The sequence below is a fragment of the Mustela nigripes genome, chromosome 12, assembly GCF_022355385.1.
Source record: "Mustela nigripes isolate SB6536 chromosome 12, MUSNIG.SB6536, whole genome shotgun sequence".
Taxonomy (NCBI): domain Eukaryota; kingdom Metazoa; phylum Chordata; class Mammalia; order Carnivora; family Mustelidae; genus Mustela; species Mustela nigripes.
This window is the reverse complement of record NC_081568.1, coordinates 85,033,039-85,176,194: the sequence shown is the minus strand read 5'-3', so window position 1 is coordinate 85,176,194 and position 143,156 is coordinate 85,033,039. Positions and strand designations below refer to the sequence as shown.

The window sequence follows — 143,156 nt, the reverse complement described above, 5'->3', positions numbered from 1 at the left end:
ATCCTTTTGCAAACACTGCTGAGGCACAGGAATCATGTGTAGGTTTTACTGTATTAACTGTATTTACTGTATTTTGTGGTGTAGAATATAATCCAAGTGTCAGTGAAACCCATATGATAAATGAATGCGTGACTCAACATTGCGCTCAGAATGCGGTTTGCCCTTAGAGCTCATCATGAGCCACATCACACCGCAATGAGTACTCCTGAATGAACAGTTTCTCCGTGTTACCCTGTGAGTCTTTTAACAGCTCACAGCTCAGTTTAGGCCCTTGTTCTGTTCAAGATAGGTAGCCTGGTGGTAAGGTAGGCTCTGTAACTTCACGTCTGATCTTGTAGTTACCCCCACCCGGAAAACTCAGGAAAATGCCTGAGTTTCCGCCGTAACTGCCCACCTAGTTAAGAGATCACTACAGCCCTTGGGAAGGAGTGGAAGGCAGGTAGGAAATGAATGTGACAGTGCCTTTCTTCAGGCCAGTTGTCCGAGAATCAAGGAGATAAACAGGGTTCTCCTTATATGTATAAGCCAGGCAAATCGTGGCTGTCTGTGAATCTGAATTGCTTGGCCGGTTGCATAACCAGTCACTGTTTGTTGTAAAGAGAAAGGTTAATTTAAATCTGTGACCCAAGAACTCAGACATCACTCAGAGAGGCAGGGAGGCCTCTTACAGATTCAGCTCTAACGTCAGCATCTGGAAATTATCCCCGTTTCCAGCATCTTTTCTCTGTTCTTGCGTTAACTTGTTCTGGATCAGAAGCGGATGGTTGTACAGTATTTAAGCTGTCATTCCTTCTCTCAGCAAGCATTTATTGACTGTTCGCCCTGTGGTAGGTGCTGACTTACAAAGTAACTTACAAAGTATAAAGTAACTTACAAAGTATAAAGGATAAAACAAATTTATATGAGGTTATGTTATGAGGATTTTCCTGTATTTATTAGAAGAAAAAAGTCATTTAAACTGTGTACTCTCTGTTTTGGTCCTTTTTAAAATTTGAAGCCAATAAATTAACTTATAACATGTGAACCTTAAAAAATAAACTAGCCAGTTTACCAGTAAAAGGAGTTTATTTGGGAACAGGGGAATAGCAATACTGGACATGCAAACTATAGCAACCATTGGAAAGTCCAGATCACTTAGGAGAGGAGTGTTCTTTTATAGGGACACATAGGCTATTGGTGGGGGGGGGGGCTGTTGGAAGCAAAAGTCCATTGGAAGAGGACAAGAGTTTGGGGTTGTGGCAGCTTCTCATTTGCTGAGTTGGCTGTAGTTGTCACTGGCTGGACTGTTCCTGGGCAAGGAGAAAACTTCCTTCCTTTTGTGGAATGGTAAAATAAGCTTCAGCCTCCTGGGAGGTTTGAACTGTGCTTATTCCTAGTGGGATCTGCAAACAGGAGCAAGAAGGCTCCCCCTTCAGGGTTTCCCAACTCCCCTTTAAATGAGGTTTCCTGTATTCATTTTCCCAAGTAAAACCAAATGTTAACTCTTAAATTGCTTCTCTACTTTTATTGGTTTTTAATTATTATGATATGGCTATTTATTTATTTTTAAATAATTTCTACACTGAACGTGGGGCTCAAACTCACAGCCCCAAGATAAAGAGTCTCACACTCCACCAGCTGAGCCAGCTGGGCACCTCTATAGCATTTTATTTTAGAAAAGAAGAAGAAGAAGAAGAAGAAGAAGAAGAAGAAGAAAAACCCTTCTATTTTCCTAGAATAAATTTTCATGTTAGAAATTCCCACAGTGGGAATGTAACAATTTAGTGAAATAATAATCCAGAGTATTAACATTGTAACTTGAATTAACACTCAAGATCCTGAAGATGAAAGCCAGAGGTACAGGGTCAGAGTATAAGGAAATCTAGACTAGTTCTTATAAAGTGGTAACTGCTACCCAAAAACCAGAAACTTGACATATTTGGCAAAGCTGTGCCACTCTCCAAAATGTTGACATTGCTGAGTCTTTCTTTCTCAAAATGATACTTCGTGCTAATTTGACCTCATTTCCTTATCAGTAGATCTGTTCAGGAAAGGATAGCCAACTGCTGAGACACTATAGGAAGTGGGGGGGGGGAGCGTGAAGGGAGGAGGAGTGGACATGGAAGCTCATGCTTTCACCAGACTTGTCCCTGCCATTCCCAGTCCAACCCAGGGGCCAAGGAGAGAGTTTCTCTGGGTGGAGCAACAGAATAAGCAATGGTAGTTACCCCTGCAAAGAGGAGAGAGGTGTTTCTGGTACTCCTGAGGCACAGCTTTTTTTTTTTTTTTAAATTTCAGTTAGCCAACATATAGTACATTGTTAGTTTCAGATATAGTATTCAGTAATTTATCAGTTGCATATAACACCCAGTGCTCATCACCACATGCCTCCCTTAATGCCCATCACCCAGTTACCCCATCTTCCCACCCACCTCCCTTTGTTCCCTATAGTTAAGAGTCTCTCATGGTTTTTCTTCCTGTCTGATGACTTCCCATTCAGTTTTCCCTCCCTTCCCCTATGACCCTCTGCACTTTCTTGTATTCCACAGAGGAGTGAAACCATATGATAATTGTTTTTCACTGATTGATTTATTTTGCACAGCATAATACCCTCCAGTTCACAGCTTTTTTAATGGAGTATCCATTACCTTATCTCTCTTGGTGCAAACTTTTTTAACACAGTGCCTCACAAGAGGCAAAATAAACTGACATCTGTGATCCAATTTCTCTTAACCTCTTAAAGATTCTGTGGGTGTGCACATGAACTCTGGAAAAGGGAGGAGGAAGGAAAGAGGCCTGAAAGATCTGTCAGCTTTGAAAGCAGCCCCCCAATGATAGAGAATTGGCTTTAAGTCTCATAGACCTAAGTATATGCACATGCAGACATCAAGCATAAAGTTAAAAATCATCTGTCTTTTCTGTAACGCTGGTTGTTATGAGAAGGGAAGCAGAACAAAATGTCGGGAAGCTTCTCTAGTGTGTTTTATCTTCAACATTTGAAAGGTAACTATACAAATCATTTTAAAATCAGGATTAACTCAACAGAACTCTGAATTTTTTTTATTAGCTTAAAATTTCCCTGGCAAGAATATATGGGTAATTACCTTTTTTCAATTAAAGTGAATGTGGAGGAGGTGTCTTTTTGACAGTTTTTAAGAGAAAATGAATAATGAAGAAGAATGGCCATTTAGTTCCTAAAGACATATATTTTTATAAAATGTGCTAGCCCTTCTAACACTACTAATATACTTAAAAAAAAAAAAAAGATTTTATTTATTTCTTAGAGAGCAGGAATGCAAGTGGGGGAAGGGGCAGAGGGAGAAGCAGGCTTCCCGCCAAGCAGGAACCCAGGGGTGGGGCTCCATCCCAGGACCCTGGAATGATGATCTGAGCTGTAGGTAGCTGCTTAACTGACTGAGCCACGCAGGCACCCTGACTAATACTCTTTTTGATGTGAGGAACAATACTTCTTAATAATGACTTTAATCTTATTTATTTATTTTTTTTATTTGTCAGAGAGAGAGCGAGCGAGAGCGAGCATAGGCAGACAGAGTGGAAGGCAGAGTCAGAGGGAGAAGCAGGCTCCCCGCAGAGTAAGGAGCCGGATGTGGGACTCGATCCCAGGACGCTGGGATCATGACCTGAGCCGAAGGCAGCTGCTTAACCAACTGAGCCACCCAGGCGTCCCAATAACTTTAATCTTATAATTAAAAATTCTGTAAAAAGTTATGGCAGAGACTATCAGAAGAAACTAAGCAGTCTTTCTTAAATGTTACCTTGTTTTCATTTACTACCTATCTTCTGCTGCTAACTCTCCCTTCTTCAGACAAAGATTGATTATTTTAGCAAAAAAGTCATGAATACCTGTTATGTACATTGGTCCAGAGTGAGGAAGCGACAGTTGTGAATAAAACAAAATGTGATGAGGAAGCCAGCCAAAATTCTCCAGGTTGCATTTACATAGGTAAGGCATGACAAAGACTGTTGATTACCTCCGGTTCTATTTTCTGACTTTGTCCCATCAGTGTCCAAGGAACTCCATGAAATCTGATTGATTGCCAGTTACTGGCATTGCTGCCTCTAATAGCCCTGTTTGCCTAGGGTCTATTTCCTGTGAGAATTGATCAAGTACATGGAGAGAAAAGTAGAAAACCAAAGGGGACCATGCCACTTACTTTAGAAAGATTCTTTAAATGGGCAATAAAGACAAAGTCTCATTAAGAGGAGGTTTTCAGAAGGTATTTGATGGTGGGGAGAGAACTGGAGGCCAGAGGATAGAGCATAAGCAAAGGAGATTTTTACAACCAGAGGGTGTGTAATGGAGAAAATTAAAATCCAGAACAGAAATAGCCATTCAAAGCTGCTGCAAAGAAAAAAAAAAAATGGGAAAGAAAAGGAGAAGCAGATGGAGGTCCAGGAAGGACCTCAGACATTAGAAAAGAACATTTTAGGGGTGCCCAGCTAGCTTAGTCGGCTAAGCACTTGACTCTTCATCTTAGCTCAGGTCTTGATATCAGGGTCATGAGTTGAATGAAGCCTGGTGTTGGGCTCCACAGTGGGCATGGATCCTACTTAAAAAAAAAAGGAAAGAACATTTTTAGTTGAAGCAATAAACGAGAGAGGAAAAACAAAAGCAGCTCATGTTCTTCTCTTGGGCCTGGTATAGGTGCTTCCCATTCATAAATAGCTACTATCCCTCAGTCATTTACTACAGTGCAGTTGTGGTTCTAAGTCTCGTACTCATGGGAGTCCTCTTGTGGAACCCTCATAACCGTCCCAATGAGATCAGGACCATTACCCTGCCTTACAGCTGTAAGTGGCAGGACCAGCCTCCTTGCCCAAGTTGTGTGGCTCATAGTCCCTGCACATCCTGCTTCCTGTGCCCCCCTTACCCCCCCGGAAGCTCACCTGGTTCTGCTGAGACTGCCGGCACTACCAATACCATGGTGACCTCTTCTTCCTGGGAATATGGCAAAACCACTTGTCCCGAGCCCTTGCAGCAGGGTGAGGCATGGGCTGATTCTGAATGTGAGTGGCCATGATGTGTCCAAACTCTCGAAAACCTCCCAGAGGACCTTTCATGCTCTCTCGGTTCCGTCACCAAGAGTAAGACACAGAGGCCCCAGGGGAGAACTCTGAGGCCATAGAAGATGGCGAAACCACTCCCTGACATGGCCTGAGTCCAATTGCCAAAGATGGACTTCAGTGTTTTCAAGAAATAACTTGTCTCGTCTTAAATCACTGAGATTTAGGAGTTACTCTAGTAGTAGCTTTTTGCTGTTAAGACTTCCACTTTTTTCCTGGAAAAGCTCTTTGTCATCTTGTATAGGGTATCTCAGCAAACCAATGGAGTGGTTCTTGGCTTTGCCTATAGAGCCTATGCTTCAGAATTCTTGGTGACGAGCAAGCTGGGCAGGATCACTCTGGGGACCTGTATACTCTGGAAGGCTAAGGAGGCTGGTGAGCCCAGAGCGGTACAAGCTGCATCTTCTTGTAGGTCAAGCTGAACTAGGACACCTCATGCCACAAGAGAGGTCTTGGTGTTCAGGACTCCTGCTCTTTCTGTCTGTCAGGCCATTGAGACACCCCTGGGTTCTATCTGTGCATCGCCTAAGGGATTTCTCAGGTAAGTTCCACACATTCCTCACTGTACTCAGTATTTTTCCAAATATCCAAGGTCCTGACACACAGCTACAGATAATTGCCTCTTTCCTCTGACATTTTAACCACTCAGTCACTGCATCTACTTCTAGACTTTTTAGGGGCCTAAGAAGAGAAGGAAATGGGGATTCAGATTTTTGGTGCTCTGTCAACCGCAGAATGCTTGCCAAGCTGCAAAAGAAGAGAGCCATCTTTTCCCACACCCACCAATCACCATAATAGGCATGGTAAGTGGTTCATGAGCTATAACAGAGAGAATCTGGTGATGTTAAATGGAGAACTCAGAAGGAATGAGATTAATGGAGTATGGTCATTGTCTACTTCCATTTTCCTGCTTTAAGATCTTTGATATATCTTCCCATCTTTGTGCCCTTGGGGTGGGGAAAAAAGGTCAGGGATGCAGAACCAAGGTTCTCTGGGAGGACTGACATCTTGTAAGCCTGCAAGCCTGAATCTCTGGGCAGGTGGGGGACCCAAATGTTCTCTGAAGGTGAATAGAAATAATCTTATCTAAAACAAGGGCAATGTTGGACTCTGTTTTTGGACTTCCAGGCTTGGCTCTTGGTCGAATATTGCAGTTACTTAGGCTAGCAGATCTCTGGTCTATTAAAAAAAAAAGCAAAAGCAAAAAAAAAAAGCAGCAAGCATCCGTGGGTCTCCTGCAGAAGCAGTCACTGCAGAGGCAGTAAGAAGCACTGAGCAGTTATTATCTGGAGCACCTCTCTGACACCAGAGGTTACTTCACTCTGTTTGAAGATAACCTAGTACATATCCATAAGAGAAAAGCGTGGTTTATTTCAGTATCTTTTATGAGTGGCTATCCATATTATAAAATCACAAAACATGGACACTGAAAGAGAGCTTAGTGAAACTTAATTTTCCTGATTTAGGAAATGAGATTGTTAGACTAGAACAATTATAAATATGCTTCCGACTATTAAAGTCATACATACCCATGGACACATAAAAAGAAGCCATAAAGTATCAAGCTGCATTTTTTTTTTTTAAAGCAAACATGTCAAAATGCCTACATGATACATTTCTTTCAGGAAGTAAGTCTCAATTGACGGTGAATTTGAAAGCAATTTTAATGTTGCCCATCATTCCCTAGTAGACAGAGACCATTTTTCCAGCCCCTAGATAAAGTCTCAGGCAGATCCAATAGCTTTTCAGGCCCAAGAACATCAGCTTTTGATGTTCAAAATTCAGAACAGTTTAACATCTTAACTCCAACCTAATTCTCATCTGAACACAAGTTGGCTTCCAGCTTGGAGGCTTGCTGTGGAGAACTGGGTGTTGTTAGCTTCCTCTCTCCTATATTTACCTCTTCTCCAACATCCTGGCACTTGTATTGGGCCCCTCAGAATCACCCTATGGAGAGAGGGGAGGAGGGAGCCAAAATGCATCCCCAAAAGTCTGATGGAATCTCCTTCTGGCCCCTGCCCCTGGCCCCACCCCGCCCCTGGCCCCAGGTGACTGCTGTGCCATCAAGGCCTCTCTCCAGTGGAAGGTAGCTTCAGGTTTATCTCCCTTGGTCTCTCTTGCTGAGAACAGCTCTCCTCTGGTCAACAGCTTATCTCTTCTCACCACCCCAAGATCCTAACTAGTTGCCCACCTTTCTTTTGGGATCCCATCTCTACTTTAGGGCAAGATCCATTTATCTTAGTCTGTTTAGAATAAGGAAGTTGGGAGAACTAAATTTCTTTTATTATAAGCCACCCAGTCTATGGTACTTGCTATGGGAGCCCAAGAGGACTGAGACAACACCTTTCTTCCCAGTCTGAATGGTGGGGTAGGGAAGCATTAAATGCAACAGTTCTTCTCTCTGAAGATGAAATGGAATAATTTCATCCAGGAATTGTCTGTCTCTTCCTGTTAGGTCTTTGCAAACTGTTTTATAACAAATGTGGATAAAGACTCTGGAGATGGCAGTGGCCAGTGTCAGATATGTAAGTTACAATATTATTTATAGCCTCTGTTAGATATGCTCAAAGCCTCACATGTAGAAACATCTGTTTGCTCTAGGAAGTCATCAAAAATTCCACTAACTCAGAAATAGTGACTTTGTTGTGCCTGACAATGACTTCCTTTCCCCCAAATTAGCAATTAATATTAGCATATCATATTAGCAATTATATTTCTACAAGCAACCCAAAAGATGGCTTTAGCTTATTAATGTTTTAATTATCAGAACTAATTAGAGATGGGAAATGTGGTCCAGTTCCACCCACTGAAAAATAAGCCCTAAACAAGTATTTTTTAAGTGGTGATGATTTGGCCTTAACATTTCCAGGCTTCTGATGCACATGGTCAAAATATATCATGGATAACGGGGAAATCTGTCCCCCTGAGGTCAGTGTTGCTCAAGGTCAGTGATTAGTTCTTGGGGCTTCTATACACCCTCCCCCACAAGAATGATCTCAGTTGTAATCACCACAGGGATAAAGAAAAATGAAAGTGACTTTATTTAAATGCCATGTCAATGGAGTAAATAAGGAAGTGGTCTGGCTTTTTTCCCTACCCTTGGAAAAATAGCATGACACACAGTAAGCACTCAGTGAAGTATTATTCTTGATGACGAAAGGAACATGAGGACAATAATGGTAGTGTTCTCAGGACAGGCATCTCATGGAACCACTCTTGCCCACAAGCGTTGGTTGGAATCACAGTCGTTTATTCGGCAAGCATTTGTGTCAGCACTGTGCAAACTGTTAGAAAGGGTACAGTGAGCCAGAGATGGGCTTACCATCAAGGTGCTTATCACTACCAGGCAGGTAATAGTGTGGTAAGACTCTTGATGGAGTTACTCTTTTGGCTCTGGAACCTCCTAAAAATCAGAAAAAACTTTAGGCTGGGATTCGTATCCCTAACCAGGGATCTGATAATGAGTTAGAGTGGGCCGGGAACAGGAGAAGGAAAGAGAGCCTATGGAACTGCTCAGACAAAGGTTAAGAGATGAGAAAGCATTCAGGACACAGCTGACAGTTCACTATGATGGGGGAGCGGAAGGGATGACAGGAAAGGAAATAAGAGAAGCAAGCAAAGAACTCAAGATGAAAGTCCTTGAAGGCATGTGGGGAAATCTGGACTGTGTCCTAAGGGTAATGAGGCACAATCAGAGGGGTATAGAGTGGATGAAGGGGGTTGCGTGCTCCGATGGGAATGCAAAGAAAGAGTGCTGTGGCCCAGTGGGAAGAATGGAAGGAAGGGAACAAAAATAGAGTTGAGGAGACTATTTAGGAGGCTGTTGGATTAACCAGGTGAGAGAGAAAAGAACTCAAACTAACATAGGGACAATTAGGAAAGAGAGAAATACATGGATTTAAAAAATTGAAAAAGTAAAACTGATAGTAGGCCTCAGTGACTGACTAGATGTGGGGAATATGGCAGAGGGAGGAGCCAGGGATGCCATGGAAACTCTGACCCCACAGGGCAACAACAGGGATGACAGGTGCTATTCATGAGAAAGGCAATACAGTGCGGGAGTGGGCTTCGGGGGAGCTACGATCGCAATTTAGGATATCCCCATTCCAAAATGCTGGTGGATAGCCATGTGGAGGCGACAAGCATACTGTTGAATTTTCTGTGGATTCTGCAATTAAGAGATAAACAAATGGAACCCACAAAGGATTCTAAGAAATTGAGGTAGAAAAGATAAGTATCATTAAAGCCAAAGAAAAGCAGTTCAAGAACGCAGTGGTTAACAGTATCAGATGCCGCTTAGAGCTTAAATCAAATAATGCTAGAAAAGCCACCTTAAATTTTAGCAACAAGGTTTTAGTGATCTTGACAGGAGCAGTATTAGAGAAATGTTGGGAGAAAGGCCAGATTATAGGAGAACTTCAGAGTGGAGAGTAAGGGAGTGGTGATGGTGAGTGTAGATACCTGTTTCAATATACTTGACTAAAGCCAAAGGTAAACAGATAAGGAAGTTGGTAGATGTTTTAAAATTAGTTTTCATTATTATTCCGGTAATGGGAAGCTAGCAGATTAGAAGACCACTGCCATGGAAAACATAGTTTGTTACAGTTCCCAAAAGGAGGGGCAGATGGGCCACACTGGGCCACACTCGGGAAGCACCAGGGTCAGTCAGGAGGCAGAGGAAAATGGGGGAAAATACAGGCAGAAGACTTTCTTGTGGATTTTACAGGAAGGCAAGGCAAGGCAGGATGAGCAGGCTTAGAATTGGCTAGCAGGACTAATTCTGGTGAGCTCTGGAGCAGAGGGCCTGTCTGTATTGTCTGGTACCTGGGCCTGGGGTAATTAGCATAGGAGGAGAGTGGACCAAGTGCAGCAGTCCTGTGAGAGCCACGTAAAAGAGGTGGTTGGGGTATGGGTTCCGAATTGGCTAGTGTACACAGGACAGGTGAGTTGTTTTTTGTCTCTAGAAATTAGCTAACTTGGAGAGAGGTGGACCTTCCCTGGTCAGCAAGGCCTCAGATGCCAGAGCATCAAGAATACAGAATTATGAAAGTATAGTTAATCCATAAGGAAGGAACGTGGAAACAAAGGAGGGCATTGTTTTGGGTTGGGAGAAACTTGAACTGGTTTAAATGCTGATGGAATGAAGCAGTAGCAAAAGAGGCAGCAGGAAGGAGAAGGGACTAGAACAGAGCAAAGCCCATCAGGCTGAAAGGGAAATAGCATTAGCATTGAGTGTGGCAATGAGCAAGCAATCTCTTCAACTAGAATGGAGGGAGCCCATGAAAGGATGGGTGGAAGAAAGGAATGTGGCAAGAATTTGAGGGCGTTTCTCTCCAGTGGCTTTTATTTTCTCCTAAGAAGTAGAAGAAAAATTCCCCCACAGAAGACTGATGAAAAATACAGATAGATGGATGTCAACTTTATGGTCACCCATTTTTCCCGAATGTGGTTTCACTTATAAGTAGAAAACATGACAAATCAAACTTTGTCATTCAGTCATTCACTTTCCTTCCTTTAAAAGGTTGGTCTTAACCCCCCAGCCACGAACTATAGGCCCAGGGCAGGCCTTAGCCGAGCTCCCTGAGCAGCAGGGTGGCTGTCATGGCTATTGATGAGTTCTGGGCACCTCAGATCATCAGTGTCATGGTGAGCTTAGAGGGCCTCCAGTCACCGGAACATTTGGGAAGGACAGATGAAGGAGTGTTTCCTGAAGCCTGGGAGCATCTGGTGGCCCGAGGAAAGGCTTATGGAAGAAGTGGGGCTGACCTCAGGAAGCAGAGGCCAAGGGGAAGGAACAAAGAACCTAGAGGTGGAAGTCAGAAAGGACCAGCGCAGGCTGCTCTTAGACCAGCACAGCCAAACAGGGCAGTGTATTTAGAACTCGAAGATGCACACTTGTCCTCCCCCCACCCCCCTTCTCTCTCAGGTTTCTTTTTTATGATTTGTTAGACTATTTCTGTCTTCACTGGCTTAAATAAAGCACTAACCTGCTTTATAGCCCAAGTGATTGTTTCTTGTTACTTAGTTGCTTTCATAATATAGTCTCAGAAAACTGAAGCTGCCTCAGACCCCCCAGTCCTCACTTCCCAGTGTAGCTTTATGCGGGAAGGGTCTGTCCACCCCACACAGCTGATGAGAAAATACTTCAGATACCCCTGCATGCGCAGGCACCCCAGAACCCCGGAGTGTGCATCAGGAGGGCCCTCACCTAAAAGCAGTTTTCAAGGTTCTGCTTTGCTTTGACATTCTCAGCAATCTGCTTTCCAAATCAGTCACTTAATAAAGTGGCGGCAGTGAGCCACCATTATTTGCCAAAATGGCTGGGCCTCCCGCTGGATCTCGAGGAAGAAGCAGAGAAGCTTTTCCCATTTTCACTCTCTGCCCCTACTCTGGGGATCAGGTGTTTCTATACCAGGGGGAGGGGTCCTTGAGAGGCCACCTGCTCTGTCACCAGCACCAGGCCCTCCCCCAAGACACATGGGCTCCCTCAACTGTCACAAAAGAAGAAAGACTCAGACCTTTCCTTGGTAAAACCTTTAGATAAAAAGATTTCATAAATTTCTGCAGTGACTATTTCAAAACTAAATAACGTTCTGATTTTGTCAGCCTCTGAAATGAAAGTAGAGAAAGAGACTGGAGGGTGGTGGGGCACAGAGGGGCAAGGAGGAGAGTACCACTGCCAAATGGGAAAACAGGAAACAGAGTATAGAGGGAGAACCAAACAATAAAAAAGTTTTAACTGGGGCTCCTGGATGGCTCAGTGGGTTAAGCCTCTGCCTTCGGCTCGGGTCATGATCTCAGCATCCTGGGATTGAGTCCTGCATCGGGCTCTCTGCTCAACAGGGAGCCTGCTTCCCCCTCTCTCTCTCTGCCTGTCTCTCTGCCTACTTGTGATCTCTCTCTGTCAAATAAATAAATAAAATCTTAAAAAAAAAAAAAAAAGGTTTAACTGACCCTTAAATGAAGAATTTTGTATGAAAGTACAGAGCTGTCTCTTTTCTCCCCTTTAATACCTATCAACTATATTTGGGAAGAATGAAATGGGACCTACTGCAGCACTAGAAATGTAGCTGTTGGAGAGCTGTCTCCTTGTTGAAACACACACACACACACACTCACTCTCTCTCTCTCTCTCTCTCTCTCTCTCTCTCTACACAAACGGAAATCTGATGAGCCAAAGTCAACAGATACTCATATCAGACTGGAGTAGACCATACCCTCAGGATTCCCAGCTCACACCCACTGCTCTCATGACTACTTCTCCACTTCTCTCTTTGCCTAGAGAGGGGTCAACACTTTTAGGAATCCTCTCTGTGCCTGCAATTTTCACATTTCTGTTTCTGACTGCCCTTGGCCCAAAACTTCCCACCAACTCCCTTCTCTCCCTGCTCCAAGCTGCCCGCCTCTTTCTCTCTGAAATGAAAAAGAGATTCTGCTCTTCCTGGCTGATTTGCTGGAGTGGCTCAGCCAGGACAATTCCCTGTAGACATTACGGCAGAGAGGATGGCCAAAATCCCTCCTATTTCTTAGTCAAATCAATGGAAATGTCTTTTTTCTTGTACTTCTTTCCATGCCCCCTACCTTCCACCACCCTGTCCCAGCAGGAGCAGCCGCTGTGAATCTTCTTTTACTGCCTTGAGATAGATCATCTGCCTGGGACAAGTGGGTCGGAGTGGTATGTTGGACTTTATATCACTTAGGAAACAGAGGTGAATTTGAGACGCTATTGAGTTTATGGAAGTTAGGAGGAGAGAGTTTTAATTTCATTCAAAAATGGTGGCCAGTGGGTGCTGCTACCCAAATGAAGCTTCCGAGCGCCAAGACCAAAGACTTTCCTCAGCATATTTTATGGGCTCGGGGGCTTCATGTGGCTGTGCCGGCAGCTATAAGGAGAGCCATGCAGGTTCCCTGCTTTACTGAAAGTGTCAGGCCATCTGGGGGTGTGCCCACACTGAGGCTGGAGCACCAGGAGAACAGTGGTGGGCAAAATCACCCACTGGTTAGCCACCCTTTTCCTGCTCTCATTTTTCCCTAGTGCACATAGAGTTGATTTTCCAGAAGTTAAGTATGCTGATGACATAATTCCAGACAGAGATTTGAAGAGTTCGATTTTCATGAGTCCAGTTTCTTGTTCTGCTTCGAAAAGTCTCACTGGGATTTCTACAACCGCTCACGTGGCACTAAAACATTTTTTTAAAAATAATAAACCAATTGTTTATTACACACTTAATGTTTGCCAAGCATTTCCTAAATATTACGATCCAGAATTAAAAATAGTCTTTGCACTCTGAGAGTGACAGCAAAGTTGGAAGAGAAAAACCTAGAATGCTGAATTGCCTGAGAACAAGAGAGGACGACTTGCAAGCAGATGCCATCTTGGTTTGTGACAGGAAGGGCTAAGGCTGTCCCCAGAGGAGTGAAGTCACTGCAGGCTGGGGCTCTGGGAGGACTTTGCGATGCCAGTGTGTCGTAGCTGCAGGGCAAGGACCTCAGATGAGGCTGTCCTCGTTGAGTGTTGCCTCTGGCACTTACTATCTGTGGGGCTTTCGAAGTCTCAGTTTCACTTCTGTTAATGAGGACCATAATAGCAGGTTCCTCACAGAACGTTTGTGAGGATTAAAGATCGAGTATACAAAAGCCTGGCTCACAGTAAGCACTCAGGAACTGCTAGTAGGATTATTCTGAGTTGGAGGCCCTGGAGGATGGGTGGGATTTGGACAAGCAGATGGGGGAGAAGGTAGAGCCCAGGCTTTGAGGCCATCTGGAGTAAGGATAATGGGAAGGAAGTGCAGCCGTGATAAAGCGGATGTGAGTTCTGATCCCAGTTCTCCTATTTTCTTATGATCTAGGGCAAGTACGCCCTGTGCCACAGCTTCCTCATCTGTTAATAATAGTAGTTGCCTTGTAGTGTTGTAGTGAGGACTAAAAGTGGTAATGTATCCTAAATGCTCAGCACACTCTCTTGGAAGGCAAACAGTGGGGGCGCATGAGCTGACTGACTCTGGGCAGAATGTTTAGGGAAAAAGAATGGAAGACTTACTCTATGAACATCTCACTCTGTGCACTTCAGTTTCTTTTAAATGTTTTAGTGTGTGGAGATTATTAATTCACACACACACACACAAAATCCCAAAAAGCATATGCAGAAAGAGATCAGTACAGAGCCTGGTATGGAGTAAATACAAAATGGGAAGCAGCGTTACGTGATGATTGCTGCAATATACTAACATGTTCCGCACAGGATGAGACCACATTCTTTATCACCTGCAAAAAAGAGAGTGCAGAATAAGCTCAAGAGACAGACTCCATCAGAGCAGTATTATGCAAAACAAATGCTGAAATTACGATCAGTCTTCTGAAGGAAACAAACCGTGTTCAAGTACTTAAAGTAATTTTAGCATCTATTTTATAACACTTAATTGACTCAATTATACTACCCCTGCCCGACGCCATCCATGAGCATTTAAACACCCCCAGGAGGGGCGCCTGGGGTTAAGTGGGGTTAAGGCCTCTGCCTTTGGCTCAGGTCAGGATCCCAGGGTCCTGGGATGGAGCCCTGCGTGGGGCTCTCTGCTCAGCAGGGAGCCTGCTTCCTCCTCTCTCTCTCTGCCTGCCTCTCTGCCTACTTGTGATCTCTCTGTCAAATAAATAAATAGAATCTTTAAGAAAACAATTAGGTAGAATGTGGTGGAACAAGAGAACTAGAAGCCTTGGTGTATCCCAAGGGATGGGAATTTAAAAAAAAAAAAAAAAAACAATACCCCCAGGAGGTTTTCTACTTGCTTCCTCAGCTCTTTAACTATTAAGGAATATGCCTTAAAATAATAAATTTACATTTACTTTAAAAATTAACACATAGTTTATGTTTTTATGCACCTCAGATCCCTTTTGACACTATTCTGAGTTACTGAGAGTTCACTATAGTCAAATGCTTCAGAGCTGTCAGTGTTTCTTCTCCATACTTTAGGCTTGAACTGACATTTACTTTCCTTTACTGCCTTTTTTTCCTTCTTCTGCATCATCTCCCATTCCTTTCCTACATGCTTTGATCCTATGGGTCAGCTTGGTAGGGTCTCATTGGCAGCTTTACAGCCTTCTAAATAAGGGTGTCAATTCTAAAAGGTTTCCCTGATTTCTCCAGAGCCCCCTGGGTCAGAAGGTTGAATAATGAGTTCTGAGAAGCCCTGGCTTTGCTTTCCAGGCCTGGCTCAGAGCCTGGCCTCCCTCTGTGCACTGACACTCACCTGGTTTCCCATCACACGCCACTTTCCAGGGACCTGGAGGGAATCACTGATGTTCAGCCACTGCCAGTGGCTCAGTGACTCTGAGGCACTGTTGCAGGCACGTAAAGGAATCTTCATGTGTTAAACATTTGTTGAGTTCTTAAAAATCTGACCACTTTATTTAAAATTTTTTTTTAATTTTTAATTTTTTATTAACATATATCGTATTATTAGCCCCAGGGATACAGATCTGTGTATTGCCAGGTTTACATACTTAATGGCACTCACCATAGCACATACCCTCCCCAGTATCCATAATCCAGCCAATCTTCCCTCCCCCACCTCCCCTGGCAACCTTCAGTTTGTTTTGTGAGATTAAGAGTCTCTTATGGTTTGCCTCCCTCCCAATCCCATCTTGTTTCATTTTTTCCTTCCCTACCCCCCAAGCCCTCCCATTGCCTCTCAAATTCCTCATATCAGGGAGATCATATGATAATTGTCTTTCTCTGATTGACTTATTTCGCTCAGCATAATACCGCCTAGTTCCATCCACTTTGTTGTTGCAGATGGCAAGATTTCATTTCTTTTGATGGCTGCATAGTATTCCATTGTATATATGTACCACATCTTCTTTACCCATTCATCTGTTGATGGACATCTAGGTTCTTTCCATAGTTTGGCTATTGTGGACATTGCTGCTATAAACATTCGGGTGCACATGCCCCTTTGGATCACTACATTTCTACCTTTAGGGTAAATACCCAGTAATCTGACCACTTTGTGTTTTGTATTAAACATTAGAGGGCCTTGCCTCCCTTCAGTTAAACTCAACCTATGACTCTATCTTCTCACCATCGGAAGTCTATTGTGTAGCTACTGTGCTAACACAGCTTAAATTCCAGAGTAAAAGTACCAGAAGCAAAGAGAAAACAATCTCAGCAAAACCTGTGTCCTTGAGGTTTCATTTTTAAATTCTAATTTTTCTGAGTCATTGGCAATATTTTTCTAGAAGTAGATTTTACTTTTTTAGATTGGCAATTGTTTTCCCATCTGGCTTTTCCACTTTGAAATTCATCAGGAACAAAGCTGAAGTCAATATTTTCACAGCTCTTTGGTGGCAGCTTGATTACCGCTCTTCATACAAGAAATACAAGTAAAATTGATTTGAATAGAGGACAAGATGTACAGAAAATACACTCAGAAACATCAGACTTTCCCAACTTCTTGCTGTTTGCCTCACAGAGGAGAGCAGATCCCACATTCCGCCTTATCGGTCCCAAACACTTCTCTGGAAATTCTCTTGCATGAGAGCCGTTTTTAGAACCTGACATGTGAATAAGGGCAAATGATCACTTTAAAAAGAGCAAAACAAGGAGCTATTATTTCTTCCAGATGGATAGGGAGTCATTTTCAAAGAAATAAAGACATTGATTTCTTCGGGGTCTTGTCAATAATAGTTCAAAGTTTGCATTATCAGAGGAAGAGAGAAGCTTCCTCTTCTAGGAAAAGCTGGTAGACTTAGTGACGGGAACTCAGAAGGTTTCTTTGTAAAGCCATGAATTAATGAAGGTTAAGCTGCAGGGCCTCTCACTTGCCCAGGCCCCTGCCAGTGCTGGGAGCTCATCACTGGTGGGAGGGGGAAGGCAGGTTGTAATCAGGAAGCTTTTCTTTGTAAGCATTTCTGGTAAATTACCTAATCTCAGAAGGAAAGGACTCAAATCTCCATAGCACCAATAATTTGTTGTGACTTATTTTCTTTTTGGGTATATTTATTTTTATACAATTTTTACATTCATAATTTTGTATTATTTTCCTTAAAGAGAGTGACCAAAATTGTATAAGCTCCAGAACCCACAAAATCTATTTACTATTATATAAGAGTGAATCATTTTTCACTATAATTTATTGCCTGGTTTCCTTAACTGGTGGCTTCTTTTTAATTTTAAAAACAGTTATTATAGTATAATCTTTCCTTCATTCAGCCAAACCATGGAATGCAAACTTAGAGAAAAGTGTGTGTGTGGGGGGGGGGTGGGGAGCAGTGATATGAGGGCTTCTGAAGACAGAAATTCATTTTTCTTCTAGAAGATGGATCCTTAGGGGTTTTTTTTTTTCCTCACTGAAACATTGAAATGTCTTAAATTGGCAGTATGTTTCTGGCTTTCCAAAGTTATGAACACGCACTGACATTTCAAAGAAATCACAGCCCACCCACCATTGCCCTGAGTAGAATTTGCTATAATGAAAGTTGCAATTAGAAAGAGTTTATCATTGGATCTCCTGTAAAGCTACGGTTGACCATGTTGTTCAGCATTTCACACTGTCCCATTACAGGGGACTCTCTAAAGCATCTGTCTGGTCTTAGTACCAAAAATGATTTACTTATTTTAGGCCACTGGAGTCTTTATCTTATCGGCTAAGTGAACTGTATAATTAGGGGCACTCACCACTTTGAGTTGGTTGCTGGTAAGCCCAGAGTTGGGTTTGCAGCTGAATCATGCCTAGTGCTTATGGTGTGCTCTTATAGTCATGTTCCTGGCTCTGCTTTATGTTATCTTTTTTCCCCTTTATTTCTAATAATTATTCATGCTATGCAGTTGGATTTTTTATCTCCTTTCTCAAGAGAATAGGGATATGAATTAATAAAACATTCTTTAAAAAGCATTCTGGGTATAGTTTTATTATAGGTGTATGGATTTGAAGCAAAAATTCTTCTCTAATCAAACCAAAAACTAAAAGGATTTTGAAGGGAAAGTAATTGAGCTATCAAGCATCCTTCTTGTTAATTCCCACTTCCCCTCTTAGCATTCATACTTCCACTGGCTCATCAAGAGCGTCATCATCCCAGTGTTATTTATTTAACATCAGGGAGCAGTAATGGTGGCACTTCTTTCTAACTCCTCCTTGTCATACTCAGAATTTATCCTGCCCCCCACCCCATACCCCCATTCCTGAAAGGTCCCTGGCGCTCTGAGAGTAGTTAATCAAGATCCAGATGGTACTCAGGTTATCAATCAAATGCACTCAGGGCAGATGGATGCAAAAGAAATTTCAGAGAAGGTTCTCAAAAGTCTGAAAAAGGCTGTTAGGACCTTCTGGCTCTAGGGAGAACATCACAGATAATTCAGACAGAAAAGAGGTCTAACTGTGGGAGTGGCAGGCCCAATGTCCCACAACGCTCTGCAAAACTCTAGCTATTATTGCGGGGACAATGGACCTCTAGTAAGAAGCAAGCAAAAAGTGATATGTCCCAGAGGTTAACTCTGCTAGGGTTAACTCTGGCTGGGACAGTCTTCTTCTGGACTAGTCTGAGGAATTTAATAGCCTTCATTTTTTTTTTTTTTCCTTTTGGAGAGAAAGTGAGCAAGAGAGCACGCGTGTATAAGCCGGTGGGGAGGGACAGAGGGAGAGTCTTAAGCAGGCTCCATACCCAGTCCAGAGACTGACATGGGGCTCTATCTCATGACCCATGACCCTGAGATCATGGTCTGAGTTAAAATCAAGAGTTGGATGCTTAACCAGTTGAGTCACCCAAGCGCCTCTAGTAGATTCCATCTTAAAAATTCTAATCCCCTAGGATTTCCAATTCAGGTTAGAGTGACAACTGAGTCTAAGGGAGAGGCATTACCATTACTCCACATTTCTAGTTCTGATGCCCTTTGCCCCAGATGCCTCTCCCATGTTTGTATTCAGCTCCCAGACTGCCCTCCTATAGCATACCACCCCTCTGACTTCACTGTCCTAGAAGCCTTCTCATTGATAATACTGACCTCTTTCCTCAATTTCAATCAAAGATACCTTTCTCAGACTTTTCCTCCTATTCCTAAAAAGATGGGGCATGTTGACTCTGGGTAGATTTGAAATTCTATGTGAATCAGGATGATGTAAGTGTTTTATTTCCACCCACAAGTTGAGATGACTACTACTGAGTTATGTCACCTAAGAAAGGAAAGTCAGCATTCAAAAGTACATTAAGACTCAGATGGAGAGCAATACTGAATGGCGTCTTAGTCAATTTGGGCTTCTATAACAAAGTCCCATAGACATGGTAGCTTATAAACAACAGAACTTCATTTCTCATAGTTCTGGAGGCTGGGAAATCCAGATCAAGATGTTGGCAGATTTGTTGTCTGGTGAAAGCCCACAGACACCCAAACTGTGGCTGTGACAGACATACTTGTTGCCTCCCAGTATTTATTCCCCTACATCTTCCTAGTAAAGTCCCATTTGGTTCACATATTAGATGACGTGTGCTTCAGAAACACAGGGCTTTTCCCTACTCCAAGGATGAATCCTGGTCATGGTATTCTCTTCTCATCAAGGCTAGCATAAGATTGTGAAGCAACTGAGGAAGGGAGTCTGTCAGGGAACTTCTGCAAGAGTTCACATTACCCTTACAGTGGCACAGGCAGAAGGGACATGCCTCTTCCCCTCTTCCAACCTTAGGTTGCAGTGAGCTATGGCAGCTGTGTTGAGAACATGAGGGGGTGTACCTGAGAATAAACTGAGGACAGCAGAACAGAAAAGTGGAAAGAACCTGGCTCCTTGATTACATTTTTGAGCCTTTGAACTAGTCAACTCTGGAGTGCCCTTGTTTCTCACATTTTAATGAAAGGTAATACAATTTTCCTATTATTTAAAATACATTCGGTTCTCTTTTCTGTTTCTTAAATCAAAAGCATATTCATTAGTATAATAACCAAAAATATAAGAACAAAAAAAAAAAAAAGAAAAGAAAAAAAACCCCAACACTCAACTCACCCTAATGAGAACAGCTAAGAGTATGTGTGTTGGGAACAACTAAGATTCCCAGCAAGGCCACATAGCACCGACTTAACTTTTTATAAATATCACCCTTGACAATTTATGGTTTTCCTTATGATTCATTTGCTTATGGTTATACATGTTATTCAGTAGTTTCTCCAAGTTATTTTATTCTTGCTGCTTTTATTTGGTGGTGGGGACAGCTAATTATACTCTAGAACAGGAGTCAATAAACTTTTTCTGTAAGGGACTAGGTAGTAAATATTTTATGCTTTGTAGGCCATATGTCTCTGTTGCAATTTTTTCTTAATTTTGCCAGGATGGCTACAAGAGTAGACATAGACATTATGAGTATGGCTATGTTCCAATCAGACATTTTTATGGAAGATGAAATTTGAATTTCATGTACTTTCACCTGTCATACAATATTATTCTTTTGATTATTTTCAGACATTTAAAAAATGTAAAAACTGCATAAATTACTACATGTAAAACTGGAGAGATCTGAACAAAATCAATGGATTATAGCAAAGACAACTTCCTGGTTGGTTATATAATGTGTAGTTTTTAAGATGTCACCACTGGGGGAAACTGGAGCATCCACGGAATCTCTCTGTATCCCTCCCTCCCCTTTTTTTAAATCATGGTAACATATTTATAACATAAAATGTATCATTTTAACCATTTTTAAGTTTATAATTTAGTGGCATTACAGTGTTGTACAACTCTCACCACTACCCATCTCCAGAACATAATTATTCCAAAACAAAATAGCATACACTTAAAAGAAATTCCTAATTTTTCCCTTCCTGCAGCTCATTTTTAGTCTTTATGAATTTGACTATTCTTTTTTTTTTTTTTAAAGATTTTATTTATTTATTTGACAGAGAGAGATCACAAGTAGGCAGAGAGGCAGGCAGAGAGAGAGGAGGAAGCAGGCTCCCTGCCGAGCAGAGAGCCCGATGTGGGACTCGATCCCAGGACCTGAGATCATGACCCGAGCTGAAGGCAGCGGCTTAACCCACTGAGCGACCCAGACGCCCGAATTTGACTATTCTTGATACCCTAGAATAAGTGAAACCATGCAGTATTTGTCTTTTAGTGTCTGGTTTATTTTGCTTAGCCTGATTTTTCTAGGTTTACCTGTGTTCTAGCCTATATTAGAATTTCATTCTAATATAGGAATTTCATTCCTTTTTAAAGATTTATTTATTTGTTAGAGAGAGAGAGCACGAGAAAGAGCACAAGAGGGGGGATGGGGCAGAGGCAGAGAATCCCAAGCAGAGCTCTTGCTGCTGAGTACGGAGCTTTACAGGGTTCAGGGCTGGATCCCATGACCTTGAGATCATGACCTGAGCTGAAATGGAATCAGATGCCTAACCAACTAAGCCACCCAGGTGCCTTCTGAATCCTTTTTAAAGAGGAATAATGTCCTGTGGTATGTATATCCCACATTTTATTTATCTTTTTATCCACTGATGGATAATTGAGCTGTCTTTGCTATTGTGAATAATACTGCTGTGATCCTAAGTGTACTAATAACGGTCAAGTCCTTCCTTCTCATTCTTTTGGATATATAACTAAAAGTGCAATAGTTGGATCATATAGTAACTCTGTTTTTAATTTTTGGAAGAGCTCACATAGTGTTTTCCATAGGAGCTACACTTGCGATGGCCAATGCATAAGAGTTCCAGTTTCTCCACTTTCTTGCCAACACTTGCTGTTTTCTGAGTTATTGTCCCCTGATTTTTCATAGCCATCCTAACGAGTGTAGGTGGTCTCTTGCTGGTTTTTTTTTTTTTTCCTTTTTTCTCGCTATGGTTTTGATTTGTATTTCTGATTACTGATGTTGGGCATCTTTTCAAGTACTTAGTAGCCATTTTTATATCTTCTTTGGAAAAATGTCCATTCAAGTCCTTGCCTTTTTTTTTTTTTTTTTTTTTTTAAAGAGAGAGAGAGAGAGAGTTGGGGAGGGGCAGAGGGAGAGAGAGAATCCCAAGCATCCTCCACCTACAGCATGGAGCCCAGTGAGGGGGAGGTGCTCAATCTCGAGACCCTGAAATCATAATCTGAGTTGAAATCAAGAGTCAAATGCTCAACTGACTGAGCCACCCAGACACCCCATTCCTCGCCCATTTTTTAGTAGGATCGTTTGGGGATTTTTGTTGTTGAGTAGAAATATATATTTTAGATATTAATCACTTACCAAGTACATACATGATTTGCAAATATTTTCCATTTCTGTGAGTTGCCTTTTCACACTTCTGATAGTCTTTTGATGCACAAAACTTTTAATTTTAATAAATCCAGTTTATCAACTTCTTTTCTATGTTCTTATAACTGTGTGACAGTTATCTCAAATTTAAAAGTTGAATCCGACAAAATATGCAAATCATTCTTAACTCACAGATCACACAAAAACAAGCAGCATTTGCCCCAAAAACAGTTGTGTGCCAATCCATGCTACACAGTAGACATTGGAGTTATTCCCGCTGTTTCTCTGAAGTCAGAAACACCATCCAACTAAGCCCTCATCCTGCTCCTAACCCCCTACTTTGGGAGCTTAAGTACTCAAAATACTTAAGCCACATGCATTGCTATGTATATAATACATGTTATGCACATGGTTCCATTTTATTCCAAATATCAAGGGATTATCAAAAAAGTGGCTGCACTTTCATATTTAACTTTGAGAAGCCAACAAGGTTGGCTTTTTTTTTTTTGATAAAGGTTTTTAAATGCCTTTTGAAAGATTTGCTCTTAATATATATGTTCTATTCCTTGCCTTGAAATTCTTAGGATTTTTAGGATTTGAAAATTTTAGGGTTGACACCTTTGACAAGTCACTACCAGCTTTTTCCCTTCCTAGGATATCCCTCTTCCCCGCCCCACATCCTTATCCAGACTGCAGCCTGGTCTCCTATGGCTTCCCCAGGCAGCCTCTCCTTTTGTGTAAAAGCTCTGATTGTTAGAAAGTCCTGGTATCACTGCATTCCAAGGAGAGTTTTGAATCCCTTTTTAAAATTCAGCAGAGTGGGATTCCTGGGTGGCTCAGTCTTGTCTTTTCAACTCAGGTCATGATCTCAGGGTCCCAGGATCAAGTACCACATTGGGCTCCCAGCTCTCCTTCTCCCTCTCCCTCTTCTTGTGTTGTTTCTCTCCCTCCCTCAAATGAATAAATAAAATCTTAAAAAAAAAAAAAAGAATAGAATAAAATTGAGCACAGAGCCTTGTTTAAACGAGGTTTTTATAATGGTAATGTTCTAGTCCTGAAATAAGGAGATGACTACATACTTTTCTTTATGTGCTAGAATTTACCTTAATGTTACATGAATTCTTTTTTATATATTGAGTATTTTTATAATAACAAATCTGAAAAGGAGCAATTCATCATTCTTATTTCTATTAGAAATATTGTTATATAAAAGGCCTCCACACAAACTAACTCAGGGCTGTCTGGGGGATAGAAGAGAATATCTCCAAGACTACAACCCAGACCCCAGCCCCTGGGGAGTTTTCCCTGGCAGTCCAGCAGGCTCCCCACAGTCATATGCGCCCCCCCCCCCCAATCTCTTCTCCACAGGGCAGCCAAACTCATTTTTTTCTGAAAGTCCTATCTGATTATGTCCCTCTCCTGCATAAAACATTTTAATAGTCTCTCAACAGTCTGAGTAAAGAGCAAGCTGTCTATCACAGGCCACAAAGCCTGACACCAAGTATGTCTCTCACCTTGTCTTGTTGTCTGTCCCTGCCCTCCGTGTTCCGTGTCCTTAACTCCTCCCACGTGTCATGCTCTTGGAGGTGCCATTTTGTCTGCCCGAACACTGTTTCCACTGCACAAACCACTCCTTGTCGGGGGTATATGTTTTCTTTTCTCTTAGGTAAATATCTAGGAGTGAGATTGTTACGTTATATGCTAAGTATATGTTTAACTTTATAAGAAACTGCCCAGTTGTTTTCCAAAGTAGCCATACCAGAAATGGACAGCAATGTACGAAAGCTCCAGTTGCTTCAAGACCTTGCTAGCATTTGTCATTGGTAGTCTCTGTTATATGTTATATTTTTAACAAAGCATAGAATGATATCTGATGATGAGGTTCTACAAAAATGCATAGAGGATGAGTAACTCCTTTGAATTCATTTCAGTGAGAGCGCTTGATCTCCCTCCTAAGCCTTCATTGTAATAACCTTTCACCAAGCTGCTGTGAAAACACGGGGATTTAACATGCTTAACCACAGAGATTGTTTTTCAGACTGAATAGATGAAGTACAGCAGCTTCAAAGTCTTCACTTAACATTTCTATAAAGCCCTGACCACGACTTGTCTGTTGGAATCAACGTGGTGAGTGTGAAGGTCACATGTGTGGAAATGTCACAAAGGGTGTGAAGACTTCCGGGAACGGAAATACTTTTGAAGGTTGGTTAACATATTTTCCAGATCATCTTCTGGTTTAACTCCTCAGAAGACTACCAGTGAATTCTTTTTTTTTTTTTTCCTTAACACAAAATCTAAATGTTCATAAACACTTTAAGATGCAGGTACCTTTGACAACTCTAGTTTACAATGCTGAGTGTAAGTGTGGCTAATATTATACCAATTAAACGGCTGACATGCACATTGCTTGGGGTGTTTTATAGACAATTTGCTTTTTATGTCATCAGAATATTCCAGTGAGAATGTTTTTGACTCAGAGGTAATAGAAGCCTGGCTCTGGAGCTAGCCTTTGCTAAGGTAACATATTAATGAGTCATCAGAAGCTATAAATAGAATTCAGCATGAACTTCTGTCCACAAGTACACCACTGTTCCCACAAAAAGAGCTTTTACTAATGACAGGACATGGTCTGCTTGCCACTGTTGCAGCTAGGGGAGGGGAGGGTGGACATAGATAACCACAATCTTGTGGGAAATGTGCCTTGAGGAATGATTTGTCAAGGTGTCATTATGTACTTTCTTGATCTCCCTTACAGGCAGTGAAGAAGCACTTGTATTTTTTTCCTTAGGGATCATCTCTCTCACATGGTAAATCCCAGGCGATAATCACCTTAAGGCATTTATTTATCTTCCTTCTCTTTGTCTCTTACCACCACCCAGCATATAGTATAATAATCATATAGAGCAATAACGTGTGCCCAGGAGGGCACCATAATTATTTATTGAATGCATAGATGGATGGGTAAGCGTGTTAGCTTTATGCCTCCATTTAATACTCTGGAATTTTGACCTTTTGCATATACAAGTCAATAGAGTCAAGTCAGTTTCCTATGTAACACACATTATGTTCCCCCATTCAAAAATATATCTCCACAAGACTTCCTACCAAATTTTCTCACACTTTTGCCCTGCTGTTTTCTTCAGGTAATAGTGGGGATAGGATATAATATCACCTGCAAGTAGAGAGAGGGTGAACATGTTAAGATTCTGCCATTCACCACAATTTCACACCAGTTCTTAAGGGAAGATAGGATACAGGAAAAAGAAGGTTGAGGAAAGAGGAGTGGTCAGAAATGATGAAGTACATAGTCTTGCTGAGGTAGACAGCCACAGAGCTCTACACCCTGAAAGTCTAGAAAGGCACCAGGCTCTGGGGAAGAAGTCCAGGAAGGAAGTCAAAGTCTCCATACACACCCCCGCCCCCAAGTTGTCCCTCCTCCTCATGACTAAGTCTGTAGTATCTGCTCCTGGGCCTGCTCCTGCTCCTCAGCCTGAGGAAGCAGGGGTGACAGGAAAGGCAAAGTGTATGTGGAAGGCTGTAAATCCCTTTTTGCTCATTATCAGATGCAGTCTAGGTGGACAGGAAGTTTAGTCAGTGATTTCTTCCTTACTGGTTCCAGTCTGAACTGTAACCTCCTTGTGGTCCAACCCCCAGTTCCCACACCTCTCCTTTCCTCTTCCCAACATCATACAAAATAAACTTCTTCCAGGCCTTCCTTCACCTCTACTTTATTTTAAGTACAGTCTTGTCTGCCTTTCTTGTCTTCATGTTTCAGCTCATGAAACCCAATGGGGAAAAGGCAATGATGGCCAGGCAAGTGGAGAAGACAAGTGTCAGAAATCTGCAATATTGACACCAATTTATCTAAAGAGGTTTCCATTACAGGGAGAAAGGAAAGGTAGAGAAAAGACTCCCCTGGCAGACTGGGGCGGGATCCCCTGGAGCTAGTAATAAGAAAGCTGAAGTATGTGTTTTTCAGATTCTAAGACTTAGTACTCCCAGAGATTCTCAGAGCTTGGAATGACACGTGCCTTTTTTTTTTTTTTTAAAGATCTTATTTATTTATTTGATAGAGATACAGTGAGAGAGGGAACACAAGCAGAGGGAGTGGGAGAGGGAGAAGCAGGCTTTCCACAGAGCAAGGAACCTGATGCAGGGCTTGATCCCTGGACCCTGGGATCATGACCTGAGCCAAAGGCAGATGCTTAGTGACTGAGCCATCCAGGTGCCCTGACACCTGCCTTTCAAAAGGACTCCTTACAGCCCACTGGGGTGGTGGTTGAGGGAAACCCTGGGGATCTGAGCTCAACTCTGAGCTCCACTTCCCAACTACCTTCTTCTGTTGGCTTGTTCCTTCATTGACAGAGCAGCTGGGAACACCTGAATCCTGGAAGAGGTTCATGTAGGAGTATCCTTTGGTTTCAAGTTGGCTAGAAATACAAGAGACACAGAAAAGACAAAAACAGAAAGCATAAAGATATAGGGATGTCAAGGGGGGAAGCAGTCTAAGGCAGGATTTGAATAGGGAATGGAGGACCAGAGAGACCCAGAGAATCCTCTCTCTGTCTCCCCACTTCAGTGCTTACAGTGAAAGATAAATCCAGAACTAAGGTCACACATTTCACTCTCATATGCTTTGGACATAGCACTGGCGAGATGGTTTGGCTCATATCTGCAGGGCCAGCCATATGTTGGCTAAGTCAAGGTTATGAACATAAGGTCATCTGTGGCACATCTTGTGCCAATGTAATGAGGTGTGATCTATTCAAATGTTGCAAAAAGCAGTTTTATCTCTACTGGTGAAAAGTAAAAACCCCAGAGGGGTAGGAATTGATAGCCACTCAATCCCAAGCACCCCAAATTATTCTGTACAATGTCTCAATAGACTTTGGGGTTGGTATGTCCTTGGTAGTCCTCCTTGAGAAGAATCTAGCCATACTGCTCTACTCCAGGAGAAGCTGACCTGGGCTTGATGTCAGTTCCTTAGAGCTCTGGTTAGACCAGAACAGAATTGTGATGACCTAGAATTCTAGGTCCATTTAAACTAGGAACAGTCTCCAAGAAGGTAAACTACAGGTTTACCTTCTAACCACCAAGAATTATTAAGACTCCCCAGACTTTCTAAAGAGAATTCAGTCTGTTACAGATTCATGAGTTGAAGATGGGGCCCAAGTCTCAGTCTGTTACCCAGCCTCTAACAAGTAAGACATCTTGAGCATGAAACCCATCCAGATACAGCCTCCCAAGATCAAGACTTCCAAACTGAGAAACACCTGGGGAACATCCTTCTTAATTGAGGTAAAACTTACATAACATAACATTAGCCATTAATTACTTTAAAGTATACAGTTCAGTGGCACTTTGTACATTCAGTTTTGTATATCCATAATGTGTATCTCCTTCTAAGACATTTCCATCACCCTAAAGGGACACTCTGTAGCCATTAAGAATTCATACCTGAGAAGTAATCAGAGAGGGAAACAAACCATTAAAGATTCTAGGGTCCAGGAAATACACCGAGGGTTGCAGAAGGTGGGGGAAAGGTGAATGGGGTGTTAGGTATTAAGGAGAGATGTGTTGTGATGTGCACTGGGGGTTATATTACAGCTGATGAATAGTTGAGCACTACATCAAAGACTAATGATATACTATATGTGGGCTGACTGAACATAATAAAAAAATAATAATTCATACCTGCGGAGCATTTTAAAAGGCTCATGCTCTACTGACTGAGCTATCTGGGTACTTCTGAGGAGCATTTTAAAAGTAAATATCCCAGGACCCCACATCCAAGAGATTATAATTTAGTGAACATAGAAATATTTTCCACAAGATTCCAGGTATCCCATTCCTAGATATTCTCATCCCAGAAGAAACAAAAATGTATGTCTACCAGAGATCATATAAATGATTATAGCAGCTTTATTTACAGTCATTCAAACTTGCAATAACATAAATATCTCTCAGTTGGAGTTATAAAAACAAACTGTGATAAATCCCTGTAGTGGAAGGGTTCTCAACAATTAAAAGGAATAAATTTTTGATACAAAAATAAGGATGAGGGCAGCCTGGGTAGCTCTGGCTGTTGATTTCAGCTCAGGTCATGATCTCAGGGTTGTGAAATCAAGCCCCACGTTGGGCTTCAGGGAAGCGTGGAGTCTGCTTAAGATTCTCTTTCTCCCTCTGCCCCTCCCCCTACTTATGTGTGCACTCTTTCAAATAAAACAAAACAAAAAAACCAAACCCAAGGATGAATCTTTAGTGCATTATACAAAGTGAAGGAACCCACTGGCCAAACTATATTCCATTTATATGACATTCTGGAAAACACAGATTAGTGGTATTTTAGAGTCTAATAATGGAGAGCAGGTGGTTTTGGGTATAAAGAGACAGCACAGGAGAATTTGGGGAGGGGTAGTTAAACAGTTCTGTATCTTGACTGCGATGGTAATAACAAGTGTTTGTCCAAATGCATAGAACTTAACACCAAAAAATGAATTTTCCTCGATTTAAAGATTTTTATTCAGGGGCACCTGGGTGGCTCAGTGGGTTAAGGCCTCTGCCTTCGGCTCAGGTCATGATCTTGGGGTCCTGGGATGGAGCCCTGCATTGGGCTCTCTGCTCAGCAGGGAGCCTGCTTTCCCCTCTCTCTCTGCCTGCCTCTCTGCCTACTTGTGATCTCTCTCTCTCTCTCTGTCAAATAAATAAATAAATAAAATCTTTTAAAAATTTTTAAAAATTTTTATTCATTTATTTTGAGAGAGCATGCTTGTGAGCACACACAGGAGCAGGGGTGGGGGCAGGGGCATATAGACAGAAAATCCCAAGCAGTCTAGTCTCTAGGGCAGAGCACAGAGCCCCATGTGGGGCTCAGTCTCATTACCCTGAGATCATGACCTGAGCTGAAACCAAGAGTTGGATGCTTAATCAAGTGAGCCACCAAGGCACGCCTTACTTTCTTTAATTTAAAAATAAATTAGAGGGGTGCCTGTGTTGATCAATTGGTTAAGTGTCTGTCTTCAGTTCTGATCATGATCTCAGGGTCATGGGATCCAGCCAGGTGTTGTGCTCCCTGCTCGTTGGGGAGCCTGCTTCGCCCTCTTCCTGTGACTTCCCTTGCTTTTACTCTCTCTCTGTCAAATAAATAAATAAATTCTTTTAAAAAAAATAAATTGGGTAACATTTATGATGTGTAGCCTGTTTGGGAAATGAGTACATAGATAATGCTGGTCAACCAAGTTATTCTATAACCCAATCAAATTGCACTTTGGACACCTGGGACCAGCCAACTTACCATTATATTTCTCTGGTTCTCATCACAGTATTTGGACATATCGAGCAAGTAGAAGTACAGGAGTATATTGCCATGCCCAAGAGTATGGTATGTATCTGAGTATTTTATCACAGGACATAGGCTATGTAGTGGTTCTGTTGCATGGTTTGCCAAACTAAAATCCCCATACCAGGGACGCCTGGGTGGCTCATTTGGTTAAGCAGCTGCCTTTGGCTCAGGTCATGATCCCAGCGTTCTGGGATTGAGTCCCACATCGGGCTCCTTGCTCAGCAGGGAGCCTGCTTCTCCCTCTGCCTCTGCTCGCTCTCTCCCCCCCTCTCTCTCTGATGATAAAAAAAAAAAAAAAAAAAAAAAAATCTTTAAAATTCCCACACCAAATGTGGTGACTTTAGAACTTTCTTTAAAAATATAAGTTGTACTTTATCTCTTAGATTAGTTGTAATCAGAGTATTATAGAAATCATTTCCAGTAATGGAGATTAGAATGCAATCTATGAATTTTCCAAAAACATCATACTTGACAACTGAGACATTATACTTAACAAAACATCACATTTAACAATATATTTTTAAAATTAACCCAGAACCAGAAACCAAAAACAAGTTTTCATATGATCAATCACATGATCCTAACCAACTCCATGGTAGGCCATTTGGTTATTTTCCTAAAATTTGATGCCTGTTTCATATAAAGGAAAACAATGACAAGCACACTGTCACAGAGTCCTGGATCCCTTTATTTGTGAAAAAATCTATGGAAAACAAATGAAAATCATGGGCAGATGTTTATGTAGGACACCAGCCCTATTAGTTGTGCGACTAACCTGTGCTCAGTTTCACTTGAAACACACACACACACACACACACACACACACACACACACACACACAGAAAACCCATATCCTGCTGTGGCTGATCATCTACTCAAACAAGGTGGCTAAAATACAAATAGAAACTCCCAGGTATAGGAAGAAAAGAAGCAAGAAGTAGGCAATGGTTAGATTAGAAGATAATGCTAATTGCAACTAGGAGACCAAAGGGGGAAAAATACCACAAAGCAAAACATGTAGTGAGGTAGATCCTATCTGGTATGTCTATCCCCGTAGAATATATTTTCTAATTTGCAAATCTCTTTGTCTGCCCTAATCTCAAGCTATTTCTAACACTATTGCTTCCTCATCAGTTTGCAAACTCTAGCTATAGCTCTCTCTGAAGCATTCTGTTCACATTGCTTCTTTTTTTAGAGCTGCTTATGCCCGAGAGGGAGGAAATGGAGCTACAAGTGTTTCCTTTCCATTTAAAACTGGCACTTTCTTGTAGTGGGGGAGGTAGCTGAGACTAGCAGCTTGCTCCCAGCAGCTTGAGATAACACTGAGTTTTCTTTCCTATAAGCCTCTCTTGAAGTCCTTGTGTTATAAATAATTTATAAATTTTATCACAACCTCCAGGAAGCAAGTTGGACCAATTTTCCTGATGCCAGATGGCTCAGCAGACTTTTCAGATGTTGCTACTCTGTTGTACATACCAGCTTCAGTTGCTCCACACCCCAAAAGTACATCCAGCTAGAAAGTGCATGAAAAGGTCATTATTTCATGGATTCCTCAGGCAAAACTTCCTCCATGAAGAAGGAGTTTGACCCTTCCCCAGAGACTGAGAAGAGGGAGTGTTCCTTCATTTTTGCCACGTAAGCACCTCTAAATGGGGAGGAATAGGTACAGGTCTGGGCACCTCGCTACAGGTGGGTGTTCAGTTATATATATGATCTATAGATACATGATGCAAAATAAAAATAATGTTGGGTAGTTGTACAAATTTGATGGTAAACAATGACTCCTCAGGAAAATTGCCATGTATGCTATTTAAGCCAGAATTCTTTTGGGTGTAAGTGACAGACATATGTGAACTAGGCCAGAGAGAGAAGGGCATCTATTGGTTCATATAACCAGGAAGGATGAGGAAAGGAGTGACTCAGAGGCCTGAAACCCCCAGTTCACTTTTCCTCTCTGCCTCTTGTTTCTGCTTTTCTCTTCAAGTGAAGGGCAAGGCAGGATTTGGGGCCCCACAGTTCAGTTTCACCAGCAAAGAGGAAAGAAAGAATGTAGCATGCTTGTGTACACACACACACACACACACTCCAATTATATTTGGAAGATTTAGACAGCATATTGGAGCAATGGGGTGCAAAGGAACTCTTCCCCCAAAGAAGAGGGAAAGCACACATATGGCTCTTGTGGGAATTGTGCTGAGTCAGAAATAGATTTTTTTCTCTTGAGGTTCCATATTCTCCAGAATACATTAACGTCAGTTTGAGAAGCACAGACATATGTCATATGGTATCTCTGATGGCCTCAAATCTGAAGACCCATAAAGATTTCTGTGGTGAAACACTCTTTGTTTTCTGGTGGGACATTTTGATGGATGGCAAAAGCATCAGGAATTTGTGGGAGAAAGAGTTAAAAACCCTTTTTAGGAAAAAAAATTAAACTCTGTTGGGTTTTGGGAAGAGAGAAAAGGATGAAAAGAGTAAAGTGAGAGAGAAATGTCGGCATGAACCTGGGCATCACATTAAAATATCCCCTATAGTGAAAAGACCAAAGAATCCCTAAAATTAGAAGATGTAACATTAAAGTTGAAATTTTTTGTGTTTCTGTGGTATAGATCCTATGACAATGAAAAATTAGGTGTTCTACAAAATACCATTTTCTTCCTGGGCACAAAACTAGACTACATTTCCCAGCCTCTTTTGCAGTTAGGTACAGTCATGTGACTAGTTCTAGCCAGTGGAATGTTGGCAGGAGTGATGCCACCTCCAGGCCTGGCTTACACAACTACCACCTTATGCTCCACACTCTTCCCTCTCCTGCAGGCTGGCTGCAGAAGATCGGGTAGAGGGCTCCATGACCCCAGCAGATGTTAGAGCCACCAGATGAATGAAACCTCTGTGAAGGACTGTAAGGATCAGACTCCTTGCCATCTCCATGGGACTATGATATGAGTAAGAGACTATCCTTTCGCTATTGTTAAGTTTATGCAGTAGAGACTTGTTATAGCAGTTGACTTATCCTGACAAGTGCAGACTTCATCCCCTACCCCCTCAGATCTTCAGAATACATTCAAATGCCCTGAGAGAGTGAGAGTTCTGTGGCAGTCATAAAGGAGGCTGAGTTTCACATGAGGGTTAGCATGGCATGGAACAGAAACCGCATTTACAGGAAGCAGTATATTCCATAATGGAAACCCATTGCAAAAGCAGGTGTTTGAGGCCAGAGGTGACCGTGAAAGCATAGACTCCCTGTGAATTTGCAGAAGTGCTGGAATGGGCTTTTAGTTCCACAGAGCATGGAATGAGGCAGGCTTTAGGAAACTTACCAAGATCTGAAGGGAATAACATGTGGATTATGTTGTTATTTTTTTGCGGTACAGGGTACTAGGAGTGAAAAAAGTTTTTGAATCACATGTCAAGGATGAAAACTGGGTGGATGGATGGAAACTGGATGGATGCTTCTGACCACAAAATCCTGAAATAATACTTAAATCACTTGGATGCTTACAGAATCATTTTACCTAGTGAAATCCCTGATAGCTGAGTGGGGTCTGTTTAACTGGCTGTGAAACAGCTCCCAGCCTAAATTAGAAACTCCCCATTTTTGTCTCGCATTGTATGCTGTGGTTTTCCCTTAAGACATTAATTGGGTATTTATTATGGCATTAACTTTTTCAGTGTGTCTCCCCTGCTAGACTCTAAGCTGCATGAGGACAAGAACTGTGTCTCTTTCGTCCCCCAATATATACCTGGTACCTGGCATAGAGCCTGGCAAACATTCATGAATATTTGTTGCAACAAAACAAAATCTGTACCTGTGAGATCCTCAGACAAGCACCTGTTAGCCTCCGAGAATTCACCTTCTAACTTAGGTTGAAAATCAGATATTTTTTAGCTATTTGATAATTTGAAAATGTATTATTATCTTTATGTAAAGAAAAAATGGCATTTATCAAAGATGAATATGATAAGCGTTCTCATGTGAATTTTGTAACAGTGATAGCTATGTAGGTTGTTATTATTATTATTGATAATATCTGCTTCTCCCTAGAAAATATGTGAATCCGTTTCCCATGGTTATAGTCTAGTCTGAGTTTCAAACTTAGAATGTCTCTTTCCCTTCAATCCTGGCAGCACATTATTAAGTAAATAGCCTTTCTGGCTGAACCTCAGCTGACCTGCCTACTGGAACCTTTCTTATCAGAGTTCCAGGAATGATCACTTTTGTTTTTTAAGAATAAGATACTGAAAGAGCATAGTGATATCCTTTTTTTTTTCCCCCTGATGGCTTTGTATAAGTCTGGCAGTTCTTCCTCAAGTAGTACAGCTTAAACTCATAATTGTGTTTTTCCTCATCATTTCCCCCCTTCCCCTAGCCACTGGACTCCAATGTCCAAACTCCTACCTTCGTACCTTTGTAGAAGGTTTTAATCATTTTTGCGAAAGTTTATGTTCAATATACACTTACCCCTTTTCCTTTGTTTGCTTATAAGCTTTTGGGGCAGATTTCAGCAAATACCTACCAATTTTCTTTATTCCTTCATTCTGACATTAAGTCCCCAGGGTAATTATTGTTTTTTTAGAATAGGAGAAAACAATGAAGAAGAGTATCTTAGTTTCTGACACAAAGAAGAAGATGCAGATCTGTGGTTGGAATGCTTGGGATTTAATTCCGAGGTGACACTTGATCAAATGTTCAGCACAGTTAGCCCTCGGTAAGTAGTAGCTTCTTGTTAACTTGATGACTTTCCAGAGCCTAATAATAAGGAAGATTATAAAGACATTTCTAAGCTCAAAGGGAAAAAATGCCGTAACCTATAATTCGTATCACTGTGGGTCAGAGAAATGGGACATCTTGCTCTGGATCTACAGTCTAATAAACTTAAGCAAGCTCAGAATATCTTACTGAGTTGGTGAAGTTCACAGTGAAGCTGAACAGAAGTGAACTTTTGATGACTTTAAACATTGGTAGAGTCTCCAAATGTCATTTACTGCCAGTAGTGGCACTGTGCAATCCTGGAGCCCCCAGCAACATGTGGCAATTTTAATTCATTAAAACTAACTGAAATTTGGGGTGCTTTGTTGGTAATCATAAGAGCATGAGACTCTCTCTTGATGTCAGAGTCATGAGTTTGAGCCCCACATTGGGTATAGAAATAAATAAATAAACTTAAAAAAAACATAAATGAAACTTAAAATACAATTCCTTACATTTTAAGTACTTGGTAGCCATGTGTGCTATTGGCTTCCCTGTTGGATAGCACAGACCCAGAACATTCTCATCATCTCAGAAAGTTCTACTGGACAGTGATGCTGTCTAGGAACAAGTAAGTTAGAAAATTGTGCTAATGCTTAAAGTACATAAACTTATATGTAGCCCACAGTATCAGTATTTTACAAATGTTTAATTAGTATGTACACTTTTGTTTTGTTTAGTGTGCACACTTTTCAGCCCTTGAAGAAAAATGTGTTGAACTGTCCCTGTGCTAGCCACTGAATATTTATTTATTTATTTATTTATTTATTTTTTTTTTTTAAAGATTTTATTTATTTATTTGACAGAGAGAGATCACAAGTAGGCAGAGACACAGGCAGAGAGAGAGAGAGGAGGAAGCAGGCTCCCTGCTGAGCAGAGAGCCTGATGCGGGACTCGATCCCAGGACCCTGAGATCATGACCTGAGCCGAAGGCAGCGGCTTAACCCACTGAGCCACCCAGGCTCCCTAGCCACTGAATATTTAAAGTGGGCTTTGTGGTTGAAAGACTATGGCTGGTTTCACTTGCTGGGGAATCAAGTGCAGAAAGATGAAAATCAAAAGATTAACTCTTATCTTCTTGCAAGTGATAAAAAGAACTAGTCATCCTAGTTAGGGTTTTAGAGGCTGAGTAGGTATTTAGGGTTTGGGAGCTAGTCACTACTACATGAGCAACATCGCTAGCAAATATTTACCTCACAGTGAACAAACTGGAGCCATTAACCACCCTTTCTCAGTGTTCTGTGCGTAGAAATGAATGAGGCTGATAAGCAAGTATTTGTTGAGCTCTTTTTGTGTGCCTAGCTATATGAAGATACTAAGAAATTTTTAAAACACTTGCAACTGTATGTCTTGCATGAATAGACTTTCATCCAAATTTCAATAATTAGAAAAATTGTGTTCAGCCTATTCTGCTCATTAAGATTTAAAATAACAGTAATAGCCCCTAACATTGTTCAGTACTCATTATGTGCACCATGGTCGGTACTTTACACACATCCATTTAACCCTGGAGACAACCCTGTAAGGTATTTTTATCCTTTAATAAATAAGGCAGCAGCATTCAGAGGCATTGTCTTGTCTTCTGAGATCACACAGCTGGTCAGAGGCAAGTTGGCACTTGAGCCCAGATTTGTTCAACTCGGGAACCTGGTCCTTTAGCTGCTCCTGCATGTTATCCTTCCTATCCTTAAAGGCAGAAATGCTTCTAGCTAATTATCAGTTGATCAGAAAAGTAAACCAGCCCTTCCTTCCATGCAGTTTGCTTCTTGGGATTGCTTTATGTTACAGACTTACTATCTCAATTGAGCTTCTCAAAGGCTCATGTCCTCTGACCAAGCTGAGAATATACTCCCATATAGACTGTCTACTTTGGTGCATATACAATATGTGTAGGAATAATGAAAACAGTGTTGCCAGACTTAGAAAGAAGAAAAGATTCCCAGTCACATTTGGCTTTCAGATAAACAACAAATAGTTTTTTAGGATAAATAAATCTCATGCGGTATTTGTGTTTTTTCCAGCAACCCTAATTAAAGATAGATAGATAGATAGATAGATATAGACAGATAGATATAGACACAGAGAGAGATTCTACACTAAAGGAGTGAGTCACCCTATCATGTAATTTATAATAAATTTTAACAAGAACATGCCAAATTAAAGATGGCCACAAATGCTTTGCTTTTCCTCCCATTGAGAAGACCACTTTATTCCCCTCCTTTTGAATCTATGCTGGCCTCAGTGACTCCCTTGACAAATAGAATGTGGCAAACGTTACATTCTGTGATTTCTGAAGCTAGGTCACAAGAAGCCTTGCAGCTGCCAGCTGGGTCCTTTTTTTTTTTTTTTTTTTTTTTGGTCACTGTTCCAAGATTTATTGTTTATGCACCACACCCAGTGCTCCATGCAATACTTGCCCTCCTTAGTACCCACCACCAGGCTCACTCATCCCCCTACCTGCCTCCCCTCCAAAACCCTCAGTTTGTTTCTCAGAGTCCACAATTTCTTATGGTTCTTTCCCCCCTCCAATTTACCCCAATTCACTTCTCCTCTCCATCTCCTAATGTCTTCCATGTTATTCCTTATGCTCCACAAGTAAGTGAAACCATATGATAATTGACTTTCTTTGCTTGACTTATTTCCCTCAGCAGAATCCCCTCCAGTCCCAACCATGTTGATACAAAAGTTGGGTATTCATCCCTTCTGGTGGCTGCATAATATTCCATTGTATATATGGACCATATCTTCTTTATCCATTCATCTGTTGAAGAGCATCTTGATTCTTTCCATAGTTTGGCTATTGTGGCCATTGCTGCTATGAACATTGGGGTACATATGGCCCTTCTTTTCACCACATCTGTATCTTTGGGGTAAATACCCAGTAGTGCAGTTGTAGGGTTATAGGGTAGCTCTATTTTTAATTTTTTGAGGAATCTCCACACTGTTCTTCAAAGTGGCTGCACCAACTTGCATTCCCACCAACAGTGTAAGAGGGTTCACCTTTCTCCACATACTCTCCAACACTTGTTGTTCACTGTCATGTTGATCGTGGCCATTGTAACTGGTGTGAGGTGGTATCTCAATGTGGTTTTTGATTTGAATCTTCCTAATGGCTAATGATGATGAACATTTTTTCATGTGTCTCTTAGCCATTTGTATGTCTTCTTTGGAGAAGTGTCTGTCATGTCTTTTGCCCATTTTTTGACATGATTATCTGTTTTTTGGGTGTTGAGTTTGAGGAGTTTTTTATAGATCTTGGATATCAGCCCTTTGTCTAGAGTGTCATTTGTGAATATCTTCTCCCATTCCATGGGTTGCCTCTTTGATTTGTTTGGCTGTTTTCTTTGCTGTTCAGAAGCTTTTGATCTTGATGAAGTCCCAAAAGTTTGCTTTTGTTTTCTTTGCCTTTGGAGACATATCTTGAAAGAAGTTGCTGTGGACAATGTTGAAGAGGTTACTGCCTATGTTCTCCTCTAGGATTTTGACAGATTCCTGCCTCACGTTGAGGTCTTTAACCTATTTCGAGTTTATCTTTCTGTATGTTGTGAGAGAATGGTCGAGTTTCTTCTTCTGTACATAGCTGTCCAATTTTCCCAGCACCATTTATTAAAAATACTGTCTTTTTTTCCATTGGATATTTTGCCTGATTTCAAGCTTTATTACAAAGCTGTGATCACCAAGACAGCAGGGTACTGGCACAAAAACAGACATATAGACCAGTGGAACAGAGTAGAGAGCCCAGATATGGACCCTTGACTATATGGCCAAATAATCACCTGGGTTCCTTTGAATGCTCTGTCTAGAAACCCTGAGCCACCGAGTAAGAAATCCAACCATCCTGCACCTTCCATGCTAGAGAGGACACATGTGTATTCCCTGGCTGGCAGTCCCTGCTGAGCCCAGACTTCTAGTCAACCCTGTTAAGACACCAGACATGTAAGCAAAGGCATCCTAGGCCCTCTAGACCAGCTTACCCAAGAGGTGAATAGCACCAAGTGCCTCAGTTGATACCACATAAAGTAGAAAAAACAACTGGTCAAGTCCTGCCCAAATTCCTAGCCACAAGATCATGAACTATAGTAAAAGGGAATTGTTTTAAGCCACTAAATTTTGGGGTCCTTTGTGATATAGCAATAAGTAACCAGAACAGAAGAAAACAAAACTATTTTATTAGTTAATGTTTTAATAATTAAGTGTACATAATGCTACAAGTAGGGTGTTCTTTCACATTAATAAGTGTGATCTCATTTAAATCAATGCCAAGACCATTCTTAATGGTGAAGCAAAAGAGATCTATCCATTACTATCATAAATGAAAGAATGATTACTCCCCAAATTACCATGTAGGTTTTCTAGAATTTTAGGCATATCTCAGTGAGAAGCAACTTTGGAGTCATTTACTTGTTTGGGGTTCTGATTCCTCTGGTGGCCCAGCCTGATATCCTCTTCACTCACCTTTTGCCCCATCCACTGCTGAGCAGTCTGTTTGCAGGTGAAACCTGAGATCACCTGCTTCAGCTGCTCCTCACCACTCTAGCTCTTCTGCTCTGGACCTGTGCACACAGCACAATGCCTGCAGCAGGCTGCTCGGCTTGGTACTGAGGACATGAAGTCTTGGCCATGAAACCTATGCTGTGGCACAGGGCCTGTGCTCAGAATGCCCCAGGCTTGGTGTAGGCTCATGTATCACTACCTTGAATTTTTTAATACGTTTCCAACAAGGATTTGTAATTTTATTTGATCCTGGGCCTCACAAATTACGTATCTGGTCCTGCACCGTACACCCATGGAAAGTAATCCCTTGACTAGAGCTGCAAATCAGATCTGGTGGGTAGACACCCCTTTCTCTGTCCCTTGAATGGACAGTTCTGAGATTTGTTCTCCATAGTTGCATAGAAGATGTCCATCACCATGATCCCTAGTCTTGAATGGTCCCCTACAGTGGCCACATGAGAACAGTCATTTGTATCAGTGGCATTCCTCCTTCCCTGGGATCATTTCCCAAAATGCATGCAAGCCGGGGGAGCAGACTCCATTTTCTAGGAAGAAATCACGTTGTTCATGTCCCTTCCATGCCACCATCCTAGATACCAGGGCTTCAAACAGAAGCACAAAATGTCCTGACATCTTAGAGTTTACATTCCAGGTGGCAAACACACAGAAGATAAGTAAAGGATAAACAAAATTAATGTAGATTGTTGTGCCATGAAGAGCACAAATAAGATGCTGTGGCTAGGGCAGGGTAGGGATTTACGTATTGGATATGAGGCCTGAATAATGAGGAAGTGAATACATGCCAAGGACTGGAGCAAGAAAGTTAGGCAAAAGGAGTAGAAAGTCCAAAGGACTTGAAGTGAAATGCTCGTGGTATGTTCTACGGACAGAAAAAAGGCAGAGTGATGGGAGCCCAGAGAGCAAAGGAAAGAGAGGTGGTACAAGATATTGGAGTTAGGAAGGGACCAAGCACATGGGACCATGTTAAGGAGTGTATGTTTTATTTTAAGTAGTACGGAGAGCCACTGAAAGGTTTTTAATAAAGGAGTGCATTCTGATTTTGGTTTTTAAACTATTAGCCTGTGAGGAGAATGGATTGGCAGGGAGCCATTTAAAAAGCTGTTGTAGGAATCAAAGTGGGTGTTGCTGGTAGCTCCAAGGAAGGCAGGAGCAGGGAAGATGGAGGGGAGGGAGGAACTACATCAAGGAAGATGCACTAAGGGCCCTAGCACATGATTCAGGATCCTACCTTTTGACCAAAGACCAATAAGTTCTTACAGGAACAAGAAGCATGTTAGCAACTTCTCTCCTCATTGCAGAGGCTTTGGCCACTGCCTTGTCCTCAGGGAGGGAGGAGGGAGAGAAGGAGCAGGACTCAGGCAGAGGGAAAGGGAACAAGGAAGGTTGCAGATTACTGACCACAGTCCATCTGGAACCACTCAGGACCAAAGAAACTGCTACCCAGAGGCCTTCTATGCTGTTCTCAGAAAAGCACCATCTCTCTCTGTGCTCCCCTCCCCTCCCCCACTCTGGTTATTGTCAGAGTGGAGGGAACAAGGAAGGACAGATTGCTTTAGACATTGTGTCTTACACATATTTTCAGCAAGTGACAATATCCATAAAATAGAAATAGGAGATTAGTTTATTTGAAAAAAATTTATATTATTTCCAGATGATCTGATTATGTACCCAACTAACTCAAACAGAAACCATAAACCTTCTGCAATTCCTAAGAAACTTCTTCAGAGCTATCGAATACAAAGTATCCAGAAATCTGTCTATGCCCCATTTACCAGCAACAAGTTGGAGCATATGGAGGAAGAAACAAGTCCATTTATAATACAAAAATATTAAAAGCTATAGAAATAATCCTAGCAAGAAACATATAGGCCTATGTGAAAACAATCACAAAAACAAAAACAGCAAGCCTGTAAAATTTTTAAAATAAAATCGTAATCAATGAAGAAATATTCCATGTTCCTGAAACAGAAATTAAATGATAGGTTTAATAAAAATTTAATTAAAAGAGTTTTTATGTGTGGGGACATGATAACATGATATTAAACTAAAAGAATAAGCATTCAGAAACTTCTAAAAAAATGGAAAGAGAAGAGCTATCAGGTATTAAAAACTAGAATAATTAAAACACTCAGGTTGATGCAAAAAATGGAATATTTAGTGAATCTCAAAACAGACCTTAGAACATGTAAAAACTCAGTTTATGAATGATAAGTTATGTGTTATAAACCAATGTGGGAGGAGGGCTGGATTTCTAACCATAAAAGCAATAGAAGAAATGTCAGAGAAAAATACTGTATTTGACTACATGGAAGTTTAAGCATTTAGATCATGAAAAAAAGTCATAGACAAACATTAAAAGCCACTTACAAACAGGGAATAAGATTTGCAGTATAGATGACATGCACGAGGTTAATATCCTTAATACACAAAGGACTCTAACAAATCTCTAACAAGAAAACACAAACAAGTAGGAATAGACAATTCATATACACACATACAAATTGGCCAATAAGCATAAAGAACTTTATCATCATCGGTAATCAAAGAATATAATTTAATGCAACAATGAAATAGTTTTTCACATATCAAATTGGAACATAATTTTTTTAAGATTTTTTAAAAATTTATTTGACAGAGAGGAAGATCACAAGTAGGCAGAGAGGCAGGCAGAGAGAGAGAAGGGGAAGCAGGCTCCCCGCTGAGCAGAGAGCCTGATGTGGGGCTCAATCCCAGGACCCTGAGATCATGACCTGAGCCAAAGGCAGAGGCTTAACCCACTGAACCACCCCAGTGCCCCAAAGTGGAAGATAATTTTATTTATGATAATAGACCAGCATTTATTGAGTACTTACTATATGACAGGCACTCCTATGTTTACTTGTAATATATCATTTAATTCTACAAAATAAGTACTACTGCTATCCCCACTTACTGGAAGAAAAACCAAGTCACAGAGCAGCTAAGCAAGTTTTCTCAGTCCACACAGCTAGGAAGTGGTCCATTTGGGGTTCAGTTCTAAATAGTTTGATTTGGGAGCCTATATTCCAGTGAGAAACGATTAGGCAAAAATCACTCTTGAGTAGATGTGTGGAAGAGGCACTCTTGACACCACCAGTGGTGGAACGAACTGGTAACTCTTTGAAAAGTGATTTGACTCCAAATATCAAAAATCTTTAAAAGTTTTGTGGTCTTTGGTCCAGTAACTCCACTTCCGTGATTCAATTCTAGGAATATTAGAGATAGGAATAGAGAATCATGTTAAGAATATTTGTTACAGAATTCTTCCCCCCGCCCCCAAACCCTTTACTATGGAATATTTATAAAACTGAAAAATTGGAAGCAAACCCAAGTGTCCAAGAGCAGAAAATCATTTAAATAAGTGGCATGGAGTCCTGGGTGTTATACGCAAACAATGAATTGTGGAACACTACATCAAAAACTAATGATGTACTACTGTATGGTGACTAACATGACATAAGAAAAAATAATAGGTAAATAAATAAGGTAAGTAAGTAAATGGTAGTACATCCATAAAATATGGATAAATAAATAAGTGTGTGTGTATAATCTTTTAAAATTCCAAATGACATGGGAAAATGGAGTAAAATAGAATGTTAAATGAAAAAAGTAAGGTATAAAATATTGTATATATAGTATGGTCTGAGTATTCTAAATGTAGGACAGACAGACTTGAGGAAACACATCAAGATGTTCACAGTGATTATCTCAGAGAGGTGAGATTACAGGTAAACTTGATTTTCTCTTTATACTTTTCTGCACCTTATAAATTTTCCACAAGGATATCTGTAGAACTTTTTCTTGTAACCAGGAAAAAGCCAGTGGACATTAAACGATGTTTTAACAAAATTATTTGGAAAATTATTTTGCGTACTTTTATTCCTTTCAGGAGATAAACTGGATACTGGTTGAGACCTTGTCTGGTCAAACCTAAGAGCATCAGCTGTTGCCCTTGATCGTTTCTGTCAAAGGCAGAGCTGCAGAAGGAAAAGGACCACAACTCCACTTCTGGAAGTTAAAGTGAGGGCCTGGAACTACTGGATTGCCCAAGCTTTGAACAAGGGATGCCCACACTTAGAGGCCTATTGAGACAAAACAAAATAGATTTATTTCCTAAGTGCAGCCAAGGTCCAAATAAGATAGATTCATACTCTAGCTGTTTTCTTTTTTACTCAAACTTCAGAGGAATTGAAGCCAGAAGACATGAATTCAACCCTTCTTTTATCAGCTGTATGACTTTGGGCCAAGCATTTCATTAGGCTCTCTGAATCTTAAAATTGTCACTTCTCAAACAGGAATAATAAAAGTGCATGGCCAGTCAACTCAAATGTTTTCCACTGTGGGGGAGTCATTTGAAATTGAAATTACCCAGATGAAGGGAGATTATAATATAATTAGACCTTTCTCTCTGCCTGGAAGGACTGTCATTGTCTCTTGTCATAGGAAACACAGAAACTATAGAGAACTACAGGTGTGCTAGATACCAACACCATGTCCTTAGACTGATCTTCTGAAGTTCCACCACCCTTCTCCCAATCCCTTGGGCCCTCAGGCATGTGAGAGAATGTGAACACCGTTACTGAGCTACATACAGCTTGGCCACCTCTGCCTAGTTTCAAAGTGCTTCCTTCATGTGATCTGAATAGAGTTTTAATGCAAATAAGCATACTGTTTGAACCTCATTGGACTATGTTTGCTGTTAGTCACATGTTTGTCTCATTGGGGTGAATAATAGTTTGTAAATATCCAAAGCCTCACTCTTGAAATGTTGTTATGCCCTTTTTCTTTAGTTAATAAGTGTGAAGAGAAACTACTTACAAGGCAGCTGTGTATGTTTTTTAACCAAATGATTTTGCCCTATCAAGCCCAGATGGAGCAGGATCTAGGCTGCAACGGGCAAGGGTTCTTCAAGCATTCTCCAAAGTTGTCCCAGCAAATTCAGGAGGCCTGTGCCAGTTAATACACAAATTGAGAAACTTAACCTAACAAATGAAAGGGTATTGCTTAAGATTTTAGGGAGACAAGGTCTAGGCAAAGAGTTATTTAAGTCTGTAGACCTCAGTTTCTCCAGCTATAAAATGAAAGCTAGATGACCCTTAGGGTAATTTCTTTCTTTCTTTCTTTCTTTCTTTTTTAAGATTTTATTTATTTATTTGACAGAGGGAGTGAGAGAGAGAGAGAGAGCACAAGCAAGGGGAATGGGAGAGGGAAAGGCAGGCTCCCCACTGAGCAAGGAGCCTGATATGGGACTGGGTCCCAGGACCCCGAGATCATGACCTGAGACAAAGGCTCATGCTTAACTGACTGAGCCACCCAGGCACCCCCCTTTAGGGTAATTTCTAAAAACTATCAAGGTCCACTTAGTTTTTGACCCAAATTCCCACACTGAGTGTCTCTATCTAGTCAAGTACAATAAAATTCAATTTCTCCACTTTTCCCTGAGCTCTTTCAGGGAAAGGTGATCATCCTTGGGAGCTTAAGGGGATCCTTGCCCTAAGGATGTCTCTTTAAAGGTCCTCTAGCTTTTGTCTGCCTTCCTCCACACAGGTCAAGGAGTCTGCAGGCCAGAGGGTGCACCCACCAGGAGCCCACCCCATGCTCCCTATATTAGTCAGTTTGGACTGTCATAACAAAATATCACAGACTCAGGGGTGCTTAAATAACAGAAATTTAGTTTTCCACAGTTCTAGAGATGAGAAGTCTGAGATAAGTAGTGTCCCAGCATGGATAATTTCTGGTGAAAACTCTGTTTCTGGCTTACAGATGATTGCCTTCTGTCTATGTCTTCACATGGTCTTTCCTCTGTGCAGAGAGAGGGAGAAAACAAGCTCTGTTGTCTCATCTCAGAAGGACACTAATCCCCCAGGGCTCCAGCCCACTATCTTGTTCTACTGTACTTTCTTAGAGGCCCCACTTCTAAATAAGCCATAGTAGGAGTTAGAATTTAATCTATGAATTTGGGAGTTGGAGGCGTGGGACACAAATACTCAGTCTGTAATGCTCCGCCTCCCGAATGAGTTCCTGGTACCCAAGACAGTGGAATGTTCTGCCCAAAGAGCTCAGGCCACATTGCAGAATATCTACCTGAGATTTTCTTGAGCCAGGTGGCACACTGCCATCATTGGGATGGGTATGGAGTGGGGGTTCTTGGGTTGACCTTGGACACTGAGGTAGAAAGAAGAAGGAGAAGAGGGGAGGAGGCTAGAGGCCAGGGCCTGGGGGCCAGGGGCTGGACACTGGCTTTCTCTGTACCTCCAGGTTCTTGATTTTACCCGTCTTAATGATATGGAGCTCTGAGAATTCTGGATTCCAACCTGAACTTCCAGGTTGTTGAGAAGGTATATTTATATACCTTATATATGAGGTATATATTTATATACCTCAACAATCAATAGGAGGATAGAAAATTTTTAACAGTTTTTAGCCTGATAACTTTTAAGTATTTAAAATATGGTAGGTAGGCTGCATAGTTTTTTTCTCCCAGTGCCCTACAGATGTGAGGGGCAGAGCTGATGGCAGGTTGTCCCACTTCCTTCTGGACTCCTTTTACAACTCCAGCTCTGATTAACTAGCCAGTGTTAATCAGGTAATGAAGTTAAGGAGAGTATTATTAGTCTGATTCTACTTGAGATCAGGTTCTTACCTCACTACTTGTTCTTACAGGAATCCTATGTCATGATACTTACATCATACTATTAACTAATAGTTAATCCAGGCTTGCCATGTGCCAATTACTGTTCTAAGCATTTTACGTGTGTTAACTCATTTGATTCAGCAACCCGTAAAATAATATCATTACTATCTTTGTATCATACAGAAGGATGTAGAAACACAGAGAGATTAATAAACTTGTCTATGGATTTGAACCAGACAATTTGGCCTTAAAATCCTGCTCTTAACCATTATGCTATAGCTTCCTCAAATAAGAGCTAGTATTTATTGAATACTCCATGTATACCAAACCCTGTGCTATTGCTAATACTCTGAGGTCATTACTGTCATTTCCTCATTTTGCAAGTGGAGAAAGTACTTTAGGAAGGTGAAGAAATCCCTCCAGGTATACACCCCTAACAAGCCGTGTTGGTAGACTTGAACATGGGTAATCCGGTCCCAAGCACATACTTTTAAACAGACCCATTCTGCTTATTTGATGACCTTTCCTTGAAGAACTCACAGGTAGTGAGGAAAGGCTGGACATATTATTGGGTCAAATGGTGACAGTTACCACAGAAGAAATTCATCTATGCTCAATGAAGAAATAGGCTGTTTTAAGTAATACAGCAATTTGAGGAAGTTAAATGGATTAAGATTGCAGGTCATGTTTCACATTGGGAAATACACTTGCATTTTTAGTTCCTGTGGCTTTGATATGAAATCTCAGAGTGAATCATTACCATCACATTCTGACTTTAAGCATGTCTTCAGTCGTAGTAAGAGTGATTTATTTCTCAGGAATTTATGACCTATTTGAAACAGGTAGGCTCTGAAGCAACTTAACCTTTGGGTCTCTGATATAATGGCTTCTTCCACAAGAAAGAATTTTGAATCTGCCTTTGAGTTTATCAACCAGGAGGCTTTTCTTATGATACCACAGTTTTCCTACTTTGGGACATTGCTCACATCTTCACTGATGTGATTGAAAGCTGGAAAGAAGATGATATGGAGAATGTTCCAAAATACATATCATCCCTCCTCGGTAGACTCATATCTAAAGATTCTCTCAAAGCCACAAAGGTCATTGAGGGTCAAAACGGATGACAGCACCTCACTCTTCTGCCCCAACTCTCATGACCACAGCAGTCTGGCATGACATCATTTATGTTATTGTTGCATGGGTGGTTCAGTGGTAGAATTCTCGCCTGCCATTTATGTTATTGTTGTAATTGAGAACCCAGTGGATTCCCACAAGACTCCCATGAGACATCTTGGGTCAGGTGGCTTTGAGTGTTTTCCAGTCCCTTTGGCTAGTGTAGGGCCGTGTTTGTTGATCTTTATTGTCTTTGAAAACATTATTTGATTATGGGCAAGAGCCTGCCTAGAGTAGGTTAAAATATAAACTTATTGTCAATGCAAGAAGAGCGTTAGCTCAAGGTGAAAGGATGGCTGCCTGTATGATGTGATTTCCTGAGAAGGAGCCTATTTCACAGAACAAAAGTACAGCCTCTTCCCTCACACGCAGAGTCCTTCCTGGTTAATGTCTGACATTTCTATTGCCACACTTAACATCTTTAGCTAAATGGAGCCCTATCTGTACTCAGGTTTATACCTTTCTTTATCAGAAAGGACAGGTATCTAAACAGTTATGTTCAAGTTATAAGTTTAGAATGCTATAGGTTAAGTTAGGATTGCAAATTTTACTGTGCATCAGAATCACCTGGAGGGCTTTTAAAAACATCAATTCGTGGACTATAACCTTGAGAGCATGTCTAGAGTTAGGCCTGAGAATTTGAATCTCTAATAAGTTCCTAGGTGATACTGATATGCTGCTGGTGTGTGAAACACTTTAAGAAAGACTGGACTGATGGCTCTCATGCTTCCTTCTCCACATTAACACTCCTGGTGGAGGATGCTGTCTCCTAGATCACCAGGACAGTGGCTCTGGCTGCATATTAAATGCACATGGAGATTATTTGACCGTAGAGTTGAGGGTCCATATCTGGGCTCTCTACTCTGTTCCACTGGTCTATGTGTCTGTTTTTGTACCAGTACCATGCTGTCTTGGTGATCACAGCTTTGTAGTAAAGCTTGAAATCAAGCAACGTGATGCCCCCAGTTTTGTTTTTCTTTTTCAACATTTCCGTAGCAGTTTTGGGTCTCTTCTGGTTCCATACAAATTTTAAGATTGTTTGTTCCAGCTCTTTGAAAAATGTTGGTGGAATTTTGTCAGGATGGCATTGAAAGTATAGATGGCTCTAGGCAGTATAGACATTTTAACAATGTTTATTCTTCTGATCCATGAGCATGGAATGCGCTTCCATCTTTTTGTGTCTTCTTCGGTTTCTTTCATGAGTGTTCTGTAGTTCTTTGAGTACAGATCCTTTACCTCGTTGGTTAGGTTTGTTCCCAGGTATCTTATGGTCCTTGGTGCTATGGTAAATGGAATCGATTCTCTAATTTCCCTTTCCATTTTTTTTTTTATAAAAAAGCAACTGATTTCTGTACATTGATTTTTGTATCCTGCCACATTTCTGAATTGCTGTATGAGTTTTAGTAGTTGGGGGGTGGAATCTTTTGGGTTTTCCATATAAAGTATTGTGTCATCTGCAAAGAGAGATAGTTTGACTTCTTATTTGCCAATCTGAATATCTTTTATTTCTTTTTGTTGTCTGATTGCTGTTGCTAGGACTTCCAGTACTATACTGAACAACAGTGATGGGAGTGGACATCCTTGTCATGTTCCTGATCTCAAAGGAAAGACTGTCAGCTTTTCCCCATTGAGGATGATATTCGCTGTGGGTTTTTCATAGATTTTATGAAGTTGAGGAATAAAATATACAGTGGAAAAAAGATAGTCTTTTCAATAAATGGTGCTGGGAAAATTGCACATCTATATGTAGAAGAATGAAACTCGACCATTCTGTTACCCCACACACAAAGATAAACTCGAAATGGATAAAAGACCTCATCGTGAGGCAGGAATCTGTCAAAATCCTAGAGGAGAACATAGGCAGTAACCTCTTCGACATTGGCCACAGCAACTTCTTTCAAGATATGTCTCCAAAGCAAAGGAAACAGAAGCGAAAATGAACTTTTGGGACTTCATCAAGATCAAAAGCTTCTGCACAGCAAAGGAAACAGCCAACAAAACAAAGAGGCAACCCATGGAATGGGAGAAGATACTCACAAATGACACTCTAGACCAAGGGCTGATATCCAGGATCTATAAAGAACTCCTTAAACTCAACACACACAAAACAGATAATCATGTCAAAAAATGGGCAAAAGATGTGGACACTTCTCCAAAGAAGACATACAAATGGCTAACAGACACATGATTATCATTATCATCATCATTAGCCATTAGAAACATTCAAATCAAAACCACATTGAGATACCAACTTACACCAGTTAGAATGACTAAAATTAACAAGACAGTGAACAACAAGTGTTGGAGAGGATGTGGAGAAAGGGGAACCCTCTTACACTGTTGGTGGGAATGCAAGTTGCTGCAGCCACTTTGGAAAGCAGTGTGGAGATTCCTTAAGTTACCGTATGACCCTGCAATTGCAGTTTACCCTGTAAATACTAGATATTTATCCCAAAGATACAGATGTAGTGAAAAGAAGGGCTACCTGTACCCCAATGTTCATAGCAGCAATGGCCACAGTCACCAAACTGTGGAAAGAATCAAGATGCCCTTCAACAGACAAATGGATAAAGAAGATATGGTCCATATAGACAATGTAGTATTATGCCTTTATCAGAAAGGATGAATACCCAACTTTTGTATCAACATGGATGGGACTGGAAGAGATTCTGCTGAGTGAAATAAGTCAAGCAGAGAGAGTCAATTATCATATGGTTTCACTTACTTATGGAGCATAAGGAATAGCATGGAAGACAATGGGAGATTGAGAAGAGAAGTGAGTTGGGAGAAATTGGAGGCGGAGATAAACCATGAGAGACTGTGGACTCTGAGAAACAAACTGAGGGTTTTGGAGGGAAGGTGGAGAGTGGGATGAGCCTGGTAGTGAGTATTATGGAGGGCACATGTTGCATGGAGCACTGGGTATGGTGCATAAACAATGAATTTTGGAACACTGAAAAAAATAAAAGAAAAAAAAGCATATGGAACTTAAGGAAATACTTTAGTCAGGATTGTGTCTCAGACCAAAGAACCCAGAAACCTGGAGGTGGGGCCCAGGCCTGGGTAATTTTTTTTTTTTAAGATTTTATTTATTTATTTGACAGACAGAGAGAGAGAGATCACAAATAGGCAGAGAGAGAGATGGAGGAGGAAGCAGGCTCCCTGCCAAGCAGAGAGCCCAATGTGGGACTCGATCCCAGGACCCTGAGATCATGACCCAAACTGAAGGCAGAGACTTAACCTACTGAGCCACCCGCACCTGACCTGGGTAATTTTTTTAAAAATTCCACAGGTAATTTTATTTGATTATTTTTTTAAAGATTTTATTTACTTATTAGAGAGAGAGAGAGAGAGAGAGAGCACTAGCAGTGGGGAGGGACAGAGGCAGTGGGAGAGGGATAAGCAGACACCCTGCTGAGCAGAGAGCCCAGTGGGTCTCCTTCCTAGGACACTGAGGTCATGAGCTGAGCCAAAGGCAGAAATTTAACCAACTGACCCACCCAGGTGCCCCTCTGTAGGTATTTTTAATGTGTAGCCAGGGTTAGGAATCTTTGCTCACATGAGATCCTTTGGTGAGGGCGGGTTTGGGGGGGGTTGAATGTAGGAGGCAGAAATTCGTGTTTTAACACCCTTCCCAGACATATTTTTGATACATTCTGATGCGGTAATACTCCTGCCCATTTTTTAACCAGGTTGAAAATCTCCAGATGAAAATGTCCCAAAAGTTAAGACCTGGACATGGCATTCCCAAAAGTGAAATGGTCGGGGACACATACCTAGATTTCTTTTGTGATTATCATTTTCTCCCCCCGCCCTCTATGCCCATAATTGTACAGGAGAAGGTCACATATCCAGTTGCAAGTTGGGAGCTGCAGTAAGATAAAGGAGTTGAAATAAACATGGTTGATTCCTTCTGTATCCTCTTCTCCTGCCCCTTTACTCCTCCTTCTTCTGTACTTGCTGGTACCTGGACCAGATGGAGAAACTCACTGGCAAAGACAGCCTCTAGCTCCCTGAGAACTTCTCATATCTGAGGCCTTTTGATGTCAATGACATGAACTCCAGAAACAGGTGAGGTCTGAGTGGGTATGATAGTAAAGGCCCCCTTGGGTCCCAGGGAGGCCTGGAGACAAAGGTGTGTGACCTCTTATAGTAACTGGATCAGAGATTAGATGTTGCTAGACAATGATGCTAAAACCCAAGGTTTCCATTCCGGTATTAACACTCCCTAAGTGACTAAGGGTAAGCCATCTGTCTTCTCAGAATTCCCCCCACGTATATGGTTAGGAAACATGTTAATTTATCTACTAGAGAGATATTGTAAGATCAGCCTACATGTTCTTACATAATCATAAAGCAAAAAAAGAAAAATGCTCATATTCTTTGGATTAGAATATTGGATCAGCCATATTCTTTGGATTAGAAATACTGCCATTTTTAACTTCATGATGTTTCTAGATGTCTAATTCCACCTTTGTAAACACCCAGGAATTCTAGAGTTCGTAATTCTGTAACTGTACTTGCAATACATGTACATATGATTCAGATTTCTGCATAACAAGCACTCCATAAATATTTGTTGTCTAAATGGTGGGTGATTAATCAATTGATTAAATGAAGACATTTTCAAAATCAGATGTACCACTAATAAATAAAATCACAAGCTGATTTTCTAAATGAGTAACTCAATGAATACTTCCTCAGCTGAATTAATTACCACGGTCTACAACAACTCTACATTAGAAATATTAAATATGTAAAATACATAATAAATTTCCAAGTTAATCAGTTTACCATTCATGCCTAGACTAAAATGGTTGCGGTCATACACCCAGAGTTGAGACCGCAGAAACTGAAAAAGCGACAGCTATGTTGGTGAGACCCAGTGATTCCTGCTGTGTTGTGACTGGAAGAAGGTAGTCCCAACACGCCCTTCCCTGCTCTACTTTTTCTTGTTTTTTTTTAATAGCATTTAATGCCTGCCAACATAGTATATAACTGATTTTATATTATATAAACCAACTAGTCCTTAGAGCTCACATTTGTATAGTGAAATTTCAATTTTCTTTCATCTTCTACATTTTCCCATATGTTCTCATACTTGATAATAAGAGCCTTCTGAAGGGCCCAGAAAGAAGCTCATCTTAACAAAATGCAAATTTTAGGTGGCCTTAAGTTTAACTGGCATACAATGTGTTTCTGAAAAATCAAAACCAAAATTGTGTTATGTATGGTACATGAGGATATATGGAATCTGGCTCACAGAAAAAAAATGTTTCCGTGTGTTCTGCATTGGTCAGAATGAACTTAGAATATTCTATGTTCTGTTCTAGACAACATTATTTTGATGAGACAGGCACAAGCTGGAGTGATCTCAAAATGGGCAGTCTAGACAGTGAACTGGAAATGTTCTCACTTAAAGAAAAATTGAACTCACTGTGAATTTTCATTTTAAAGACTGTGTTAGAATGGGCATGACAGTTGATAGCTCTGGTATAGAAAAGGCAAGTACATGTAGTCTTGGCCAGCTCAGGCTTCTGTAACAAAATACCATAGACTAGATGGCTTAATGGAAATTTATTTATCACAGTTATGGAAGCCAGAAGTCCAACATCAAGGTGCCAACCTATTCAGTTTCTGGGCAGTGTTCCCTCCCTGGCTTGCAGATGGCCCTCTGCTCACTGTGTGCTCACATGGCCTTTTCTCAGCACTTGCAGAGGATAAAGACACCAGCCCTACTAAACTAGGACCCCACCCAAATAAACTCATTTAATTTTAATTACCTCCAAAAATCCCTTTGTCCAAATTCAGTTACATTGTGGGTTAGGGCTTGAACATACAAATTTGGGGAAGACACAGTTCAGTCTACAGTACAGTCTGTTGCCCTCTAAAGTAAACATTTTGGGAGGCATGTCGTAACTCACCATAAGAAAGCTTTCTAACTAAAGCTGTTCAACCTTGAATCCAGTTGCCCACCCTCTGAAGCCGTGACCTTCCTATCACTGGAAGTCAGAATTCAGTTCAAAGAACCATTCTTGTAGTGATGTTGGGGAGGAGATTCCTGTAGTGAATGGACGTTTAGAACAGAAGACTGCTAGGGGCTCTACAATTCAAAAATTCTAGTATTTAAACTTTTAAATGTTGCTGTTCTACTAGATTTACCCCAAGTTGTCCTTCTCTTGAGGGATTGAAACCATATGTGGTTATTTTGGCATAATAAGAAAAGTTCAGTAAAAGGCTTAAAACAGCAAAAGTCAAACAATATTGGATTAAGTAAAGTTTCACAGTTCTTGGTTTTGCAGAAAGCAACAATATATCTATGATCCTCATCTGGATTAGGTGTGGATTTATGATTTTGTATGGGGTTGGGAGGAAGTGATTTAAGTAAATTCTTAAACTGCATCCCAATCACTGAGAGTTACCAGTTTCTTAAGAAACTCAAAGAGATCATTAGTGGATTCCATGAATAAGCTTAGAGGTGTCTAATGTGTAAAATCATTTCATACCTAGTGATTGGTAGCCTTTAGGCAGAAAAAACCAAGAAAAAGAAACTAGATTAAGAAAGAAAAATAAGAATATTCTTTCACTGCTTTTCTTCCAGAAATTACATGGCCTCTTAGTATGACTGCCACATGTAGTAAATTTTCAATAAAAACTTTCAGTTCTGGATGAGCCAAAAATACTTGGCAATCAACACTATGTATTAATTCAGAACTCTGTTTTACTATGAGCTGCATTATGGTCAAAGTTTATAAAATATGGTATTTTACCTTAATATAAAATATGTTTTGTGTTTTCCTAAAAATTGTGTCAGTGAGCATAAGACAAATGAGTTAGTTGCTGTCGATGCCTTACTGTTTAGTAAAATGAGTTATACTCTTAAGAATGTTTAGCAAAACATTCAAAAAATATCCAAAAAAGGATATCAAAAGTTGTATTTATCATGAGGAGAGAATAGTTTCCATACAAATTAAGAGCAATGCTTCCAATACACATCAGTCAGGATCCAACAGCATAAAACATGGTTCATAGTGATGGGTTTTTTCCTCTCTCTCTCTTTTAGGTCCTTGGATGCGGGACAAAGATCTCCAAATTGGTACACATATTTTATTGATGAGTCCTAGTTCATTAGCCTGTGTTGACTTATAAAGAAGAATCTTTGACTTGAACTTGATCTCATGGCCTCCAGTAGTAAGGTAACCATGTAATTTATATGTGAAAATGACCAAGGCACTTTTGAAAGTGAAAGGGGACATAATTACACTAGTTTAACAGGGGTAAAAAGAAAATGTGTGGGCAAACCAGAATATTTGGTAACCATATCATAGGATACATTACAGGGTGATACCCCAACCTCTATTCTACCCCAAATGATACTCTAAGATAGTAGTCCTCAAAGTATAGTCCCAGACCAGCAGCACTAGCATCACATGGCAACTTGTTAGAAATGTAACCCCAGAACTTTGGAATCAGAAACTCTGAAGTAGACAGGGTAGCATTGTGTGGCTTTTAGGATTCCTCCCATTGATTCCAAGGAATGTTAAAGTCTGAGATCCACTGGTATAAGCCAGTCATAATATTCATTTCCTTCATCAGGGTTTAGAAACAGGAAGGTCTAAAGCGAGTTTGAGCCAATGAAATATAAAAAAAAAGGCCAGCTGGAGATTTCTGGAAAAGATAAATCAATCTATGTCTTGTTGAACAAGGGATTATATTGCCTTACGGGTTGAAGACAAACGATCTGGGAACTGTAGAGGAGACACTTGAAAAGACATTGGCTCTGTTTGGCTGCTGGATCAAGCTATCCAGAAGTCTATCCAACCTCTGGGCTATGTGGAAGAATTCACTGGTTGAAGCCATTTCTGTTTCAACCAGGGGAAAGCATCCTTCCACACCAGCACTCATTCCCACTTGTCTTGAACTAGCCTTTGCAGGTTCTTCTCCTGCCTTTGCAGATTATCTTCTCCCACAATGCCATCCTTTCTTTCTTTTCTCCCATCTCTCCCTACCCCTTTTCTCATGTCAGATCCCCCCCCCTTCCTTCAAAGTCCAGTTCACTGCCTCCCTCATAAAGACTCTACCCCAACTTGTCTCTTCTTCAGAATTCAATTTCAATTAGCAATAATCGCGCCTCGGATAAACCTCATTGGCTACGATACTGCCACTGCGCAAAGCTTCAGAATTCAATTTCACTTGCTTTCCGAAACACTGATCTGTTTTCATCATATACTACCTCTTACTACTGTGTCTCCTGTCAAAGCTCCTTATCATGTGCAAGGACATGGCCCCTGGCATTGGGTGTGACACTCCAGGATGCTCAGGAAATACTCAATGGAGATGGTGATTCCTCTGGTCAATGGAGATGAGGGACTGGCACCAGTTTCTGCCTTTGTTAGCAGGTACCATCCCCAGGTCATAGGTGTTCCTTGATTGTGACCACCACATCAAACCCTGCCTTGATTACAACTTGATTCCTACCTTGGCTAAAGCTAGAGTTAGACACCTTTATGACATCCATGAGTCAGAAACCCCAGGAACGAAAAGAGATAGGTTACCAGGTGAATGCTTGGCTACCCGCACAGAAGAGGACTTGAGGTCAGGTCTATGCAGTGAGTAGAAAATGGAGTTGCTGGACCATCCTTAGCATTGTTCTCGGGATTTGCTCTCTTCAGAAACTGGATACCACCACCTGAGTTGCATTGGTGGCAGGAAGCTACGAGTGAGGACGGATGTGAGCCAGAGATTACTCTGGCTCCTAAGAAGGCAGCATAGTTTACCGTGTGAGGAGGTGGGTTTTAGAATCAGAGCACCTAGATTTGACTCTTTGTAGAGCCTGCTGTCTACATGTAATCTTGGGCAAGTTATTTGACATCTCTGTCTCTCAGTTTCCTCATCTGTAAAATGGGGATACTAATCATACATTTTCTGACATGAGAAATACACAGGATTGTGTGTCTAAAACACTTAGCTTCCCCCTGGTATACAGAAAGTGCTCAGTCCATAGTAATTCTTAGTGAGCCAGGCTCTTCAGGGCTCAGTGCTGGCTTCCCTCCTCCTGTGAGCATGGGGGAGGAGGGCCTGACACTTCCCTGTTCAGAGGCAGGGCAGTGGGTGAAAGGTGAAGAGAGGAAACTGGAATCTCAAGGGCAGTTGGAGAAAGCAGGCTTTGCCCTGCCTTTCTGCAGCACTGAAGCTGTGGTTTAGCATCTGAATCTAAAACTGACCAGTATCCTCAGCACAACACTTTTCAACCCACCTTCCCCAGAGGCACTGGCACAGAGAGTCAAGGGCAAAGAGCGGAAGTGCTGGGGTTGCTACTAACTCCTTGCGTTACCTAGCACTTCCCAGCTTAGAAAGTTCTTTCCCATCTTTTCTCTCATTTGGCCCTCAGTTGGTCCTCATGCTGTAGCCAGGGATTTCCCTTCTTAGGCCCATTTTACCCATGAGGAATCAGAGTGATTGTGTGACTTGCCAAAGGCCGCGCAGTCAGGAAGTTACAGAGCCCGGACTCAGAGATGTTCTGACTCCAATTTAGTCATCAGCCCATCCCCTGCCCATATGCCCTGCACATGCAGTCAGTTTTCTAAAGAAAAGCATAATTCGTATGTTCTGCAGGTAACATTATTTGAGCCAGATTGTCAAATACTGAAAAGCTTCTCACCTTTCTTTCCAGGATCCTTTGCATAATGTTCGAATATGAATCTGGTTCCCAAGAAAAAGAGTGGACAGGTCTGCTTTCAGTTACTTAGTTATGCAGAAAGTATTTACTGTCATGCCTTAACCTGAAGGAGGAACCAAATCCTATTTCACTTGAGTGTTTGCCCAGATCTCTATTTCTTATGTAAGAATTCATAATTCTTTTTTTTTTTAAAGATTTTATTTATTTATTTGACAGACAAAGATCACAAGTAGGCAGAGAGGCAGGCAGAGAGAGAGAGGAGGAGGAAGCAGGCTCCCCCGATGTGGGGCTCGATCCCAGGACCCTGAGATCATGACCTGAGCCGAAGGCAGAGGCTTTAACCCACTGAGCCACCCAGGCGCCCCAAGAATTCATAATTCTTAAATAAATTCATAAATTCATGAATTTCTTATGTTAATTAAAACCCAAGTCCCCATATTTGACTGTCATGATTCTTTTCTTTCCCTTCATATTTAAGGAAGGAACCTGAAGTGTTTATGAAAATTGCAAGAGGACAAAATCAGATGGAAAGGTTTAGACTAGATATAGGGTCAAAACAGTGTGAATTCACTGCAACAGGGAAGGATTCTAATAGAGCACTTGTTTGAAACAGAATCTTGGTATGTGAATCATCTTAAGCAAGCAACTCTGGTTTGGGACAGCTGATTCTTGTGCAGCAGTCTTGTTCTCAGACTGGCTAGGAACTGAAAATGTGGCCACCCATGGAAGAACAAGTCTTAGTCTCTTAGCCATCCATACCCACTGTTGTAAGTGGCATAAAGAGCCTGGACTTCAGGATATTACAGACCTGACTTAGAATCCTGCTTCTGAAATTTACCAGTTCTGTGGCCTTAAGTAACTTCCCTAGCTTTTCTGAGCTTTGATTTCCTTCTTTCTTTCTTTTTAAGGACTCTGTTTATTTACTTGAGAGAGAGAAAGAGAGCAAATGAGAGCAAGAGCCCAAACGAGGAGAGGGCCAGGGGGCGAGGGAGAAGTAGATTCCCTACTGAGCAGGGAAGTGGATGTGGGGCTCAGTCCCAAGACCCTGGGATCATGACCTGAGCCAAAGGCAGATGCTTAACCAACTGAGCCACCTAGGCACTCCCGAGCTTTGATTTCATCTGTAGAACAGGAGAATAGTACCAACCTTCCAGATTGGTGGGAGGATTAAGTTAATCAGTTTAAGTAGATAGAATACCTGGCACATAATGGCTGATTAGTAAATGGTAAGGATGACTTGTTTGTGTAAGCAGTTAACAAGAATTATACCATGGCAGTGGTTTCTAAACCATATCCTTACAGATAATACAATTGAATGATATCAGAAAAATGACAAAAATCCATTGGTTACACTCAGCCTGAACAATAATCCCTCTCTGACCTGATGCATCAGGCTTAGCCAGTTACTCAAGAACCTCACTCACTTGCAGACAGAAGATTCTGCGTCTTAATGTGACAAGATCACTTCAGGATTTAACATCAGATCTAGGCTGTTCCAAGGCATTCATTTCTGTCTCACATTTACTTGATGTGATCAGCTCTTATCATCCCTCTTCTGGCATTGACTATTTGTTCGAACCAAGGACTAATTGGAACTAATCGGCAAGTTCTAATTTTCTCAACTGCAAAGAAGTTTGGATATACAGTAAATTTTCTTTTTCTTTTTTTTGTATTTTTTATTTTTTACTAACGTATAATGTATTATTCGTTTCAGGGGTACAGGCCTGTGACTCACCAGTCCTTTTTTTTTTTTTTTTTTTTTTTAAAGATTTTATTTATTTATTTGACAGAGAGCGATCACAAGTAGGCAGAGAGGCAGGCAGAGAGAGAGAGGAGGAAGCAGGCTCCCTGCTGAGCAGAGAGCCCGATGCGGGACTCGATCCCAGGACCCTGAGATCATGACCTGAGCCGAAGGCAGCGGCTTAACCCACTGAGCCACCCAGGCGCCCGTGACTCACCAGTCTTACACAATTCACAGCACTCCCCATAGCACATACCCTCCCTAATGTCCATCACCCAGTCACCTCAACCCTCTACAGTAAATTTACTCTTTTAAGCTGTGATTCTGAAATCTAAAGAGAGCCCTGCCTTGACTACTTGCCCAATAGGTGGCAAGAACTAGAAAGATGAAAAAAATCTCCTCATCTTTACAAAGGGCACCTACTAAAAAAATTGCTGTGTGTATGTCTGTATCTCTGTGTTTGTGTGTGTGCGCGTAAAGATCTGACATTTATGTTTTCATTGTTATTTTGAGACCCTAAACTGCAGACTCCTGCTTATCTATCATAGTTTATTAATCAGTATGTAGGCCATTCTGTGACTGAATTTAATAATAGTAATAATCATATAGCAATAATAACATATCTTCTCATTTATATTATTTTTCCACATAAAGCAACTTTTCATATATATCTTACTTAGATTTCATAATAACTTGCTGAAATAAATTGTATTCCCATATTCCAGATAAGGAGGTGGCAGTTTAGATGAGACAAGTAACCCACCTAAAGTTATAGAAGGAATAAGTGGCAGAACCATGTGGTCTTCTATCTCCTCATCCCGGGATTCCTCTCCAACCCATCGTCTTAAACAACAAATCGTTACTGATTGTACAAGGTGTCATGACTGCCTCTAGTTGCCTAACTGGTTGCTTCCACCAGAACCAGTAGCCACCCATCCCATGATCAGTGCCGTGCACTCTTGCACATAATGTGATGACTGGGAGTCTCAGAGACTGACACAAAACGTGAAGTCATCGGAAGGCACAAAACAGTAATTAAGAATTCTCTCTATTGGTGTTATTCCTTTTCTTCTGGAATGTTAACTTCATAAATGCTTTCATAGATTTTCCTTTAAGGCAGCTTTAATGATGTGATCCATTTCCTTATGTAAGAAAGGCTCAAGAATATTGGAACTCATTACTTGCCTCAAAGAAGAAAATATTTTGTTTGGCACAATGTCGACTGTTGGCCCACAAGTTCAACCTGACTGTTCTACTTAGAAGAAGCACAAATGAGTTTAGATCTACAAATTCAGGATCTAAAATATTTTGGCCAAATGCTACAGAAATTGCCCCCTTACAAGTGAAAATTCCAATCAAAATGAAAAACACTTTGCATAGAGGCAACACTGTACATTTTTAGAGATGATTCCAGGGCCTGCTGAGGGTTTTCAAAGCTGTACAAGGGCAGCTTTTTCCATCCATGATCTGCCATACTTCTAATTAATTTTTCCCATTGTTTGGTCTTTTAACCCAAGGTAGCAAGTTTCTTATGTCATGAGGGAACATGTGTTGGTGTCTGAAGTTTTTCTGTTAGAGAATGTGGAGAGAGGGCCAAGTGGGCCAGATACTTCTGGCAAGTCTGAGCCTTCTGTCCCCTCTTCCTCTTCCTTACAAGCCAAACCCCAGAAGCCACGCAAAGAGGGGCTTGAGGCATAGCTGTAGGAAAAGCAAGAGTACCGAGGAGCAGTCTCGTATCTGACTCTTTCCAAGACCAGACCCAGGCTAATGTGAAGTTATCACACCTTCCAGCTATGTCTACTGCCACAATCTATATCTGTGGAATCTGTTGGAAGATTTCATTGAGCTAATAAAAGCATTATGAGTGTAGTCAGTAAAATGAGCTTTTAACAACATGGGAAATTGCTTAGGCCATAATGGTAAATGAAGAAAACAACACAAAAGGGATCTAGAAGTAAACAATATTCTTAGAAAATAAGATTTGAAGAGAACACACCAAAATGTTAACACTTCTGGACTGATAGCACTGTGGGCTACTGCTGTATCCTGCCCAGGATACATTCTCCCTCCAGGAAATAATCCCCTGTATTTGCTTCAGTGAACCAGCCTCCCCTCTTTCTCAGACAAGTGTCTTGGGTAAGCTGCAGAGGTGGGATCCAATGGACTAAAACTAATCATCTTATCTCATTCCCTCCACCATGGTTTGCACATGGACATGTAGCTGAATTCGAGTCAATGAGACATGAGGAAATGTTTGCTAGAATTTGGGGGAAAGGCAGACTTCACTCTTCTCTTATTAAAATGGTAAGTGATGCTGAATTTCAAACTGTACCAGTCATTCTGTTACTGTAGAGTGAAAGTATGGTAATAATGCTGGTGACCCCTGTGTAGAGCCCAAGGCTCCAGCTATACTGTCCAGTCTGAGGAAGGAGATGGAGAGAAGCCAGGTTTTTGGTGGCATCATTTGAGCCCATGGATCAAATCTAGCCTGGAGTCTCTGGAGTTCTCAGAAGTGGTATTGGGTTATTTTGTCACTTATAGTATAAGAAGCTCTAATTAATACAGAAATTGATACTGTTTTATTTTATTATTTTTTTGATACTGACAGTAATTTAAATTATAAAAGTAACTTTTTACTCTGTTTTTATAAATAGCTGTTCCCATAGTGTTTTAAGAGCACAGTCTTGGGATTCAAACCCCAGAGTCTTTAGTAGCAACAATGAGACCTTGGGATAGTAGCTTTACCCACTCTGGGACTCGATCATCCCCTCTTTAAAAGGGGGCTTGTATTTCAGCTGTGCAATTCAATTGCATAGAATTGTTGTGAGAATTGCTAATTAATCTATAAAACACTTAGAAAATTGTCTAGCACGGGGTGAACACTTAGTGTTTGTTATCACTCTGATTTTCACACACAGTAATCCCCAATGGCCGAGTATGATGGATAGAAAAGATTTTTCTTCCAATGCTCTCTATCCCATTACATTTTTGACAAGCTCAAAATATCAAACGTCATTAGAAGGTATTTGTGAAACAGGTGGTGAGGTGACAGTGTGGCATAGTGAAAGAGCATGATTTTGAAAGCAGTTAAGACAAAGGTACCAGTCCCTGGAAATGAATTTCTAGCTGTGTGGCCTAGGGCAGCTGTTGAAATTCTCAAAGCTTTTGCTTCCCCATATATAAAATGGGAATGACAGCACTTTCCACACTGGTTTATTGCAAAGATTAACTGGGATATTAAGTGCCTATGATAGTGAGTTCCTGTCACACAGCTGGCACTCAAGGAAGGGCAGTATTATGAGTAGTTCTTTAAGCACTGAAAGTTTGTCTCTGATCAGTTAGAGCAAATGGCGTAAATTATTCCTATCTGGAAAAAAAAAATCACTTTCTCTTCTTCTTAAAATCAAAATCACAGTCAAATGATTTGGAATCATTTTCTGTATATACGGTTGGATCATTCAGTCCACTGGGAGCCAGAGACCCTAGAGGTTTAAATATATACTGGGTTTCCCTTCTCCCACCTCCTGCCATTACACATAGACACATGAAAGGAATTGTCCATTCTTTCATTTCTTGTTTGGCCTTCATACATGCAGAGAATGGCATGGCTGAATTCTAATAAAACTAATAAAATAGGATGCATGCTATATTTAGTCTGCAGACCCTCTGTCACACAGCTCTGCAGTCAGAACCAGAGCTGGACACACAAAGTTCAGTGCCAGGCAGCTTTTAAATGTTTTTCCCCCTTTATTTACCACAATCAAGAGTGTGGGCTGCCTTGAATGTCCCTGGAAATTTTCTACATGACCTCTGAGATTCAGTTCCCAAGTCACTGAACCCTTGGGGAAATGCTTTGTTTTAAGCTCTGGCCCGGGTACTTGAAAACAAGTTTTCATTGGGTTGATCTCTCCCCTCTTCTCACATCTGCCATTACAGTCATAGGTAAGAAACCCTAAATTAGAATACAGAGTATCTGCTGTCCTTAACGTGATTTTTGCTGTGTAAAGAATGAGAAGAGGGGGCATAGATTTGGGAGAGCTAAAAAACTTCCTTCTAGTATTCAACTATTTTAGTAAAGTTCATTCCAGATTATGTTTTTTCTCTTTGTACTCTTCATTTACTAACTTTTCCCCATTGCTTCAGAAAAATGATCACAGCATTTGTAGGGAATAAAGGTATCAAACTCTTGGCTTTCAAATTCCAAAGGCTTGGTCAGGTACAAGAAGGATTTGGGCAGAGTGTTTGCTCACCAGTGTTCATTGCCCCTTCTGGTAACACCAGCCTCCCACCCATATCCCACTGCAGGCCAGATAAAGACTTCCCTAGTTGGGGAGAGCATAAGTAGATAAATGAGTGTAAGCAAGGGAAGTAGAGAGAGTGAGGAAAAAAAGGACCCTCTACCATGTCCTTTACCTTGAGGTTAGTTCTCAGGTGGGGGAAAATGATGGAGCCTCATGATGATATTGGGGATCTGTTACTCTATGAAATCCTGGGAAGCAACAGCCTTGAAGTGTTTCCTAGCACACAGTGTTTTGACAGTAGTAAGTTAAAAATGGCCACATAGAGTGCTATTGAGTAGGGAAAGCTTAAGGCAGCCCCTCTGAATCTCCAGCAGCCCCAGAGAGGCACAGGTGAAGAGCTGAATTGCCCCTGGACCGTCAGGAAGGGCACAGGATTTAGCTGACAAAGGGCACAAGGGGTCTTAGAACACTGAGTCACGAAAGTAGAAAGTGGCGTGGACTATGCACACCATGAGTCCAGGTGGGTCAAAGACAGAATCTACTGTGGTGGCCGTGACACCCAGAAACCAGAGGGGTGCCATTGTTGGTCGTCTCAACAGATTGTCAGGCCTTGTCAAGACTGAGGACAGAAGCCCTTTCCTACTGCCCCAGAAGTTAGCTCACTCTGGAGAAAAGAAAGTAGAGGAGATCATCTGGAATCATTTGCATTCTTTTGCTGTGAGTTTCTCATGGCCCAAAGCAGGGAGAAGAAGTCAGATATATTTTGGGGGGTGGAGATAATTCCCAAGATGAATATTGAAATATGGTAATCAAGTTGGGCAATGAAAGTAAAGAAGGCAATGATAGGGCAAGGGAACAGAGTAAAGCTGTCTTTTCTTGGCATAGGAACAGGAAACAGTATATTGGAAACTAGCCCAGGAACCATTAGCAAATTGGTAATATGACAGCCTGGAGTTGGAGGTTATGATAAAGATAAGTTTGGAGAAGTAAGTAGAGGGCAGGTAATAGAGGACTTTTATGACACACAAAAGTGGCTTAGATGATAGAAAGGCATTGAAAGAGATGATCAGATTTTCAGCATTGTGCATGATGGGTTTGAGGGTTTCATTCTGGTTGTTTATTCCTCCCTGACAAAACTTAATAATTTAAAATAACATTACGTATTACAGTTTTGGAGGTCGGGAGTTTGGGCAGGGCTCAGCTGGGCAATCCTTCTGCTCTGTGTGGCACTGATTGGCACCACAGTAGTATTCCTCTGGCGGTCGATCTGGTATGGGTGTTACAAGATGTCCTTATATTCATGCCTGGTAACCGGGCAGCTGGGCCCCTGTCCCTCGCCATGTCATCTCAGCCCTTGCCATATGGTCTCACAAGGAAGTTGGGCTTCTTCATGGTGGCTCAGAACTTCCAGGGATCAAGGTGAAAGCTTCTCTTAAAGGTCAGCCCCTGAACTGGCATAGAGTCCTTTTTCTGTACTGTGTTGATCCGTGCCATACTCAAGCTTAGCTAAATCTGCTAGGCAGGGAAACAGACTTCACTCCATCCACAGAGAAGTATCAAAGAATATCTGGCCTTTTTTAACCCACTGCAGGGTGAGAGGATGTGAGACTGGGGTAGAGAGAAGTACAAGAGTTCTTAGAATCCCCAGTTCCCTAAGTATTCTTGTGCGAGCACTTCCAGATGTTCTCTTAACACCTTTCTTGTGGCACTAGGACATGGCTGTAATTGCTGGCTTATTCACCTCTTTCTCTCATTAGACTCTGAGATTCTCAAGACCAACACATGTTTCTTACTCAGATCCATATCTAAGTGCCTGGCACATAGTAGATGTTCAGTAATTATTTATGGAATAAATGAACTGAATAAATTGGACCAGTTGGGGTCCTCTCAATTCCTGGGTCTTGGAACACCAGAGCAAGCTCCTATTTGATATAATCCCCTTCTCCAGATCCAGATCTTCTTATTGACTTAAGAAATGCTGGATTTGAATGTATAAAGATAGCATTCAGTATGAACACATATGTAAATAGCTTTCAGCTTTTGCCTCCTGTGTTAGTTTTCTTTTGTGGTACAACAGATACTACAAACCTAGTATCTTAAAACAACACACATTATCTTCAGTTTCTGTGGAACAAGAGTCTGAGCACAGCTTGACTGGGTTCTCTGCTTTGGGTCTAAAAAGGCTCCAGTTTGTTGGCTGAGGATGTTATCTTATCCAAGGTTTGATGTGGCAGGATCTACTTTTGTTGGCCAAATTCACTTCCTTGAGTTGTGAAGACTTCAGTTTAGTACTAGCTGTTGGCCAGAGGCCATCCTTCATTTCTTGCTACATATCTAACAGCTCACAGTATGGCAGTCTGCATCATCAGAGCCAGCAAGGAAGAAAGAGTCTCTTCCCAAGAGAAGTATTATAATTTCATACAACATAGAGGCCAGCACATGGCAATTTGATTTGTCAAAGCTACAAAAGGAAGACACTAGTAAGATGGGCACTGTCATCTTACATAACATGGTCCTGTGCATCCCTTCTCTCATGGAGAAGAAATCACACAAAGAATACTGAGAAGCCAGAGGTCATACAATTTATATTAAGAGTCTGTCTGTCATGCCCACTTAAAGCAAACTAAGGATTCTTATAATTTAAAACATGAGCTAGATTAGCTTTGTTCCCAGTTTCATTTGACTCTGACACTAAATTCCATTTATTATTTGTTGATCCTGGAAAATGATCAAACCTTAAAATTCTAAAGGAAAAACAGGAAGGACAATTTTCAAGAAATTCCAGCTATCTCAAGGAGTATATTTATTTAATTTTTGCCTTTTCAGTGGGTACTGCCAACTCCTCTTGAGGAGACAGACACACATTTGCCTAATCCAGTATTTAATACAATTAGTACCAAATCTCTATCCAAATTCTAGGCAAAAGCCTGGGAACTCTTGGCCATACAAGTCCATAAAATAAAATATTTTTTTTAGAAGTTCATGTTGGGGGGTACCTGGGTGGCTAAGTGGTAAAGCCTCTGCCTTCAGCTCAGGTCATGATCCCGGGGTCCTGGGATCGAGCCCCGCATTGGGCTCTCTCCCTGCTCGGGAGGGAGCCCGCTTCCCTTCCTTTCTCTCTGCCTGCCTCTCTGCCTACTTGTGATCTCTGTCTGTCAAATAAATAAATAAAGTCTTTAAAAAAAAAAAAAAAGAAGAAGTTCATGTTGGTACTTTCTTATCTGGTTTATCTGGTTTTAGTATAAGTATCAGACTTGGAGCCAAGGAATCTATTTTGTAACTGAAAAGTATTCTTGCCTATGAGGGTCAACAAAGGAAGAACCTTTGCTTCTCTAAAAGTTGTGTGAGAGTTAACAAAAGCAAAGTATGATGAAAATCCTCAGGATGACACTCTGAAGCTAGCCTGGGCTATTGCAAAGTTACAGTCCCAGTACCTGACTTCCTTTTTTTTTTTTTTTTTTTTTTTATTTTTTTTTTTTATTTGACAGAGAGAGAGAGAGAACAAGTAGACAGAGAGGCAGGCAGAGAGAGAGAGAGAGAGAGAGAGAGAAGCAGGCTCCCTGCTGAGCAGAGAGCCCAATGTGGGACTCGATCCCAGGACCCTGAGATCATGACCTGAGCCAAAGGCAGCGGCTTAACCCACTGAGCCACCCAGGTGCCCCAGTACCTGACTTCCTTATCCTGTGTATGTGTCTGGGAAAACTATTGCATCTCACTGCTGCTCACACTTCTGCACCGGCCTTTCCTGCTCCCTGAAAGCCCAGGGCTATCTGACAGGGTTTCCCAGAGGTCTAGTGTAACAAGAAGCTAAAAGCCCTCTGCTTCAGTTTGCATCTATGTTTAACCTTTATTCAGAGTAGTATTTATTTCACTTCTAACTCTTGCTCTACTAGTTGTCCATTACAATGAAATAAAATAAGAAAATACTTATAACATTGAGAAGTTTCTGCTTAAATTCTCAATTTTAAAATAATAGCCATAAAACTGTTGTGTTAGAAATCAGAATATGGGTCACCAGCGGCTTTGTAATAACCAGAAGGAAGCAGGAGGGGTCTTTGGGAGGTGTTGGTCATATTCTTTTTCTTGATCTAGATGCTCATTATATGGCTTTGTTTGGTTTGTGAAAAACCTCCAAGTTGTGTTCTTACTGTATGCACAGTGATTGTGTGAAATTTTTGAAGTGGGGTCACATTATTGTTTAGTTTCATTGCTGTGAAGTGAGTTTGCCGTGTTTTTGAGCTTGGAAATTTAGTTACAACTTGATTTAAGTTCATATTTCATCCCAAACTTAGTAAGTAGATTATAGTATGGCTGAAACTGCTTCATTTTGAAATTTATTTTGAATGACTTTTCATTCTGCTTGGTGAATTAGATGCTATTAGGTTATAAAGATTTTAACACATACAAAACATTGTCCCCAATTCAACATTGATTAAATATTTAATTGAAAAAATTTTCTAAGGTATTTTATGCTAATAATGATAAATATAAAACTAGGGGACTGAAATTGGTAAAGAGTGGGACCAAGAATGCAGAGGTGGAAAGCTTTTAAAAGAATAAGGCAGTAGGAAAAGAAGAAAAAGGTATACACTTGCCTCCTAAGTTGGAGAAAAGTGAAGATTGCTCACAAATGATGCTACTGGGTTTTTCCACGGAATAATGAAACAGAACATCTAGAATAGATTTTGGGGTGGGGCCGATAGTTCAAGGACAAGGAAAATAGTTAGGAAATAGCATTGATAAGGTAAACATGACTGAAAGTCAAGGGAATTGAAAATACTAGTGACAGTGCAGTTTAAAAAGTTGATAAAAGGATTCCCACAATTTAGGGAGATAAGCAAAGGTAGGAAATAACTGATAAATTTTCAGAACAAAGACTGGAGGTCACACTGAGGACAAACCATAGACTCAGTGGGAGAGAACGAGTAAAAGAGATACAAGAGTAGGTAGTTGTGGGTAGAAAATCTTAACAATTGAAAATGTTGCAGGCGGAGTAATTTCATTTGAGGACTGGATTCAAGGAGTGACTACATCTATGGGCTTCTGACAGAGATGAAGATGATTGGAAAAGAAAGATGAGAAATCGTGAGGTCAGGGTTCTGAGTCATGATCATGGATGCTGAAATCATTAGGCTGGGGCAGGACATGCAGATCCTTCCAAGGCTGACACAGAGTTTCAGAAACACAGTAGGGCACAGGCAAGGAAGTAAATGGCTGTCTTGGTCACTGCCAACTGTATGCAAATAGTGAGCAGGCAGAATTGGTCTTCAGCACAGATTACCTTTGTTATGTAGCATTTTTTTTCCTGGCTCTGTTCACCTGCTCTGAATAACCTCACTGTCCTCATATTGCTCTCTCACTGTACACTTCCCTACTCTCTGCTTTTGATATATGTGAAATCCAAAATGATCCTAAGGCATACATGGAAAGTTCTTGATATGTCACTTTTCCCCACTTACTGTTGCATCTTGACAAGTTTTCTCATGACAAATCCTTAACTGAAAAGTGGTCATTTGAGGGCCAATACCCTAAAGAGGTGCCTGCAAACTAATAATTCCAGCCATGGGGGGAAGGGCTCTTTCTGTTTTGAAAAATCTTTCTCCAATATTAATTCATCCTTTTAGCCCACGACTTTAGCCATCCCCACAAAACGTGAGTTTCTTAGAAGTTAGGCTGGGTTAGGCCAATACATAGATACCCACAGAAGGAATGACTCAGTTGTTTGCTCTCTTGACCAGCGCACAAGACAGACTAGTGTGCTGTGAGATATTAATTCCCTCCATCTTTATTCCCTGTACTGGTGAAATATCATCATTTTCATTATATGCTTTGATGCAAAAGGTTTGGGAAACACTGACATAAGTCATCCACGAACAGCTGATATTTATTGAGCACCTACTATATACTGAGAGTCTCATGTATTTTAACTCATTTAACCTTTGCAGCATTCCCATTAGGTTGAACCATTATTCTCATTTTGCAGATAAAGAAACCGAGATGACCTGCCTGCCATCACAGACATAGGAAGTGGCAGCACCAGGATGCAAACTCAGGGAATTTGCAACCAGAAAGTTAAGTACACTTAACCACTATACATTCCTCTAAATAAATGTTTGCTAGATCTAAATAAACAATTTAAATTTTATACGTTTGTTTTAAACATCCCTGTAAATGGCCGACCTAGAATACAGTCCAATCACACTGTAGGTTAGCGTAGCATGACAGGGAGCACCAAGAGCTGAATACAGTGTAGCTTTGTCGGTCTTACAGCACATCCCCAGGTTTGCTTAGGACTCCTTTATCACTAGACCCGCTTTTCCGTTTTTTTTCAAAAGTACTTCATCAACAACTAAGAGATCATAATTTGTTGTGTTTTCCTCTTTCTGAATCCTGAATATAATGAAAAACTTTGTAATTTTGTAATTGTTTAATTTATGGGTATAATTTGTTCAAGTCCATTAAGCCATTATTGCCCTCCTACAGCGTGCCATTCTTCCACAGGAGGCCCTGGCCTCGGGTTAACTGACACACACACACACACACACACACCCCACCCCCGACCCCCCCACTCCTTACAAGTTTGTCATCTTGCTTTGGGGAAAAACAAAACAAAACAAAAAACAACAACAACAAAAAAAACACAGCGAGCCTGAAAGTCCATTCTCAGGCAGGGTATGTATGTAATGAAATTAGTTTTTGCTAGGTATTTTTATCACAGATTGGGAGGTACAAACCGCAAAGAACTAGTTTCTTGGCGTGTCACACCACCTCTGGGGTTCACTGATCAATCGCAAACAAACTCATTTAGTAACTTAAATATATATATATGTATCCTGGCAAGGTTCATTTATGCATGCCTTGGACTGAGGCCGCCGCCACCACGATCTGCAGGCATCTCGTGTGAAGTCACGACCATCGAGTCCTTCACTTCCCCCGAGAAACTCCCACGCCTCCCCTGTCCCCGAGGGAGCCCGGCGGTCCCTCGCGGCTCTGAGTCCCTCGGGGAAGGCCGCGAACCAAGGCCGCGGGACCGCAGCGAGAAGGGAGAGCGGCAGGCGTACAAAGTACCCGGGCCCCAGTTCACGACCCCGTTATTCCACGGAAAAATGGAACATTCCGCTCCTTCCGCCCGCGGAGGAGAGGTGGGGGGAACCCTTCGATCCGGTCTAGGAAAAACGACGCGGGCGCAGCCGCCGGAATCCCGGACGCCAGGAGCAGCGTTACGGGAATTGCAGCAGACTGGAGTCCCGCCCCTTCGCCGTCGGGTTACCGCCTGGCCAATATCCTAGCGCGCCAGGTCTCCCTGGAGCCAATCAGCATACAGTCCCTAAACCCGGGGGCGGGGCGCGGCCAGGGCGCTGCGGGGCGGGGCCGGGGCACAACGCCCCGCCAGGGGAGGAGGGCCGCGTGCCGCGTCTGCGGGAGGGAGCCGGGAGCGAGCCGGAGCCGAAGCGAGGTCTGGAGTGGCCCGCGGTTCCGCGCCGGGAACGCCCGGGCGCAGCTGAGCCAGGGGCCGCGACTGGGCGGCCGACAGACCCGTTCCGGCCTGGGACGGAGGGAGTCGTCGCTCTACAGACGCGGATGAGCGAGGCGCCGCGGCCTGAGGTGAGGAGATCCCGTGGCCGAGTGAAGGGCCGCGTAGAGGGAGGGTGAGGGCCGGGTCGGGGGTATTGGGGCCTGGAGAGCAGGCACTCGAGGGGGCCACCCCTCCCGGAAGAGGGGCACCCCAGTAATGTGCACGTCCCAAACTTGTTAGTCCAGCTGGGAAATCCCCCACATTCCTCCTTCCTTTCCGTGTTCACACACCTCTGAATATGATTTCTACAAGTTTGTCACCTATATTCCTCAGTCATAAGCGCAGACCTTACTTAAGCGCGCTCACACACACCCACACACCCTTCTTTGGCCCACGCCCCCAAATCTCCACTTTTTGCCCTTTTCTATCTCCCCTTAATTTGCACTAGCCTCTTCATATTTTTCTACCTGTAAATCAGTATCTCTTTACCAAAGCCATCTTTTAATCGTGAAGTTACAATGTTTCAACATGGTTGAAAGTTCGTTTTAATTAAAATATTTTAAACTAAACGCGTTTTTTTCTCTTTATCTCTTCTGTATACCTTTACATGTATCTCTTACATGTATCCCACGTAGCGCTGTATTTGAGAAGCACCAAATCCATCTTTAAAAGTTTACCCCTCCCCCTAGCTTAAAGGTTATTCCAAGTGGCAAGGTTCTTCTGTTTTTCAGTAGATGAACAGCATTTTATTCATAACTCCAGCTGAAAAAAATATCGCAGGTTAGAATTAAGACTTGCCACTTTGGTTTTTTGGGGATTTTTCCCTTCAGAAGAACACCCATTTTGGTTTAATTTGTGTAGTATTGGCATTTTCAGCAGTTACGCTGCTAGGAAATAATTAGTGATTAGAATGCCAGGGTGACTTCTAAAAGATTGGAGTCTTTGGTTAAGTCACTGCTGTAAACAAACCCTTTAGACTGTGTGACTGCCAGCTTCAAGTTGGAACAACTGTTAATTTGAAATTTCTGGCTCAGATCATCATCTGAGCTGTTCGCCATTATCTTAATTTCTTAGATTACTGATAATTTTCACTTGGAAGTATTTTTTTTTTTTTAGCTATAAATGGAATTACACGTTTATGGAACCAACTTGATACTAAGTTGAATCGTGTTTTCCAGCTGCTTCTTTTGAGGGGTTATTTTGAACACTTGTTTTTAATCACAAGTGGAAGAAGAAAATTACAGGATGGAGAAAGTGAGAAAAAGGATAAGTTTTATAGTGGAATTTTTCCCTCTTCTCAAGTCTAATTGGCAATGCTATACATGTTTGTGTCTTATAGGTAATTTAGAATATTATAAATACTGCCAGCTAAGTTAATATATTTTCCTATGTAATGAAAAACATGCAGTGTTCTTTCACGTTTTCATTTATGAGTTGCAGTGTTTTCAGTTTATTTAAAATTTTTTTCCAAGGGAATTTGAGCTTCAGTTAATGTTAGGTAAGTGTTATTACATATACCCGTGAAGTAAAAATTTGCAGTATTCTTTATAGAGAAGGAAACTGAGGGGCTGGGTCCCTGTGATATCTAGATCTGTGTAATACTAAATCCTGTAATCTCAGTTGATCATTTTGTCATGCTGATGAAATTCTTGTAAAGGATCCACCAGTACACTTTGGGAACTTGGGGACTTGATAACTGATCCTCAGAGAGGGTTTTTTCCCTATAGAAGCTAGAGTTTTCCATTTTAACATATCAGGACTCCCTAGTTCTATACATTTGCACTATGGCTCCTGGAGAAGTGTGGAATGTTCTCACAGTCTCCATTTCTTTGATTGCAAAGGTTGTATGATCAGAATTGAAGTTTCTACTCTTCTTACACAACAAATACTAAGGACTTAACTGCGGGCTACAGGAATTCACAAAGACATATAAGGTATTCCTAGGTCGTTTATAGAGTTTACAGAAATTGGACTGGCAGATACATGAAAAATTATGCAAGGCAGTTTTATTTAGAATGATGCAGAAATGTAGAATGTAGAAATGTAGAATGATACAGAAACTGCTATAGGTAATTAAATTAGGGAGTGATTATTTAAAGGTTGGAATAATCAAAGGATTGAGCAGAAGTCAAACTTGAAACCTTCGTGAGATTTGGATAGAGAAAAATAAAGGAAACTCAAGCCAAATAGAGGTCTATGTAGAAGGTATGTTAATTAAAATAGCCAATAGGTATGTAATACTTAATTTGTGCCAGTCATGGTTCTGAGCACTTTGCCCATATTAATTCTCTCAGAAGGCAAATGCTATTATCTTCCTTTTACAAAGAAGCCAAAACAAAAAGAGGTTAATTTGTCCAGTGCCACACAGTTAATAAGGGGTCGATCTGGAATTCAGGCACAAATAGCCTGGCTTCAGAATCTGAGCTCTTAACTGTGATGCATGTGTTTATTTCTTCATATAGTGTACTTGAATGGTGGTGACTCAAATAATACGGCAATTCCAGGAGGTCTTTTAAAACACTCTCAGTTGTGCTCTGTGTGCCTCAAAGTATGTAGATCTGAAAATTTCAAGACATAGAAACAAGTAATCCAGTACAAGGTTAATCAGTCCTGTTACGGAACTGTACACAAGTGCATTGGGAGCAAATGTGTTTGTGGGAACTGGGAAATTCCACAGGAGAGATGATGTTTCATTGGAGTTACACAGTTAAAAAGCAGAGTCGGGATAGTGTATGTAGAAGCACAGACTCTGAAATAACAAAACATGTTACAGAAAGTCCAGTAGTTTATTGTGGCTTGAGCTTAGTCTGTAGGAGTGAGTTTAGTCTACAGGTGCAGGGAACGATAAAAAGTAGACCAAAATGTGAAATGGCATGATGAGTTCAAGGCAAATAAAAGCTTAAATATTTGCTTTGCATTTGGGAAGCTGCATAAATAATTTCACTGGATTGTTTGCTATTCTATTTAGATGTACAATGGAGGAGTAGCTTGAGGAAACAATAATTGAGTAGAGGGTTTTTTTAGAATAGACTTGATTGTTCATTGGTTGGTTTGTTTGAGGTGCTCTCTACACCCAACATGAGGCTTGAACTCAAAACCCCAAGGTCAAGGTCACTTGCTATATCTGATGAGCCAGCTAGGCCCTTCTAGAATAGATTTTTTTATTTTTTTCAAATTTTTATTTTATTAACATATAATGTATTACTTGTTTCAGGGGTACAGGTCTGTGATCATCAGTCTTAAGACAATTCACAGCAGTCACTGTAACACATAACCCTCCTCAGTGTTTTATCACCCAGTCACCCTATCCCTCCCCCCAACCCAGCAGCCCTCAATTTGTTTCCTGAGTCTCTTATGGTTTGTCTCCCTCCCAGGTCCCATCTTGTCTCATTTTTCTCTCCCTCTCGCCCCCAAATTCCTCATATCAGAGATCATAGGATAATTGTTTTTCTGTGATTGACTTTTGTTTAGCATAATACTCTAGTTCCATCTGCGTATGGCAAGATTACGTTTCTTTTTTATGGCTGCATAGTATTCCATTATATATACTTTTACATACACACACACACATACACACATACATATAAAATAACCATTCATCTGTTGGACATCTAGGTTCTTTCCATAGTTTGGCTATTGCGGACATTGCTCTTATAAACATTTGGGTGCACGTGCCCCTTGGGATCACTACATTTGTATCTTTAGGGTAAATACCCAGTAGTGCGATTGCTGGGTAGTAGGGTAGCTCTATTTTCAACTTTCTGAGGAACCTCCATACTGTGTTCCAGAGTGTCTGGACCAGCTTGCATTCCCACCAACAATGTAGGAGGGGTCCCCTTTCTCTGTATCCTCGCCTGCACCTGTCGTTTCCTGACTGATTAATTTTAGACATTCTGACTGGTGCAACGTGGTATCTCCAGGTGGTTTTGGTTTGTATTGCCTTGATGCCAGTGATGATTAGCATTTCTTCATGTGTCTCTTGGCCATTTGGCTGTCTTCCCAGAAATGTCTGTTCCTGTCTTCTGCTCATTTCTTGATTGGATTATTTGTTCTTTGGGTGTTAGGTTTGATAAGTTCTTTATAGATTTTGGTTACTAGCCTTTTGTCTGATACATCATTTGCAAATACCTTTTCCCATTCTTCAGTTGTCTTTTGGTTTTGTTGACTGAGTTGCAAAAAGCTTTTTATCTTGATGAAGTCCCAGTATTGCCCTTGCTTCCCTTGCCTTTGGCAATGTTTCTAGAGTTGCTGCCGGTGCTCTCCTCAAGGATTTTGATAGATTCCTGTCATATTGATGTCTTCCATCCATTTTGAGTCTGCTTTTGTGTGTGGTGTAAGGAATGGTACATGCTTCGGCATGTAGATATCCAATTTTCCCAAAATCGTTTGTTACAGAGGCTTTTTTCCATTGGACATAGAATAGATTTTAAGTACTGGAGAAGATAGGTTAGACAGGCACATGAAGCCAATTTTTTAAGTTCTAAAATAGCTAAATATTTGGCATTATTATTGACCCTTTAAAAGCTTTTGAAGATAAGAGTGACAAGTTAGGTAGGTTGATCCACCTGTAACCTCAGACTGATTCGGAGGATGGAAAGAGACTGGAAGCAGGAAGGCCATTAAATAGTAAGGTGATCCCATGTGCAGAAATGATGATCTTCATGGTAGAAGGTAGAAAAGAGACAAGTAGGAAAGACATCATGAAAGATGATTAGATAAGCTAGAATAATAGATAGCTAAGAGGCGGTGGTGGACCCCATTGATTTAGGTTGTTCAAAAAGGTGATCTTAGGTGGGGAAAAAGATAATTTTTTTCTTCCAAGTGAGTGCATTTGTGTCTGTATGTGTATAGCATGTATGTTATTTGTGTATTGTTTTTAGACCTATTTGAGTCAGAGGCAGAATATCCAAGACAAGGATACATAACTGGAATCAATGATCCCAGCCAGAATTTTTTGTTTGTTAAAGATTTTATTTGTTTGACAGACAGATCACAGGTAGGCAGAGGTGCAGGCTGAGAGAGAGAGGAGAAAGCAGGCTCCCTGCTGTGTGGAGAGCCTGATGCGGGGCTCAATCCCAGGACCTGAGCCAAAGGCAGAGGATTTAACCCACTGAGCCATCCAGGCGTCCCCCAGCCAGAATTCTTGAAATTATTTTGTTAGAAATAGTAATAGTTGAAGCTCTGTATCTTCATATGTTGGTATTTTTAAAAAGCAGTAGATTCCAAATACTTGGGTACTTCCATAGCCAGGAGGTAAACCCTAGGAGAGAATTCAGTGAAGGAGACATAAAGTAAGATAGATGAACAAATTCATCCACATGATACCATTATATAGAAAACAGGAGAAAAGAGAAATTCAAAAACAGACCTGGTCAACCATGTTCAGAAACATGATATGTTACAATGTCTAGAGTCTCTCTGATTCTGTGTCTTGTCTAGTATATCTTAATGAGATTTAATGAGAAATTAGTTAGCTAATCATGACTAACTAAGATAGCTATGTGTTTTGCAATGTGGCTGTAGTATAGGTTATTATTTTAAAGCTGCTTGTATACATACCCCAGAGCAGGAGCTTTATTTCTTTCAGCACAATAAATCTGTTGGCTCTATTAAAAATTTGGATGTTCTGCCTCCCAAGTTTTCATTTTTCGTTTACTCAGTTTCATTCTTTGCTCGGAAGTGGATTTGTTTCATCATTACTTCTGAAGAGTGCATTTCATATTGGTTGTCTCCACAGTCTGTTTTTGTTTGGATGTTCTTTGTTTGTATTCCCTTACCTCCATTCCCTAACAGAAAGTAAACTCATCAGAGCTGTGTTTCAGATATGGCAGCTCTGGTTTGTACACTGGCCTGTGCTGGAATTTTGCCATTGATAATCTTCATTTGACATTTAGAGTCAAAGGTGACATATAGCTCATGTGTATGCTATGTTCTCTGTTTAGAAAGGCCTTTATTCGCGTTTCATTTCTGGGCCTTCCTGGGTCCTTTGTGAATTGGGCTGTTCTCTGTGCTTCTGTAGCATTCTGTGCATGTTCTGCCTCTCTAAACTTTAAACTTAAGAGCAAGACCTGTTTATTTGGCTTCAACTGTATGAGTTATATTCCTTAAGCTGCAGTGAGAATGTAAATAGTCATCAAAATATTTTTTAGCCTTTTCATTTGTATGAAACAAATCAGTGATAATTTGTAGGAGGACTTGCCTAACTCTGAGGTCTCTCTTTCTTCCAATAGTCAGAATCTAAAGATCCTTAATCTGGAGTGTATGTATGTGTAATGAAGTAGAACTCTCTATCTTTTTGCTTGTGGAGCCAGTTTTCCCAGTACTGTTTTAAATGGTCCTTTTCCCCCAGTGATAGGCGCTTTTTTTTTTTTTTTAATCGGATGATTAAATTCTTAAGTATCTATGGATCTGTTTCTGGACTTTTTTTGCTTTATACTATTGATCAAAATATTCAGATGCAATGCCCCGTTTAATTACTATAATGTTGCATTATGCCTTAATAGATGAGTAGAGCAAGTTTTCTCTTCATCTCTTGAAAATTGGCTTTTGGTCATTATCTAATATTTTGTGTGACATTTTAAATTGGTTTGTAAAGTTCTATAATAAATGACTTCTTTGTAGTTTAAGTAAAAGTTGTGTTGCATTAATACAGTATTTTGTGAAGAACCAGTGCCTACCATGTATATTTTCTTTTCCATTTCATGGTATTTGACTAATGAGCTTTTAGTAAGGGTTTATGGTTTTCTGTATCAGGTTATTACATATCTCTGATTAGTTTTTTTTTTCTTTTTTTTTTTTTTTAAAGATTTTATTTATTTATTTGCAGAGAGAGATCACAAGTAGGCAGAGAGGCAGGCAGAGAGAGAGAGAGAGGAGGAAGCAGGCTCCCTGCTGAGCAGAGAGCCCGATGCGGGACTCGATCCCAGGACCCTGAGATCATGACCTGAGCCGAAGGCAGCGGCTTAACCCACTGAGCCACCCAGGCGCCCCTTTTTTTTTCTTTATTACAGTTTTTGCTGCTGTTGTGACTAGGATTTTTTATTTTAAATTTCTAACTGGTTATTACTAGTATGTAGGAGAACTATGTTTTTTGATGATCTTTTAATTCTAAGTAGTTGTGGTAGTTTGTCATTTGATTCCCATTCTATTCCTTAATAGATAGTATCATCTGCAAGTTTTTCTTTCTCCATTTTTATATATCATTTGTTCTGTTTTTGGTTAAGCCATGTAGAACAGTGTTAAGTGATGACTCCAAATATCTTGTTTGAATTCTGACTTCAATAAGACTGATCCTAATTTTTATTTTTTACTATGTTGTTTCCTGTGGGTTTCTGATAAAAGATAGTGGCAACAGCAACAAGAGCTGCACTGATAACAGGTTACCATTTATTGAGTACATACTGTGAGTCAGGTAGATTATAAGTGCTTTATATTTATTGACTTAATCCTCACAAAAGCTCTGGGTAATATGTGGGGTAGGTAGTGGTGGTATTCTTATTTTACAGATAAGGAGAATGAAAGGGAGGGATAGTAAATAACTTGGCTAAGATGTTTTACAAAAAGAGTTCGGATTTGCACACATTGGGGATTTGAACATAGGCTTGAATCCATCATCTTTGTTATACTTCATGAAGGTAAGGATGGTCTCTTTCAGTCTTCACTTTCTTACACTTTGTTACTTTCAAATTTTAAGTGAACAGTTGTTGAATATTATCAGATAATTTTCAAGCATCTTTTGGAATGATTGTATAGTTTTTTCTCTTAATACAGTGAGTAATATTGTTAATCTTTTGCTTAATGGACCATGCTTACATTTTTAGGTTTTTATTTTTTTTCTAAAGATTTTTAAAAATTAATTTATTCAAGAATAAAATTAATTTATTCAAAAATTAATTTACTCAAGAACATGAGCAGGATGGGGGGAGGGGGAGAAGAAGCGGGAGAAGCAGACTTTCTGTTGAGCCTGACTGGGGGCTCCATCCCAGAATCCTGGGATTATGACTTAGCTCAAGGCAGAAGCATAACATACTGAGCCACCCATGTGCCCTTTATTTTAGGCTTAGTACTATTGGTATTTATGGAGTTTTTGTTGTTGTTTTCATGTATGTCATGAAAATTAATTTGCAAATGCTTTGGTTAGGATTTTTCACACCTATATGCACAATAGTTTAACAATAGTTTTATTACGTAATTCCTGTTTGATTTGGTGTCCAAATGACTGCAACTTGCACTTAAGACCAAAAACAGGATAAAAGGAGGTAAGATTTACTCTCTTGACTGATAGAACCATAAAACAAACAAACAAAAAACCCACATGAAACAGTGATAATCAAGACACTTGACACTGGATAATGAAAAGCAGTGGTCTTGACAGATGGGAAACAAGTTAGATGAACCCTGTGATTGCCCTAGCCTACTACCTTGAGAAAGTTTCCAGTCCCTGGCACAGGTAGGTGGGGAATCCAGGATAAGATCCATGGATTCTCTTTGACCTGTGGAGATGGCTGGGATTACCAAAGGAGCTAGAATTCACAAAACAGTACTAGAGGGCTAAAAAGCTTCAGAGGTCCTGCTAAACTATTCATCTGAGTACTGACTAGTGCATGCATGTAAAGAAATTACTACAGACCAGGGAAAGAACCTTCTGGAGGGGTTGAAGATAGCAGTGCTTGGTGCTTCCATTGGATCAGGAAAGGTTCCTGTCCTCACCAGCCAGGTTTGGAACCATTTGACTCATGGGACGTTGGTTAGAGACACAGAAGGACCCTGGCTCAGTAGTAAATAAATTGGCCTGGAATAAGTGCTGCTCCAATTCCACCCAGGGTATCTTTTTTTTTTTTTTTTTATTTTTTTTTTTTAATTTGCTTTTTTTTTTTTTTTTTTTTTTTTTTTAAAGATTTTATTTATTTTTTTGACAGAGAGAAATCACAAGTAGTCGGAGAGGCAGGCAGAGAGAGAGAGAGGGAAGCAGGCTCCCTGCTGAGCAGAGAGCCCGATGCGGGCCTCGATCCCAGGACCCTGAGATCATGACCCGAGCCGAAGGCAGCGGCTTAACCCACTGAGCCACCCAGGCGCCCTGTTTAAATTCCTTTTAACATCCAGTGTGAAATTTAACTTCAGGCGTACAAAATAGTGATTCAGTACTTTTATACTATACCTGGTGCTCGTCACAAGTGCACTCCTTAATCCCCATCACCTGTTTCACCCACCCTCCCCTATGCATCTCCCCTCTGGTAACCATCAGTTTGGTTTTTATAGTTAACAGTCTGGGGGGGGGGGGCGTTGGGGTGGCTCAGTCAGTTAAGCTTCTGCGTTTGGCTCAGGTCAGGATCTCAGGATCCTGGAATCAAGCCCTGCATTAGGCTTCCTGCTCAGCAGAGGGGCTGCTGCTGCCTCTCCCGCTGCTCACGCTTTAAACTCAGATCTTTTTTTTGTTAAGAGTCTGTTTCTTTGTTTACATCCTTTCTTTTTTAACCTTATTTTGTTTCTTAAATTCCATATATGAGTGAATACATTGTCTTTCTGTGACTTATTTTACTTAGCATCATATTCTACAGTTCCATCCACGTCATTGAAAATGGCAAGATTTCATTCTTTTTGATGGCTGAGTAATAGTCCAGTGTGTGTGTGTGTGTGTGTGTGTACACATAGATACACACAACACGTGTGTGTGTGGGTATGTATGTATGTATATATATACCCATACACACCTGTCATCTTTATTGACTAATCAGTTGATGGACATGTGGGCTGTTTCCATGATTTGGCTATTGTAGGTACTGCTAATACAAACCTCAAGGTGCATGTATTCCTTTATATTAGTAATTTTGTATTGTTTGGATAAATACCTACTTAACCAGTATATCTTAAAAGGAAGACCTAAAAGAACCATATTGTTTCCAGGTACTTAACTGTGAAGAACCATATTGTTTCCAGGTACTTAACTGTGTCCTAGAATAAAGTTCAAACGTACAGACATAACAGAGACACCTTTGCTTGAGTTACTGGGTTTTGGCTCAGGTCTTGATCTCAGAATCCTGAGATCAAGCCCTATGTCAGGCTCATGAGGTGTCTGTTCCTCTCCCCACTGCCCTCATTCTTGCATGCTCTTTCTTGCTCACTCCAATGATAAATAAACCTTCAAAAATAAATAAATAAATAAATAGAAGGATTTAGAAATACAAAAAAAATCCAGTACAGATCCAGTAGCAAAAAAGGTGAAAGTCAGTGTCCATCATCCAAATAGGAATTATCAGGCATGTGTAAGAAGCATGAAAGTACAAAGTATAATAAGGAGAAAAATTAAAAGTAATGCAGAGCTCACATTAGATGTTAGAATTACCAAAGAAATTAGAAGTTACTTTAACTGTGTCCTATATGTTCAAGAAGTTAGTTACAGAATACATGCAAAAGACCCAGTTGAACTTCTAGAGATAATAAATATGTGTGAGATGAAAAATATACAAGTTAGGATTAATGTCAGAATAGATATTGCAGACGAAAAGATCAGTATGCCTAAAGATACAGCAGTAGAAATTATCATAAAACAGAAAAAACGGACTGGACACAATGAGCAAGGGGAACTACTTCAAGCATCCTAATAATACATGTTAGTAGAATTCTCAAGGGTTAGGAGCAAGAGGGTCAGAAATAAATTCAAAGAAACAGTGGCCTCAGTCTTCATAGATTTGATGAAAAATGTTTAAACCAGCAGATGCAAGAAGTTCAACAAACTCTTAAGTGCCAGAAACATCATAAAAACTTGACCGAGGTGCTTTATAATCAAGATTGCTCAAAATTGGTGATAAATAGTTAAAGAAAACTGACATGCATCCACAGGAGAAAAGAGACCTTTCATACAAAAGAAGAAAGATAAGGATGATAGTGGATTTCTCATGAGAAACAGTGCATGCAAGAACTTAATAGCTACATTTTTAAAACACTGAAAGAAAAATCTGTCAATTGAGAATCTATACCTAGTGAAAATACCTATGAAAAATAATAAAGAAGTTATTTTTAAGTATGTAGAAACAAATAATCCATCACCAGCAGACCTGCGCTACAAATAATAATAATAATCCTTCAGACAGAAGGAAAACATCAAATAGAAATGTAGACCTTAGATAAAAGATGAGAAGCTCTGGAAATGGTAGTAGACATAGGTATATACACAAGATATTTGTATTATAATCTCTCCTTTAAAGCGATTTTTAAGGGGTGCCTGGTGGCTTGGTAGGTAGAGCCTATGCCTTCAGCTCAGGTCATGATCCCAGGGTGCTGGGATCGAGTCCCACATCGGGCTCTCTGCTCAGCAGGGAGCCTGCTTCTCCGCCTCTCTCTGCCTGCCTCTGTGCCTACTTGGGATCTCTGTTGAATTAAAAAAAAAAAATCTTCAGAGTGATGATTTAAGCAAAAACAACAGTAGGGTTTACAACATGTATAAAGTACATCTGAAGTTTATAAACTATGTAAAAGTAAGTTGTATGCCAAAAATAGCATAAAGATAAGAGGGAAGAAAGAATTTATATACTCTTGTAAACTTCAATGTGCATGAGGTGCTATAACATCACTTGTTACAAAGATGGGTAAGTTTACGAAGTAAACTAGAAATCTTAATCACTAGGATAACAAAACAATTAATAGTTTACAAGCCAAAAAGAAGACAAAATGGAAATCCTAAGAAATGTCACCTAACACAGATGACAAAAATAGAAGAAAAGGGAGAAAAGAGATAAGTAGGTAGAAAAGAAATACAAAGCTGTGAGCTTTACCTACCTATCAATAATAATAAATGTTGGTGGCCTAGATTACTAATAAAAGCAGAAATTGTCAGATTAGATAAACTATATACTCCCTACCAAAACAAAACACAGCAACAAAAAACCCACAAAGCTTTAAATATGAAGAAAGAAACAGGTAATATACAAAAGAACAGGGAAAGAGTGTACCATAATAATACTAATGGAAGAGAAGATGAGAGGTCTATAATGATGTCAAAAGTAGATTTCAGAGTGAAGAATATTACCATTAGTAAAGAACATCATTGCACAATGATAGAAGAGTCACTTCATCGAGACCTTACATTTATGTTCCTAATAAAGCTTCAAAATAGGGCAAAATCTGAAAGAACTGCAAGAATAAAGGGATTATCAATACGCCCCTTTCAATATTTGATAGAGGAAGTAGACAGAAAATGACTAATGATATAACAGAAGATTTGAATAACACTATCAACCAGACTTGACTGACACTTAACACTGCATCCAGGAGCAACTGTAGTGGTTTTTTTTTTTGTTTTTTTTGTTGTTTTTTAATTTTTTAATAAACATGTATTACTAGCCTCAGGGGTACAGGTCTGTGAATCACCAGGTTTACACACTTCACAGCACTCACCATAGCATATACCCTCCTCTATGTCCATAACCCCACCACCCTCTTTCTAGCCCCCTCCCTCCGCCCCCCCAGTTTGTTTTCCCCCCAGTTTGTTTTGTGACATTGAGTCTCTTATGGTTTGTCTCCTTCCCGATGCCATCTTGTTTCATTTATTCTTTCCCTGTCCCCCAAACCCCCACATTGCATCTCCACTTCCTCATATCAGGGAGATCCTGTGATAGTTGTCTTTCTCCAATTGACTTATTTGCTAAGCATAATACCCTCCAGTTCATCCATGTCGTCCCAAATGGCAAGATTTCATTTCCTTTTTTTTTTCCCAAAGATTTTATTTATTTATTTGACAGAGATCACAAGCAGGCAGAGAGAGAGGAAGGGAAGCAGGCTCCCTGTTGATGTAGGTTCTCTCCACAGTTTGGCTATTGTGGACATTGCTGCTATAAACATTTGGGTGCACGTGCCCCTTTAGATCACTGTTTGTATCTTTAGGGTAAATACCCAGTAGTGCAATTGCTGGTTGGTAAAGTAGCTCTATTTTCAACTTGTTGAGGAACCTCCATGCCATTTCCAGAGTGGTTGCACCAGCTTGCATTCCCACCAACAGTGTAGGAGGGTTCCCCTTTCTCCACATCCTCACAAGCATCTGTCATTTCTTGATTTGTTAATTTTAGCCATTCTGACTGGTGTGAGGTGGTATTTCATTGTGGTTTTGATCCGTATTTCCCTGATGCCCAGTGATGTGGAGCACTTTTTCATGTGTCTGTGGGCCATCTGGATGTCGTCTTTGCAGAAATGTCTGTTTATGTCTTCTGCCCATTTCTTGATTGGATTATTTATTCTTTGGGTGTTGAGTTTGCTAAGCTCTTTATAGATTTTGGATACTAGCCCTATATCTGATATGTTCGTTTGCAAATATCTTCTCCCATTCTGTGGTTTGTCTTTGGTTTTGTTAACTGTTTCCTTTGCTGTGCAAAATCTTTTGATCTTGATGAAATCCCAGTAGTTTATTTTTTGCCCTTGTTCCTTTGCCTTTGGCAATGTTCCTAGGAAGAAGTTGCTGCCGCTGAGGTGGAAGAGGTTGCTGCCTGTGTTCTCCTCAAGGATTTTGATGGATTCCTTTCTCACATTGAGGTCCTTCATCCATTTTGAGTCTATTTTCATGTGTGGTATAAGGAAATGGTTCAGTTTCATTTTTCTGCATGTGGCTATCCAATTTTCCAAACACCATTTGTTGAAGAGGCTGTCTTTTTCCCATTGGGCATTCTTTCCTGCATTGTTGAAGATTAGTTGACCATATCTGGGTTCTCAATTCTGTTCATTGATCTATGTGTCTGTTTTTGTGCCAGTACCATAATGTCTTGATGATCACAGCTTTGTAATAGAGCTTGAAGTCCGGAATTGGGATGCCACCAGCTTTGGCTTTCTTTTTCAACTTGGAGGTCTTCTCTGGTTCCATATAAATTTTAGAATTATTTGTTCCATTTCTTTGAAAAAATGGATGGGATTTTGATAGGAATTGCATTAAATGTGTAGATTGCTTTAGGTAGCATAGACATTTTCACAATATTTATTCTTCCGATCCATGAGCATGGAACATTTTTCCATTTCTTTGTGTCTTCCTCAATTTCTTTCATGAGTACTTGTAGTTTTTGGAGTATGGATTCTTTGCCTCTTTGGTTAGGTTTATTCCTAGGTATCTTACGGTTTTGGGTGCAATTGTAAATGCGACTGAGTCCTTAATTTTTCTTTTTTCTGTCTTACTGTTGGTGTAAAGAAATGCAATGGATTCCTGTGCATTGATTTTATAGCCTGACTTTTTACTGAACTCCTGTACAAGTTCTAGCAGTTTTGGGAGTGGAGTCTTCGGGTTTTCCACATAAAGTATCATATCATCTGCAAAGAGTGATAGTTTGGATTGGATATTTGGATGCCTTTAATTTCTTTTTGTTTGATTGCTGAGGCTACAAATATTTCTAGTATTGCTAGAAATACTTCTAGTATTGCTAGAAATATTCTGCTAGAAATACTTATAGTACTATGTTGAATAGCAGTGGTGATAATGGACATCCCTGCCGTGTTCCTGACCTTAGTGGAAAAGCCCTCAATTTTTCTCCATTGAGAATGATATTTGTGCTGGGTTTTTCATAGATGGCTTTCCACCTGTGGTTTTTAACTACACACAGAACACTGATTTTCAAGACTTTCTTAAGTAAATATTTTTAATAATATTTTTAAGCAAATAGATCAGTGGAACAGAATAGAGCAGAAATTGGGTAGAGCTCCCAGGTGAAATCAGAGTGCCTCCTAATTTTGTAAAGTATTGTTAGAACATAGCCACACCCATTTGTTTATGTTTTATCTATGGCTGCTTTTGTCTGCAACAGCAGATGGTGTAGTTCAACAGAGACATTATGGTCTGCAAAGCCTGAAATACTTATTCTCTGGCCCTTTACATAAAAAAGTTTTCCCAAGCATGGAGTAGAGAGTATATAAATAGACCCACATATACACGGACAACTGATTTTTGATCAAAGTGTAAAGGCAATTCACTTGAGAAAGGACAGTTTTTCTACAAATAGTTCGGAAACACTTGGGTATTCCTGTGTAACAAAATGAACTTGAATACCTACCTTTACACCATGTATAAGAATTACCAACATAGTTGATAGACCTAAATATCAAACCTGAAACTATAAAACTTCTGGCTAGAAAACATAGACCCTTGAGACTTGGCATTCAGCAAGGATTTCTTTGATACAGTATCAAAAGGAGTAGTAAATAAATTGGACTTGATTAAAATGAAAATTTCTGCTGTTTAAAAAAGCATGGTTAAAGAACGGGAAGATAAGCCACAGATTGGGAGAAAATACTTTAAAAGGATTTTCTAATAAAGACTTTGATCTAGAAACCTAATTTTTAAAACTTCTAAACATAATGAGAAAACAACACACCCAATTTAAAAATGAGCAAAATATTTGAACAGACCAACATCACCAAAGAAGAACATGAATATATACCTACCATAGATACAACCTGGCTTGTCTGTTAGGTATTGTCCCAAGAGAAGTGAAAGCTTCTATCCATGCAGACTTGGGACTAGTTAGATTACACTATATTTATTTCACTAATACATCATGCACCTGCTTATAGCAAGAAAGTTGATTTAGCAAAGATACTGAGGTGCTCACTATGCTGGGTGTGATTCTTGATGCTAGGAATATAGAAGGGAACAAAGCAGACAATTTCTTACCTAATTTGCTAACATTCTGTTTTAGGTACACAGATAATGTTTTGACAATGTACTGGTTTCTCAGGGCTGCTGTAACAAAGTGCCACAAACTGGGTGACTTAAAATAACAGGAGTTTATTTTAAGGTTCTGGAAGCCAGAAGTCCTTCTGGAATTCTGGATAGAATCTGTTCCTTGCCTCTTCATAGCTCCTAGTGGTAGCCTTTAGTCTTGACATTTCTTACCTTACCCCTATAGTCTCTAGTGCATGCCTGTGTTGTCACATGGCATTGTGCCTATGTGTGTGTTTTTCATAATTTCATACTGTATTAAGGGCCCACCCTACTCCTTTATGGCATCTTAACTACATCAGCCACAGCCCTATTTCCAAACCATCATATTATGAGATACTGTGGATTAGGACATCAGTATATCTTTTGGGAAGAAAACACAATTCAACCCATAACAGCCAATAAGATAAGTAAACTATTTTACTATAGTCTGCAGACCAAATCTAGGATGCATCCTATTTTATTAAATAGTTTTATTAGAATTCAGCCATGCCATCTGTTCACATACTGTCTCTAACAAAGTCTACCTAGTTACAACAGATACCTTAATTGTGACAAAACCTAAAATATTTATTATCTGGCCCTTTACAAGAAATGTTTGCCAAGTCATTTTAGAAATTGTAAAGTGCCATTGGGAAAAAATGGGAAGGGGAGATTAGTAGTACTGGGTGGTCAGGGAAGACCTGTATGAGAAGGTTGAATTTGAGCAGATGCTATAAGGAATTCATCTTTATGTATTAACTTAGAAAGACGTCCAGATGTAGTAAGTGAAAAAAGCAAGTTATGGCACATTTTTGTGATCCAACTTTTGTAAAATAAGAAAGTATGTATTTATGCAGTATAATGTAATATATGAATAGAAAATTTTCAAAATTACCTACCAAATCGTTCACATTAGTTACCATGGTGGGATTATAGGGGACTTCTACGTGATGTATTTTCAGCTTCCGTTCATTTGAAAATTTAAAAATTACTTCCTTTGCATTTTAATATCATTGTAAACTTAATTTATTACATACTATTAAATTACATCAAAGGCTTAATATGTGTGAAACAGTAATGGAGGATTCAAAAGGAGTTGAACCTCATTGCCTGTTTGTTTTTTTGTTTCGTTTTTTGTGTGTGTGTGTTTTTTAATATTATGGTAGTCACCATACAATACATTATCAGTTTTTGATTAATTCATTGATTCATTGTTTGTGTATGACACCCAGTGTTCTGTGCAATACGTGCCCCCCTTTAATACCCATCATGGGGCTAACCCATCCCCCTACTCCCTTCCCCTCTAAAACCCTCAGCTTGTTTCCTGGAGTCCATTGTCTCTTATTAAGGTCTCCCCCTCTGACTCCCCCCTTCATTTTTCTCTTCCTTTTCCTAATGTCCCCCATGCTATTCCTTATGTTTCAGAAATAAGTGAAACCCTATGATAATTGACTTCTTTCCTTGACTTACTTCACTTAGCATAATCTCCTCCAGTACCATCCATGCTGATGCAAAAGTTGGGTATTCATCCTTTCTGAAGGCTGAGTAATATTCCATTATATATCTGGATGATATCTTTATCCATTTGTCTGTTGAAGGGCATTTTAACTCTTCCCACGGTTTGGCTGTTGTGACATTGCTGCTGTGAACATTGGGGTGCATGTGGCCCTTCTTTTCACTACATCTGTATCTTTGTAGTAGAGCAATTGCTTGGTCATACAGTTGCTCTATTTTTAACTGCCACACACTTTTTCCAAAGAGGCTGTACCAGTTTGCATTTCCACCAACAGTGTAAGAGGGTTCCCCTTTCTCCACAATCTCTCCAGCATTTGTTGTTTCTTGCCGCCTTCATTTTGGCCATTCTAAGTGGTGTAAGGTGGTATATCACTGTAGTTTTGATTTGAATTTCCTTGATGGCTAATGATGACTACTACTTCATGTATCTGTTAGCCCTTTGTATGTCTTCTTTGGAAAAGTGTCTGTGTCTTCTGTCCATTTTTTGACTTGATTATCTGTTTCGTGTGTGTTGAGTTTGAGGAGTTTTTTACAGATCTTGGATATCAGCTGTTTGTCTGGAGTGTCATTTGTGAATATCTTCTCCCATTCCATAGGTTGCCTCTTTGTTTTGTTGACTATTCCCTTTGTTCTGCAGAAGCTTTTGTTCTTGATGAAGTCCCAGAGGTCATATTTGCTTTTCTTTCCCTTGCCTTTGGAGACAAGTGTGTCTGTTTCTATGCCTGTACCATGCTGTCTTGATGATCACAGTTTTGTAATAGAACCTAAAGCCATGCATTATGATGCCTCCAGCTTTGGTTTTCTTTTTCAACATTTCCTTGGCAATTCGAGATATTTCAGGTTCCATACAAATTTTAGGATTGGTTGTTCCAGAACTTTGAAAAATGCCATTGGTATTTTGAGTGGGATGGTGTTGAAAGTATACATGGCTCTGGGTGGCATAGACATTTTAACAATGTTTATTCTTCTGATCTATAAGCATGGAATGTTCTTCCATTTTTCTGTCTCTTCTTCAATTTCAGAACGTAAGTGTTCTGTAGGCTTCCTTCACCTCTTTGGTTAGGTTCATTCAAAGGTATCTTACAGTTTTTGGTGCTATTGTAAATGGAATCGCTTCCCTCATTTCTCTTTCTGCAGGTACATTGTTGGTGTATAGGAGGAGAGCAACTGATTTCTATGCATTTATTTGTATCCTGCCACATTACTGAATTAATGTGTATGACTTCGAGTAATTTAGGGGTAGAGACTTTTGGGTTTTTCATGTCATCTGTGAAGAAAGAGAGATTTCTTTGCCGATTGGGAGGCCTTTTAATTCTTCTTGTTCTCTGGTAGCTGGGGCTAGGACTTCTGGTACTGTGTTGAAGTTATCCTTTACATTTCAAAGGGGAACCACCATTAATTATACTAGAATTTAACTTAGTACTGAAATTTAACTTCAATTTTTATAATGCCTGTGTGCATAAAACAGCATGGTAGTTGAAAAGCAGTAGCCTTAACTGCTAGTGAAAGGTAAAAGGTATGATTCTCCTAAAAATTTGCTTTGATTCCTTTTGTCAAATTCAAAAAATGTCCCATTCATGTTTCTGTGACATTACATGAACATCAGGAAAGTTTGGAGTAGGCATGGGAGGGGCTGATAATGTTCCTAAGTATTTTTCAAAACATCAATAGGATGTTTAAATATTGTTATACCAGTGTTTATGGGATCGTTTTAGACTGAAAGTCAGAAGGTACCTGAATGAGATACTTTCAGGAAGGCTTATCGCAGGCAAGGATTTAAGAGGAATGCATGTAATAAATATTACCAAAGTCAGCTTTCTGAACAAGGCTCTCCTCTCTCTATAGTGAGACTTAATGAAAAGAGCATGACTTTTGGAGGCAGAAGACTTAGTTTCAAGTCCCTGTTTCTTCACTTCCTAATTTTGTGATTTGGTAAGTAACTTCACCTGTCAGAATTTTTTTTTTTTAACCTGTCAGAATTAATCTTTTGTGAAGTTTCAGTAATTAATCCTTGCCATTCGAAACCTAGTGTATATGTACAACACAATGAGTGGACCGTAAGGTAAACTACAGACTCAGTGGAGGTTAAAGTGTGTCAGTGTGGGTTCATCCTTGGTAAAATATACTATTCTGGTGAGTGATACTGCTAAATAGGAGAGGCTGTTTAGCCTCTGTGTGGGGGCAGAGGGTGTGTGGGAATTCTCCATACCTTCCTCTCAATTTTGTTTTAAGCCTGAAGCTCTTTATTAAAATAATGATTCCTGCCCTACCAACCTCCTATTCTAGGATATTCGGATGATCAGGTGAAGTAATTTATATAAAAGCAGTTGTGTAATGTAAAATAGTATATAATGTACAAGTGTTACTATGAATTAACAATTAGTAATAATGGAATAGAGCAGAGTTGGATCATTTTTAAAATAATAATATAATGTAGGTATAACTGTCTCTCTGAAAATTTATTGAGTATGGTATATACTCTGTATATAGTATATATATACTACAGTATATATAGAGTATACTATAGTATATAGTATAGTATATAGTATATAGTAACACTATAATGTGTATACATCCTACCGTATTGGAATTTTCTTCATCCTGATCCCTGCCCAGCTTACTTAGTCAACAAACATTACTTTGCCTTCTGTTTGGCAATCGTAGTTCATCTACTATTTTAATTACAAGAGCAATGTTACTATGGTAACTAAGTTTATATTGACATTCTTCGCTCCAATGAAATCTGTACCTAAATGTATTACTCATGCCTTTTCTTTTGTTTTTTTGTTTTGTTTTGTTTTTATTTCATTTGACAGATCTCAAGTAGGCAGAGAGGCAGGCAGACAGAAGCATGCTCCCTGATGAGCAGAGAGCCCCATGTGAGGCTCCATCACAGAACCCACCCTGAGATCATGACCTGAGCAGAAGGCAGAGGCTTAAGCCACTGAGCCACCCATGTGTCCCTACTCACACTTTCTCATTTTGTCCTTGGGTCAAAGTAAAAAGAAAAAGACACTCAAAGATCACAATCCATAAGTAACAAAGAATTTATAAAGGCCAGAAGTATCAAGTATTTATCAGTTATAACTCCTGTACATTTTCTCCCACTTAAGAAATCCATGGGAATGAAAATGAACAAGAATGATAAACTATAGGGATAATCTTGATCTGTTCTAATTTTTTAAAATCATTTGGAAATTTTATTCATTTAACAATAATAGTGAATTAGTTCTGATGTGCACTTTTCAGCACATTACGTGTTGAACCATCACAGTTGAGGAATTGCCACTCTAGAAGAACCACTCATTGTGGAATTGGAATAGCCTTGCCTATATCTGTGGTTAGCAGTTTCATAGAATCTTCTTTGTTTGACAGATGAGAAGTAGGCAAAGAGGCGGTGGTGTTGAGGGGGTCATGGGAGCAGACTCTCTGCTGAGCATGGTTTCATAGAATCTTCTAAAATAAGATGCAAATTTCAAGAAAAATTGTATGCCATATGTGGTTATAATATATGCATGGAAAGTTCTACCAGAGATGTAGGAGGATAATGCTAATAATGGAATTTTAAATTTAGTATGTACTGTCAACAAAATGAGAGGAACAGGATGCCGTGTACTATCAATTCTGTCCATTTTAAAACAAATAAGCCCCAAAATGAAGTTGACTATATTGCGTTTAATATTTTAGGTAGTGCTACTGTCTCTTAGGTTGGGACTATGATATTAAGTTCCTGAAGAGATGTTTCTTCATCTGATCTCAATGACAATCCTTAAAAATTAGGACATTACTTTAGGGCGCCTGGGTGGCTCAGTGGGTTAAGCCACAGCCTTCGGCTCAGGTCATGATCTCACGGTCCTGGGATCGAGTCCCACATCGGGCTCTCTGCTTGGCAGGGAGCCTGCTTCCCTCTCTCTCTCTCTGCTTGCCTCTCCGTCTACTTGTGATTTCTCTCTGTCAAATAAATAAATAAAAATCTTTAAAAAATAAAAAAAATAAAAAATAAAAAAAATAAAAATTAGGACATTACTTTAAAAAAAAAAATTTTATTATTTGAGAGAGCACACAAGCCCGGGTAGGGGCATAAGGAGACAGAGAAGTAGACCCCACTGAGCAGGGAGCCTGACTTGGGGCTCAATCCCAGGCCCCTGCATTGTGACCTGAGCCAAGTCTAAGGCAGATGCTTAACTGACGGAGCCACTGAGAGGTGTCCCAGGAAACATTACTTTCCAACTTCCAACTACTAAATTGTGAAACCTATCTTTTTGCCTGTTACCTACTGTGTTTCATGGCCCTGCTTAGATAAATCTAATCACTTTGCGGTAACTGTAAATACCTTTATGGGATCTCTTGTGTCAGTTTTGTCATAAGAATATAGTGCATTCATAGAAAGATTGCCAGTCTCTACAGTGTGAACAAGATACTTGATTGGTATGGGTGATCATTGTGTAATTGCATACTGCTCTCCCAACATGATCAGTTATTTTCTTCATTTTGTTTTGATGAGCAGTTGAATGATGTGGATTTTTCTAATATGGGACTATGAAAGTTAGGAAGTAAGAAATAAAACCAGTGGAGGAAAATGGTTCTTGAAATTTCATTCTTTTATCATTTACCCTGTAACAGTTGTTTAAATAGTTCATGAGCAGATTATTATAGAGTGACTTAACGTTGTTAGGGAGTACATAAAGTAAGTTAGTACTGAGATTTAATAAAAGAACACTGTATCCCAAATGCAGTACTGTGAAGCCCTGTTAAGAAGTTCATGGTTTTATTTGGGGGAGAGAGTTTACACATCAAGTATTTTTTAATGCAAATTTAGTTTTTGACTAAGTACTGAAGTCACATGGTACAACATTGGAAAGGTACAGAGAGTATATGGTAGTGTCTCCTTCCTACTGTGGAATCTCATCCAGTAGCAACCAGTCTTTGAATTAGTATCCTCCTTGAGGTATTTTATGCATCTATAAGGAGATGAGTGGGGTTTTTTTTTTGTTCCTCCCCACAAATAAATACACTGTTCTCTACTTCAACAGTATTTTATTTTATTTATTTATTTTTGGATGCCATTACACATCTCTAGGTAGTGATCTAGAACTTACTCATTTTTTTGGAGCTACATGTAGGCTGTATTTGGATATACCATTATTTAACTAGTCCTTACTTGTGCATTAACCTTTTTTATTAAAAACAAAGCTATAGTGAATAACCTTATGTGTGTGTTGCTTTGCTCAATTCTGTAGGATAAAATACTGGAAGAATTATTAGATTCAAACATAAAATATTTAAGTTTTGATTGATAATGCAAAACTGGGCATATATCTTGTCTGGGTTCTTTTTTTGTTTATAATTGAGCTCTGATTTACAAAGAATTCAATTTTTAACTCCTAGTTTATTTGGAAGGTTATGCCGTTTACACACTGTAAGTGCAGGAAATAAGAATGCCTTTATGTCATGGTCTCAAAATATTGTGTTGATAATTTTTTACTTTTCATTATATTTTTGCCAAATCTAGAAATGATATTGGGCTCGTTTTTGTTTTGTTCACTGTTTTTACTAAGTATAACTTACATGCAGTAAAGTCCACAGATCACAAGTTTATAGCTCAGTAAATTTTTAATGACCATCTAGTTTATAGAACATGCCCAGCATTCCAGAAGTTCCCTTCTGCTCTCTTTCCCCATCCCCCATAAAAGATAAGAACTGTTCTCTATCACCACAGATGACATTTGCCTAATTTCGAACTTCTATATAAAGGGAATCAAGCATACTTTGTGTCTCATTCTCTTTTCTCTTAATATGAAATTGAGTCATGTTGTTGTGAGTACCTGTAATTAATTGTGATTGAGTTACTTGAATTTTTCTGTTCTACTGTGTTCGTGTTTGGTTGTTTCTACTTTTCAGTACTTAAACTTGTATGAACATTCTTGTACGTGTCTTTCAGAGGAGTGAAGCACTGAACTTTTTTTTTTTTTTTTTTTACTATGTACCTTGCCTGGGTAGATTTTGTTGGTTTTTAATTGAGGTCTAATTTATAAAGAATAAAAGTTGATAGTTGGGTGGTTTTTAGTTTGGGACTGTTACAAATAAAGCTGCTGTATGAACATTTGAGTATAAGTCTTCATGAGGACATGTATTAGTATTTTTAGTTCTCTGGACACATTCTTAGTGAAATATGTATTAACTACTATTACGTACATTTAACTTGGTAAAGAACTGCCAAATCATTTTCCAAAGTGTCTGTATCATCTTGCATTCCTTTCTGGGGTAGTTTTAATTTGTATCTCTCATTATGAGTGGGGTTGAAAGTACCATTTTTTAATGTTTTAAATAATTTGTATTTTCTTTCTTAAATTACCTATTCAGCTCACCTTACTGCTTCTTCTAGGTGTTTGAATATTTTAGTGATGTGTAGGTATTCTTCATATAGTAGGGGATTTTTTTTTGGTCATGGTATTATGAATTACAAACTTTCTTTTCCATTTTGGCAAATACTTTTTGAGATTGCTTTTGGTGGGTTTTGCCGTATGTCTCTCTGAAGTACTGTCTCACACAGTCTTTACTAATAATTTACTAATAATGTAAATCTTCACATAATAAACAAGATTGCCCTTTTAATTAACCTTAAAGTATAAATTGTGTTCCATCACTTTTGTATGTAGCCATGACTCTGTTGGGAATAAAGAAAAACATTCTGATGACTTAGATTTGTTTTCTGCATGCTCATAAAATTTTACTACCTTTTAGAAGAAGATGCCTATCCGGTGAAAACAAGAGCTTTAGGAATTGTGTCTTTACTTACTATGTGTAATAAGAGAAAAAATAATAAAAATAATACTATGTGTGTCTTTTACAGAAATTAATGCAAGATGTTGACATTGCAAACTTGGATAGTGCACGTGTTGTTTATTTTCTTCACCACTGAATCTGTAGGTAAGGTTCATGAAATAGACTACCTCCCAACCTCATAAATTTGTTTATGTATTTTTGTATAATTATATAATTAAGCTTATGCTTCATAATTACGTAATTATATTAATGTTTCTATTCTTTCTAGGGTCATTATTGGGATAATAATGCTGCTGTAACCTAAAATGATTGTGAAATGTAAAAATATTCCTGATAAATTATAGTACGAGTTGAAACAGTCTCCCAGTAAAAATGCTGTTTAAGTATACTAACGATAACTTTAAGGTGGGGGGGAATACATTGCTGGTTTTTTGGGCATTTTTTTTAATACATAGGAGAAAATCTATTAACCTTCAGCACTTCACTTTTTAATGGCCAAAGATGTCACTGAACCGCACTGTGTTAGTGATAGGTCTGGAATCCACAGCCTCATCCTTGAACTGGTTGTTACTAGTAGACAAGAGATAAGTACAGAAATTAAGAGTAAATGTTTAGAATCTTTAAACAGTTTGATGTAGCTATGACATCCAAGCATGCCATCACTGGACTTAAAGATATGGTATAGAGCAAAAGTGTAAGTCTGTGAAAGATTGGGGGTAAAAAACCAAACCGATCTTTAACCACTGGTAGTTTTAGAAGCACTGCTGTAAATGAACCCCTTTCAAAATCTAGGAATGCAACTTCTTTTTGAACACTTTAAGTGACATAAGACTTAACTTTGAAAATTGTTGTTATTTAGAAAATCTTTTCCTTATTTTTGAGCCCAAATTTTCCTTGTAACTTTTTCCTATTATCCCTAGTTCTGGAGTAGTTCCACTTTTTCTTCCCACTGTTCAACATTTAGAAAATACTGAAGGACTGCTTTCATGTGTCTCTAAGGCCTCTTTTGCCCAAACTAAACTTACCAAGTTGTCCTAAAAATTCTTCATAGGACTTGGCTTCTAACCCTGTACATGTTGATTACCCTCCTGATTCTTCTCTTGGTTGCTCATAGCACATTCCAAATACAAGACCATCACACCTCTCATACTTACCAGCTATAGGACTTAGGCCAGTTACTTGATCTGTGTCAGTTTCCTGATGATTTAAAAAATCACCATAATAATTGTTCCTCTCTCCTAGGGGTATTGTGAGAATTAAATGAGTTACTATACACAAGCCATCTGAACAGTGCCTGGCCCAGAGTAAACATTATAAAAAGGATAGTAATTATGTAATTGTTACTGAGGTTTTAATGAAAACATACTTATGAAAAAAAAATTAGTTTATGTACCAGAACTGGACATGGTCTGAGTAGAGTGATTTTATTTTTATTTTGATCTGAGCATCATTCTTACTCAGCATAGTATTTGGCCAGCTAAGATAAACTGTAGTTTCAGTTAAGTTACTTGTCAGTGAAAAGTCTTAGGTTTTCACATGAATTCCTTCAAGCCATTTCTCCCTTACCCTATATTTAATCTCAGCCTAAATAAGAGAGATTTTGCTCTCTAGCAAATTTCATTATATTAGTTTTGGCCTTTTGGTCTAATCATATTAACATCCAGTGTTAGAGATCTTTCATAGCCTTGTCCTTTGCTATTTGGTGTGTGTGTGTGTGTGTGTGTTCTGCCAGATTATTGAAAAAAATGTTCAAAATAACAGAAGTAACCTTACTGCTGCCTCACAAATTACTCTAAAACTTCATGGCTTTAAATGACAATAATTTACTACTACTCACAGTTTGTGTGTGTTGGGAACAAAGTTGGGCACAGCTGGACTATTTCATCTTTGCTCTATGATGTCTGGGGTGGGGAGTCACTTGGAATATTCAAAGATTGGGGACTAGAATCATCTGAAGGCACTCTCATTTATATGTCTGGTATTGATTCTGTCTGTAGGTTAAGGGCTTTGCTAGGCTTATTGGCCAGAACACCACATGTGGTCTCCCCATGTGGCCTTGGCTTCCCCTGCAACATGTGACTGAGTTCCATGGACAGATGTCCAAGAGAAAAAGAATGCTGGTTGAAAGTTGTATTCTTCTAACGATCTAGTTAGTCATACAGCACATTCCATTGGCTTGGGCAGACCTAAGCTCCCACACAGATTTGAGGGCAGGAAGGGAATATTGAGCCCATTTCTTTGTGGAAGGAGTATCAATCACATTGTAAAAAAAAGTGGGATGCGGTAAATACATAGGTGTGACCGTATTTGGAAAATAACAGTCTGCTGTAAGGACTGAAAACAGGTACTTCGGCATACTCCATTGAAGACCTCTGTCTCACTGACTTCTTTTTTGTAGAAGTTTATATATGAGTAATCAATTAAGGATGTCTTTTTTGAACCTATGAAATTTCTGTGTGTGTAGATCAGTAACAGTCAGATACCAGCAGTTCTGTCGTGTTCAGCTGTTACCTGTTAAGGTATACTAATCCACATTTCATCATCTTGTCTACATGGTTCCAACTAAGTTTATCAAATGGCTTTTTTAAATTAAAACATTTCTCTCTCTACAATTTAATCTCAAATAGCCTGGTACCCCTGTAAAAATGGGATTAATTTGGCATAGGACGCTTTTAATGAGTCTTTGTTTTCACTCTGGAACATCTGCTCATGTCTAGTATCTCTCTCATTCTGTGTGATTAAAAATGAATACTGAGTCTGTAGTTACATCTTAGGTTATTTAATATTCTAAAATATATTTCATATTTACTATTCTTTATTACTTTAGAGAAAGTAAGTAAAACAGGAGTGATTTTACCGAGGAAGAAAGTGAAGTCTAGGGATTTGGAAGGACTGGCCCAGTATCACAGGGTAACTTAATAAAATCCCACAAGATGAAGCTCCATATATTTGGAAGTGTAAAGAAGTATGTGCCCTGGGCACATATTAGACATATTAGACATGTATAATAATAGCATGGTCATATAAACAGCCCACCTTAAAAGTTTTGAAACAAAGAAATCCACATTCCTACTCTGGGCATTATAGATTTGATGAGATGTTCCAGGATTCCATTGGAGAGTAAAGTTTTGACTGCAAAGAAAAAAAAAACTTAAAAGTACAGTTTTTAATTCTTCCTGCTGACTTTGAAAGAATCTTCCATACCCTGTCAGCGTGACTTGATTGTCTTGGAGAGTAGTAATAATTGTGATAGGCTTATCATTACTACTGGTGGACTTTCAAATACCAGGCATTATAATAGGTGCTTTATGTAAGTAATTTTAATCTCAACTCTTCAAGATAGCTTTTTTATTACCGGTGCCTGGGTGGCTCAGTCTGTTAAGTGTCTGCCTTTAGCTCAGGTCATAGTCTCAGGACCCTGGGATCCAATTGCACATCAGGTTCCCTGCTTAGCAGGGAGTCTGCTCCTTTTACCTGCCATTGCCCCTGATTGTTCTCTCTCTCCCTCTCTCTCTTTCTCTTTTTTATTAAAAAGATAATAACTTCATTTTCCAAGTGAAAAACACTGAACCTCAGGATAGGTTACCACCCAGAAACCCATTGGCAAAAGGATTCACTAGGGAAAGTTGCCTTGTGTTTCTGGGCAGTGAGGCTATAGTCAAGCCAAGTAGTTAGGATTTTATCTTGATGGTGTAGGCAGCCATTAAATAATTTAAAACACGGAAATAGTATGATCATTTTGAATAGTAACTCTGATAGCAGCATGTAAGATAAACTGGAAGGAGGTCAGACCATGGTATAATGGCCTCAGCTTCAGCAGGCAAAAGGGACTGGTGAGAGAAAGGTTGACAGACATCTTAATAGAACCAACCAGACTGAGTGCAATACTATGAAGTTGGAAGAGGTATTGAAGGCAACTATAAGATATCTGGCCTCGATGACTGGATATAAATAGTGCTGTTAGCAGAGGTAGAGAAATAAGAGTAAGTTTGAAAGGGATTGTGATACATAGAAGTTTTAGATGTGTTCATCTTTTTTCTGTTTTTTAAGATTTATTTGAGAGAGTGGGTACCTAGGGGGAAGCGCAGAGGGAGAGAATCTCAATCAGACTCCCCACTGAGTACAGAGCCTGACGTGGGGCTCGATCCTGCAACCCATGTGATGACAACATGAGTCAAAACCAAGAGTCAGACACTCTTAGAGTTGGGCTGCTCAGGTGCCCTTTAGATGTATTTATCTTAAAGTACTTAGGAAGGATTTCAAGTGGATATGTCTTGCAAGTTACTGAAAAGAAGAGGAAGTTCGAGCTGGAGATAGGGATTTAGTTGCCATCAGCATGGAGTTAGGTGATAGTTGAAGCATACACTTCTGGTATAGTTCTTTCTACGCAGGCTGATTTTGTTTTGTTTTTAATACGGGATTTTATCCCATTTATTGTTAAAACTAATTTATTTGGCCATCTTGTTCTGTATTCTTTATGTTCTTTGTTGTTCTGTTGCTCTATCCTTTGTTGTTTGGAATTTTGATAAATGAACATTGTCTACTACCTTCCCTGACCCCATCCATACCCCCAACACCATTCGGAACTGGAGAGAACAGAGCCTACCACTGCTGCTTTGCTGGAAGGTGTAATTTAGACCCTGAGTCTGAATCAAAGAATGGGATTGGTGGTAGAGTAAGTGTGAATCACGCTGCAGGCAGTCTGTGTTTCCTAAAGCAAAGTCAGAATGTTACGCAAAAAAAAAAAAAAAAAAAAACCTGAGGCTTACAGAGGTCTTTTTTTCATCAGCCTTGTAATTTGTATATTTACAAATTGAGGCACTGAATTCTGGCTATATTATTTTTTCACTGTGTAATTCTTCTTCGCTGGCTTTAAGAGATATTTTAGTGAAGATTCAGGACTGCATTGATAAATACCATTTTATACCAGAATAATTCAGTACATTTTTCTATTTTCCCTTGTTCCCTTTCAGGTGAACTTCTAGAGCCATGTGGTTATATCAAACCGGAATCTCCAGTTGTACAGCTTGGTTCTAATTTCACTGCGGTCTGTGTGCTAAAAGAAAAATGTATGGATTATTTCCATGTAAATGCTAGTTACATTTTCTGGAAAACAAACCATCTAACTGTTCCTAAAGAACAATATACCACCATAAACAAAACAGCATCTAGTGTCACATTTACAGATACATCTTCATTAAATACTCAGCTGACTTGCAACATTCGTACATTTGGACAAATTGATCAGAATGTTTATGGAATCAGAATAATTTCAGGCTGTAAGTTTCATTTTGTTTTTGTCTTATTTCAAACTTTGTTATGACTGTTGAATTCCACTTGTAATGTCTCTTAGTCTTTATGAAATGCAGTTACTTGTTGGCTTTATTGACTTTGAACATGCTTTTTTTAAAAAATAAGTTTCGAAGTGGAAGTCCATTTGCATTACTGCTGTACAAAAAGCTTGAAGAGTAACATATCCTGAGAGTCAAGTATCTGTTTCCTAGAAAAATGTTTTTAGATGAGACCCACAAAAAACAGTTCTTGAATTGAAATTTGTCAGTATATCCATAGTAGTTTTCAGTACTCTTTAATTGGTGAGGAGATCACATACAAAGCAACTATCTGAAGGTGAGTAAAGACTGGAGAACGTCCTGTTGTGTCAGAGTAAACTTAGTCTGATCTAAGAGAAGCTTGTCAAATTTGTGGATCCCAAGACCATAATTTTGGTATTTGCTTTTCCTCCAACAGAGTTTAAGAAAACAATAGGAGGAGAAATAAAAGTAAATCATTTGGTTCCATTTAAATGCTTCTTACTAACATGCAGTAATACTTAATAAAATACACTTCATGGGGAATTCAATACTCTTAACTAGTTACAAATGAAAGTTGATTTTGTGTAGAAAATTAATCTGAAACATGCTAGTTAGTTACAGAAAATGTATATAAATATAAAAAGTACGAGTTTAAGTAGAAAAGATGAATTTTTAGTCCCTAGTCTTTCACTATGTCTGGGGGTGTTTTGTTCATTTTTCATCTAATTTAGTTTGCTGATGTCTTGGGTAGTATATAAATTACATGTTATTTGTGGGTAGAAAGCTTTTGAAAATTGCACATTTTTTCCCTTTTAGTGCCTCCAGAAAAACCTAAAAATTTGAGTTGCATTGTGAATGAAGGAAAGAAAATGATGTGTCAGTGGGATCCTGGAAGGGAAACATATCTGGAAACGAACTTCACTTTAAAATCTGAATGGCAAGTTTTTAAGTTTTTTGTATGTTGAACTCAATAATTTGTCATTTGTGCTAGAGTTTCTGTTTCTTAAGGTAGAAATAGTAAATGCAGATTTTTGTCTAAGCTTTTATTTTAGAGCATCTGAAACAAAATTTGGAAAGAATAGTATAATAAATTCCCATGTGTTCATCATCCAGCTCATGACCAGTCTTCTGTATACTCCACCCCAAATTATCTTAAAGGAAATCTGAGACATCATATCATCTTACCCATAAATATTGTAGTTCATACCTCTGAAAGATAGGGATACTTTAAGACACGTAACTGTATACCATTATTATACCAAAATATAACTGAAGAAACTTCGATAGATTGTCCCATTTTCAGTTAGTTTCATGTTTACTCAGATGTTTCATGAATATATATATAGACATAATTTTATAAATTTTTTTGAGTATAGTTGACACATAATGTTAAAACAGTTTCAGCCATACAGTGTGGTGATTGAACACTTGATCTTAGGCAGTGCTTACCACAAGCATAGCTTCTGTCATCACATAACACTTTTAAAATGGCATTGTATTCCCTATGCTGTGACACAAATATTTGTATATATTTTTACAAGTCATCAAATCACAATCTCCATGCATTACAAATTGGTTTTTATTTTTTAAACCATAGATTCTGCCTGGTTTTCTTTTACTTTGCAATTCAGTCATTAAAGTAACTGTTAACACATTGTTTAACATAGTCCTCTGTCTTTTTTTTTTTTTTTTTTTTTTTTTTGGCCTTAGAAATTTCTATTCAGTCTAGACACTTGATCAGATTTAGGTTTTTTGTTTTGTTATTCCAAAAGTAATTCGTTGAGTTCATTTTTGTGAATCATACAAGATAGGGGATAATTTCATTCTTTTGTAGGTGAATATCCAGTTATCCCAACACTGTTACGAATTCCCCTGGGCCCCTTGTCAAATATTTGGCATAATCAATTGAATTATGCTTGGGTTTATTTCCAGGCTTTTAGTTCTTTCCACTGGTCAGTCTATTTTTAATGCTAGTACTATATGTTTTGATGACTCTTAACTTGATAGTATAGACCAAAATCAGGAAGTGGGATGTTTTCCAGCTTTATTCTTTTATTCCTCAGGATTTTTTTTTTTTTTTTTTGACCAGTCATTTGTGTTTCCACATAAATTTTCGAGTGTTTTTCTTTACTTTTGTAAAAAATTACCATTACAATCTTGATAAAGATTGCATCGATTCTATAGATGGCTCTTGGTGGTATTAATGTTTTAGCAAGATTAATTCTTGGAATTTGTGGGCATGGGGTACCTTTCCATTTATTGTGTTTGATTTCTTTCATCAATGTCTTAGAGTTCAGAATAGAGATCTTTTACCTCCCTAGTTAAATGTATTCTATTTTCTTGTTTCTGATGCTTGATAGTTTCAAACATTTTGATTTTTGATTTTTAGAAAATTCATTGTAAGTATATAGAAGCACTACTGATTTTTGTATTTTAATTTTGTATTGTGCAACTTTACTAAATGCACTCATTAGATCTAACATCTTTTGGTTGAGAGCTTTTGTTTTTCTGATACTAAGATGGAGAAGTGGTTTCAGGTACTGTTGTCAGCTTGATCCATTCTTTATAAAAGTTTCCCTTTTTTTTTGTAAAGACAGGTTTTGTTTATTGGACTTGGCTTTGATATGATTGACACACACTGCAGTACATAGTACAAATTGATCTTAAACAGTTCTTGACTGCAGTTTTTATCAAAAGCTGGAAGAACTTTGCAGTGAATGCTTATACAGATCCATCTTTAGATCCTATAATTAACATTTTACTGTGTTTGCTTTATCACATATGTGGTGTTTATGCATACTTCTCTCCACCTATCCATCTTTTTTTTTTTTTTAATGTATTTCAGAGTGACTTGCAGGAGTTCGTATATTTCACCCTTAAACACTCCAGCATTTACATTATTAAGTAGATGTAATTATACATTTACAGGTATATTTTTGGTTTTTGGTAAAATTTATATGCACCTTTAAATATAACTTAGATACCTGAAGCGTTATCAGTCAGTGACCCTTGACTAGTCTAGTTACGTAACTTAGACCTTACCAAGATACAAAACATTACTCATACCCCAGAGAGTTCACTCTGCTCCTTCCCAGTCAGACCTACCCACCACCCTATCTCACCCTGTCCCACAAAGCAACTACTGCAGTGATTTTTCTCCACTATAAATTCTTGTTTGTTCCTACTGTCATGTAGATGTAATCATACAGCATGTATAGTCCCTAGCATCCTCCAAAGATGAGGGTTCCCCCCCTTCATTACGAATTCATACTGAAACACATTTTACATGTTCAGTCCATTACTATGAACTTTCCTTGATGCTTACATTGTCCCATCTTTGGATAGGAACCTGCTCAGGTTGGCTTTTCCTTTTGACTTCACTCACTAGTCTTTGATAGCTGTCTTCGACAGCTTCCTTCCTTTTTGATATGACATGACTTTGCAGATTCATCTTAGTATATATGTCCTTCCCCAGGCCAAGAATCAACCATTTCCCAGGTAGCCATGGTTCCATTTAATAGAAAATACTGATTAGACTTCAGTCAAGCTAGGGGAGCTTACTGCTATGGGGTTGTTCTAGGGTTTTACAGTAGATACAGCTAGGCAATGTTTTTAAGGTAAAATACATCATGCACTAATACTGATATTTCCAGTTTAAAATCTGGACTACCTGTTTTTACTTAATTTCATCCATCTAACATTACACCTTCTGTGCTGAAAACCTTAGTCTCCAGCAGCACCAATATAGTAGTTCTTTGCTTTATCTCATAGTAAGCAGCACCTGCAGAATAGCAATGCCAATATCAGCATGAACAGTGAATACTAAAATGAATTTTAAGATTGTTTTTCTTCCCCTAAGGATATAGTTAAATTACTTTTTTTGTGTGTGGGTTTTTTTTTTTTTTTTTAAAGATTATTTATTTATTTATTTGATGAGATCACAAGTAGGCAGAGAGGCAGACAGAGAGAGAAGGAAGCAGGCTCCCCGCTGAGCAGAGAGCCCGATTCGGGGCTTGACCCTGGGATCATGACCTGAGCCGAAGGCAGAGGCTTTAACCCACTAAGCCACCCACGTGCTCCTTAAATGACGTTTTAAAGCTACTTAAAGGGGTGCCTGGGTGGCTTAGTCGGCTCAGGTCATGCTCAGGTCATGCATGATCCCAGCGGCCTGGGATCACACTCTGAATCAGGCTTCCTGCTCAGCAAGGAGCCCGCTTTTCCCTCTCCCACTCCCCTTGATTCTGCTTGCTCGCTCGCTCTCAAAGAAATAAAATCTTAAAAAAAAAATTACAAAAATTAAGGCACTTAAAATAGTTTGTGTGTTAAAGCACCAACTCAGTACAAGAGTTCATATGTTTCATTTTGCTTTTGATTTTTAGGAATTCTTTAATTGAGAAATAATTGATCTACAATATCCTGTTTATTTCAGGTATACATCATAGTCATTCATAAAAGTTAACCTGTTCGTGGTTTTGACTTAACCTCCTACTTTAAAAAAAAGTGTGTATATGTCTTTTTAATTGATGCATAATTTAAAATTGAGTAAATAGTACCACTTGAAACTTTTTTCATGATAGAAATCAGAAAGGGTTTGACTGGAAAGAGACTAAGGGAGTTTTCTGGGGTTGACAGAAATTCTGACCTTGTCCTCCTATCACCTCCTAGTATATTGTGCTTAGAATAATCGTAACTGCTTGAAGAAGGACATTGAGGGTCCAGTAAGGATTGTTTCAGGAATGGAAAGAAATAGTAGTAAGGTCACAGGAAATAGATGATTTTTAGAGATGGGTCATCGGGGATAGTGCATATTATTCTAAATGCAATGTTCTTGGTGTAAAATTTTGAAAAAAATGTTTTAAGATACAGCTCAAACTCCATTTTAAAGGGACGCCTAATAGTTCTTAAGAAATTTTATTTTAAGCTGTAACAGTCTGGGCCTCATCAGGTAACCTTTTTCACAGTAATTTTTTAAAATCTCTTTTTAATGCAGTTCTTCCATTTTTGTATTTAGGGCAACAGAGAAGTTTGCTGATTGTAAAACAAAACGTGACACCCCCACCTCATGCACTGTTGATTATTCTCCTGTGTATTTCGTCAACACTGAAGTCTGGGTAGAAGCAGAGAATGCCCTTGGGAAAGTTACATCGGATCATATAAATTTTGATCCTGTAGATAAAGGTAGTTAGAAGCCTGAATTTGAGAATTTACTGGGGTATATACAGTGGCCTTTTTCTATATACAGAAAAAGGGCTAACTCTTTTAATGATTTTTATAAATTTGCTTTAATAACAACATTGAAAATCTGGAAAAATAATAATACAGCTGTACTACAGTGTTTTTGACTTAGAATGTTACCTGCTAGTATTTATGCAATTATCAAACGTTTTACAACAAAGCAATTAGAGTATACATGTTTTGTTTTTATTGTCTCTGTCTTTACATACATCATAAATCTTTGTCTTTTGATAACTGAACCTGAAAAGATTAATAGGCACATAATAACTTGACAAAACTACAATTTCTTTAGAAACCTTTTCATTATAATAGTATGACATTGCATTGTTTTCAAAAATAATAGTTCATTTGGTAAGAATAAATATGAAACAAAAATAAGTAGTACGTTTTGAGTTTGTATAAGAAGTTGTAAAAATGAACCATGATAAATATTCGGATTTATTTTATTCTTCAGTGAAGCCCAATCCACCACATAATTTATCCGTAAGCAACTCAGAGGAACTGTCCAGTATCTTAAAATTGACATGGATCAACTCAAGTATCCAGGATTTTATAAGACTGAAATACAACATTCAATATAGGACCAGAGATTCCTCAGTTTGGAACCAGGTAAATTGCAAGTTACTGTTTATGCAAATAGTCTCGCAACCCTCTAACCTAAAAGTCTGAATATCCTAAGGTTGTGGTTACATGAAATACTTTGCTTGATACCTCTTCTTGATCTGTGTTTCACGTAGGTGCAAACAGGAAGACATTCAGATTGAAAATACAGTTTTGCAAAAACAAAAAAAAAAAAAAAAAAGAAAAGAAAATACAGTTTTGCTTAGTACGGTAGCTTTGAAGTATGGGAGTGATACCAGGTGGTAAGGAGTAGTACTTTCGATGGGAGGTGAAAGGAACACAAAAAATGAGCAAATAAAGGGGGGGAGTACATAAAGAGATTATTTGGCTAAGTAGAGCAGGGGTTGGCAAACTAAATCTGCAAGCCAATTTCAGCCAGCCATCTGTCTTTAAAAATAAAGTTTTAAAATATTGTCTTTGGCTATTTTGTGCTGCAGCGGACAAGTTGAGCAGTTGGAACGGAGACTATCTGGCCCAGAGCCTAAAATACTCACTATCTAGTTAGCGCGTTTTAGAAAGCATGTCAACTTTTTAGTAGAGGAAGTAGTAGTTGGGGAACTTAAAGACTGAAAAGGAACAGAAGAGTATACCAAAGATGATGCTGCCACCAAAAGAAGTACTTGGAACTTTTAAAAAAGACAATCACCATAGCTTGTGCTCCCCGTAATATTTGTCACAACTTCATTTGTCACTAACACCATGCTTTTTCTTTCTCTTGTTGCAATAATGAGCTCATAAGGATTTGAGCTCATGATTTTAATACTTCTGCTCTCCATTCCACTTACAGAAGGACTGGTCAAAATAAAATTAGAAAAAGCAACAAATGAAAATGGATTAATGCTTCATGTTAGACAGTATACATACCTGAACTTAAAAGTATTTTTTGAGGGCGCCTGGGTGGCTCAGTGGGTTAAGCCGCTGCCTTCGGCTCAGGTGATCTCAGGGTCCTGGGATTGAGTCCCACATCGGGCTGTCTGCTCAGTGGGGAGCCTGCTTCCTCCTCTCTCTCTGCCTGCCTCTCTGCCTACTTGTGATCTCTCTCTGTCGAATAAATAAATAAAATCTTTAATTAAAAAAAAAAGTATTTTTTGATATCACAGAAACTTAATTCATTAATAATAACAAAAAAATGATACCTGCTTTGTATTCACTATTGAAATATCATAGTAATGAAATTCCATAGTAATAGAATTAGTTATTATCTGTATTCTCTCTTCCTGAAAACAAGTTTTGTTTTTCTTGATTGGGCTAGATACCTGCCTTTTTCCTATCCAGAGTTGCACTCTGCTCTTCCCTCCTGTGCTTACTCTTATCTTGGAATGCTGACCTGTATGGATTTCATCTGTGGGTTCACATGCTCTCTGGTTTCTTGGTGAATATGGTTAAAGGAAGCAGGGGATCTGGCAAGAGAGAAAAGTGAGATCAGCATATTTATTTTCCCTGCTTCCTCCTGGAGCTGCCCATTCTCTCAGCCTAAGGTCACTGCTCTACTAAAGTTAATCCTGTCTGACCCTCTTCTCCCAGTTGCTGTTGCCAGCCCTTTTGGCCTGGGGGTAATAACAGTTCCAAGCCCCTGAGTAATGACCACTATCTAAGGTTTCCCTATACTCTGCCCATACTTGCTTTTAAAACCCTTCTTGAATTGAATTCTAATTGGAGTATACTATCTTTCTTCTGCTGAAACTCTAAGTGTTACAGGCCCAATGGAAGAAAAATAAATAAATGAAGGATTAATAATAGATGTTTCCATACTTTGAAATATACTAACTTCACTAACTCAGACAGCTTTTTGATTTGCATTTATATCTCTCCTGAGCTTGAATTTATTAGTCCTGTTTCATTAAATGAGTTTCCAAATGTTAGGGAATTTAGGACAGTTAAAATAAATACATGGATTTTTTTAATTAGTTGATCTGCTTTGATTTCAGATTCCTCCTGAAGATACAGCATCCACTCGATCTTCCTTCACTGTCCAGGACCTTAAACCTTTTACAGAATATGTATTCAGGATTCGTTGTATGAAGGAAGATGGTAAAGGCTTCTGGAGTGACTGGAGTGAAGAAGCAAGTGGTATCACATATGAAGATAGTGAGTAATTAAGATACATGAGGAAATAAAGTTTTTGGAATTAGGGCTATGAATTGTATCTGGTTTTAGTAATGTAGACCACTCCTTATTTTATGACCATTTTATTCAAACTTGTATTTTACACTTCTGTTCTAACATCAAGATGTAAAATGTGCATGATTGTGTTAATACATGATTCCTCATAAAGAAGATGCCCAGGAATGACCATGAGAAAACCACTGAACTAACAGTTAAGTCCAGAACACTTTATAAAGGATGGTAGTTCAAAGATACCCCCAAAAGAGAATCATATCCTAACTTCATTAAAGTCATACTAACAAAATATACCATAGTCACTCACTGTCAGAAATACATGTGTACTATTACTTGTTCGTTTCTACCAGCACTTAATAAACCCCTGGAAAAGAATCCTAGAGTTTTGGTTTATTTTCATTTTTCCTTTCCCCACCCCCCACGATCATACGGGGCATAGAACATAGAATCCAAAAGTCATAAAAGGGTATATAGGATCCAAGGTAAGATCTCCTGCCCACAACAGTTAAAATTAGTAATTTCTTTTGTAGCAGTCAAGAATGTGGCATACAGAATTTTTTCTTTTTGAACAGTTTTATTCCATAGTTTCATCCGTCAGGTTTCAATGGCAACAGCTCTGGGTTTAAAACCTCCTGTACCACCACTGTCCCTTCACTTCCGCTTCACTAGAGGTTAGATAGTGAAGAGAGAGTATCAAAAGCAGAAAAGTAAACTGCCTTTTCCTCTAGATTTTCTCTTATTCTCATAAGTGACATGAAAGAAAGTAGTTCTGCTATTGCTGATTTGAGGGTCTTCAACTGGATTTCTTTGTCTTGGCTAGGAATTCTTAAACTGGGATCCATGGGGCTTTGCAAGCTGGTGGGTCAGTTGCAGAGGGGAAGTGGGGAGGGTGGTTCCTGAACTCAAGTGTGGGCAAAATAATAATGGCTAGTGCCTGTGTGTGTTTTTTTGGGAGGGGAGATGGTGGAAATCATGAACCATTAGATTAAGCAATTCTTCAATTTAATGAGTGATTCCTCTAGATTCTTTTTATGTTAGGAAGTCTTTTTGGACTATAACACTTCATTATAGTTTCTTGGTCTTGATTTTGTATACTCGAGTTGTGTATCTGTACTGGCAACCTTGTCCCCAGCCTTGTGTCCTTTTCTCTGTTATGTCCTCCATAATTACCTCTTTATAGTAAATCACATCATTGCTTAGACTTCCTTTTTTACTCTGTTGAACCATAGCTTAAACTTGAACCATACTGCACTTAAAAAATTCTAAAAAAAATCAGTTGATTGCATAGGAATTTTTAGAACCTAATTTATTAGCATTTGATACTTGTTTTATAAAGTGGATTTTCATTTCTCATGTTGGTGATTATGACGGCAACACTGCAAATTCATTTTTATTGTATCTTGTCAACAGTCCTAACGTAAGGTAATAAACTTAGCCCACATTTATTCCATTTATGTTGTTTTATATTCATACATATACACACAAACACACACATTTAGGAGTTTAAAGTATTTAAACATAATTTTTCAGTTTGAGTTTCAGCAGTAAGAAGTGATCCATCTTGGGTTGTACCTTAGGATATGTATGTAGTTTTATAATTTCATGACTAGAAGAAAAATCCAGTATAATCTAAATTACCAAGTGATCTATTATCCTGACTAAAGGAAGACCCAGGCATAGCATTCTAGAATGGGGAAAATGATAGTTTAAACAGTGACTAAAGGGCAAGAATATTAAGAACAAAGTAAGAGAATAATTTCCAAGATAATACTTTATTGTTAAAAACTTCTATTTTAAAAAGTTCATGTCATTTTTTTAGGACCATCCAAGGCACCAAGTTTCTGGTATAAGATAGAGCCATCCCATACTCATGGCTATAGATCTGTACAACTCATATGGAAGGTAAAAAAAAAAAATTGCATGTTTATCTTTTGTCACTTAATGTAAATACATTTTATATGACATATGAGTGTAGTTTTTTAACTTAAATTTTGATTCATCTCAGTATCAGGAAAACATTTGACAAATAGAAACACAAAGCTTTGTATATATTACATAAACTGCAGGTTATATCTGTTAAGCATTTGTGAAAAGTTCTATGAGAAGGATTTTGTCTGTCATTGAACTTTCCTGAGTGTCTCATGGAAAACAATTTTTAAAGGTTTTGAGTAATCAAAATGTATTGCCAATAATAATTGTTCTTAACTCTGTAAGGCTGCAAGCATGTCCATACTAAAAAAAAAAATACTCAGGAATAAAATACAATTTAGAGCCAGATAGCCACAGTGTAGGTACTAGATACAGAACTAAAAGCTAATGAAATCGTGCTACTTTTCTTCCTAGTCAAAGTTACAGGTTTATTCTTTCTTACTATGTAGTAGTTTACTTAAGGTAGTGAATTGTAAATGAGATTGCAGGTACCTTTTTTTCAGTTAAACATTTAGAGGTTTTACATAACAGCAGAATTTGTGAACACAGAGAAAACTGATTAACTTTTATTAAAATTTTAAAATATTTTATTATAGACATTGCCTCCTTTTGAAGCCAATGGAAAAATTTTGGATTATGAAGTGACTCTCACAAGGTGGAAATCACGTTTACAGAATTACACAGTTAATGAAACCAAATGGACAGTAAACATCACAAATGATCGTTACATAGCAACTCTCACAGCGAGAAATCTGGTTGGCAAATCAGATGCAGCTGTTTTAACTATCCCTGCTTATGACTTTAAAGGTTTGTGTCTGTGAGATGGCATCGACTTAAGGATGGGAAAAGGTGGTTCTTAAAGTAGAAGATACTCTGAGGCATAGTACATAGTTAACTTACGTGAACAGCCAAGTAATTTGTTTTATTCTTAGGTGGCTCACTTAAACTTTGAAGTAAACTGCTTAATTCATTTCAGTCTTTTCTGATTACTTGGTTTTTAAGACTATGGGATCCATGTATGAATATGACTTAAATATATTGTTCATAGCTTTCAAAGAAGGAAAAGGCCATTTACATATAGAAAACACTTGAATTTTGAGAAAGGAAGAATTTTAGTTGCATAAATTGTATGTAAATTATAATGTGCCTTTATTCATGGAAATCCATATTATCATATGTTACAAAAACTGATACGTAAAATACCAAAATTGCAGATTTTTAATGCTCACTTAACCATATTGGTATTCAACCTTTGTTTTAAAGCTACTCGCCCTGTAAGGGATCTTAAAGCGTTTCCCAAAGATAATATGCTTTGGGTGGAATGGACTGCTCCGAATGAATCTGTAAACAAATACATCCTTGAGTGGTGTGTATTATCAGATAAATCGCCTTGTATCCCAGACTGGCAACAGGAAGATGGATTAGTACACCGCACCTATTTAAGAGGTATTCCTGGTTAGAAAAAATTTAAGTTGATATCCTTATGTCTTACTCTTCAGACAGATTTTTCTTCTACGTATTTTTTGTGCGTTACAGATGCTGTGGTCCCCTGAAAAGTTAAATCTAGTTTGCCACATGTGTGACTCTCACCAAGTCATATCAAACCTCGTTCAGTTGCAGGGTCTTTTTATGGATAGAGTGGGGTTAATAGTATTTCTCTTTATAGTTAAGGAACACTTAAATTGTAAAGAGAAATATTATATGACCTCTGCCTGTAATTAGTTGCATTCTTTCTGTACCTGATTTAACTCCCTCATCCTGCAGTGAGAAAATACTTTTCCGTAGCATCTGAATGACTTAACTCTTAAAGCTGTTGAATAGGGAAAGCGGAATTAGAACAGATTACTTTATGTCTTTTAACTGGAAGTTGTAATGGACAGAAAGTAATGATGTTGTAGAGCTCCAGAATGGTGGATTACCCTGTGTTTTAAGGTACAACTTAACTGTGTGGCTTTGAAGTGATAAAACAGCTTTAAAGAGAAAACATTTAGCTTGCATGTGCCACGCCTCTTCCTGCAAGTACCGCAGGATAACCATTAGAATTCAGCTGTGAGTAATATGATTAATTAGAGAAGCTATAAACAAGGACGTAATCAATCTGCCATAAGGTTTGTGAGTTTGATTTATAAAACAGGCTATTTGGCTCTCCTTACCCTCTTATTCAATAAACAATTTTAATAAATGTGGTTTCTTCTCAGCCTTATCAAAAGCAAGGTAGAGCTAAGAGGGAAGACCTACATTGGTAATAACTAGACAATAGAAATGTTTTTAAGATAGCATAGCATAATCTGCAGAGACAGGTTGCATAGGGAGCCCTGATAGTTCATAGCTCTGATAACATCACTGTATTAAAGCAGAATATAACACTCATCATCTTGTTAATACTGAGTCATCAAGAAAAAGTAAAGTTACTCTGTTTAAGAAAGCAATGGACCATATAATAACTTTACAACTTTACAAGTAATATTTAAGGAAATAAAAGTTCCTATTGAATGATAAGTAAAATAAATATTTTCTGATGTGGACAGGTCAAATTCTGTAAAAAAAAGAACTTAAAAATTTTTAATATTGTGTATCGGTAATAGATTATTTTGTTAATTTGAAGAGATCAAAAGAATTTATAAATAATAAATAATTTTTTTTTAACTTTTGGGGGGAAATAGTACTAATTCTTTTTTTTCCCAGTGACCTGACAAACCAGGGCCATTTCCCTAGCTCTTAACAGTGGGTCTTCAGGTAGTTCTCCAAGAATTAGTTAAAATATACAAACACTGTCGAACTATAAGACCAAGGATAATTTGAAATCAATGTTTTATTGTAAGTCCTGGATAATAATACAATAATTACTTTAACTGACAGTATATTTTTTTATTTCCATGATACTGGCAATAAAAGTAAGCTTTTATTTAACTTTTACTCTGTTAAGCTTGAATCCAGTACACACAAATCAATGCTTGATTTAAAAGCTGCAGTTCTAGGGGTGCCTGGGTGGCTCAGTGGGTTAAAGCCTCTTACCTTCAGCTCAGGACATAATCCCAGGGTCCTGGGATCGAGCCCCGAATCAGGCTCTCTGCTCAGCAGGGGAGCCTGCTTCTCCCTTCTCTCTCTCTGCCTGCCTCTCTGCCTACTTGTGATCTCTGTCTGTCAAATAAATAAATAAAACCTTAAAAAAAAAAAAGAATTAAAAACTATAGTTCTAAAAGTTTAATAACCATGAAATTATAATGTAAAAATAAATAATGGAATTACACTTTTATTATGGTGGAAAAAATGTTTCTCTCCTTTTCTTTCTTTAGGGAACCTAGCAGAGAGCAAATGTTACTTGATAACAGTTACTCCAGTATTTGCTGATGGACCAGGAAGCCCGGAGTCTATAAAAGCATACCTTAAACAAGCTCGTAAGTCCAAACTCATTTTCTTTGAAATGTGTTGTTTGCTATTAACAAAGGTGTTTTTTCTTCTTAAAATAAGGGTATGTGTTACAGTGTTCAAATAAAATAACGAAATTCTAGTGAATTCTAGTAATATACTGAATTGTAATGATTCTCAGTTATCAAATACTTTTCTTCTATTCTAGCACCTTCCAAAGGACCTACTGTTCGGACAAAAAAAGTGGGGAAAAATGAAGCTGTCTTAGAGTGGGACCAACTTCCTGTTGATGTTCAGAATGGATTTATCCGAAATTATACTATATTTTATAGAACCATCATTGGAAATGAAACCGGTAATAAAATTATCAGTTATTAAAAATTACTGGTTTTTTTCTTAAGCTTTCAAATATTAAGTCTTTCTTAGAGTATATTATCATCAGAAAAGAGGCACCTGAGAATTTGTCTAATGGTTGCTTTTGTGGTCCTATTAAAGAAATACTGTGTTGTGCTTATTGGAGAAGAGTGTGTCAGAGATATGAAAATTATTTTCTGAATACTTTTTGCGTTTTTAATACTTTTTCAAAAGCTAAATCAGAAACACTGAGCAGTTGAATAAACCACACTTACGATTTCTTCTAGCTGTGAATGTGGATTCTTCTCACACGGAATATACATTGTCCTCTTTGACCAGTGACACTTTGTACATGGTACGAATGGCAGCATACACAGATGAAGGTGGAAAGGATGGCCCAGAATTCACTTTCACTACACCAAAGTTTGGTAAGTAATGTTGGCTCTTTCCTTCTTTTTCGTTTTAAAGTTTGATCAGGCTAAAAGCAGACTTAGATTCATAGAAAAAGCATTTTTCATAAATTACGGTTTTTGTCTTTATCTGATTTTGATGGTTTCTTTAAACTATTAAAGCTCAACCTCTGTTACTTCATTAACAGCTTCTCACTCCTTTCATCTATATACTCCCTAAATGCTGAAAGAATTTTTGTATCTTTCTAAGTGGGTTCATATTTTCACTGGCAAAAATCAAGTGTGGTCTTTCTTCCTTCTCTTAATCCTTTCTATAGGCAGATTGCTGGAAAGATGAGTCCACCCTTCCACACTCTACTTCTGTTCCTCCAGCTCAGTCTTTGACTTCCTTAAAACCAGGCCGCCAGCTCCCACTCCACTGAAATCTCCCTCACATCCCTCAGGGATGTCTTCTTAGTTATGATCTCCCTGGCATGCTTTTTAGTCTTTTTTCTGTACTTCTCAGCATTTGAGTCTGTTGGCTTCTCCATCCTCGAAACTGCCTCTTGGTCCTTCTATGGAATAGCGCCCTCCTGAGTCTTCTCCCGCTCTGGTACTTCCCTTCTTGGCCTCCTTTTCACTCTTAAAAACAGTATGTATTTTCCAGAGCTCTGTTCTCCGCCCTATTTTATTATCTGCCTATTCACACTCCCTGTGACTTCAGCAGTCCTCTCTCTCCTTCACAAATAACATCTCTTTTCCCTGACAAAACCATCCAGGTCTTTGCCAAAGCCAGAAATTTAGATAAGGTTGTAGTAAATTTTCCCCTATCTTTTTTGCTTACATAAGCCAAGTATAAAGTCCTGTTGATCATGCCTTCTAAATTACTGCTTTTGCATGCCCTTTGATAATCTCTTCCTTGACCCTAAGCTTCTCAGGATTTTCTCCCATCTTTTTCTGTCTTTTCCTAATGTGAGCTTTTCCTATGTGAGCTTCTTACCTTTTGGCTGTTCTTTAGCTTCCCTAATGCAGACTGAAGCTGCATTCATTCTTTTTTCTACTACATTTTGAATCAGTATAGAAATTATTATAATTGTATTTGTAATGTCCACCCCCAAGTACCACCACAGTGATTGATAAGTAGAAACTTAATATTCCTGATTGATTGCTGAATGAGAAAATGAATGAGTAACTACATAAAATAGATAATAAAAGATCTGAGCTTTGCTGTGATATCCAGTAATATACATAGTTTCTGGAATAAGGTTTGTGGTGATATGTTAATAAAATATATGTAACAAGTAATAATTGAAATTGATCTTCAAAAAAAAAACTTTTCAAATACTACCCTATTTGTGAAAGTAACATTCTGTAGAGCAGAAGAAAAATCACTCCTAATCTCTCTTCTAGAATAATCTTCTAACATATTGTGTATCCTTCTAGTATTATCTGTGCATACATTTTTTTCCCAAAATTTAGAGCATAGGATTTACTTTATTATCTACTTTTTTCACTGATCTATCTATTGTTTTGATTGTGGAACTATTATGGGTTCTTACTATAACATGTGGCTTGCTCCCAAAGGACCTTACAGTGTATTTGAAGAAATGCAGCATAAGCAAAGTAATTGAATGGAAAGGCATTTGGGCCATGTAGGCAGTAAACAGAGGAGGAGGAGGTTAAAGGTAATTAGGGTGACTTTTATCATCAAAAATTTTATAAAGGAGACAGTACTTGAGCCTCAAGGATAGGATGTGAACAAATAGGAAGAAGAGTGCATCTTAGGACAGAATGAGCAAAGGCCCAAGACATAAAAACATAGTAAGTTAGCAGCAGTACAGAAGAGGTTCTGCTTGAATTTGATTTGGTATAGATACGAATATATGAAACCTGAGCATACAAGTAACTAGTATTTGCCAGTCTACGGTTTTTTCCTGAGCATTGATCTGACTTACTGATTTTAAAGTCTTCCCATGAAAGACTAATTAGGTGGAGACTGGAGGAGTTAACCAGAAACAATTGTAAGGTCAATCATTAAAAAGTAACTCCAATATAAACTATCCAATTAGTGATTCATTTGATTAAGTAAGCCCTCTTTAAAATGCAGATTAGGGATCATCTGCTAATTAGAAATCTTAGGCTTACTGATTTTTAGGTGATAACTATTCCTACTATTGCCACTCCTTGTATTTAAGATTCTTTTTTTAGTATATGTGCTGCCGAAAGTGAGCTCAAACTTTTCTTGTGTTGTATTTAAGATTCTTTAAAAATTCTGGGTACCGGGGTGACTCGTTAAGTGTCTGCCCTTGGCTCTGATCATTATCCCAGAGCCCTGTCCAGTCCGGCCTGCTCTAGCTCAGAAGGGAATCTGCTCTCTCCCTCTGCCTTTCCGCACTGCTCGTGCTCTCTGTCAGAAATAAATAAACAAGATCTTAAAAAAAAAAAAAATTAAAAAGTACAATTCCTTAGCCATTTATCAGATATGCCTTGGTTGTTTTTGTTTTGTTTTGGTATTTATTTATTTATTTATTTATTTATTTGAGAGCGCACACAACGGGGGAGGAGGGCAGGGGCACAGAGAGAGGGAGAAAATATCTCCAGCAGACTCCTTGCTGAGTGCAGAGCCTGACTTAGGGCTCAATCCCAGTGCCCTGAGATCATGACCTGAGCCAAAATCTAGAGTTGGATACTTAACCAAACCATACAGGTGCCCTGATGCCATCTTTTTGAAAATAGTAAATAGCTACTAAAATTTTTGCCTGAACCTTTTATTTTTATTCCTTACAGGGGAGCACATCTTTAGTTCAGTTACTAAGATCGTTTTACAACTTCTCTACTTCTCCTCAGTACTCACAGATCTCAAAGATAAGCTTTTGTTAAGATTGTGCTGAGGGCAGATCATAAATGTAATAAATGGTTAGGTTTGGGAGCTCTAACTTACTGAGTAGATTATCTGTCCACTAAACTAAACTTAAAGTCATTTCATTCCCCTAACCAACATACAGTTCATGCTTACCCTGTGGCCAGGTTACTGTGTAAGGTATAAAGGGCTAGAAAAGCAGGGAGAAACCAGCCTTTTAAGTTAAAAACGCTGTAAAAACCAGATGGTATTTCATCTGTTCAACAATCCTCTGGCCGGGAAGTTGCATTATTTGGGTCAACATAGGCATTGACCATTATTTTCTACCTTATCCCTTTGTTTTTAGCTCAAGGAGAAATTGAAGCCATAGTTGTGCCTGTTTGCTTAGCGTTCCTATTGACAACCCTTTTGGGAGTACTGTTCTGCTTTAATAAGCGAGACCTGTAAGTACCCGTTTTTATTTTTACAGTTTTTCCGCTGGATTTATGCTCTGTTCTCTCCCTCAACCTCTGGCTCCAAGTAATTGATTTGCCTTCTGTGACTGTAGTTCTGTCTTTTCTAGGATTCCATATAAATAGAATCAAATAATGCATAGTCTTTTTATATTATGTCTTGCATTTCACCTGTTCTTGAGACTTAGTGTTGAATATACTTCTTTTTCCTATTTATTGAATAGTAGTAATGGGTCTTTTCATGTGCCATTGCTATATATTCTTTGGTGCAGTAAATCTTCTGAAATCTTCTGCCAGTTTTTACATTGGGTTGTTTGCCTGAATGCTGAACTATAAGAGTTCTTTACATACTCTGATTACAGAATTATTCTCAAATGTGTTTTGGAAAGTCTGGTCTTGTGGCTTTGCCTTCTCATTTTTTCATTGTGATTTTAGAACTAAAGTTTCTAATTTTGATGAAGTTTATGTTCTGCATAGGAAATCTTTGCCTAAGTCAAGTGTCATGAATGTGTGTTTTCCTTTGTTTTCCTCTAGAACTGTAATCACTGTAGTCAAAAGTCTATGATTTGTTTTTGTGTATGGTCCGAGGTCAGGGTCAGGGTTCATTTTTTCCCCCCATAGATTCCAGCCTTACTTAGTGAAATTTACTTACCTACTTTTTGCCCCATTGTATTGCCTGGATATCTTTGCCAAAATCAGTTATCCATGTATGTCTGGATTTATTTATGGACTCCGTTCTATTCCACTGATCCATAGGTCAGTTATCCTAGTACCATACTATCTTGTTACTGCTCTGTGGTAAGTTTTGAGAGCAGTTAGTGGAATTCTTCTAATAATCCATTTTTCAGAATTATTTTGGCTAGAGTAAACGGATACTGATCTGAAAAGGAAATTTCCTTGGGGTGGAGGGGAACCCAGTACATGTTGACTGAGATTTTACTGAATCTGTAAGTCAATCTAGGGAAAAACTACAATCTGAACAGGCGTTTACATCTGCATAAATCACATGTCTTTCAGGGGTATATTGGTTTTAATTTTCTTTTGCAGTATGTAATTTCCAGTGGGATAGGCCTTACACATCCTACATTAAATTCATTACTAAATATCTTTTATACAGTTGTAAATGGCATTTTTATCTTCTAATTCTTCATTGCTAGAAATAGAAAGCAATTTTTTAAAGAACTTAGTTCTTGTATACTTAGTTCTTGGATATAGTCAACTACTCTAGGACTTTTTTGGATTTCTTAGCATTTTTGCTGCTCACCAGTGAAGATAGTTATTCTGATGTTTTCAGTTATTTTTCTTGTTATACTGGTTAAGTAAAACTTTGCATTATCACTGGTTTTGGGTTTTGTTTTTTTTTTTTTTTTTTTTCCATTATCACTGGTTTTAAGGGAGAAAGCATTCAGTCTTTTAGGATCACATGGGATGTTGGTTTTGTCAAATGCTTTTTTTGTCATCTATTGATCATACGATTTTTGTTTAGGATCTTAACTTTATTGCTTTTTATATTATACACACATTTTATAGTTGTTTCCACAGGAGAGTCAGTCAGGACCTTATTACTCATCTTTATTTTTATATTTGAACTTATTCTCAAGGTGACTCACTTCCTGTGTACTTATATATACTTAAGGATCTCTCACTTAGGGTTAGAAACTGTATTAAGGTAAATAAATACTCTGGTGAAAAATCAAGTTTTTTCTGGTAGCTATGTAAAAACTTATTAAGTGGTTTAGTTGGAAATTGAACATTAGCTTTTGTTGTTGGGGAAGGGGTATACTGTAAAGCTTTGTGGCTTTCCTCAACTTTTGTTTCTTTAAATTGAACACTTAACAGTTTTTTATTACAGCTAACTTAAACTCATGTTTAGCATATATGCTTAAAACATACGGTTTTACAAACAGCGTATTTCTTTTCTCTTTAGAATTAAAAAGCATATCTGGCCTAATGTTCCAGACCCTTCAAAGAGTCATATTGCCCAGTGGTCACCTCACACACCTCCTAGGGTAAGATAAAATGTCTCTGACTTGTTTATACATGGGCATGTTAGGGTAGGTTTCTAGAGTTAAACCAAATGGTGAGCCCAGATTGAGAAATAAATGGTAATAAAGTATTACACAACATATTCTGATACTCCCTACTTCTGTTTACTTGATGGAACTTTGAAAATAGAAAAGTTGATGTGTAAATACTGCTCTCTGGTAACTGTGTTGTAAGGCAAGCATTTTATATAGGCTATTAAAATGAAATTGAACAGTATACCAGTTTAATAACTGCTGAAAAGATTTCTAGACACCTGAACTCTTCTAACTACCTTAAAGTTGAAATGACTTAACTTTACTACCTTCTAATAATTGTTGAATTTTATGTTAAGATCTAGAATACATTTTATGAGATTTAAGTCATTTGAGTCTGTCTATCCTGGTAATCCTAGGCTCCATAGTCTAGTAAGAGAAGTAATCTTTGTACACCAACCTGTAGCTTATCAAAATTGAACACCTGTATTGATTAGGAATTCTGGTAAAATACATTGATTGATTCTTCTCAGAATTACTCCCACAGTACCTGCAGTTCAGCTAGTTGACAGGACCTAGTGACCCCAAATTATGTCTATCCCATGGGAATTTACTGAGAAGCTTCAGAGATGCATTTCTCTGTGGCTTTAGACTTTTACCATATGTTTCAGAGTTTGAGTAAACGTATGCCAGAGTTACTAATACAGTTTCTTTCTTTCTTAGCATAATTTTAATTCAAAAGATCAAATGTATTCAGATGGCAATTTCACTGATGTAAGTGTTGTGGAAATAGAAGCAGCAAATGACAAAAAGCCTTTTCCAGAAGATCTGAAATCACTGGACCTGTTCAAGAAGGAAAAAATTAGTACTGAAGGACACAGCAGTGGTATTGGAGGGTCTTCATGCATGTCCTCCTCTAGGCCAAGCATTTCTAGCAGCGATGAAAATGAGTCTGCACAAAACACCTCGGGCACCGTCCAGTATTCCACAGTGGTGCACAGTGGCTATAGACACCAGGTTCCATCGGTCCAAGTCTTCTCAAGATCTGAGTCCACCCAGCCCTTGTTAGATTCTGAGGAGCGGCCTGAAGATCTACAACTGGTAGAGAACACAGAGAGCAGTGCTGGCAGTTTCCCCAGGCAACAGTATTTCAAACAGAACTGCAGTCAGCGTGACACCAGCCCAGATATTTCACATTTTGAAAGGTCAAAGCAAGTTTCATCAGTCAATGAAGAAGATTTTGTGAGACTCAAACAGCAGATGTCAGATATTTCAAAGCCCTTTGAAGCTGGGCAAATGAAAATGTTTCAAGAAATTTCTGTAGCAGATGCTTTTGGCCCACATACTGATGGACTGGTAGAGGGATTTGAAACAGTGGGGATGGAGGCTGCAGTTGATGAAGGAATGCCTAAAAGTTACCTACCACAGACTGTCCGACGAGGTGGCTACATGCCTCAGTAAAGACTAGTCCTGTTACAGCTTCAGCAGTACCTGTAAACTAAAGCTGATTTTATCTGTTATTTCAGGTAAAAATAATCTTCACTCACTGAAGATGATCATTTGCCCTTGAGGACAACAACAGACTGTCCTTCCCCCTGGGCAGTTTCCCTTCCAGAATATCTGGGATGATTCTTCAAGCACTACATAAACTGACTTCATCCTCTGAATAGCTGAATGATACTGTGCTGTTTCAGGATGTTTGCACTGAAGAAAAACAGAAAGCTTGTCTCAGATTTGCAAAGTAAAACTTTGTTTTGGTAGCTAGGAAACAGAGGGTATTTAAATAATAAGCAGTGATAAACTTAGTACGGCTACTGATTCTAGTGAGAACAGGCACCAAATAAAGTGGCTGAGATAAGATAAAAAAAATTAGAAGAGTGAGATCTAGACACAAATGACAGTGTAGGGAGAGCTATGGGCGGCATAATTATATGAAGCCGGCATTTTTTGTCTGACCAAAACCAGTCAAAATAGTGGGTCTAATTAGAATATTGCCAACAGGAAGTAATAGACATTCTCTTCCATTGGCAATGATGCTGCCTATTATGAGACAAAGGGAGTACAAGTCTGAATATTTATCATTAAGCAGTCTAACAGATTTTCAAGATCTGCTTTTTATCATTCATAAATTCAGCAAAGTGCCCAGGTAAGAGCTACGAATGAATGCCAAACTATGTTAGCCATTTTAAAAATTCTTTGCCATTTATTAAGACCTTAATTGTTTTTTTAAAGACCTTCATTATTTAACATTCTTCTATATATATGCAAACATGACCCTTTTTGTTAATACTAGAGAACTTGGTTGATGAAGCGCTCTATACAACGTTACATTAAAACATATTTTAAGGTGAAGACACATACTTTGTTTTTATTTTTAAGTAGGCCAAGATTTGAAGGTTTTTTTTTTTCTTCAGTGTTTGAAGCAAACTAAGAGGAGATGGGCACTACTAACAAAATAAAGCATCATCCAAAAACACAACATGTTGATGTTAGTAAGTATCACAGAGCATACCCTATTGTAAAGGCACTTAAATGAAGGGACAGTATTTTAGTATCTGCCAGTTCTGAGGTAGATGGGACTGACTTCTTCTACACTGTGATTTAGATATTAAACCTGCTTTCCGGCAAGTTCTGTTCTTCCCAGAGCAAGGTAAGCTAGGGCTCCAGATTTTAGCACTTAACCCCACTTTCACATTTTTGCCATACCCTGGCCACCACATTTGACAAGGAGGCAGGGCTAAAGACAGGAACAAGAAGTTATGAAGAAATTTTCATAAATCATTAGTGGTCGACTAGTGGTGTGTAGTACATTTTCAGAAGGTATGTTTGGTTTTCTGTATTTGTCACCAAAACCAGGCTAACTTCAAAAGAAGGAAAGTTGCTATACATTGACAGTTGAAATCTAACTCTACTCATTATGCTCTGAGAATATTGTTCATAGTAGACCTACTGTTCGTTAGACGTTATCTTTGTATTCTTGCCAGCTGTGTTTCAGAGCACTTGCACACACACGGTCTTTTTGAGATGGGGGAGAAAAGACCTGGGATTGGCAGAATGACAGGATGAGAAATACATGAGGAAGACCGAGAGAGGCCGAATAGGGACAGAGGGACCCCAGCGTCACACTACAAGATAATGGCACCATGACCATTTAGATCTCGTCAAAGCCTGATCCCATCTAGGACATTTATCTTGCTAAGAATCTGTCCAAAATTTATACCAGTTTTATTTTTCATTCTCTCCAAGTAAATAGTCCTATTTGTAAAATTGTCACCTCTGCCAGTTTTAAAAAGAATTCTGGTGTGATGTTTGTATTTGGGGGCACAGGGGCAATTAGAAAACGTAAGCTTATAATCTAAGGGAGTAAGAATGAAGTCCTTGCAGAAAGAACACTGACTGTAGAAACAAATCTATTGAAACTTGCATAGAACATGGTGCCTTGAGTGCCCCCCCACCCCTGCCGGGTGCAAGAGCATTTTAGACATTTAGTTAAATAAACCTTGAAGAAATAGCCCTATATTTGATTACAAATATGTGATGTACATGCTTGCCTAACGAGAAATGCATTCATGAAACTTGTTTACAAAATTACTTTCCTAAGCCAGGTCTTAGGATGATTGTGGCCTTTAGATAATTTGTTTTGTTTGGAGACATAAGTTGTAGTTTACTTAGGCAGAGAGAAGTCTAGTTTATATGAAAACGAGTCTATATATAAGTTAGTGGATGTGATTCCCACTAAATCTTGAGTATCCAGAAATTTCCATTAAAGTAATGCTGGCACATCCTCTCTATGGACAAAACTAATGCACTGCTTCTGATGCTCTTGGCCTCACAAAGGAGTGTGCCACAGGTGTTGCCATTGCAGTTTGACTGTGAACTGGTGTGTTTGGTCCCATACCCTCATCCCTTACAAAGGCATAATGGTGAGCAACTGTGGGAAAACTCCCAAACTTAGTATTTTAATGCATTTTAACAAAAAAATAAACTTGGATCAGTCAGCACTGAGGAACATAATCCAGTATGTAAGTAGAAAGAAGTAAGGAAAAAAGCAAAACCATTCACACATTGCGTTCACATCAGTTCTTTACCTAGCTGTTGAATTAATTTCAGCCTTACACATTAAGTTGCCTAATCTTCTAGCTCACTGTGAAGTCCAAGGTTCATGAAGTAAAAATGTAAGACATTTGTTTATGAAAGCTCATCCTTTAAGAACATTTAAATAGTTTCATAAATAGAAATAAAAAATTTTTAAATATTATATCCACAGGGCTAAGTAGTTAAAATCAGGAGAAATAATGTAGAAGTAGGATAATTCTATAGTTCTCTAAAATTTGTTAACTGGCGTTTATCAACCAAGTATAAATGAAGTAGGAGAACTCTTCCTCCATTCTGTTACATTCTACGTCATTGTCCTATGTTTGGTTTTAAGAAGAAATTTCCAAACTAGATGTTACCTTTGTTGAAATGGGTAATATGTCAATGTAATAAGCTATATCTCAGAAATCTCAGAGCCCATGGGCTCAAGCCCCATGTTGCATGGAGAGTACTAAAAAAAAAAAAAAAATTTAAATAAAATTGGTCACTCACGGATTTCAAAGATGATGTAAACTAGCAACTTACAGCCTCTTTCTAATGGTCTTCTGCCAGCAGAAAAAATACTCCTTTTCAGAATACTTACAAACAGAATTCAGATACAAGTCAAAAAACAAGCTTTCCAGAGCCGAATGTACTATCTCTTCGATAAATCTTTTTGTGTGTGCTACTAGCATGCATTAGTGTGATATTCTAGTATACAATGCATTAAAGAAAAAAAAGAACTTGGTGTGAGCTCTACTGTGTTTTTTTTCCCTAAATTTTTAGGAGCTTTTTTGCAGTCAGCAGCTCCTTCAAGTGGATTAGTTGGACTTCATTACCCATGCTTAACCATTGATCATGATGAAAATGCATTGAAGACCCCTTAAAGACAAGCTTTGTCTGAACGGTAACTACACGTTTCAAATACTGTAACATGAATGCCAAAACGTGATGTCAAATGGACATTTTAAAGGCAGATATGTGAATATTCTGTAGTCTTAATATGTTTATTGAATATACTCTGAAAGTGTGCAATTTGCTAATACTACAATACAGTGATTTAGCATTAGGTGTGTATCCTCTGTGTATCTTTTTAAGTGCAATCCTTCAAAGTTCACTTGCTGTTTTACTCCCACCTCGTTGACTTAACATAGAAGGCTTGTGTAGAGAGGGTATTGTATTTTTACCTCTGTAGTGAATTGCATGTGCTAGTTGTTACCATGACTATTGGTCTTTATGTTGACATAACTCTAAATGTTACTGTAAACGTTCTTATGTATCAGCTCTAATCTTTGAAGTAAATTTAAGAAATCTTGTTTAAATTTTTTTCTGTGTGTGATCACTAGAGTGATGTCATTATATGTAATGTTTGAGGTAACAGTATTTGTCACTACTGCTGTTGGGTCTTAGTGTAAACTAGATGCTTTCAGAGTTCAGTGGCTTTTTAAATGTCCATTTAGCATAATGGAATCGGTTTCAGAAGAAAAGCAATATATCATCTTAATAAAATAGAATGGACTGAGATTATAAATCAGAAAACTGGTTAATGAATTTTCCAAGATGAGTTCGGGAATCCTAGCACTATACCACCCACCAGTGGATTAATCCCCCGCCCAAGGCACCCGCCAAGTACAGAGGTACTGCGTCATCTAGTGGCTGGTCTGTAGCCACAATGCTGAATCCCCTTAAAACAGACATGGAGCCAATTGAGCATCCATTGGCTGCTACTCTGAGATTACTTAGTCTATGAACCTAAGTACATGATTCCACTTGGAAGAAAATTCTGAACTATTAGATTTGCACATACATTGGAAATTTATCTAAAATAACGCACTGAGTCAAATGCACAAACCAAGTTAGTTAGCTTTATCCCTTTACATAATGTACTACAGGCTACAAAAATAATCTGGCTTTGAGCTTACTGGTCTATGTTTAAAATTCTTCATTTGGCTCTGACTCAGCTTGGCTTTACTTCTTTGTGGTACCTCTGGTCTTAACCCTGATTGATAGTCTCCCAATATATCCTGCTTCCAGAAAGATCATATGGTCTCATAGGGTCATAGGCTCTCAGAGCATTGTTTACCTAACCCAGGGGCAGAGAAGCATCTTTAGCTTTCGGTTTAAGCTTTTTTTTCTCTGTAAAGTTACATAAAATACTGCAGCTTCAAAATACAAAACAGTACAACAAACTGTGTGTACGTGCATGCACGCACATGAGCTTATTTAAGTACGCATTTAAGCTCCATGCTTTGGCACATTCCCTCGAGTGAGCAGAAGAGCGGAACCCAAGCAGACGAGAGTGCAGGGAAGCACAGGGGAGCACAGCCCACCAAATCCAGGTCAGCAGTTCATGGCCCTATTGGTGCCTGGTTTCTCAACAGCTTAAAATAGTTCTATCTCCACTGAGAAAAATCTGCCTTTAAATGCAAAGTTCACTTATTTTTACGATTATTTTCTCCCAATGGCTACAGATTAAAACCAGATGAGACTGGAAAGCTGAGTTCCAGAAATCCTTGGTCATCCAAAACTTCAATACTGTACTTAGATTCTTTGTCATAATGGTTATATCCCTTAACATAATAGAAAAATCTAACTAGACCTGTGTCATTCTTGAGCTTTTCCAAGCAAGACTTATCTCCTACTTGAACAGTGTTTATTGATTCCTTTATGCATTTGTATGAAACTGCATCCTTACTAGGAAAACATGGCGAGATACAAAGGGGAATCCTCAAGCATGAAAGTAACAGGGGGGTAAACAACCCCATCTCAGATGAAGTGTAGCATTCCAAGGGCCTCCTCATCCAGGGGCATGTCAAAACAATCCTTCAGAGACGGAGTAGCCAGACTAGCCCACTGATCACTAGCTTAACCCCCACAGCATTCGTTCAGATACTGAGACCCACCTTTGGACTCAGTCCACACTTCCTTTGACAAAGAGTGTTAATGAACGTGTCCATATGCTACAACCATTAAGTGTGCACCTCCGTCTCATCCCTGTAGGAAAATTTTCCGTGCAGTGTTGGCTACATCTGTGAGAAGCTTGTGGTCTAGTGACAGCTTTTACATGAATCACTATAAATTTCTCGAGTTGGTTCTGCAAGCTTCCAAGAAGGGGGATCATGCCTTTAAATGAATGGCCTAAAAGAATACTTAAGTAAAAAGGTGCTCAAAGGCACTGAGATTCTGTCAACCGAAAACCTAACTGCATGAGGACTCAAAAGACCAGAAAGGCAGCCATTCTTCACTCTCAGACAAAGTCAGTGTTGATTTGGCCCCTTGTTCAGTCGAGACTTAGGAACACCTGGATTCCAGCCAGCATCAGAGCCTAGCTAAGGACCCCTGAGAAAGTAAAAGCTCCACGTTGGCGAATTTTGACTGGGAAGTACTGGCTGCTCATGTTTGCTGGGCTGCGTGTTCGCCGCACTCCCAAGGTAGTTCTCATTATTTACTGGGGGTCACAGGCTGGTGCAGGTGTATCAAGGTGACCACATATGTACTACCTATGAAATACTCATTTGGGTCCATAAATACTCATTTGAGTCCATAAATCCTTAAAAATTCCTATGACGTAAGCATCAGAACTACTGACAGACTCAGGTTTAACAACTTGTTCGGGGCCATATGGTAGACAAATAGCTCAGTGGGGGTTCCAACTCTTATCCTTTGCTGTGTATGCCATCTGTCCTCAGTGGCGTTTAGTGAAAACCTTGCTCATCAGCACATCCGCGGCCAGCGTGCACGGTAACTTGCTCCTGTCTCATAGACCTTGCCAACTCTTTGTGGAGTTTCTCTCCCCCTCCTCACCACTGCCTCCCCATCACCAGCTACTGCCCCCGAGCTTCTCTATCCCCAGCAGTGAACTCAGAGCAGTGTTTCTTCATCAGGATCCCCTCAGGCCCTCATCTGAATCAGCTTAGAAGCCACCTCACAGCTCAGCTCATGCATTTGCTCTAAACATGTATAGTAACACCTAAAACAGAGGTAGATGCACAAAGGAAAAAGAAAAAACAGGAAGGGAGGACGGAGGAAAGAGGGTAAATACATCCCTCCTTCCTCAGCAGAATGCCTTTTAACACAACTCCTACAGTTTCATCTGGCCCAAGAAAAGTCCTCTAATGGTGGAATCGGGCCCACTGCAGCTCTTGACCAAAGGGTCTGGGGGCAAGACACCTCCTGAGTGCTCAGATCACACACATCCTATTCCAGGCTGTTCTGCCACAGAATGCCCACATCTGCTGCCATGTGCACCGATCCGTCCCCGCTTGTCAACCTCTGGGGCCTCCCTCCATGGTGGCTTCCAGCTGCTCCCACCCATCTGCTGCTGATCCACTAGGGAGCAGCACTGGCAGCATGAACCGCCAGCTGCTGTCCACCTTCTCTGACCCCATGGCTAACATTTGCATTTCTGGATGCATCATCTTCCTGGTCCTGCAGTGCCTCTCCTTCCAGAGATAAACTCACTGGTTGCTGGAACATACTATCTTCTCTTACCTCCCAGCCTATGCACATGAATTTTTCTTCTAAGATAATTCTCCTAGTCCTCATCCCAGTCCCTTGTTTAGCTAGAAAATCCTGACCTATTAATGAAAGAGAAACTCCAATGATCATCCTGGGAGAGATCTTTTATTCTTCTCTTTCTCCCCAGACTTAAGGGTGGTCTGTGTCTCAAGACCACACTGCTGGCCAGTGTTTGACTCCCTCTGACCTAGGAGCCACACGTCCTAAAGGAAGGCTCCTGCTTTTAGCCCTACACACCAAGGGCTTAAAAGCTTTTTCAAAGCAACACAGACACTCGGTAAACTAAAAAATAAAACTCAAAAAAAAAAAAAAAAAAAAAGTAGCCAGGATGGATCCTTACAGATCATCTTGTTTCACAAGGGCCATGAGAAAAACCACAGGAGGGGAAAAGTCCATTTGGGAAAGGTTATAGCAAAAAGACAACAGTCCTGTCCTCTAAAGTTATTCTAGAGAGAGATGAAGTCAACACGATTAGCCTCAGCCTTAAAAAAGAATGCATCAGAAAAGGCATGTTAAGTACAGAGTAGGGAAACCAGGTTCTTGGTTATCTCGGGGCTTGAATATAAGGCAGCCCCCCATACAGAGTCATCTCCCAATTTTCTGGTGAGAAGATCTAAAGATTTTTAACATGAATGTATACATTTTATAAATGTTGATTAAACAGTTGCATCATTAAACAGAACCCATCGCTGGTAACTTTAAACCAGACAATATCCGAAACACAAATACAAAATACTGATTTTTCACTCATACGTATGAAATAATTCTATCCAAATCTTTGCATGCTCGTGGCTGACAGCATTTTTCCTTATCATCACTAGTTCCTCTTTTGAATCATCAGCACCGTTTTCCAGGGCTCATCCCTGTCACTGCCATGCAGTCGTCAGCGACACAGCTGCTACTGCAGTCTCCCAAGTCCTGAGTACCCACTTGTGTCAATACTAAGTTTCTCCATCTACCTCAGAAGTGCCTGTATAACTGCTTATCCATTTTTCTTTTTAAAAGGGCCGTTAAAAAACTTGTTTAAAATGAAATCCTGTCTGTTTCACAGTGGGCTCAAGCCACGGGCATCATGACTAAATCTTTGGGTTTTGCCTTTGGCTCCTTTTATGGCAATTCTTCTGGACATCATCACCACAGCTCCCAAACTAAGCCTAATTGAGGTCATTTTTATGAATGGGTCTTTCCCAAACACTCCCATATTTAAAGTAGTTAAAGTAGTTGAGAAAGAGTGTGTAATGAGAGAAACTTTGCAAGGAAGTTACTATTAAGGGACTCCTCCTTTTCTGGGAAATGATTGTAGGGAAAATACTCATTTGATATTCAGGCAAAATTCTGTCCATCAGGAAAACTTTCCTGGGAAAAAAAAGAAAAAAAAAACTTTCTATAAAACTTTCAAGTGATAGATACGGACGAGTCAGAGGAGAGAGACCAGTATATGCACACTGTTCTCAAGTTAATGCTGCCTCACTGCTCTGGGTCAGATTCAACTATAATTCTTTTTGTAATAGGAGATTTAAATTTCAAAACCATAATATGAGATCAAAATTTCAAAAGGAATTTTGTTGACCTGTCTAGAAACACCCAGATACTACCTGCCCTACCTCTAGCTCACAGCCAAGAGTGTGATTTTCTCAAGCAAGCAAGGACCTTCGGGGTCCTGACACCATTACTCTCAGGCCAGCCACCATCAGACTGATCTGCAATCCACAGTCATATGCCAGGGGGGAGATTATCCTGTACTTTTTCTAGTCCCAGGACAAAAATAGGAAGGTCTTCTAATCCTAGATCTCTGACCTCAATTGAGGAAGGCTAAAAGAATATCCAATTGCAACCTTTTACTGAATTCAAGTCAACATTTGAAGGGGATTCTCTCTTCTCCAAAAGAAACATGGAAAGCAAACCAGCCGCATTTCAAAGCAATAAGGCTCTACAAATACTTCTGCAGGTTAGAGTCTCCACTGATCCCATGATAATCCAAGGGTCAGGATTTAATGATGTTGGACATAGGACAAATGGGGTAGTCAGAGATAAAGTGAGCAGGACAGACAGGAGCTTGGGGACAGGCTGTGGCCTGTGGCCATCCTGACACTCAGGATACATGAGTAAGGGAGATAGCGGGGGTATGTGCATGGCTCTGGGGGTAAGCTGGGGATGCCCTTGTTCCTGTCCTGCTTGGAGATGGTAGAGCTCTGGGCTTTCTGTCATCACACGAGACAGGGAGTATTCCAGACTCTTCAAATGGGCAAGTGGGGTAACCATGACAAGGTTATTCTAGCTCCTGACTGAGGAATGGACGAGAGAGGGTAAACTGGGAGGGGGGCGGGGGACAGTGGAGACAAGTTTCATTGATGGTGATGAAGACTAACGTAGGCTGCTTAGTCCTGGAGGAAAACAAGAAGGCTAAGACAGCTCACCAGACATCCCAGAAGCACACTACCCATCAGGAAAGAGGTAAAGGAAGTATGCATGGTACATGAGCCAATGAGGTAAGGGACAGGTTAAAGGCTTTTTGATGCTGTGGATAATGTGTCCAAGGAGATACACCCTGCAGATAATGAATGAAGCTTAAGGATCTAGGTTTATGACACCAGGCCCTATCTCCCCTCTTCAGTACTGGCAGGTTTCTGTCTTGGGGAGGCAATTTTATTGATTGCTGGGGCTCATGTTTATGCCAGGTCTCTGGCTATGCCCACTAGCTGGTGAGGGTGAAGCCAACAGGATGTAAGGGTATCCTGGGTATGACTAGATAAGGAATCTCACAAGGGTGTCTCCGCGTAACCACTAATGGCAAAGAGCTGAGAAAGAGCTCATTTCCTTTTTCAACACAATTGTAGTTTATATCCCTGCCCAGTCAGTATCTGCCTTTACCCATCCTTCCTATGTTCCAGCATCAACCACCTAGCCTTTGAGGTGACACACTGTGCTGACACTACAGGCCTCACCTGAGGGTCTATTTGTAGAAAGCATCAAAAAAGGGGATAGGAAACTGGAACTCCTGCCCCATCTCCCCAGGTTTTCAGTCACAGCCAGGTTCATACCCCATCCAAATTCAGCCATTCCCAACTACACACACTCTCCCGCAGAAATGAACCAACAACACAAATTTACCCATTAGGATCAGCACGGACTTTGGAGGCACAATAACTTGGGACCACTTCACTGACCCTCATTTACCTTATCTATAACAACAACAAGAAGCATACAGCAACCAACTCGATAACCTCTAAGACATGGATAAATTCCTAGGAACACAAAACTACCAAGACTGAATCATGCATAGAAAAAATCTTACGCACTGATCATTAATATGAAGATTGTATCAATAACCCAAAACCTCCTAAAACAGAGAAGTTCAGGACCAAATGACTTCCCTAGTAAGTTCCGCCAGTCATACAAAGAAGACATACTAGTCCTTCTGAAACTTTCATAAAAAAAATTGAAGAGGAAGGAGCACTTCCAAACTGACTTCACTAAGGCCAGTATTACCCTGAAACCAAAACCAGACGATGACAGTACAAGAAAATTAGAGGTCAATATCCCTGATGAACATAGATGCAAAAATCCTTAGTAAGTCTATAGCTGTACCACCCTGAACATGCCCAATATTGTCTGATCTTGAAGCTGAGCAGGACCAGTTAGTACTTGGATAGAAGTGCTGAATCACTATACTGTACACTTAAAACATTACACTGTATATTAAGAAATTAGAATTTAAGTAAAAAAATTTTTTAAAGTTCTTAATAAAATATTACCAAATCTAATTCAACAACACATTAAAAAATCATACACCATGATTGAGTGGGATTTATTACAGAGATGCCAGAAAGGATCAACATTTTGACAGAAGTCAATGTGTGGTATGACAGCCACACCAAGACACATAGTAATTAAAATGGCACAAATTTAAAAAAGAGAATCTTAAAATCAGCAAGAGAAAAGCAACTGGTTATGTACATGGAAGCCTCATAAGGCTATCAGCTGATTTTTCAGCAGAAATTTTGCAGACCAGAAGTAGCAAGATACATTCAAATGTGAAGAGGAAAATCCAATTATCAAAAATGCTCTAACTGGCAAAACAGTCATTCAAAACTGAAGGAGAGTTGGTTTCCCAGACAAACAAAAGTTAAAGGAGTTCATCACCATTAAACAAGCCTTATATTCTATGCAAATTATGTGGAGGGGAAGGATTACAAATGTATTACTTTCATAATGTGTTCAAATTTAAATGACTATTAATATAAATAACTACGTTATTTAGGACATAATATATGAACATTGTAACCGCACAACAAACCTATTACAGATACATAAAAATAAAGCCAAGCATAACACTAGAGAAAGTTATTAATCACAAAGAAGGAGATTAAGAGGGAAAAACTATGAAAACAACCAAAAAACAATTAAGAAAATGGCAGTAAGTACATAATAATTAAGTAAACATACTTCAAATGTAAATGTTGTAAATACTCCAGTCAAAAGACACAGGTAGATAGAATGGATTAAAAAAAAAAAAAAAAAAAAAAACAAGACCCATCTATATGCTGCCTATAAGAAACTCACTTTATACCTAAAGACAAATACAGACTAGAATGAAGGAAAGGCTAAAGATATCTTACTCAAAATGAAATGAAAAAAATAAAATAAAAATAAGCTGGGGTACCAAGAGTTTTATTAGATAAAATCGACTTTTTTTTTTTTTTTAAAGATTCTATTTCCTTATTTGTCAGAGGAAGAGAAAGAACACAGGCAAGGGAAGTGGCAGGCAGAAAAACAAGCAGGTTCCCTACTGAGCAAGGAGCCCAACACAGGACTTGAACCCAGGACCCTGGGATTATAACCTGAGCCAAAAACAGATGCTTAACAAAATGGGCCACCTAGGCATCTCCAAAACTCTCTTTTATACAGACTGTAGAGGAGGAGTTAAGATGGCAGAACATCAGGTAGCCCCTAAGCATCCGGCGTCTTGTCCCTTGAGCACAGTAGATAAATACCAAATTATTCTGAACACCCAAAAAATCGTTCTGAAGACAGTACAAACTGCACAACTAGAGTTAGAAACAAAAGCCACATCATCGAAGCCAGAAACTGTGGAGAGTTGACCTACGGGAGAAAAGAGCTATGGGTGCTGCAGAGGGGAGGGAGCCTTGATCAGAGATAGAGAAAGTGTGAAAGTGTGTACAGGAGATCGCACTAGGGAAACTCTACCCCAAAACTACTGCCTGGGAAAAAGAGAGGAACTGACTACTGCAAGTGTCGCAGCAGGCGCGACAAATCGACCAGGAACATGAGGGTAAGAGGATGGTGAAAAGAAATTAAGAGACAAAGAGATGGGGGCAGGAGGGACACTGAGGAGGATGTCCAACAGTGCCGATTTTATTCCACATCTTACAAGCATTTATAAGGCAGACCACAATAGAAGGAGTAACCGCAAGTTCCTATAACAAGTTTTACATTAACTACAAACAAATCTCCTGATGCAGGGTAGTCATGCCTAATGCCATTAGCTACTATTGATACAAGAAGTTACAATCAACCAGGGAGTGGATTATGGGAAGTACAGGAACAACAAGGACCAACTATGAATTTATGACCCTGACTACATTGCGTGTGGGAAGTCACGTAGGCGAGCGCAAGACACATAGCACAGACCCTTTCTCAGTGCTACTCAACCTTTCCTGTCCGTAACCCTTTATTAAGGCATTTGGACTTAAAGGGAGACACAAGTCAGGGCCTGGTTTGGTCCTCCTCATCTCAAGCCTTATTGTGGCCTCCAAGTGCAAGTTTTTATAAGCAGTGAAGAGCAAAGTCTGAAGCTCTGCCATATCAGGGTGGTGCCTGGTGCGTTTAGTGGCATTCCAGTGCGGAAGATGGGTAGAAACCCAGGAGTGGGCAGCCAGGTGAATCACACGGGCATAAAGATTTCCCCTACCTGGAGTGCATTTGGGAGCACTGGAATGGCCCCTCTGGGGACAGAACAACTGGTGGTGCCAAAGTGTCAACCTGTTCCATAGCACAGGAATTTAGGCACCTTGGTGCTGGCTTTTTGCTGTGCTTTACCATAAATTATGAACCACTACATGGTCATGTGACCATCTTCTGAGATGCTCTCACCACAGCGTAGCAAGACCCTCCCACAAAGGATCAGTGCTTGTCCATGCTACCAGATCCCCCAAATTTGGGGAGTTTTGAAAACCAGCTTCATTCAACACAGGAGAACTATGCTGCCTGGCCAGGCACATAGCTCAGACACAAATAGGATGAAAGCAGGGATCTGAAGGAAGCTGGAGACACTAGAGGGGTGACTGTTTGCTCTTCTGTGAGGGCTTTCTGAAGAGTGGTAGGTGTGAACTCCTTACTCCAAGAAGGAGAGAGCAGGCCAAGACCATTTCCCCCCACTTATCAGCACTGACCAACTTCAGTGAGCAACAAAGTGCCACCCAGTGGAGGCTGGAGCCACTTACACCAAGTCTGGCCACCCTGAGCCCTGCAGGTCCATCTTTACTAGGACAAGTCAGCCTGAGAATCAGCACAGCAGGACCCTCCCCCTGAAGATCAACACAAACTCCTTACTTGCACCACTTACTGATCATAGAGTGCTGCAAAGCTTCACCTCTAGGGGAAATAGGACCTCGCTTTTTTTTTTCCCCTTTTGGATCTAGCTTCTTCTAACAAGCAGACTGAAACACATCTCATTCAAAACTGCCACACAGCAGACAAGGTCCAAACACATCCCCCACCCCACCCACAGCAGGCAAGGAGCAACTCTGCAAACACAGCAGCAGAGTGCACACCCTGAAACACCTCCGGAAGCACCAGGCCCCAGACAGTATTGGACCTCTTCCTAATAGAGCCATTACTCTCAGGAGAACTATAACAGACTTTCCTCATACACACACACACACACACACACACACACACACACACACACACAGTGACCTAGACAAAATAACAAGAGGGAGGAATTGACCCCAAAAGAAAAAAAGGGAGTAAGTAATAGCCAGGGATTTTATCAATAAGTAAAATGCCTGAACCAGAATTTGAAATGACAATAAAGAAACTAGCTGCACTTGAGAAAATCATAGAAGACTCTAGAGAATCCCTTACTGCAGAGATAAAAGAACTCAAAACTCGTCAGGCTGAGATAAAAAATGCTATAGATGGGATGCAAAGCCAACTGGATGCAATAACAAAGATGACAGATGAAACAGAAGAACAAGTCAATGATCTAGAAGGTAAAATTATGGAAAATAATAAAGCTTAAAAAAAAAAGGGCAAAAACACTTTGGATCATGAATGTATACCTAAGAAATTCAGCGATTCCTTAAAAAGTAGTAACATTCATATCATAGGAGTCCCAGAAAAAGAAGAGAAAAAGAAGCAAAAAAAAAAAAAAGAAAAAAAATTTATTTGAGTAAATTATAGCTGAAAACTCCCTAATCTGGAAAAGAAAACAGATACCAAAATCCATGAAGCACAGAACACTCCCATTAAATTTAACTAAAGCAGGCCATCACCAATATACATTATCGTCAAAATCACAAAATTTGCAGAGACAAGGAAAGAATCCTGAAAGCAAGGGAAAAAAATCCTAACCTGCAATGGAAGACACATCAGGTTTGCAGCATAACTGTTCACAAATTGTTACCACTAAACCAGCCCTGCGAGAAATATTAAAGGGGACTCTTTGAATGGGGAAAGAAAAGACCAAAACCAAAAACCGCAAAGGAACAGAGAACACCCCCAGAAATACCAACTTTATAAGTAACACAAAGGCACTAAAATCTTATCAATAATCACTTTGAATGTAAATGGACTAAATGCTCCAATCCAAAGACATAGGATATCATACTAGGTTAAAAAACAAGACCCATCTATATGCTGCCAACAAGAGGCTGATTTTAGACCCAAAGACACCTGCATATTGAAAGTGAGATAATGGAGAACCATCCATCATGCTAATGGATGTAGAAAGAAAGGCAGAGTAGCCATACTTGTATCAGACAAGTTAGATTTTAAACCAAAGACTGTAGCAAGAGATGAAAAGGGCATTATATCATAATTAAGGGATCTATCAATCAAAATTTAACAATTTTAAGTATGTCCCCAACTTTGGAGCACCCAAATATATAAATCGCTTAATCACCAACATAAAAGAACTCACTGATAATAACACAATAATAGCAGGGGAACTTAACACCCCACTTACAACAACAGACAGATTATCTATGTAGAAAATCAACAAGGAAACAATGGCTTTGAAGGACACACTGAACCAGATGGACTTAATAGATAAGTGCAAAACATGTCATCCTAAAGCAGCAGAATACATTTTTTGTTTTGTTTTGGTTTTGAGGGCACAGGGAACATTCTCCAGAATTGATCAAATACTGGGACTAAAATCAGGTCTTGACAAGTAAAAAAAGATTAAGATCACACCAGGAATACTCTCAGACTGCAATGCTATGAGACTTGAAATCAACCACAAGTAAAAATTTGAGAAGACCACAAATACACGGAAGTTTAAAAACATTCTACTAAAGAATGAGTGGGTTAACGAGGAAATTAAAGAAGAAATAAAAATACATGGAAGCAAATGAAAATGAAAACATAACAATGAGGTACTCTGCAAACTATAGAACACTGATGAAAGAAACTGAAGGTGACACACACACACACACAAAATGGAAAGACATTCCACGCTTATGGATTGCAAGAACTCTGTTAAAAAAATATCTATAGTACCCAAAGCAATCTATACATTTAACTCAATCCCTATCAAAAGACCAATGGCATCTTTCACAGAATTAAAACTAACAATCCTAAAATTCATACGCAACCACAAAAGACCCTGAGTAGACAAAGCAATCTTGGAAAAAGAAAAGCAAAGCTAGAGGCATCACAATTCCAGACTTCAAACTGTATTACAAAGCTGTCACAATCAAAACAATATGCCAGCAACATAAAAACAGACACATAGATCAATAGAAGAAAACAGAAAACTCAGAAATAAACCCACCATTCTATGGTCAATTTTTCTTCTAGAAAGCAACATTAAGAAGAATGAAACCAGACCACTTTCTTACACCATACAAAAATAAATTCAAAATGGATAAAGACCCAAATGTGAGAGCTGGAACCATAAAAATCCTAGAAGATGGGTGCCTGGGTGGTACATATGGTTGGGCGTCCAACTCTTGGTTTTACCTTAGATTATGATCTTGGGGTCCTGAGATCAAACCCCACAACGGGGTCTGTGGTCAGCATGGGGGGACTCTCTTTCCCTCTCTCTGTCCCTCCCACTCATGTTCTCTTTCTCATCCACATGCTCTTACTCTCTCTCAAATAAATAAATCTTAAAAAAAAAATCCTATAAGTTAGCACAGGCAGTAATTTCTCTGATATTAGCCATAGCAACTATTTTTTAGATAGGTCCCCTAAGGCAAGAGAAACAAAAGCAAAAATAAACTAGTGGAACTCTGTCAAAGTAAAAAGCTTCTGTACAATGAAGGAGAAAATCAATAATGCTAAAAGGCAACCTATGGAATGGGAGAAAATATTTGCAAATTGCATATCCAATAAAGGGTTATTACCCAAAATATATAAAGAACTGACACAACTCAACATCCCAAAACCAAATAATCCAATTAAAAAATAAGCAGAACACATGAAAAGACATTCTCCAAAGAAGGTATTACGGAATTGGGCCTTGCAATTGGCCTCTCCCTCAGCAGGGAGTCTGCTTAACGATTCTTTCCCTCTGCTCCTCTCATATTTAAATTGGTGATAATAAAATGTTCATACTATCCAAAGCAGTCGGATTCTATATGATCCCTATCAAAATTCCAATGGCATTTTTCAAAAACAGGACAATTTTCACATGGTTAAAGAACCGCAAAAGACCTCAAAATAGCCAAAACCATCTAGATAAAGAAAGCTGATTTCCGGATTCCAAACTGTATATAAAGCTACAGTAATCCAAACAGTATGATATTGTCATAAAGACAGACACACCCATCTATGGTACATAAAAGAGCCCAGAAATAAACATATGCATTCAAGGTCAATTAATTTATAACAACAAAGGCAAGAATATACAGTGGGGAGAGGACAGTCCCTTCATTCAATGGTTTTGGAAACGCTGAACAGCAGCATGCAGAAGAATGAATCTGCATACTGCCTTACACAACACACAAAAATTAACTCCAAGTAGATTAAAGACTTGAACATAAGACCAGAAACCATACAACTCCTGAACTGAATTCATTTAAGCTCCTAGTCCACTTTGCACCACAACCAAACTTTTTTTTCTTTTAAATACCTTATTTATTTAACAGAGAGAGGGTGCAAAAGAGCACAAATAAGGGGAGGGGCTGAGGGAGAAGCAGGCTTCCTGCTGAGCAGGGAGCCAGACCAGGGGCTCCATCCCAGGACCCTGAGACCATGACCTGAGCCAAAGACAGACATTTAAGTGACTCAGCCACCCAGGCATCCCAGAAAATTCTAAGAATCTTAAGCACAAGGACTGACAGTAGTAGGAATATTAAAAATGAAACTGATGGGGCACCTGGGTGGCTCAGGTCCTGATTTTTGGAGTCCCGGGTTCAAGCTCCCTGCTCAGTGAGGTGGCTGCTTCTCCTTCTCCCTGTTCCTGCTTGCTCTCTACCAAATAAATAAATAAAATGAAAAATGATTGTTGAACTCACCTCATGGAGTTATTAAGAGGCTTAAATGAAGTAGGATCCATAAATTTGAGCATGGCAACTGGTCCACAGTAAGTGCTCAAGAAATAGCAGTGTTGGTAACATAATAAGGTAGGAAGAAAGAATATAAAATCTGGATTTCTAAGTTTCCTTTTCCTTCCTAATATCCCTCAGAGAGGCTGAACATGAAAGAACACACAATGAATGGGAGTATTAACTTATCAAGAGGGGAGAACAAGTCCCACCACTGTTGTTCCAAACATAATGTTAAAGGAGTTGAACAGAGAAGGAAAAGCAAGTACTCACTCCCCGCACAAGGACAAACCTCCTGGCATGCCTTAAAGTGACAGCTAGAGGCACCTGGGGGGCAGTGGCAAGGCCTTGGGTTGGAGAGGCCAGCAGCAATGCCAGTGCCCCTTAGGTCCACCAAGCAAGAAAAGAACAGTGAAAAGACCACATCGTGCAGGGAGAGAAATGCTTGATAAGAGGTAGGGTGTGCAAACAGGAAAGGGGAGGGCAGTGGGGACGCTGCTGCTCTAATTCCAGGAGAGGCAGGAAAGGCTCCAACAGTGATCAATGTGTCAGAAGGACAGGAGGAAGGGATGGAGAAGAAAGGGTATTGAGGAGGTAGGATCATCGTGTGTGATCGAGTGGGGGACAGAAGGGGGCCACAACAGCTGCTTTACCAGGGTACAGGAAAGGAAGGTGAAGGGGCAAGAGGAGTTGGGGACCTCCCCAATACACACTGGATTCAAAAATGCCCATGCAGCACGTGCGAAGGGTCTAGAACAGCAGAGAGCTGGCCTACAGGCAAAGGCTGGAGAATCCTAAGCAAAGGTGGGACAGTGTTTTCAATATTCCTACCAAGAACACATCAGGAATCGTCTTCTCAGACCTGAACACTACCAAAGGAGAGGACAATCACTAACGCCTGTTGAGGCAAGGACCACAAGCTTGCAGCAAGGAACCCAGCTGGCCTGAGTCCCCGAACCTCACCATCTCCAGAGTTGGTCTCCGCTTCTTCCCCGGAGCCCCAGATTACACCCTGAACTCCCCCAACCACGAGTGACCACTTCCCCCTCCGCCTACCACAGGAGACCTCCTCGCCCTCGTCCGTGTCTCCGTTTGATCACGGACACCGCCCCACTTTCCCCGTCAGCTTGGTCTACTGCCCTCCTCACCTCAGCTCCGCCAAGGCCTGTCTCACCCGGTCACACTCACGGGCACGTGACGTGCTTCCCGGGAGAAACCGCGCTGCCTGCCCCTCCCCCAGGCCGCTAGAAAGGGGCAGACCAGCGCCGTGACTGACCAGCTCTCATCACTGCAAGGCCGATTTCTTATCCTTGCTTTACCGAGACGACCCTGCCTCACATTCACTAAAACTCTGACCGTTCTAAGAAACAAGACCATCACCAGCAATAACCGCGTGTGTTATTCACTGGGCTCGCGCTCTGGGCCACGCCCTGCGTTCAGCGCCCATCATTCCTTCGCTGGATCTCCGCGGAACTGGTCACAGGGTTACTACTCTCCCCCCATCAGTTTACGGATACAGGAACGGAGGTCGGGAGGTTCGCACCAGGCCGCAGACCAGCCGGCAGCAAAGTGAGCGTTCAAAGCAATTCAACGCAAACGCTTCTGCCGCAAACGCTGTCTTAACGAGAGGGGGCTGCTCTTACAGGGCTGCCGCGGGAATAGGAACACAATCTGACAGACGCGCACAGAATACCTGCTGCGTGTTAAAAACACACATGCTGGGAGGCATCCGGGTGGCTTGGTCGGTGAAGAATCCTGCTCATGATTTCGGCTCAGGTCAATGTCCCAGGGTCTTTAGATAGAGTCCCCCTCAGGCTCCGTGCTGGGAGTGGAGCCTGCTTAGGACGGTCTCTCTCGCCCTCTGCCCCTCCCCCACCCTCTCGCCAGCACGTACAGGCTCGCTCTTTAAATACAAAACACATGCTCTGCCTCTTTTTTTTATGTTCAATTAGCCATCATTAGTTTTTTTTGTTTTTTTTTTTTTTAAGATTTTATTTATTTATTTGACAGACAGAGATCACAAGCAGGCAGAGAGGCAGGTCCCCCCGCTGAGCAGAGAGCCCCATGCGGGGCTCGATCCCAGGACTCTGAGATCATGACCCGAGCCCAAGGCAGCGGCTTAACCCACTGAGCCACCCAGGCGCCCCAGCCATCATTAGTTTTTGATGTGGTGTTCAATGATTCCTTGGTTAGGTGTAACACCCAGTGCTCATCACAATACGTGCCCTCCTTACCACCCATCACCCTGTTAACCTCTCCCCCACCCTCCTCCTCTCTGAAACCCCCAGTTTGTTTTCCCGGGTCCATAGTCTCTCATGGTTTTTCTCCCTCTCTGATTTACCCCCCTCCAGATTTCCCTCCCGTTCCCTGTGGTCCTCTGTATCTTTGGGGTAAACACCTCCTAGTGTAATTGCTGAGTCATAGGGTAGCTCTATTCTTAACATCTGAGGAACCTCCATACTGTTTTTCCAAGTGTCTGCACCAGCTTGCATTCCCACCGACACTATAGGAGGGTTCCCCTTTCTCCACATCCTCACCAACATTTGTTGTTACCTGTTTTGTTAATTATGCCGTTCTAGTTGGCATGAGGTGGTATCTCGTTGTGGTTTTGATTTGTATTTCACTGATGGCAAGTGATTTGTTTTTTTTTTTTTTTTTTCATATATCTGTTAGCCATGTGTATGTCTTCTTTAGAGAAGTGTCTGTTCATGTTTTCTGCATCTTTAGTTGCTCAGTCTGTTCGCCTTACCAGGATACCTCCCAACCTCCCAGCATCCAATCTCTGAGAGTTCTCTTTTCTGTCGCCTGCCCCTGACACTCCTGTTGGGTGGCTGGCCTTCTCCCCCTCTGTGCAGAGTCAAAAGTGCCTAAAAGTTACACATCCGACAGGGAAATCCTTGGCAGTGACCGAGGGGTTTAGGAGTGAGAACACCCAGGTCCCTTGCCTTAGCTGGTAACACACTCTGGAGTCCCAGTCACTTACCTCCAGCATCCACCTCGCACGGGATCAGGCTAGGACTGGCCTCCAGAGGAGTTTAAAATCCTGCTTGATCTCGTTTCTTCCCCTTCCCTATAAACCTTCCTTCACTCCTTTACTAGTTTCTCCTGGAAATGGTCTCCTCGTAAATAAGTTGCACCTGAATTTATGTCTTAGGGTTTGCTTCTGGGGAATTAACCTGAAATACCATCCCAACGCCTAATCTGAGCAGATGCAGTCTTCAGTACTCTAACTACATGGGTGGGCCTTTATTTGGCGTGATGGTGAGCAGGTGCGAACAAAGGCCCCAAGTGATTGTTGAAGGCAGGCTCACACAAAGGCTCAGACTCATTCAGCAGCCCCCAGTTTACCAAACTCAAAAAGGGCCCATCAGCATTACTTGTTTATGCGTTCCATTTAATAGCCAGGCTGCAGTTAGAAATGTGAAAGGAAGAGAAGCTACACTGAAATCCCATCAGCCCTACAGGTACAGTCCTTCTTCCCCACCCACAGCACGAGCTGACTCCTGACCCCAAGGCCTTCCACTGGGAATCACTGTGCCTCGGAGTAAACAGTGTTGCCCTGTTTTGTTGCAGGTTCTGTTTTCAAGATACCCACCTTCCTAATCAAGATGTCAGCAGTTCCTAATTGGATGCCAATTGGGTATTTTCATTTGGAACACTCTCACAGAATATTCTATTCTCCAGCGCTAGAGGAGCTCTATCGAAGGCCAAGGAGATTTTCAGGGACTCACAAAAACATACACACCCTTTGAAAAACAATCACTGGCCAAAACCAAGAAAAGAGCATTGCTAATTGGAAATGAAGGATATTTAAGTAAGTAGTTAGAAAACAAAATAACTTCATTATTTTAGAAGTTATAAAAATGTTATGTTGTTAAAAAATTTGCAAATTCGATTAGAATAGATAGATTTGCTCAAGTCGTAAGAATCCCTATAGACACAGGATGATTGCTAAGAAATGTAATCATAAAATGGGGTGCCTGGGTGGCTCAGTGGGTGAAAGCCTCAGCCTTTGGCCCAGGTCATGATCTCAGGGTCCTGGGATCAAGCCCCATATGGGGCTCTCTGCTCGGCAGGGAGCCTGCTTCCCCCTCTCTCTCTCTGCCTGCCTCTCTGCCTACTTGTGATCTCTCTTTCTTTCTCTCAAATAAATAAATTTTTAAAAAATTTTTTTAAAAAGAAATGTAATCATAAAATCAAGTTATATATAAAATTTCAAAAACAAAAACCCTTACAAAATTTTTATGGAAAAAATATTATAATTAATGTGAAAGGTGGATACTTCAATATATTTGACAGTATGTGGGCTCCCTAAGGTCGATGAAAGCTCTCAGGGGGCCCAGATTTTAGCATGTTTCTCATCTCCAACCAACACGCCTCAAATGCTGAACCACAATTCTGGCAGACCAGCCAGAGAACAACCTATTCTTCTTCCTGTTGCAGCGGATGGGACACTTGATGAATCTAATCTGAGGGGGCCAGTCAGAGCCTCCAAGTGTGAAAAAGGTTGCACACAGTAGGCTTTGCCAAAGGCTTGGCAGGCTGCGGTCTGTTGGGAGGAGCAGATGCTCAGGGAGCCTACATCATCCTAGGAGATGCAACAGAGTAAACCCTGAGATCGCTGGTTCCACACCCAGCTGGCTCAAAGGCAAAACCAGGTCAAAATGGACACTGGCTATGAGGGGGAAGACAGAGGATGGAGTGTAGCCCATTTTGTTGCTGTTGTTAAAAAAAAAAAAAAAAAGAAGAAGAAAGAAAGAAAGAAAAGAATGAAAGTGTCATGGGATGATTTTCTGTGACACGACCAGGTGTACAGAGGGGAGCCAGCTGGGGTTATACAAGGAGCATCATGGGAATAGGGAGGGACACTGAAGCCTTACTAGAGGCTGATGGAACCTCAGGAGCAAGGCTGCCAAGGAATGGGAAGTAATGGCCATCCTTACGACCCCAGCTGATGTTCCAGTTTAGAAGCTGATGGGAAGGAATCACTCAAGGGGGAGATGTTGAAAGTTCAAGAGAGCCGGAGGGAGGGTTATGCGTGAGCAGGGCCACCTCCGCCTCTGAGACCTTCCCAGAAGTCTGACCTGAAGGGGAGAAGAGACATGGGCTAGTGCATCCTCCAAGAAATTGGAAAACATGGCATCTGCTGGAAGCCCTGAGGGAAGACCCTGAGGCAACCTGAGGAGCTGGGAGTTTGAAAATGCTGCCATGAGGAATCAAATAGAAAGAGTGAGAAGCAAGGTGAGAGGCCCAGCTGAATCCCTGGCAGGAGTAATTCCTGCTGGTTCCTGCTCTCCTGTAGCTCTTCTGTGTGTCCCCTAA

General features: G+C 39.7%; 1 protein-coding gene, 1 long non-coding RNA gene and 1 pseudogene across 7 annotated transcripts; 2 read left to right on the top strand and 1 right to left on the bottom strand.

Annotated features, from left to right (window-relative positions):
• Positions 1–32,402: 32,402 nt before the first annotated feature.
• On the top strand, positions 32,403–68,615 carry LOC132027915 (uncharacterized). 2 transcript variants are annotated; one of them, XR_009407247.1, is made up of 7 exons: positions 32,403–32,554; positions 34,186–34,317; positions 48,235–49,990; positions 50,675–50,769; positions 53,762–53,894; positions 60,340–60,422; positions 68,343–68,613. It is a non-coding gene; the product is annotated as an uncharacterized LOC132027915 (long non-coding RNA). The 2 variants fall into 2 exon arrangements; XR_009407246.1 differs by having other exon boundaries at positions 48,235–50,769; positions 68,343–68,615.
• Positions 54,793–54,874, bottom strand: LOC132028901 (U4 spliceosomal RNA; annotated as a pseudogene).
• A 1,108-nt stretch (positions 68,616–69,723) lies between the features above and the next one.
• On the top strand, positions 69,724–123,906 carry IL6ST (interleukin 6 cytokine family signal transducer). 5 transcript variants are annotated; one of them, XR_009407490.1, is made up of 18 exons: positions 69,724–69,964; positions 88,906–88,992; positions 93,914–93,990; positions 98,820–99,125; positions 99,975–100,095; positions 104,170–104,336; positions 104,848–105,002; positions 106,943–107,102; positions 108,955–109,037; positions 109,661–109,871; positions 110,328–110,510; positions 112,361–112,462; positions 112,642–112,788; positions 113,075–113,215; positions 116,383–116,479; positions 118,416–118,497; positions 119,230–120,032; positions 120,921–123,906. XR_009407490.1 is itself a non-coding variant. In XM_059417881.1 (17 exons), the coding sequence occupies exons 3-17, from the start codon at positions 93,927–93,929 to the stop codon at positions 119,965–119,967; spliced, it is 2,757 nt and encodes a 918-aa protein (XP_059273864.1). In that variant the 5' UTR covers positions 69,724–69,964; positions 88,906–88,992; positions 93,914–93,926; the 3' UTR covers positions 119,968–123,906. The 5 variants fall into 5 exon arrangements, 4 of the variants coding, with proteins under 4 accessions (XP_059273864.1, XP_059273865.1, XP_059273866.1 ...); XM_059417881.1 differs by having other exon boundaries at positions 119,230–123,906; XM_059417882.1 differs by lacking the exon at positions 88,906–88,992 and having other exon boundaries at positions 119,230–123,906.
• The last annotated feature ends 19,250 nt before the right edge of the window (positions 123,907–143,156 follow it).

Coding starts and splice junctions, on each gene's coding strand:
- IL6ST (XM_059417882.1), top strand. CDS start 93,927: ATGTTGACATTGCAAACTTGGATAGTGCACGTGTTGTTTATTTTCTTC. Junction 93,991..98,819: donor CTTCACCACTGAATCTGTAG/GTAAGGTTCATG, acceptor GTTCCCTTTCAG/GTGAACTTCTAGAGCCATGT. Junction 116,480..118,415: donor TGCTTTAATAAGCGAGACCT/GTAAGTACCCGT, acceptor TTTTCTCTTTAG/AATTAAAAAGCATATCTGGC.